Source organism: Perissodus microlepis, chromosome 20, assembly GCF_051167445.1.
Source record: "Perissodus microlepis isolate ML-2025 ecotype Zambia chromosome 20, ASM5116744v1, whole genome shotgun sequence".
Classification (NCBI taxonomy): domain Eukaryota; kingdom Metazoa; phylum Chordata; class Actinopteri; order Cichliformes; family Cichlidae; genus Perissodus; species Perissodus microlepis.
This window is the reverse complement of record NC_140480.1, coordinates 21794984-21939162: the sequence shown is the minus strand read 5'-3', so window position 1 is coordinate 21939162 and position 144179 is coordinate 21794984. Positions and strand designations below refer to the sequence as shown.

The following is a 144179-nucleotide window of genomic DNA, read 5'->3' as shown; positions in this document are numbered from 1 at the left end:
TCTTTTCTCTGGGGTTTAGTGCTGAATTGGAAGTAATAAAAGATGCACACATGCCATGAGACTGACTGGGCTTTCAGCAATAGAGACGGAGGAAGTCTATTTGGCAGAGCTCTTAAACACATACAACACAATGGTGGTATCTAAGAATCAGCCCAGTTACAAATGACTTCTACCTGATACTGAATGGCCACATATGCAGACACAGAAGTACTGTGGGTGCATGGGTAAGGAGAAATAATTGCATTTAAATTGAATAACTACAATTGATGGATTGACCTACAGAGGATATTTGTAAGTATTTTAGCAGTAACCACTGGATTGTGATGAGAAATCAGTAAGGGGGGGAAGGGGGGGGGGGTTAAATGCAATGTGGCATTGTGAAGAGGGAGAGGTGGCAACTGTCGTGGTGATCGGAGTACACTTAAAAAAGGACAGGGTTGCTGAGGAAGGTGAGGATGAGGAGGGTAATCATGATTATGCTTATTTCTGTTTTGGCTTATTTGTTGATGTTAATGTCTGAAAATAGGACAGGGGAGTGCTGCATTCAGAGAAGTTAATCAAGCAGCCCGAAGGGCCACAGCTCCATCCTTTTATGTGCCTATCTCTCCCTGCATTTCTCCTATCTCTATCTCTTTCATTCGCCTTATCTCGCCGTTCTTTAATCACAGCATATCAATGTGACTGATACATCTAAGAGATCTATTTGCGCGCTGTTCACTTTGTGAGAAAGTTCTATTTGAATTTCGTGATCTCGCTCTCGCTTGACTTTCAGACTTCTCACAGTGAAGTAGGAGCTCACAGGAATACCAAACAATGAAAACAACCAATAATATCTCCACGTATGCTTATGCAAAGCCGGTGTGCTGCCTTGCATTTGGGCGCATGCGAGTGTTAATGTGTGTGTGTGTGTGTGTGTGTGTGTGTGTGTGTGTGTGTGTGTGTGTGTGTGTGTGTGTATAGGCAGCAGTGAATCTGCTGAGTCCTAAGGGTGGGGTGTGGCCCACCACTGTTCAGAGGTTGTTTCCATGGTGATAGATGTTGGGTCATCTCCATGACGATGGATGGGAGTCGATGTTGGCCCAAGGTCGTGGACCAAGGACAAGGGAAGAGTGATTGCAGCCACCCAGACAGGAAATCGAAGAGGAACACTCCAAGGAGGTGGGTGGGGGGGTGCTGAGGAAAAAGGTGCAATTTCACAAGCCAAATTACTTCTGGGATGGAGAAGAGAAAAATATCACAGCAATAACGGAGCAAAGGATGACAGGAGGAATGGAGAAGGAGGAGGCGTAGGTGGCAGGGAAAAGGAGGGAGGTCCCAAACAAAAGCTCAATTATCAAAGTCTTCAAACGTGTATGCTTAGCTAAGCAAATAGAGCGACATCCCATCACCTGAGCGCCACAGAAACTTCCCATCAGTGAGAGAAATTTTCAGAAGTATCTGTCAGCGTTTGGCAGTGATCTTATATGCAGTTTATCAAGCTTGGTTTATTTCTGAGACTGATGCCGGCTGTGACTCGAAAATATTGATTGGATTGTGCAACGTTTTCCGCTGCAGCCCTACTGATTTCTTTTTTCTTTTCTCCCTCTCTGCTCCTCCTCTGCTCTCTGGCGATTCCACAACATTACTATGTGGAGCAACAGCATATCAGTAAATTGTTAACAAGAACCGACACGGTGAATAAATGACAACGACGACTTAAAATTTCTGCCTCGCTGCCTCGTTCTCTCCCTCCTTAGGATTTCCCACATATTCAAATTTCTCTGTGTTTCTGTTTGTGTGTGTAAGTGTGTGTGTGTGTGTGTGTGTGTGTATGTTCGTGCACGCTGGTACAGATGAGTGTCTGTATCGGCAGACTGAGTGCACTGAATCATTAAGTCCACAGTGCCACTGTGCCCATTGCCTCATTGCACCTAATTAAGCCCCCTTTGTTTCCTATCAATTAACATTGTAATTAAAACTAGTCCTGCTTCTGTTTACCCAGAGTCTGCTGATTCATGGGAAATGAAACACAAACAGTGATGTGCAGGAATTTAGCCAACACATCCATTCACTTACAGTGGGCACGTACAGTACATCTAGAAATAAATACGAATGTGCCTGCAGTACAGTGCAATTTTTTTCTCACACTATTGCAACATGGGAGCTCATCTGGGCCTCTCAGTTTATTCAAGAGTGTGATAGAACAGGGGGTGCTGATGGAGATAGGATATTACAGCAGGATGCGTGTGTGTGTGTGTGAGTCTAAGTGTGAACCACTGTTGAGTCGTTAGCAGAACCAGGGGATTCACCTCCCGATAATCTCACACTAATCACCTAATCCTCCCTCCCTCAGGTGAACAGACAGGAACGGAGTACTTGACAAAAGTGGAAGCCTGACAATATGAAACCCGCTCTCTCTCTCTCACACACACACACACACACAAACAAAAAAACACACTCACACATACTCACATATATATCTCTCTCTCTATATATTATATATTTAAGTACATATACATACACGCTGATGAATGAGTAAGTCAAGCAAGCGTTACTCCATCGTGCCACTAGCAGCCCCATCCTCCTCGACGAGCAAATGTACATTTTCCCAAAAAGTATACACCCTATCGTCTTGTTTCCATGGCAACTGACTGTAGAGCTGTGAGTATATGAGGCAGCAGGCGAAATCACTGGAGTGAGAGGCGTACCGGTCTGTCACCTCAGCCTCCCCAGAGATACAACACCTCATACTGTACTACTGTACTCGCTCCTCTTTCTCTCTGCATCTATAGCTCGCGTTTACATGAACACATCGATTTATCTTCACCCACACTGATACACCATCCTCCATGTTGCTTCATTTACAGTAGCTCAGGGCAGGCAGGGCTGCGACTCCAGACTTTTGTGTGCAAAACATGTGTGATCTTCTTATTAAAACATGGATGTGAACTGCTACCCAGACAAACCACCATTCCCCTTTTCTTCTCCTGTCAGGGGTGACTGCTGCTGGTGGTGATGGAGGCCAAACTGTCCTTGGGTGCAGTAAAGGATTACAGCAGCACACACACCATGTGACCTTAATTCCCCCCCACACCCCCCCAATGCCGGCTTCTGCTGTGCTCAGCCAATCAGTATTAGGGATGAGCTGGGCATGTATGTGTGTATGCTGTGCATATTTGTGTGCCTTTACATGGAGACCGCCATGTTTGTCAGGCGTATGTACTCGAATGGATGGATTAAGTGAGATAAAAGCGGCGGGGGAGGGGGCTCTGAGGTTCTGATTGTGTATGCATGCGCCAGCTTGTGTTTTTAAAAAGTGGGGGAGATACTATGAATCAGCAGCAGAAACAACAGTCGGCATGTGTCACACAATCAGACGACCCCATTCATCCCCAGCAACCCCCAAAATCCCTCTGCTCCTTCCCCCTCACCCACAAACAGACCTCAGCCCTTGACACAGCCGCCACCATCAGTAGGCTCAGCTGGTAACTGAGGAAGGGGTGGGGGTGGGGGGTAGCAGAGAGATGGATGGAAGGAAGGATGGATGGATGGATGGATGGATTGGGGGGATAAGATATTTAAAAGACAACTTAGTAAGAGGCAATGTTTTTTTTTAACGATGCAGAGGGAATAGATGTTACAGTATAAGAGGGCAGCTAAGTCTTAAAATGCGATGCATGTTGTTGGGATGGAGATCAGTGTGTGTGTTGTGGGGGTGTCAATTAGATATGGAGATCAGACATATTAAGCAGCAGTTTAAACATGAGCATTACATCAAGGGGAGACGTCTGGCTCTTATGGTGCTTTGCACCCGCCAGATAAGGCCCGCAAAGCTTTGTGTGTGCGTCTAAGAGTGTGCCCGTGTGTTTCTTTGTGTCTGTGACGCAGCAGACCCAACAGACGCAGCACCTTGCCTCATAAGGCACCCGCTGTTGTTGGTGACCTTTGACCTTAACTAAACCTTGACCCTGGCAGAAGGGAAGTGATTTACCCAACAAAGACAGATGACACAGCAGAGCCTGAAGCTAGTGCTAAACTCTGACCCTGAGCCCTCCACTCGTGACCCGAGCTCTATCTGAAGCCAAACACAACCAGCTCTGCGGACACACGCGCATAGATTCGGGTAACAAAAATGGAGCTATGCCACACTTGTCAATCAAAGTGTCAGAAAACCAATCCCATCAAATAACATACATATGCAAGTGACGCCATTTTTGTTATCATGGCTTATTCAGTTTGCTCATTTTGTGCTTTCACTGCAGATTTTTTTAAAGTGCTGAGTTTGTATTTATATCACATCATCAGAAATTTATTTTTTAGCAGAGGAAATTAGTTGTGACAAATGTAGAGAAAAAACTAAATCAGTGGTTAAAAGAACAATAATAATAAAAAAGAAGGGGACCGAATACTAAATACTTAAATGGACTTAGATATATAGTAAATACAGACATAATATTATAGATTATTCACAAATAAAAAAAATATAACAGAGGAAATAAAAAAACCCAAAACATTTTAAGTACCCATGTCTGTGGGAGTGTCAATCTATAATGGACTGAACACAGCCACAAAGCCACATTATATCATACAATACTTTTTGGATTAAAAAAATTCCACAAATTTGTAAAATATCTTTTGTACCATGTTCCTAAAGATTTTGGCTCAAATGACACGTGTGGTGTCACCGATTTCCTAATTTGCCTTTTCAAGGTCTGGTGCTGTGCTAAGGACTGGATTTATAACACCATGTAATCAGATGTAGTTTTGAAAACTGGAATGCAAACCTCCAAAGCATCAAAACATAAACAATAAAAGCAGAAAATATCTAAAAATCTATTTTTAAAAATGGATGGACATGTTTCAAAGGATTCAGTCCCCACAAATAATCCGCTGTTTACTTGTGATATCAAGTTAATTCTTCACTTTTCTAAACCTTACATGGAAATAGTGTATTTCTTGGTTGTTTTTTTTACAGAAAAATTCAATTATTTATCAAATCTAGGCTTATTTTTGTAACTGCACAAGGTATCTGGGTGGCTTTTTGTCTGAGTCACGTAAAGTGGATGTCTAACCCCTGAATTAAATGTTTGTCTGTAACAGATGGTTTGTGTGTGTGTGAGTGTTTCCTCCAAAGTCTGGCAGAAGCACCTTATCACAGTGTGTTGCATCATTCCAACTGTTTTCAACCAACCACACAGAATCTTTCATTTCAACCTTTTCTTCCTTTTGCATCTATGCTTTTTTAGTGTAATTTCTTTGTACCTGTCATACAATCAAAATAAAGCTAAATTTTAGACACCCCCCAACACACACACACACACACACACACACACACACACACACACACACACACACACACACACAAATAAATGAAAAATAAAAACAAAACACACTTTATTAAGTAATTCCAGGCTTTCTGTTCAGTATACCTAAGAGAGAATTTATTTTTTTTTGCCACTTGTTGTGTCAGCAGTTGGTTGTCTGGTAGCAGTGGAAGAAAAAGAGACGCTACCCTAGGATAGGCTGTAAAATGTTTGTGACATGCTAACATAAAACATCAAGGATTCTTACATGCCTTCCCACTTTGCAAAGCTTCCAAACGTTTGGACTCTTATTTATGTGGCAAGTGTTAGAATATTATAATCTTACATGAGTTTGGTAAAAGTGTTTATTTAAAAGAGCATATATGCAAAGAATTCACACATGTTGTGTATTTTTTGATGCATTTTTTCAATTTGTAAAAGTAAACCTGCTACCATATCAGATTTTCACAACAAGAAAAACATTGGTAAACAAATAAAAAAGTAAAATAAAATAAAATAAAATAAAAATAATTAACTTACAAAAGATTATTATCTACTTTCAGTACTTCCTGCAGTTTCAGAAACCTAAATTAAAACTACCTCTTTTTGGCTGGAAGTAGCCTACAGTGCTTTGCTACAGTATGTATCAATTAGGAACTGAAATAAACAATCCTTACCTTCTTTCATTTGTCTTAGCCAATTAGCCCCCAAAATGCTAGGATTATGCTAATGTATGGAGAGTTCTCCCTTTATGACACACATTTCAAAATGATACAGTACAGTGTTGTGCAAAAGTTGTGAGGATTTGATTGGGCAGTGGGTGAAGTGATTTTTTTTTTTCAAATGAAAAACAAAAATGGAAGTAAAGCATATAAAACAAAAACAGCGTTTGTACAATTCTAATCAGCTTCAGATTCAATAATTGGTATGATCACATTCATAATTTCAGTCTTTGGCAATCCTTCCTCTAATCTTCAGCCAACATCCAAAGCTCTTCTGTGGATGTTGGCTGCCTTTTGTTCTGCCTTCTGACGAGATGATCCAACGCCGTTTCAGTAACGTTGGCCTCCGGGCTTTGGGGAGACCAATCCATGACAGACAGTGTTTTGTTATGTGTTTTTCTGTCCAGGTATATTTTTTCTCTATTGGCAGTATTTTTGAGATCATCGTCATATTGAAAAATGAAGCTGTTGCCAATCAGACACTTTCTGGATGGCACTGCATGGTGGATTAACTTCTGACAGACTTTTCCTGTGTTCATATTTCCATCAATTTTTGACAAAACCCCCAACACTAGCAGAAATGCAACCCTGACCTATAACATAGCCTGCAGCGTGTTTTGCAGATGGCTGTAAACATTCACTGTTGCAGTTCTCTCTTAATGTTCTCTGTGCACATTGACAATGATTTGACCCAAAAATGTCAAATTTAGATTCATCTCTCCATCAGACCTGTTGCCACTGATTCCAGTCCAGTTCTCCTGTAATGTGGTATACCTCAGCATTTTCTCCCTCTTTCACTTCCTTGAGAACGGCTTCTTGACAGCCACCCTTCCACTGAGACCATTACTGATTAAGCCTCAGTGAAGAGTAGATAAATCAGCTGAAGGTCCAGATGCATCTCTCGGGCCCTGTGTCATATCTTAGCTGGGTTTCTTCCTAGTAAGCACATGATCCTCAGCTACTGTTCATCTGCTGCAGATAGTGTTTTTTTTAGGCCTGCCATTTTTTCTCAAGGACAAGCTGCTTAATAATTGATTAATCCAGGCATTGATATTGTCTCATCTTGATTATTTCTCAGTAGTATGGTCTGGTGGTACAGTGGATCAGATTAAGAAACTGCAAATGGTACAAAGTAGAGCAGCACAAATGAATTGTTATAGATATCGATATTGTAAATAGATGTCTTAATTGAGTCACTGTAAAACATAGATTACTTTATTGTTGTTACTATGTAAAAAAATTTATCATTACAAAGATTCCAATTATTTTGTATAAAAATTATATTTCAGTGTAGATAGGACTATTCTACCCGACAGACTACAGAAGGACATTGTTATTACCCATAGCAATAACCAATTCAACTGAAAGAATATTTTTATACAAGGCTATGAAGAAATGGAATGTGTTGCAAATACAGATAATACACACACCACACACAGTGGTGTTTTTATATGTTAGTGGGGACATCTAATTGACATAACGCTAACCATCAAATGAATGCCTAAACCTAATCATTAAACCACATTTTGAGTCTCAAAAATCCCTTCAAACTTTTGGGGACAGGCATTTTGTCCCTATAAAAGCTGTTGGTCCCCACAAAGATATGTAAACATGATGTACACACACACACACAAACACACACACACACACACACAAAAGTGCAACTGGATTTGGAAAACTGATTTGGGATCACGCCCGACCGATCATGGCAGATGGCTGCTGAGCCTGGTTCTTCTGGAGGTTTTTCCTTCCCACTGTCACCAAGTGCTTGCTCAACTGCTGAGCAAGGCAGACTGCATAGCTAGATCCTTGATTTCATACACCTGTGGCAGTGGGACTGAAAACACTTCACTTCAAAGATTATGAGGTGTGACCAACACTTTTATCCACATAGTGTAGCTAAATAGATAAATTTAAACAAAAAAATGTTTAAAAAAATGTGCCTATGTATACGTTTGGGGTGGATGAAAATCTCTGCTGTGGCTTCTCTCGTGGATGAAATCCTGTAAAATCTCTTGATGCTGTTACTTATCTAATTTTTGTAAAACCTTGTGTATATTTTTTTAAAATGTTGTCACAACCCCTTCTATTTATGCCACAGTTCCATGGGTCTCCATTTTTATGCACTATTTCACAAGTGTCCCCTATAAAAGTGGAAGTCCAGTTAGTTCTCATATTTAGGGGGCATCCAGTTCCTACAGCTTCTTTTTCTTCTTTTTTTGTTCTGTGTTGGTCACAACTAGCGATAAAGTCCATTACAGCCACCTACTATACTGAATATGTGGCTACTATTTATGACAGTATCATATGTATATTATTAATATGTTATTATTATTTCAATTTTGAATATCATGGTCATAATTACAAATACATCCCAACACCTTTATGTTAAAGCAATGAAAAGCGATCCACAGTTTAGCCCACACAGACTAAACTGGTGTTATGTGAGTTTAAAAATATTAATTTCTGGAAATAAATACTGCCTTCAGAAAACACCAAATATCTGAGAGACGCAAACCTGGCAGTGTTATGGATTCTGAAATTCAATGTCTAATGACAGGGAAAATGATATTGTCCTCTCCTTTGTTGCACTTGCTCAGCAATATTTAATAGCTGTCCTAACAAGGCTTGTAGAAATGACAGCAGAAGAGGCCTGACATTTGCAGATAAATTTTCACGTTGTGCCATCAAGTGAGTAAATGCAAACAGATTATGAAAAGAAGAAGAAAAAAGACAGACAGACAGACAGATAGATAGATAGATAGATAGATAGATAGATAGATAGATAGATAGATAGATAGATAGATAGATAGATAGATAGATAGATAGATAGATAGATATAAAAAATCCCTAAAGATGCCATTTCTCTGGTAACTTAGAACAGATTGTGCTTCAAAGTTATTTCAGTAAACTTTGTGGATTCACTAAAAATGTGATTGAACTGACAAAAAAGGAATGAGGGCGATGAGAGAGAGAGTGCAAGAAAGACCCGTCCACGCCTCTGAAAATCTGTGAAAGCAGTTTGGATTTCACGAGTGTTTCTTGGGAAAGACACACACAGAGATTTCATTTCATAACGGCAGAAAATGCAATACCCAGCTGAAGAGCCACAGTGCTACAGAATTCTTTTTGGCAACACTTTGGTAGCATCAAGAGCCGACTACAAACAGCAAAGCAGCATTGATTTGACACGTGTCATGGGTGTTTTGTAAATACTTTGGATATTTTCCTCCCCCAGCATTAGACTATTGCTGCCTCCTGTCACACTGCTGCTGCTGTGACAAATACTCCAAAACACCCTTTCTGGCAGGTCAAGTGAAAAACATTTTCAAGGTTTTATGTGGGAGGAGGAATATTACATTGATTAATAAAGGCTGAATGGATTGGCAAATTATTATTTTTGAACTTCCACCACACAGTTTAGTGTGAATGAGTTCAGCTTCCCGCCTCCCTTTCTTGTCTGTATGCAGAGTCTGTCTCAGGGTTCTCATGCCATGCTGCTGCCGCTGCTGCTGCTCAGGCAGGCTGAGGGAGGCGTGGGGCGAGAGCAGTGGGGTGGGTGACAGGGCAGCATCCATGCCCAGACAGACACAGCCTCTCTTGGGCTGACGTTACCAGCATTCCTTGCTTCTAGAGATACGCACAGATGAGCCCTGTCTGGAGTCGCGGCTGCAGCCACAAAGTGTCGTCAAAGTCATGAAGTGTGTACGTGTGTGCTCACTGACACTTAGGGAAGGTAACCAAGTCCTTTAACTCATACACTTTAATCAAAGTAGTTCTATAAAGGGTAACACTGTTACATGGACTACAACTAGGGTGTAAATTCTCTAAAATTAAATGGAACTTTTTTTTATTTGAACTTACAATGTAATTATAGTTACCTACACTAGAATAAAGGAGTACAGTTTATACAGGAAATAAGAAATAACTATTAATACAGTATTACTTACATACGGCTCAAAATTACACTTTAGTCTTTAATAATTACCCCATCATTCTAGTATATTTACTGCTAAGCAGGAAAAACAATGGAAATTGCATTTAAGTCTAGAGGAATTACAGCATTTGTTGCACTACTTAGAACTGATTTCAGCATAATTTGCGTGTCCTTACCTGTGAAATATAAGTTATGCACTACTTAAAATTACTTTCACACAACCTAAAACTGCTTATATAATACTTAAAATTACTTACTTAGAATTGCTTACACACCGCATAAAATGACGTACACTAAAATTATTTCTTATATTCTGTAAAAACCTGAATAATTGCCCTCTTATTCTAGTGCATGTACTACTAAGCAGGAAAAACACATGCAAACACTATTTATTTTGAGAGGACGTACAGCTTTAATTGGTGCTATCCTATGAAGAACTGTGTAAAATTGTTTGAAAATAGTATATTACAAATATATTTACTATCGTATATTGTTACATTTTGTGCGTCTTTTTCTGCCAGACATTTTTGCAGTTTGAAATGTATATGTTTTTACTCTAATGCAACTTTGAGAGACCTAGAGCAACATACTTGCAATTTTCCTACTGGATATAAAACTATAGATCTGCCTGGTAAGTGTGCATGTATTACTGCACAGAATCAAAGCAGGTTTAACAGAGACAGCCCATTTAAAGTCAACCTGTTATCAGATTCTGATAAAGTAACCTAAATTATTATTAGAGGTTAAATGCAGAATACAAGTTTATGTTGTTATTCACCCCTGGACACCTCTGAATCGTCACTGGTCTAGTCAATAGTCTGTAATTGTTAACTTATCTGAATGGACAAACTTTTATTTTGGTAAGTAAAATGGCAGAACGACAAACATTAAGACAAAGAAATAAAATAGTAACAGTGAAAATTAGATTTAAGCTCTGAAACTGGCACCAAAACTTTTGAAAAGGGTGTAACTGTGTTAGCACTGAGTTTGCTCTGTGACATAAATCTCTTTTCCTGTTGATTTTTTTAAAAGCATATTTAGATTATTTTTTTTACACTTTTATTTTATGGAGACTGGATGGATTCTTAATCCATGATGTTTTCTATGATTCTGTGTAGCTGCTTTTAATACAACAGAGGATCAGAGTATTTTAAATTCAACTCTAATAAAAAGAAAGAAAAAGAAAAATTATTTTATATCCTGTCTAGCTGCAGCATTAATGTGATTCTGAGGGGTTTATTTCTGCCCTTAGACCCACATGACTGTAATACCTACAGTATAGGATATAATATCGCAATAAAATTAGTAATAGTACATTAAAAGTATACATTCGTGCTTTGATACTGGAGTACACCTTGTTGCTTTAAGTGTGGTGCTTGAATTTTTCATCCCAAAAAAAAAAAAATGCTCCTGTAGCTTCCATATCAACACAGAGCTCTCAGTCAAGGCATTCATCCAAAAGAGCCTTTTTATAAAGATAATTAACCTATCCAGTACATCACCAGTGAATGAATGATGGAACTGGAGGTGAGGTGAGATGAGGTGAAAGTGGTGAGTGGCATAGAGGGGAGGACAGTGCGGTCACTGGGAAGGAAAGAAACGATGGATACAAAGCCGCGGGGTCTTGGCATTGCCTCCTTTTAACGACATTACAGTGGAAAGAACAAGCGGCAATGAGCGACACTGTCATTAACCTCTGGCTGGGCTATAAATCAACAGCAGTTCACACAAATTAGACCAATTCCCCCAGATCTGCCTCCAAAGGCCCCCACTAGGACTATGCCATTATAAATCAGTGGCGGGGAGGAAGACACGCACACACACACACACACACACACACACAAATAAGCGCTCACACAGATACATGGAGAGACAATGCAGACACTTTTATTGTCAGTTTTTAAAGTGAGTCATATACACTAAAAGGATGAAATGTATCAGGCTTACCCTTATTGATTCACACACATTGTCATCATCCCTGCTTATTATGGATACCTTAGTTCACTGTCAAGGGACTCGAGCGAACTAATGTTACTTGTAACCCGTGTTACAGAAGAGAAGAGTAGACAAGGACTGAAGAAACTTTACGAGATGACACAAGTTACGCAACTTCCTAATATTATTCAGCACAGCGCAGCCCTCGGGACTGATTTGATGTAAATATGAAAGCGTGCCGCATTAACTTTTTTTCTCAAACACAAAAGAATGATTTCTACAGAAACCAAAAATAACAGTGGCTACAAATAGAATACTCTAATTGATCACAAATATACTCAGTTTCAGCTTTTCACTGCTGTTACATTAATGAATTTTGAATGGTGATTTTTTTTTTTTTTGCCACATTTGAATTGGGCTGTTCGTAGACTACGTCCTTGCAGGGTGGTGCGGGGCGAGGGATGGACAGCTGCCGTCTCTCTGTGGTCGTCTGTAGGAAAGAGTACATGTTGCACGTCACTCGGAAAGGTAACAGATACGGCAGTATGTCCCTACCATCTGTCACTAGAGCTTCACAAATCTACACAGACAAAGGAAAACCAGGCTGCTGAGACGGCAGTGAGGCCCCAGCCTATTATTGTCCTTCAGGCTTCTGGGTGAATGCAGGGGCCCTTATCATCAGGCCTTATTGCAGTGACATAGGTTTTTTAAAGGTAGTATTGTTGATCAGACATAACCAGCAGGCCAAAGAGAATAAGGAAGTGTATATAATTGCATTGGCATGGGTGATTCTCTAATAGTAATAAACCATTTTTTGTTCACTTTTTGTCCAGTTTGATTTGTCGTGCCTGATTTTAACACGTGTCTTTTTTTCTAAATCTCTTAAATAAAACCAGAGATGTGCACACTCTTGTGAACACAGACTTCTATCCAACTCAAACTCCAGCAGATAAGGTCCCGGGCTTAGTGGACAGGGTCGATTTTCCATTATGGAATTTCATAATAAAGATAAACTGTCACAGCAATCAAAGCATCACTTAAGGCTGCCTTAAAGCAAAGCCAGGACCTCTGTTTTTATCCAGCAACCTCTTCCCCATCCCCCGAAATAATCACCCTCAATCCCTCCAAACACTGCAGATCCTGCAAGAGTTCCATCTTTTCCTTTATCTCTGCTTAGAAGAAAGAAAATGAAGGAAAGATGAGGAAGGTCAACGATCTGTCAGCAGTAGATAAAGAAGGAGAGAAGAAAGAAGAGATCGATAGGAAATCTAAAAAAAAAAAAAAAAGAGTTGCAGTTTTATATATTTTGGTCTCAAAGGAAAACAGGGCGACAAAATGCTGTCAGGCTCCAAGTATTCTCACTCTCCCTGCTGTTGTTATTGTACAGGTATTGTTTTTTTTTAAAAGATTTTTTGTGTTTTAAATAAAAATCATGTCAGCAGTGTACAGTCAAGCATGTTTGTGATTTATGAGCTTCTCTGTGTTGTCTGTGTCTGGGTGCAAAACTGTCAGGGAAAAAGCCTCCCTTGTTCCTTTTTTGGACAGCATTACAGGCCAACATGTGAGATTACAAGATTTAATCCCTGTGTAATCTCCATGTTCGTGTTCGTCTGCTGTAAAAGTTGTCTCGGCGCGAAGGTCCAACGTCTTTGCAAATCGTCTCCTAAATTTTCTGTTTGTTTGTTTTTATTGCAAATTTGTGCTCTGTGAGCAAAACATAGAAGCCGACATTAAACATATGCACCATTGGTAATAATAACCTGGTAAGAGTTTAACACTATAAAACTAGCCTAATGCAGTTTTATCAGGGCTACGTTAGACTAAAAGTGACATACAACTGTCATCAGATATTTCATCCAAATGTTGAAACGGTTCACAGAAGAAGAAAAAAACCCAGCATGGAGGGTACAGATATGAACACAAGAATTTGCGAAATAACCACAACTGTCCAAACTTTTGCTTGAGCAGCAAAACGTCACTAATATTAAGAAACTGGATGAAAAAAGAAAAAGAAAAAAGGGGGGCGGGGGGTTTGGGGCTTCTGGAGCTTTAAAACTTGCTATTGTGAATGCACAGCGAGCCAACAGTGCATGCAGGGAAGGATTTGGTAGAGCTGAAGGGAACCAGCCCGCTGTGGAGGCCAAGGTATAACCCTTCAGATCTCAGCTCTGTGTGTGCAAGGGTGGTTCATGTTTTGAAGTTGGGGTTTCCAATCAGACAGATTGCTGTTGGGGCCCCTTTTGACATGAAGAGCCAAGTGTTGCTTCAAATCCTGGTGGGCCCACTGGCAGCCTCTCAGGAAACCTGTTTCAATTACCATAAGAGCCTTGGCTTGTTTCCATTCGTCCTATTCTTTAATGGACGATGCATGTAACATCTTATGCAAATCACTTATAGCAAGGTCTTTTTTTTTTTTAGTGGTGCTGATATTCTGAAAGTTTTCTTGGTATGTGACTGGGTCTGTCTCTGTGTGTCTGTGGATGCACCGGTGTGTCTTGGTGTGCGATTAGCTATAAAAGATGTCAGCTATTACCCTGACACATTTCTGACCCTGTGGCAGCAGCGTTTTTGGGAAAGTCGATGAAAACAAAGAGTTCAAAAATACATAATTGCTGAGGCAGCCTGTGTTGACATTCTGTGAACGCGGGGCGATATCTATAAACCAGTCAACCAAAACATGCATTAGAAGCTGGAGATCAGACACAAGTCATTTCAGTGTTTTCTTCACAGGCAAGCAGGGGGGAGAGACCTGGAGAGGAGAAGCAAGAGAGACAAGAAGAACTAGAAGGAGAATGAATGCCACAAAGTCAATGAAAAGAGGAAAGACACACAGAAGTTCAGCGTTTTAGTACAGGATGCAATCAGCATCCAATTTGAGCCTCAGTCCTGTCTTTCATTGCTTTGCAATATCTTGTTTCTTGGCATAAACTTTAGAGTTGTTTAAATGTAAAACGTGTTAACAATCCATGATGACCTTTAAAAGAACAGGTCATTTTCAAATAGTTTTTTAGTAGAGAGATGGAAATAAATGAAAAAAAGAAAAAACATTCAACAGCCTTGAACAAAATGGCACAAAAGGCCAGATGATTTTATCAGAGCTGTAAAAGCACATAGTAAAAGTACAGGTGTACCTAATACCCTAATACCATTAGCGATGTATCTGTTCTGGTAAAGACTCTCAGTAGCCCTGTGCGAATCACCCACAAAACCAGTATTGTAACGTCCTGCTGAAAAGCAGATATGTTTATTACAAATTAGTGTTTTATGTTCAAAAGGGGCTGTAAACACAAAGAAAACATAATTTGACCTGCTGATGGTGCTAGATGAAAGGTTATACAGTAAGCCATTCATTTTAATAAATCAACAAATTCATGTCAGGGAAATTCTGCCCTTGAGTGGTATAAATCTTTATGTCAATAAACTGGTAAAAAATAAAATAAAATATATGGAAAAACTCTGACTGTTCCTTAACATGACTTAAAATGAGATTCAAACTGTAAAACCATATGATATCGAGTTCTCTTTAATATTACTGGGTGCTCAAAATGCTTATCTATTAAGCAGCAAATATTTTAGCAATCAAATGAAAACAACAGTAACTCTGTATTCACTTTTAGTTAGACTGTACGGACAAAGGGATTAGCCACAGCTCTTAATCTTGAAATTCAGGTGCATTCAGTCCCATTGTCGCAGGTGTATCAAATCAAGCATCTAGCCATGCAGTCTGCCTTTACACACATTTGTAAAAGAATGCAGCATTGTAAATAGCTCATTACTGTGATACTGTAATAGAATGCACTGCTGCAACAAGTCTGTTCCCTTCTAGATAAGAGCAAGTCAACCACAAAGTGTCAGACCATGTGAAGTTACAGAGTGAGGTTGTGGACTGTATAAAAGTTGCCAACACTCTGCTGAATCAGCAACTGCAGCTTTCCAAACCTCTGGCATTAACATCAGCACATAAAGTGTGCACAAGGAGCTGTGTGGCACGGTGGCTGAGCAGCTACTGTAGATGTAATGTGTAGGTGACCCAGTACTTTTGTCCTTTTATAGTGTGTGCAGATATCTTGAGTTCACCTGGCAAAACCTGAATAAAGAGGAAAGACACCGAGAGCATCATTGTAAAAAATGTTTTTAGATGATAGATAATAGGATCTGGGTTTGCACTGGCTCAGCACCTCAGGCACATGAAGTCCACTTAAAGATGCCTTTGGTCTGTGTTACATTTGTTTCTACATATGAGCCTCTATGAGTTGTCTCCCATAAAATCAGTTTGAGACCAGATTTTGCAACACATTTCTTGTGAATGTAATCTACAGTATATCTAAAGGATATACATGAGACCAGAGGGATGTTATCAGCTATCGTGTGAGATGCTCTTAGGTTCTGAAAATGCAGGTGTACAGCTTTGCTTTCCTTCCGCTTTTGCTTTTTTAGTTTGTTTTTGTTTCCCATTTTATTTGCCACAAATTCAGTCAGTCAAATTATCGACGTGAATGTGGGAACATGCCTCCTCTATGACCAATGAATATTTTGCAGCATTTCTTTCATGGTTGTCAAAGTTTGTCTTACACAAATGAAACCTACATACTGCAAAGGGCCCTGAAGTCTTAAAAGTCGGCAGTAATTTTGTACAGCACGTTATATGACTGGGGAAAAATAGAGATTAGTGAGATCCATGTTTGCTCATGTTTCAGTTGCTTGGATTAATTAGCAAGCCAGGCTAAATTCTCTACAGAGATGATGGAGGCAGCTGAACACACATTAAAATAAACTCATAATTAATTATATGTATGTCCTCACCAAAAATACACATCGGGGCTGCGCAGACGGCGCACAGCACTTGTTGCACGTCTTACACAGAAGCAGCTCACCGCTGGCTTGGTAGAGGTCTCTAGTGTTTCTTTGACACAGAAGTGACGTGAGAGCAAACCAGACAACGACTTTGGAATTGTATGAGATCCAATTATGAGAGGCGGAGGGGAGCTTTGTGCTCTTCCAGGTACTACCCCCAGGAAAGGAGTTCATCTGCTGGGGATGAGCTGTGGGATTACCTGACCATGAATTGGTTCCCGGAAAACAGGAAAAGTCTATTAGTAACAGTGTAATCTTCCACAGTTAAAATGGGTGGATAACAGCATGTCAGAACAGAGTGCCTACTCAGGCCATTTTGGTGTTGATGGGTGTGTGTGTGTCCATCTATCTAGTATCTTTCTGATTAGTATGCTCGGGCCATGAGGCCACTCTAACAGTGGGGCCTCTGAGAGCAGTAGCACCATGAATTCTTTAGCATGAGGCCGTGTGTACCCTTGCTCTCATCACGCCTGAGAGGACAAGTCCAGTCAACAGGAGACACACAGACACACACACACACACACACAGACAAAACTGCACTCACAAGTGCACACACACACACATACAAATCTTAATTTGGCTCATACATCTATGCCTACCCCTCTGAGTTAACTGAAGGTCCCTCTGGCCTACATGCTGCATCTAACCATCTCATCAGTACAAGGGCCAAACATACCCATGTATAATACACACACACACAACAAACACACACTCACAAACACGCACCTACACATTAGCACATGCACACGCACACCAAAAAAAATCTGAGGGAATTTTCAATCTCTTCTTCTCCTTTTCTCTCCCTGTCCGCCTGTGGAGAACACTGGCAGGAATCAGGGGGAAGAGCAGGGTTGCTAGGCGACAGGTTGTGGTTGCCATGGTGAATTTAAGTGGAACAGCTGGTCCAATCAGCATAAAGTGCGGGCAGGCGGGGGCAGAGCCAGGGAGGCTCATGCCAACACAGACAGACAGGAAGGAGAGGCTGCTAAGGCATGCAGGATGGAGAGGAGAGGAGAGGAGAGGAGAGGAGAGGAGAGGAGAGGAGAGGAGAGGAGAGGAGAGGAGAGGAGAGGAGAGGAGCTAAAGTAGGCTAATGGTGAGATAACACTAAAAATGGAAGTATGAGGTAAAAAAAAAAAAAAAAGTAGGAGGTCAGAATGACAGGACAGAATAAAAATCCTGGTTGGTCAGATGAGTAGACTTTAACTAAAGGAGGAGAAAATATGAAGATCAGAGGAAGACCAAAATAGGTTCTGTTCAGGGATATTTTTCCCCCGTAGATTCACGCAGATCTCTTCACTCAAAGATTACACTTCCCATGGTACCGACAACAAACAACATCAAATGTATTTCCTAATGTGTGTGCTATATGTGTCTGAGACACGCCATCACACCAAATAAAGCACCATCTTCTGAGAGAAAATATCTGAAGGCACACTCACACACACACACACTCGAGTACAAGAAAAACAACACTGGCGCCATCACAGTTAGACACAGCTAATGACAAAGTGGTGATAAGATGGTGATAATGATAATGGGGTGGGACAATGTGTGGATGGATGTGGGGATTTGTGATTAATGGAGTATTTTTCAAAATATCTTGACTGCGGTTTGGGGAGGCTGAGAAATTGAAGCCTGTTTGCCAATAAAGTTTTCAGATAAGTGCAATCAGCAGCAGCTCTGAGAGATTGGCGAGGCATGTTGGGGTGACTGGTGACAGGGAGGATGGAGAAATACAGGTGAAACTGTATTGATGTAATCAAGAGAGACTTGCAGAATGATTACATTATCGGCAATGCCGCTGTTGTCTACATCACTTATGTGGCAAGAAGCTACCGCACATTGAGGCGCTTTTATCATGCAGCATATTTGATGGTGCAGCTTTTTTTATAGCAAGAAACAGAAAACAAGGATGTGCAAAAAGCCACACAAGGTGAAACTGCGCAGAGAGTTAGACTACATATCAGTAAGATCTGACAGATGCTCCCTGGTGTCAGTTATTTCTGATTTTGCTTATCTGGTCAGTGTTCAGGAAACGGTCCATTTCCAGGTTCACCACCGGACAGTACTCCCCGCTGTCTGACACTTTATCAGTTATTGGTTTCACACTTTATCAGGCTTCTAAGACTGAACACTGTGCAGACACGCGCACATGCACACAAAAAAGATCAGAATTGTAGGAGCTGATTCTTTTCCTGCACACAGACACACTGGCGTGCAGGCATGTGTTTATTGCAGACTGTAAACTACAGCTCAAACACACACAGATAGGAACACAGAGAAACAATACGATTCAAAACTACCATCAGTGTTGCACTCGCTTCAGAGGTGAAAGCAGACTTGCGTGCTCTGGACACAGGGACACGCATGTCTTCTCCAAGGAGGACACGCTCTTAGAGCGTCTCGCATGAGCAAGCACAGAGGGGAGTGAGATGAACACAGGCTGCCACTGCTGTAACCAATCATGGCAGCCACTTATCCTGCTCGTTCCCCTCCACTGCAAAATTATGTTGCATCTATTGTCATAGAAAATATGCACTTCTTATCCCTGAAAATAAGAATAAGAATAAAAGAACAACAGCATAATTTTAAGTCTTTCCACACATGTTGGATGGAGTGGTTGTTGAAATGGCAACATGAACTGTGATTGCTAATAATATTACTTTCAGAACCTTAAAGCACGTGAAGAATAGAGTGGTGCATTTGGGTTCTGCTAACAAACAGAAAGGGCTTTGAATGTCCGTTCACACAAAGCCCTCACTCTGTCACACCTTCCTCCTGTCACTCACACAAAGCATGCTGGGAGGCATGGTTTCCAGGGCGACTGAGAGGCACCTTTCCTTGACAACAGTTCAGAATGCAGAGATGGAGGACATTGGCTTGCACCTCAGGTGTGGCAATATCAGTGCCTATAGCTCAAGAGGAACAAAGCAAGCGTGACCACAGAAAAACACAGAATTCAACACAAAGAACTTAGAAAATGCAAAGAAAAAACCCACAGTAACTGGGATTACCAAAGAGCAATCGTTTCTCGATGAACTTTGTAGTTTTTAGTTTTGCGGCTAGTTAGGATCCTGCAGAGCTTGGTGTGACAGAGGACCTACTGGGAGTTGAAACAGCTCCCTGGGTATCTCCTCTCAGTGATAAATGAACTAAGTCGCTTCACACTTATAGTGTGAATTAAAATTTCACACACACATACTCTCTCAAAAGACCCTCGCACACTGTCCTAAATATGCAATAACACACTCCAGAATCCCCCTCTAGGCTCCAAAATACATCTTCAAAGAAACCCTCAAGCTGTTTAACACATTTTACACACTGCACTCACACACTCACTGGTCATAGCCGCACACGTGCGCACAAAATAACACGTTCAGACTCGGATCAATGGAAGAGGAGAGTACACTTTGTGATATTGTGTTGCTTTCAGTGAAGGCCAAACCCATGAAATTCATGAACGGGAGACAGAGGCAGAGATGGGTGTGTCACGTGATCGAAAAACACACTAGATACAGAGAGGAGACAACACACAGTCACTCACATCTCATGAGAAACACACAGCGAAGGGGGAGAAGAAAACGGGTGTGTGCATTCGTAGGTGTATGCGCCTGTGTGAGTGAGTGAGTGAGAAGGAGACTGAGTGCGTAGGGAATTGAGTGCAGTTAGTAGTGTTTCCCCCTCGGCTGAGGCATTAACAAGCCTATAATGGACCCTCTTAAAAAGCCGACTAGGATCTCCTCCAAAACTAACTGATTTAGAGTGGCCAGGGCCCCCATGGGCAGTGGCCAAGTCCCCCTCTGTCCCTCCCCAGCACAACCACAGCCAGCCCCGGTGGCAGGCGGCACAGACACACATTGTGTTTGTCTACTGAACCACAAGCAATAGCAGTTTATAACACAATAAAACACCATGAGGAGGCATTAATTGGATATAATAGCCAGGGAATGATTTAGATGATTTAACACCTTTTTTCCAAGACGAGTACATAAAAGAGGAAAAAAGGAAGAGACAGATAAAAGGGAGTTAGAAACGGACTTGAACAACGTTTCCAACTTTGATTTCAAATAGCAGACTGAATCGCACAAATGCAGATGTACGTGCACACACACACACACACACACACTCCCAAGCAAGCGCACATGTCAAGCAGCTGTCTATTTTATGATGTCAATTATTATGATGCATGCCAAGTTAAATTTACCTAATTTAAACTGATGATCAGACACATCTGAAATGTTCGTGTACCATTATCAAATAACGCTTTTGCAGTATATTGTTGCAATACTGGGAGTACATTAACAAACCTAAAATCTGGCAAGTTAATCACATAAAATTCAGCAATTTGTTTAGTTTGCGCTGCAAAGAAATTACAGCACTTTAATATTCATATTTCCTGTTATTTCGTAACCTGATCGCAATAATCAGGCCATCAGAAATGCGGCTATGACAGCGCTGCACAGAAACATCCTCTTTATCGGTGCTCCAGTGTCAGTGTTTTATTGACAATATAAGGATCAGGAAACAACACACACTATATTGTTGCAGGAAATTATCCTCATAGTCCGCCTGCTAACACTTCGACATTTTCCTTCACTTTATCTATTCAGTCTCCTCTTCTTCACCTCGCTGCCTATTCTCTCCGCGAAGAGCTGAAAAGGAGCGGGGCCTTGCATGTATGTACATAATTGGCACTTTACTGTCATATCAAATTCATATCAGCGCGGGGTCTTGGGCTGGGAAGAACAATGAGGGCCAGACAAAAGCGTGGCTCCATGCTCTGAGAGTCGCCCTGATAACCGCAGCACAGGCCAGTCAATAAAACCAATCATCTCTAATCTTCTTATGGGGGTCTAAACAGTTCCCCCAGATACTCCACAATGCCCACTAGACACAATGTGCACCGCACTGTACCAGTAGGAAGGACTGCAACAGCGGGGATGAAAACAATGGCTGAACCATAACCTCAGTTTACGACCTCATCAACCTCATCTGCAGCTACATTACTGTCATGTGAGTTATTTTGGATATGAAATTATGTAAATTTTAAAGGCAATATAGCTGGGTTTTTTCTTTTTTGAAAAAGTAAAAAAAAAAAAAGGCCTGTGTATTTCAGCTTTTCATGTACATTTTTGAAAATCTGATATCTGCAAACCAGCAGGGCCTTTCAACTCATAAATCATTGTAAATTTTTATTTAGTATTTGGTACTAAACAAGCCTACAATAGACCACCTATTAACCTTTGGTACATTCTCAGTTAAAGAACAAGGGTGTTTGGGATAAATTGTTAACTAGGCTACATTTTTTACATTCTTATCCCTGATATAAAACAATGAATGCATGAAATGAAGAAACCTCTCTATCTCCTGGACATTGGTCTGTTTGTTTGAAAGCAGCACCTTGAACACACAAGACACAAGATTAAAGCTGAAACCGTCATCCTTTTTGCATTTAGCTTTATCTATTTTATTCTAAGGTTTTCTTTACTTTAAACACAAATACACCTGTTTTAATCATGTAAAATATGAAATTGTATGTAGGGTTTTGTTTTGTTTTTTCGCCTTAATTTTTAAAAACACGCCTCCAGCATGTCAGCAGAGTTGCTCCGGTCTTGAATACAGCTGTATGCAAAACCTCTCTGATGCTCCAACGCCCAAACCTCTTTACTGGGGCCTACCCAATATGCAAAAAAAAAAAAAAAAAAAAAGGTGGGGGCCGAGGGGAGAGGTCAGGGGGGTTATGCTATATAGCTTGTGGATGGATCTTAATCAATCTGAGTCTATAACTGAAAAGATATATATATGTGCAAACCCACCAGAAAATGTCCAGGAAAGGGACACATCAAAAAAACCCTGCAAGAGCAGGATCAATCTGGCAAAGTTGTTTATACTTTACAAACAAACAAAAAAATCTCACTTAGATGACGTGCAGCTTTACACAGGCTAAACTTCCCATACTTGCATGTCACTGTTTCTCACTCTGTGCATTTATTTGCCCCTCATCTTTCTCAGTTTCTGTCTCTCCCCTTCTCTCTCTCCCTAATGATGTTTGGCTGAGCTGAGGGTTAATTGCGGGGTTAACCGACAGCGTAGAGGAGCAGTGTGTTGCGAATATGAGACGAAAGCGAGGTGTGTGTGTCATCCGCTGGGCACGAATGAGCATCAGTAAGAGCAATGCTTTGAAGGGAGGTTAAACGTGTGCCTTTGTTTTCATGTGAACGGTTGACATGCAAGATTTGTGTAAAACTCACCTCAGCACTGGCGTCACCTCTGCTCTCTATCTCAGTGTAATACAAAAAAAGCCGTCTTTACTGCCACAGAGTTACATTCATTGAAATTTGACTTGTTTTACAACTGCCACTAATGAATATCTGCAGAGGCAGTTAATGTTCCTCGTTGTTCAGTGTGTCCTTTTCAGGAGTCTATTTCCTCTCCAGACTCCTGACTGCTCAGGCTGGAGTACATGACCCAGGAGCAGCTTTAGTAGTGTGCAGGCTAATTGCAGCATGCATGAATGTATGAGAGTCTTGTACAGACATAAGACACGTGCAGTCAAATACAATTTTGCACCACTTAAGCACCATTTACATGAAGTAACATAAGGTGTTATTTGTGATCGAAATCATCACACAAACACTAATTGTGGGCAATATCGATTACAGCCTTCTCTATCTTTCCAGTGATTACAAACACAGAGATGAATGCTCCTGCGCACACAAACACACACACACACCTTCAAGGGAGAGCTGAGATTCAGCAGACTTTTAAACATGCAATAAATGTATAGAAACAGACAGGATAATGACCCTTTTCTACTGGCTGTGTGACAAACAGATCAATGCAAACAGCTCATGACATTTATCAGATAGAGTCAAGGACCTCCACATTAGCGTTGATGCGCACCTCACTTGTCAAGTGGCCCAGGATTATTGATATGGAGTCCACAAAGCAAAGGACAAATGTAATTCATCTGTAAAACATCCAATGAGGAATTGCCACAGACTGGTGTTGGGAAAATGATAATTTGAAGAGTTGTGTTTACAACATGCACACAGCATCATGCGCGTGCGAGTGTGTGTGTTCAAGTCATTGTTCTAAGCCACACAAAGTGACAGTCCATCTCTCAGCAAATGCACAGCGCAATTTTTCTCATTGTGAAATGATGAACAGTGACATCGTAGATGCTTTTTATTTGGTGGGTAAGAGCTGATAAAGTTTCCTTTTCACTGTACCAAGATCACTTTTAGGACAACTTTAATGGGAAATGCATAAACCTTTCTTTGCTCTTATATTCTCTAATTTAATTTGCAAGTTATCTAAAACTGTGTGGGTGCACATAATTATATATATATGTACATAATATTTTTAATACTTAAATACAGCAGGTTGCAAAGAGATTCCAAAACACTGCAAAAAATTAAATATCCAATCAAACAAAAAAGTTGGCAAGAAATAACTAATTTCAATTTAATTGATCCGAAAAATGTCTGGAATAAGAGTACCTTTATAGTGCGAGGGTAGGCCTTTATTCCTATTAGCTAACATCATATTATTATATATTTTCACGTTTCACATGGTATTTTATATTATTATATGACCCTTAAGACCATTACAGTAACAGACGAAGGCAATTATGGATATCTGTTTAAACTATATTTAATTGTCTAGAGCACTAGAGAGTTATATGGTCAAGTTAAAAATAACATAACTTGTCAGGAAACAATTCAGCATTAATGGAAGCTTACCTGTAACCATGTGAACCACAGCATCATAACTGAGGTTTGAAGGGGGGAAAAAAGTGAGGTTTACTCTGAGCGCAGGTGCAGCCCATTGCATCCAAAATACAGTAAAGTGTTCTTCAAACTTCCAGCTTCCACCTTATCTTTCTGTCAACTGTGTTTGTGCTTGCATTTGTACAGAACTTGTTAATAGCACGGTTTAATATAGGATACTGTTTGGAGTATCTTGCCATATATTACCATTTCTCCTTGGAGGGGCCCCTTGCATTCAAATCAGCGGCCGGCTGCCTGATCGTAGAGGACAGCTTACTAGGACCCTTGAATTGTTCACCAGGAACAATGGATTCCTTTGTCAACGTGTTTCTCTTTCTCTCCCTGGACAATACTAGAGGGTCCTTCTGGCTCTGTGCACTTAAGAAATGTTTGCAAAATTACACCTTTTTATATGCCTCTCAAAACAAGTAGCAGTGCCAGTATAAAAGTGTGGGAGGTTTAGAGGAAAATGCACCGGACACTTGTTTTTTTTGTTTTTTCTTTTTTGCTTTGTTTTTCCCCCTCTTTGATCAACCTCATGCAGCGTTTTAAAGGAAATTTCCAGCATCTAAAGATCTATTTGAAACACTTTTTTGTGTGTTTTATCCTTTTCTTTTCATTTCTTTTTTTTTTTCTTTTTTTTGGGAAAACCCCGGCGTCTTTAGCTGAAAGTGGAATGTTTTTGCTCGTGATTAAAAACTATATAAAACAAGAAAAGAATTAAAATGCAAATGCTAAAAAAAATATGAATATTATAAACAAGTTAGGAAGAAATGAAAATGCAACTAAAAACACAACTAATACAAGACGCAAAATTATATAAGTGTCATTACGGGGTTTTTCTTGTCGCCTGGTGGAGGTAATTTTTTGAAAACACCTTTTTCCTTTGTTAAAGTTATAAACTATAAGCTGTGCATCTGCATAACGTGCTTATAGTGCAGAGCTGCCCACGGAGCAGCAGTGATGACCTCTCCCTCCTCTTGATGAATAGGCCCATAAGCAGATGCCCAGCTGTGCCTATTCGGGCCTTCAACAGCATTTCGGAAATCGGTATGATTTCCCTGGGAAAGTTGTCTTCATCGGGACTATTTCTCCACAATCTGAACTGTTTTCGCTTATTATTATTATTATTATTATTTTTATTATCATTATCATTATTGTTGTTGTGGTTGTTGCTGCTGCTGCTGCTGCCGCTGCTGCTGTGTCAGATTTTATGATGACTGTGGATGTTTGTTTGCTTGCACTGGTCATTACTGCAGAACTTCCAGATGTTTTTTTCTTTCTTTTTTTTGTTGTTGTTGTTGTTGTTTGTTTGTTTTTAAATTACATTTTTTACAGCACAAAAGCTGCTAATTTTTAAATGTTGCTATTGCTAACATGTTTCATTTTAAAATTACATTTTTCCGCAATGTTTGCAAATGCATTCATTTTTAATTGATTTGCATTCTGATTTGCAATTTCGCGCAGAGAGCGAGAGAGAAAACTAAACTTCACGCAGCATGTGCATGAATATGCAAAACTGTGTTTGAAACTGATCTATAGCTCACCTCTCTTTGCGCATTCTCACAGCATTTTTTTTACCTGTTTGCGCCAACTTTGCCATTCACATAATGTTTAATAGCATTAATAGGCAGTTAAATAAGAGAGCGTTTTGTGTTTTACCTCATAACTGCTTTGAACGTTTATAGGAAAGCTTGCTGCACCTGCTGCAGAAAAGGTCAATATGTTAAAAAGGGATAGGCATTGAGAAATTATAAACAGCACGCAGCATACAAACCGTTTATTTTTGAAACGTTTTAATGGCGTGTTCACGTTAAACTCCACCGCGGCACGTTTCTTAATGTAATTCACACGCACAGGAATATTTTCCCAGCATACCTCAAAAGTCCAGGGGCCACAGCTCGCACAACTGGGGCCGACTCTCCTCTCTCTTTTGTTGGGGCTATTGTGGGGGGCTGCATGTTGGGATTGGGGGTGTAATGAGGGGGCTGCGACCCCCCGATGGGGGTGCATTTGCTGTCCAAAGACCGTTAGACAGTGGCTGAATGAATGGGGCCTGAATGTCATTGTAATGCACAGGGACAACTCCCCCTTCATTCAGCTTAAGATGTGGAGGCCGCTTAGCTCGGCAGAGGGAGAGACGAGGAGGGAAAAAGCAACTGCAATTCAATTCACAATCTAGCTGTCTTTGCTTCTTCGTGCATGTGGAGAGACACGGAGGGCATTTCGTTCACGTTTAGGCGTAATTCCCGCTCTTGTATGTATGTTTCTTTTATTTATTTATTTATTTTGTTAGGGTGTTTTTTAAACCGTGAAGAAAACCTGCGCTGCACAAAGTGGAGAGAAGATATGATGGAGCCACACTGTGGTGCATAGCTGGAGGATGCCAGGAACGACGAGAGTAAGACACTGAACAAAGGATTTCGAGTCCAAGCCGACGTGGATTTATCAGTATAGGCTATATTTGGATAGAGGACGCATCTCCTGTAGCAGGTGGCCGCTGTGCTATATGGGTTATTGCATTTTGGCATCAGGAACCAGCAGGCTTATAGGCCTAACAAATTAGGTGACTTAGGGAATTGACTTGAATTAAAGTAAATGCTGGAAGCTTGTTTAGCGATGCAGATTGCAGCGGGGGCTGGGATGAGTCAATAGAAAGCGCCTGGTAAAATAGTTAATAATTACATGTGCTCGAAAAAGACCACATTTGCGATTCTATGGGCTCAGTTATCGAGAGCAACGCAGCGGATTCTTCCTAAACAAGGCTGACGGTTCTTCCTCTCCCTGTCTTTGTTCAGCCAACAGTGGGAGGCAGAACCACGCTACGGAAGAGGGGAGAAACATTTGAAAATCCAATGACATTTTCTTCCGGGACAAAAATCAAAATACTGAAGGATTTCATGGGAATGGCGTTTAAATGTATAATATGCATACGTGTTAGTATGCGGCACTATTTAGGGGACTTGTGTGTTTACGCAAAATTGCGATGAAAACAATCATATAGATTTAATAACACTGTTCGATGCTGGTATGGAAACGGCATCTAAAATAATAAAATAGGTCCAATGGAATACAAAAAAGCAGGGAACATTTAATTTGGCCCGAATGATATTAAGAATATTTAAAAGTATTTTACAAACAGGAACTGCGAGATGGAAAGTGAAGGAGGAAGCAACAGGCAAAAATATCTCCTCCAAAACAAGCAAACCAAAAATAAATAAATAATCAAACCTACCTTTAGGGTCACTGACAAATATACACCTAAAAGGCAGACAACCTAACAAGTCAACGCCTCTAAAACTAAAACATAAAAAATGTTTAACGAGACTGCTACAATACTATCAGTCAGGCTAAAGAATAAAAGAATAACCACTTCCTAGTGTCTTGTACACCATTTACAGAGTGTGCATGATGTCGTGGAACATTATACACTGCGGCAGCATGTGATGATGGCCCTGACCATCCAGGATCACAGACCGCAGACCTTAGAGGCAATAACCGTGACTACAATCACAGTTTTGCAAACTGGCAAGCACCGATTTTCTGGATAAAACGTTTAACACAGAAAGCTTTACATGCTGTGTGCCTGTTACATTTGCAACATGCTAACTCCAAAACCAGTGGTTAGTTTGCAAAGCAGAAACCCCTTCACCGTTTGCCACGGTTAACATCTCGTTAACATCTCCTAATCTAGTCATAATTTAAGATTAGACGCCAACGAGCTGTGTTTTGGGTCCCTGAAACAAGCGAAAACTTCATTTTGTTGCTTTAGGAAATTATGCTGAACTCATAATGACAACAAAGTGCTGGTCACGTTTGAGCATGCTCAAATTTAATTATTTATTTATTTATTTTTACCACAAGCCTGAAACATCACATGAAGCAGGAATTGGCCGCTGCGCCTGCATCTGGAAGGAAAACCTTCAAGGGGTTCAGGTGCACACAAGCGACGCTGGACATCCCACGTATATTTGGCTTCTTCGGTAACCAGGCTAACTTGGATTTGTTAGTAAATTCTGGCTATGGACTACAGCTACTCTATTATCTGTAAGCATACACAGTAAAATGCACCGATGCATGCATGCATGACGCGTTGCAGAAAGTCAGGTCGGTGGTTTCAAGGACATTTGGGGCTGATGAGGATTTGGTTTTAATGGGGGGAGGTGAGGAGAGAAGGGGGGCGGGTGGTGGTTTGGGCCCAGGGCCATGACGTCATTGTGCGCCCATGTAATCCTCTTGCGCTGAAGCCCAATCAGCAGAGACTCGCGATTGTCTAGGATGGGAAGAGAGGGGTGCTCTAATCCGGGAGACAGTGGATCACACAGCCCGAAAGAGAGAGAGAGAGAGAGAGAGAGAGAGAGAGAGAGAGAAAGGGGGGAGCGAGAGAGGGGGCATGCATCCAGGGCTGGATTGTGCCTGAAATGGGTCAGATTAAAAAGACACGAAACGAAAGGAACCGACTGACTCTTGGTAGAGGAGGACATTTCTGAAGATGAAGAAGCCATTTTCCCCTCACCTCAAGCACGAGAAAAGCAGCCTGCCGACTCAACGAGCTTTAGGGATATGCTAGAGTGCTGTAGAAGAAGCGACCTGGGGTCTCAAGATATTCAGTAGCCTATTGTAAAACTAGCCTTCTGTAGTTTGTCAGCAGCAGAGGAGACATCGCGCGTTTTGTCCGAGGGCGTTGATCGTGGACAAGTCGAGGAACTGCACTCAAGCCAAAATGAAATGGAACATACAGTACTCTTCGCACTGGGATGTATGACTTCAAATAGCCTTGTGACGCACTGCCATCGTGGTTGCTTTCTTTTACATTTACCTCTTTGTGTTTTTGGTCAGGCTAATGTAAAATGAGTGGGTTTTCTTTTTCTTTTTTTTATGAGGAAGGACAAAGCGAGAGGCTGTGTAGCTTTGAGGTGTCAATCTGCGCGAAGTATCGTGCCAAGAGATGCGTAAAGACTCGCAACCCGCCGAATTAGACAGCGCAAGTGTTTGCAAAAACGCCACGCTAAGGTTTGTTTCTCATCTTTATGGATCGTTTTCTGATATGATGGGGAGAGGGGGAGGAGGGAGGGGGGCTCCGAGTTGTGGCGCAGTGATATCAATATTTCTTTGCGTGCAATCTAAAGAGGCGCGGGGGAAAGAATGTGGCGGTGCGCATTATTGCTGGTGTAGGCTACAAATCGGCTTTTAGATCTGAGTGTCCGAAATGCTTGTGCGCGCGCGTGATTGTGTTGCAAATCGGCTTTACTTTTGTCTGTATGTTTGTGTGTGTAAGAGAAAGATAGAGAAGATGCGTACCTGTGTGTGCGTAAGTGTGTGTGTGTGCGTGTACACCCGAGCGCGCGCACGGAAACGGGAGCAGTACTTAAATCGCAGTCAAGCAGTCTTGCATCCTCCTTGGCAGAAGATGCTGGGGGTTTGAGCGTGTGGAGGTCAGGCTTTCTTAGAAGCTGCTTGCTCGTCTTCATTCTGCACCCGTCGGCGGGGTGAGAAGGCGACTTCTTAAAGGGTTGTCACTCTGCGTGTTCACAGCGGACCTTGATTTAATGTCCATACAATTAAGGCACGCGGTGAATGCCAAGAGAGGAATCTACACAGCATCATGCTTCACATTTTATTCCTTCGTTATTTCATCAGGTTGTCGGCTTAGAGTGCGCTCCTTTGACCCCGAATGCTAGGAGGGGAGGGGGGACAGGCCCTGACTGCCGACCATAGCAGCAGGATAAAGCTGACTGCTGTACTGTCACTCAACGGCGCGTGTGTGCGTGCGCACGCGGAAGCTCGGATGTGTGTGTGTGTGTGTGTTGCTTTGACTGTATGGACGCAATGCGTACTTTAATAGGCCATTTTGGTATAGAATTGGGGTAGTCCAATCTAGCGTTTATTTCAAGTCATTGGTGAGAAACACATTGCTTTGAAATCCCTAATTAGTCCGGGATATCCTTTAAATGCAAAGTGTATCTGAAATCTGGATACGCACAACGTAGTTGCCAAGTCAGAAGTCCACCTCTTGGTTTTATAAAACACTCTCGGGAATTATTTTAAAATATGGTCTTCTTCAGCCTTCTTCTTCTTTTAAATTTAGTACTCAGTGAAAGGCTTTCATTTTTAAGTGCGCCAATCCTAAAACAAAAACACGCACAAACAAACAAACACATGACATTTCTAAACCCAAGCGGGAGATTTGGGACCAATTAAATAAAAACTAAAATTAAATGTTTTTATATTTGTTGTGCTTTTAAAATTAAGCGAGACCGTTAAGCAGCAAATTGTTTTGGTGCACCAGCTCCGAAGCTCGCCAAGAAATCGCCAAACTGTATGTGTCTGACAGCGGAAACAGCTGTGAGCGCATGAATGCTAAATCCATATCGGTGGGATTCTGTGCTGTCCTTGTGTGGCAATTTTTTTAAAGGTATTTTACCAAATGTAACAGAGGCCACCAACGAGGTGTTGTGGACTTTACTAGCTTCAGCTGGGGTTGGCGTCTGATATATTATTTCTAGAGGAAAAGTAGGACAGCAGTTCCACTCCGACACACCTCACGGTGTGGCTGAATCCTCGGGCCCACAGCACAGGCTTAAGAGCCTCGAAGGGATACAAACTGACCATAGCGACAGGGTTTATTCGCACGGAGTCAGCATATAAGAAATATAGGCAATTCAATGCCACCTACAGGCGTCCCTCAGACAACGCATCGCGGAAGCTGTTTATCACTCAGGGGGCATAGCAATGAATACTAAATAAGATAAAGTCCCACAAAATAATTGACTGCTCCTTTTAGACCAGCTCGGATTTCACTCTGCTGTTAAACAGGCCATTGATTTACAACCAGCACTACAGAAGAATAGTGCCTGTGATAGTCCTTGTCTCCACTGGATGCTTTTGGTTGATACCTCGATCAAATTTAGCTCAGATGGGTATGCTTCTAATGATCATCTGAAGGTCTTCAAAACATATTAATAAATAAAAACTTCATTAGATATGAATGAAAGAATGGTCCAACATTACCACAAAGAGCCAAAGGTCGTGTTTTCTATCATTTTCCAACACTTTTAGTTCAGTATTTGCTGCTGTCATGTAACTTGAAGCCTCAGGTCTGGAGCTTGTGCCACCTAATAAAAATCTTTTTTTTCTTTAATTTACTCAGAAAGATTTCCAGCAAAAAGAACTCATCTCATTATATTAGCAGTTATATAGCACCTTTTTCTGCTTAATCTGTATAGTCTGAAAATATTGTTTGCCTGTTGTTATAGCTGAAATTATATTTTGTAATGATGCAAAACAAATAAAGAATAAGCTGCACTGAGTTTTCTATCTGTTCTTGTGATTATTTTATTACCAATTCTATGCCCTCATCCCAGTTTTGAATCCATGGACTGTTTGCATAAGCATATTTTATAAATGTAGAACTAAGAGTTACACATTAGCGGTCTTGTGATTTAGGTTTTGTTCCACAGATCTTCCCTGATGATCTGGAAATGATCCACTCATTTGTCCACACATGCTTTAAAATGATCACATTAATGTATATCTAAGGTAGAAAAAATTCTCCATCTCTGTTTCACAAAAGATTTCAGAGTGTTTTCACGCCAGATTGTGACTGGAACATCCTACCAGCAGGTCCTTCAAATCAAGAATTCAGCACCACGGAGAGCTCCTGTCAAGGGAAGAAAAGAAAATCTATTGTGGATCAATTATATCATTAACGGAGTTTCAAAACAACTTACATTTACAGCAAGTGAAAAAGACATCTCAGACTAAACAACTAGATTACCCCCACCCTTTTCCTAATTCAAACCTAAAGCCTCTATCTTGTATTATTTTAGAAGCGTAAAATGGCTAAATCAATTGCAATAAATTTCAAATCTGTTTTTATTTTTATTCCAGGGTGCAGCAACTCCATTTGTGCACTCAAATTCTTCTCTACACTACTTGAAACTGTGGACACATTTGCCTTATACTACAATAAAGTATTTACATTGTTGTCAGCATCATGGTGAAAAACACAAAGAAAAACAAATTGCAGCAAAGAAAACCTTTCAGTGACATTTAAGCTCTGCAGGCTGCACTACAGAGATTTCACTCATTATATAAGGCCACTAAATGTTTGTTTAGTTACTCACAAAGAATTCATGAGATCAAGACGAAGTAATTTCTGAATGGACAGTTTATTAAGGCTTGATTTTTTTTAAGATAGAAAACCAAGATAGATCTTTTGAACAAGGTATCTTCACTACAGCTGTGGCCTACAAGATAAGGTTTATTTAGTACTTTGTATTTCATTGATCCTTTCTTTAATAAATATAATTTCATGGCTAACCTGACATCCCTCTTGCAGCAAACATTTCCTGACAGTTTACATTAACATGCATTTAGGCCCTGTCCTACAATCACAACCAGTCGCTTCCTGAGAGAAAGACTGCTGTGGCTGCGATGGGTTGGCGCCGGCATCCTTAAGCTTTTCCCTGCCTTTACACTGCTTGGTGAGAGTGGTGTTGGTGAAGGCAAACATGTTCACCGTATTGCTTAGATCCACCTAGCTATTGATTAGTGCAGATTTTTTTTAAAAAAAATGAGGAGACAAAGAACAAAGGCTACTGTTAGATGGCAGTTCTCTCGATGATTTTTTTTTTTTTGGGGGGGGGGGGGGGGGGGTTTACACTGGTCAGGTGCAAACACACACCTGGAAAATACTGCTGTGAAGCAGACAGTTCAAATGACTTGAAGTACCTCAGCACAGTGCAGCACTTGTGCCATTTCAATGTTTTAACGGTGTTAACAGTCAAGACAGATCGCACAACACTCACATAATCTAACATAATCTGAGAATACAAACAGCTTATTTCCAGGACATGTTTACCTGACATTACTGTTAAGGTGACACGACTTCAGAGAACTGTGAAGTGGAATCTGAAAATTGAATTAGCTCACTGTAAAATCACAACAGATTAAAAATAAGAATTACACAGACGAGAGAAACAAAAATAAAAATCCCTTAAAAGGCAAAGAGGCAGTCATGAATTCCTCTCTTCATCTTTGTAATCTTTCAGTCCAAGATTAAATGACAATCTCAAACTAATCACGAGGCGCGAACCAACTGATCTCACAAATAATCTTGCTGTGGATGCTCCAAAACGGGCGTCTGAACACCCGTCATCACCCGAAAAAACAAGCTGCAGAGTAAATAATACTTCAGCCATCCCCAACAGATTTCCATTATGCAGCTTGCCATGCATGGGCACACACATCTATTAATATTTTTTATTTTTTAATATCCAATCTTTTTTTTTTTTTTTTTTTTTTTTAAACATACCTCAATGTAGTTTACAGTATCATAATCAATGGCTTCAGTCTAGAACAAACTATAATCGCAACATCCAAAAAACACACAGAAACCACATCTCATTCTTCGTATTTTTTTTCTTACTTGATATTAAATCAGTTACATTAATTTTTAGGTTATACATTTTTAGGCTTTCTCCATGAATATATAGGCTCCTACGTTAAAGCTTAGCATTATGACCAACATGATAGACTTAGCGAAACCAAATTAAAGGAAAAAACAAAGAAAGGATTAAGACAGAATGACGGTGACTAGACAAATATCGGAACCTTCCCCCTTTTTGTGGAACAAAAATATGATAGCAACAATTGATTCAATGCAGCACTTACATCATTACATAAATCTGATAAAGTAATTTAAGGTGGTGGATGCGACAATTCTCTCAGACTGGGTTGTGTACACAAGCAGAATCTCCTGATGAAACATACAAAGGACCCCTTCACGACAAACATCAAAAGAAAGCAAAGCAGAGGGGTGTGAAGGATGTCAATAGTACAATTTTTGATTTAAATGGTGAGAGTTCTGGTTGTGGAGGACACATCCATTATTTCTTTCCCAGAGGCCTTTGCAATTCCTCCTCTGAAATGTCTCGAGTCCCGTGTGACTTCACACTATCCCTGATTTCTCCAGCAGTGTCACTGTTTGAGCAGTTCTTTTGAGAAGTCACCAATAATTAGAAAAAAAAATGTTAAGGCTCCAGAAAACAGGTTTCTGAAATGAAAATTGTCAGTAGTAAGCCAAAAAATAGAGATTTTGTCGATCTGAATGAAAAATAGATAAAACCTTGAAGAAGTTTTATTATCGCACAGTTCCAAGTCCAACATTGCCTTTGTGATCCTCCAACCCTGTTGGCACAGTTAAACCTCTGAAGCATGGCAATGTTGCCCCCAAATGGACAAATAGGGGCAGGACACATCCGTTCCTGATTGTACTGAAATATAAAGTGGCAGATTTTTTTTTTCCTCCATGGTGCAGTCAAACCCTGATTCAATTGGAAAGAGGAGGGGGGAGTGGGTGGGCAAGAGAGAGAAAACCAGTCTGTTGAGAGAAGAGTACGTCATGGAATGGGAAGAAAAATGTTTATAAAAAACTGAAATAAAAAGAGTGGTGGTGGTGGTGGCTAGGTAATACATTAAATCAGCTTGTTATCCCTGCACAAAACGTGGTGGTACATGGGGCAAAAAAAAAAAAAAAAAGCACAAGTGTCAATGATGGCAGATTCACCAGGATTAAATTAATAAAAAAAAAAGAAGGGTTTGCTTGCATTTTCATAATCTTCTGTCTTTTTTAAATCAAGTCCTAGTGTAACTGTTGATCAAGCCAAGGATAGATGTCTTCTATTGTTTATTCCTGTTCTGGCGCTCCTGTTCAGAAAAAAAAGAACAAAAACAACAAACAAAAAGAAATTACTCAAACAATACTCATATGATCATTAGACAACAACAAACTAAGTGCAGCATTTCTTGGTGGACAGATGTCTACATGTATTTAAAGTGCTGATCAAACAGCAAAAAAAAAAAAGTCAGCTTTTTACCTGATCCAACCGGGAGCGGTTCTGTATCTGAGCAGGTTCAAAAGTCTGTCAAAAAAGAGCAAAGAGGAAACAGACAAAAACAAGATCAGGAACAAATCAAGAGTCAAATTATCTAAAGAAACTTTCACCAGTTTTCCACTAAAAAGGTACAAAATCCTATTTTTAAGATAACAGAGAGATGACTGTACCCACCTTGCGCACCTCTTCCTCTTCTTCCTGTCTCTTCTCATAATGGGAGAAGTCATCAAAGATGGAGGTTGTGTGTTTGTAGGTGGCAATGATTTTGAGCACCTGCTTGGCCTTTTCCAGAGGTACCTCCTGGGTATCACGGGAGTTGGTCACTGGCTTGTTGTCGTTGTTCTCCAAGCGGATGTGGCGCAGCTGGCTATTAGGCACATCCTTAACAAACAACCAGTCCACATCAAACTTGCCTTTCCACTTGTCCTGTGCCCAAACACCAGCACTGGTCCCATAGTCCACTGGTGAACGCATCTCTGCCACACCACAGAAATGACCACTGCCATTGACACTGAACAGGAGGTATACAGGACCTTTACCATTCATGGCCCGGAAGGCTGAGTCCAGCCGCTTGTTGCCATGCTCAGTGCTGCACCAGATGGAGTACTTGATGGAGCGATGAATATCATCCTCAGAGTAGCTCTTAATGATGAAAACACGGCCATTCTTCAGGTTCCAATCAAAGTCCTTGGGGTTGTAGCTATGGGAGGCCCGCAGCTTCTCCAGCACTGGGTGCGACTCTCCACAAGGTCCTTGGCTGGAAGATGCTTGGGGACCATTGTTCCCACTACCAACCACACCCATCACACCACTACCATCATGGCCAGGTCCACCCTGGCCATAACCTTGGTTACGGTTGCGTGGAGCAATCCAGCGGGTCTGGGGTTGTGGGGGCTGGGTGTGGTTTTGGTAGGGCTGGGGTGGTGGCTGGTGGTGATGGGGGGGCTGGGGCTGTAAGGCCATAGGTGGCATCTGGGGTTGCACCAAAGACTGAGGAGGAGGGGGCTGCATGGGTCCTTGCTGCATGGGGGGTTGAGGTGGCATGGCATGAGGCAGGCCAAGAGGCTGCTGCTGTTGCTGCAGTGGAGCTGTGGCTACTTTAGTCACTGGGCCCTTTTCCCAGGTCCCAATGTTCATGTTGTGTTTGATGGGTGGTGGGGGAAGAGCTCCCCCTGGGTTGGGCATCCCTGGCTTCACCTTAGCTTTTAGCTGCTGTGGTTTGGCAGGCTTGCTGGCAATGGCCGCCCAAGAGGTGGGTTTAGGTGGGGGCATTCCAATCGGCGTTGCTCCGTTTCCTGTGGCTGCCACTGCAGGTCCACCAATTACAGATCCTACAGCCTTTACTGCTGACCCCTGACCAGTGACATCCCCACCGATCTTCAAGCCAACCATACCCTGCTCCAGGCTGTTCATACCAGGGGCTTTGTTCAGGGTGTCACTGTGAAACCCTGTCTGACCATCAGGCACCAGAGTGCCCCCCAGGGAGCTGGGAGGATAGCTATAGCTGCCACCATAGGCTGAACTTTGAGTCTGCTGGCCCTGGGAGCCACTTGTCCCCCAAGCAGAGAAGGCAGGGTTTTCAGGGAAAAAGTTAAACCTGTGGGGATAGATACTGCTTCCCAGGCCCCCTGGCTGGCCAAACACTGTGTCCGGCATGAAGTGATGGTCTCCATTACTCAAGGGTCCATATGGGGTGAGGTATGGAATAGGGGGGTCCCCACCTGTGGACCAGGGAGCCTCACTTAGGGGGTATGGAAATCCAATGGAAGGAGCGTAGTAGCTTGGCAAGTAAGGGTCGGTGATGGACTGGTAACTGTTGTTCTGAATGAATAGAAGTCAGAATCACAACATTAGCAAATAACCGAGTTAAACTTAAAAATACCCCACAACAAATTAAATACAACTCTGCTAGTTGTAGATTTTTGATAGGTAAATAGCTAAATGCTTCTTAACAAATCCCATTTCACTGCTTAGGTTACAAGGTTCACTTTTTTATAAAAAGTGACTGTGCATACATTTGCCATGCTGTGGCATTCGATAATGAATAACATTCTTACAACTCATGTGAGAGAAGCTGAAGAGTAGACTTTACCTGAGTTGATTGACTAGTGAGGTATGGCTCAAAGTCATTGTCATGGACAGTGTCCTTCTGATGCAGTGAACCATTTTGCACTGCAAAAAAACAAAACAAAACAAAACAAAACAAAACATTAATGGATCATTTAAACTTATTTTGTACTGAGGATGCAGTTATGTTTTGAGGTCTATATAGCAACAGCTTTTTTAGCTTTCAAGATGTAGTGTGTTCAGGGATAACCTTATGATTGTGTGAAACTCTTAATATATTTTTACAAAATCAAAAATCAAATCACACTTATGTTGTCTTCGATTTCTCAAATATATTAGTTCTGTAAATGTTAGTTTAATCAGTTTTTAATGTCTCTGCTTTTCCAAAAGCAACCCCCCCCCCCCAAAAAAAAAAAAAAAAAAAACCCAAACATTACACCAAAACTGGCAAACCATGCCAGACAACCAGATGTGGATGAGCTTGTGGCCTGCTGCCAGCCAGACCTGAGATGAGCACAATTTAAGACCTGTCTGTCCAAAATCTGCAGCAGATCAAATATACCAATATCAGTGTTCATGAAGAACCGACAATAATAAATTGCAAGTAAATCTTTCTGTGTAATAATTGGTTGGGATAAAAAAAAAAAAAAGTTCATTTACACAAATCAGCTACAACATTACAGTACAAAGGAGTCATTGTTTTGGACAGCTGCAGTAATAAGAATTTTGAGGCACAGGTGGAGTAATAATGTAATAAAAATGTGATTTATCATCAAAAACTACATTTTGATATTTAAGGCTCTGAGTACCCAGGACTTTTGTGTTTTACACTGAAAATACCAAGTTTCTGGAGACACAAGTGTGCCCCTCACCTGTGAGATGAGAGCAATTTTGAAGCGACAGGAAGTTCTTATTGTGCCTTCAAAACAATATTAAGCAGGTTCTTTTCAAAATAGCTTTTTCATTGCAATTTTTAACAATTTGGTGGTATGATACAATTCACTCTGATTACAAGGGTTTCTGATTATGTTGGCCCATATGGAAAAGAAATAGAAAAAAATTATAAAAGACTTGCATCAGATTTGGCTTGCTTCATATAGTGAATCATATAAGGCTTATATGATTTACTCATGAAAGCGGCCACTTTCTCATTACTTTCATATATTGTTTTAGGAAGTATCCAAAACATACAAGTTTCATTTATATAATTTTTCAAGGGATCTTATATCTGTTTTCACTCTTGTATGCTTTTCATACAAGTTTCACACAAGACAGATACAAACTTTATAAGATTTATATATATATTTTCCATATGGGAGTATTCACTGGAAAAAGACTGTTAATGTGGATGGAAAGTGTGTGAAGGATGTGAAATTTTATCAACATGGGATTTAGGAAATGTAAACTGGAATATAGTGCATCTCCAGTGATTGGAACCTTTATCCCCCCACCCTTTATTATATTGCAAACATTTGCAGGCAATTTTCTAGGCTATGGGTGTTTGTGTGTGTGTGTGTGTGTGTGTGTGTGTGTGTGTGTGTGTGTGTGTCATACTGCAGAGATGGATTTGTGCCCTTACTATAAAATCATGAACTAAATAAATGCCAAACCATAAGAGACATAAATCATTGCATCTCATAAATATCAATCTCGTCTGTAAACATAAAAATAAAACACGTTCGCCCAAATGCCACATTCTTGAAAATGTTACTGAATCCACAGGAAAGGGAGGATGTCAAATTTTACATCATAGGCCACATACACAAATGCAAGGCCACAAATGTAAGAGATCCGTCTGCACAAATAAAAACATTCTGCCAGCCAACTGCCAATTAAATGTCCATTCCCCCCCCCCCCCGTGGCCCTCCACTGGGCCGGAACGGGGTCTTTGCCAGACTAATTCTGACCCACAGGCCTTGTGTTTGACACCCCCAATCTACCAATCTAGAGGTTTCTGAAAGTTTTATTTTTAATAGCAAAGGTATTCTAATCTAGTATGTCCCACTGAATGTGAAATAGTACAATATTTTGCCAATTGGCTTTAATATTATTTGTATTACATGTTAACACTTGACTTATGAAGAATAAGAGCATAAAATTTTTTAAAAATCGCTAGCGGAAAGGATATCACCTTTAAATGTAGATATTCATCTACCAGTGTCAAACACAATAAACAATGTAGTTTGACAATCCAATTAGATAATTTTAACTATAAATTTTCATTACACTGTATCAATCTCCAGCATAGTGTACTAATTACTCAGAAATATGGTATTGCACACACGCTGGTTTAAGTAAAACCAGACTATGGTTCTTCGGTCTCTTGTAACACAGATGTTGTTACATGTTGTTACAGTGTTTTAAGTAGTACCAACCCGGGAAACTATCTCCTTTAATTGCTACATGTGGAAAAGGACAATTTCGGACACTGACCCAATCTTAATCTGCCAAATTCTAAAGAGTTCATCTATGAAAGTTGGCATTTATTCTAAAAAGTGTCTGTGTCTGGGGGGTGGGGGACTGTAAAAACATTGTACTAAAAGATATTTAGTGTTATGATAATGGTGATGGTGCACTGTCCAGGACATTGGTTCAAAAATCAATCATAAGCTACTTGTGACATGGCTCTGGTAGCATATAATTTATATTTGAGGGATGAGGGTACTATCATCCAAAAAAGGCCACTGACATCTAATTAAAATTATTCGTCATAGAACAAAGGTGATCTTCAAGAACAATATTGTAATAATTCAGATACTCTTCCCTCTAAGGTGATAAGTGGACTCAAACCACAACAGCAAAACAGATCCACTGGATATCTCCAGGCCAAGCATTTAAAGTTTTCCTTTAATTTGTCCTGGTCTTTAGATGTAAAAAGTAATTATCTTGATACAGTCATCCACAACTCACCTTTAGATGCTTGTCCCTTTGATCTCTGTATCCAAGTAAATCATAGAAAAGGGGGGAAAAGAAGACCAAAAAGTTATTTTGAGTCGGCCTGAGATATCACACGTAGCTTGTGAGTACAACCCATAATGTTACCTATCCATTGCCTAGAAACTGAACATGAGACTACTTCCCGAAGAGAGCCATCTGAAACACTTGCCTTACGCTATTCTATATTAAAAGGTGTATAGTAATTACACTTTTATTTGACATATTGTACAATGTAATGGTCTATGATTAACTGTTTATTTAAATAACCAGTTTATGATAGCTCTAATCCACATACAACTTTGCTAACTACCATAGCTCCCTTAAAATGGCTCTACAAAAGCCACCAGACTTAATGCAGCTTTCAGCTTAGTGTTTCTTAGCAGATTCAAACATTTTGCACAGCCCAGACACGAGAAAATATTCCATTATAAAAGTTACTATTTAAAGAATAAGTTAGCCTGAGCCCTTATGTAAATCTGTTGACGTTAACTAGCTTTGGGTTTCACGTATTCAGGCATTGGCTGCTACTTTTTCCCCGTCCCCAATCGGCAACAAAACATATCGATTCTGTTAAAGATACATCTGACAACAGCCTGAATATTTACGCAAAAGTGTCATCTTTCTTACTCGTCCATTAAAACATTTAGCAATTTCACGGAAAGTGGCTAACTCGCTAGCTACAAGCACCGGCCAAATGCTAGTGGCTTGCTAGCACTTCCGAGCAATAGCCATAGCCCAATAAATCGTTAACGTTAGCGGGTGAGGTAGCCTAGAAGCTCTCTACAGACGAAGTAAGTCGTCCTTCCTACCTGAGGGTCAATGCTTGTGGCAGACATAATTCATTAAGCAAATCCCTGAATTCTCACAGAGCCTGAGCTTGTGACTGAATTGCAACCCCCGTGATTTGAAAAGCAAGTTCACAGCTCAGTTACAGTTAGCTTTGTGGCTAGCTGCGCCGCTTAGCGTGTGGCTAGCAGTTGTAGCGCAGGCTCAGCTGTATATTTTCCGCTGTGTGGACGTATCCCAACTTCCACAGTTCAAGTCAGTCGCTTCGGATACTGCGTCCGAAAGCAGTCAAGTCCCCGGTAAAGGTATTCAAGTTGATGGTACGTGTCGCCGAACGGGCCTTTCCGACCGTGAATATTTTCGGTCGCCTCTTACTTTGTCTTTTTTTTAATTCCACAGAGGGAGAGAGAGAGAGAGAGAGAGAGACCTCCTCAGTTACGTTAAAGCCCTGTACACTTCCCCAATGGCTGCTCCATCCGGGCTTTGAGCCGCCGCTGTAGTTCACGTCGTTCCCCACGGGGTGGCAAAAGTTTGAGGCATCCATACCATCGGCAAAGTGCATCCATGGCTGTGATTTAATGGGAACAACGAATAAATCCAAGTCGTTTAACAAAAAACAAAATAAAACAAAAACCACAAAAACATAATTCTAGTTCTATAAGTACTATTCCAGTATCACGAGTGCTATTTTCTGCATCCCCTGTGGGTGTAAATAGCGCCAGGAGGCGTCAGCAGACTGCTGGTGGTTTTCTGCAGGCCCCCTAGAACTGACAGTTCAGTCAGACACAGCGCTCATGTGAGACTGTGTGCACAGCGCCACTGGTTTCCCATTGTTATGAATTTGGTATATAATCAGCCTGAAACACAGTAAGGAAAACAGTTGAGTTGTCATGATTATTTTAGTATAGCTAATTTTACATAGATTAGAAATGCAATTGTGCAGTAAATGTTACACCCTTTAACCACTAGGAGGAAGCAACGAGACATACGCAATCCCCTAAACTCAGTCAAAGGTCAAATTTATTTACTGTGTATAGTGTAAATAGATGGTAAAATGTTTGATTATCTATAATCAAATCAAAGTCGTTATAAGAGCTGTTTTATTTTCCCCATTTTGTGTAGGTTATGTTTCGACTTGGCTTGCCTCGTGGCTCATCATCTAGATATTCAACATCCCAACTTTCCCATATATTATAGACTATTTAGATAGAAGGTCTTTTAATTAGATTTAAATGTACACTTTTTTCCTTCCAAGAAAGAAGATGACACATCTTATTATTTTGTGTATTTAAGCAATTTGTTTTCACATTTTATTGTGCAAGCTCTCATTTTTATTTACCTTTATTCTCATGATCTATACATTAAGTTGTTTTCTGCTATTTTGTTTAAAGAAAAGCATCCTTTTAACAATTATTAGTTATTAGGGAAAGGCATGCCGCTGAAATGTTTTGCAGTGTTTTCCTAAGAGGCGGAGCAACATGGCATGTTCAGGCTGTCATTCATTCAAGGATCAAAGAGCAAATATTCTGGCATTTGGGGGATTTTCTGGAAAGCAGTCTCCTGTAGGTCACTGTGCAGGCCCCCTGCAGCTGATCACATTATTTTCAACTGGATGTGCTGCGCTGACCTTCAGTGTGCGCTCCACTATGGACCGCAAAAGGGATGACTGGCACAGAACAAAAAGGGAAAGGGAAACCTATATGCTACACAATGATGGATGACAGGCAAGCTATGCTTCACATCCTTGAGGAGCCTCAGATGCGAAGAGAAGGGGAGAGACTTCGAACTTTTCACAACTGGCCAGCAGATGCACCTGTCACATCTGGAGATCTGGCCAAGGCAGGGTTTTTCTTTCTAGGCCCTGGGGATAAAGTACAGTGTTTCTGCTGTGGAGGGATTTTAAGATGCTGGGTACAAGGGGATAGCCCAGCCACTGAGCATAAAAGACATTTCCCTGCTTGCAGCTTCATTCTGGGTCGAGCTGTAGGAAATATCCCACTTCAAGCTGACTCCTCAGATTCTGTGGATGGACAGCTTTTGAGTCAGCTCCAGAGGATGACTATGGATGACCAGGGAACAGCTGGGCAAGCAGTCTACCCAGAGATGGAAGCAGAGGATTCGCGGCTCACCACTTTCCACAACTGGCCCACCGAAGCCTCAATCCAACCCGATGTTCTTGCCAGAGCAGGCTTTTTCTACACAGGTACTCAAATGTCTCACTCTAAAGCCTAATAATGCTGATCACCTCTTGTTTTTAACAAATGATGAGCAAAACTATAGTATTTATTCGTATTTGTAAGTAAAATATCCAGCACAGATCTTGTCACTGCTAGAGTGACCAACCCCACTGTGTGAGAGTTCATGGTACAATTGTCCTGCTGACTCATGATGTTGTGGATAGAACAACCTAGACAAAGCTGGAGCTGCTAAAGAGGTAGGATCTGTACAGCTTCAGGCAGTACACAGGGTGTGGACACAATATCATGAACAGCATTCCAAGCAGTTTTGTCAAGACAGTATCAGGGAAGGCTTGATTAACCTTCATTACAATTTGTTCAGGTTATAGTTTTTGCATGTATTTTATTCCTTTGGTGTGTGAAGAGATTTTCTGAGTTTGTTCTAAAGCTGCGAAGATTAAGTGGGCGTGTCATTGCTCCCTTTTCACAGCCGTCTTATATTATCGCAGGTCACGGTGACAATGTCAAATGCTTCTACTGCGACGGAGGGCTGAGGAACTGGGAGCCAGGCGACGACCCCTGGCAGGAACATGCCAAATGGTTTCCACGGTAACAACAGGACATTTCGCAGGCAGATATTGAAACATCAGCTGAATGCTTTTTTTGTGTCATGCCATGGCAATATTTCTTTTTATATCGAGAAATGTGCAAAGGTTTTAGTAACTCTGGATGTCAAAATTCGCATCACATAATATCATCAGAGATGCACGTGATCAGTCCCAAATTCGTTCTGCAGCATGACCTAATTACCACAAACCTACAGCCAGAGTTATCAAGATCGTTCATGTTTGATTTGAGAAATGAACTGAAAAAATAATTAGGTGGTATTATATTTGAAAAGATGCTCTTGGCCAAATCTCTGACACACACATATACACCATATGCATAAATGTGTGTCTGTATATTGTAGATTATAAAGCAGCTTTTGTTTTCAGATGTGAGTTCTTAATCCAAACGAGGGGGCAGGAATACATCAGCAACATACAGGACACTCATTTCCACCTGGATGACACTATGGTGAGACCTTTTGCTTCTTATCTATTTGGAACATTGGAGATATTATAGCTGCACATTAATGAGCTGTAGTTTGTCACTGCTGCATTTAAATCAGTAAAAAAAAAAGTATATTACTTCTCCAGGGAGGATCACAGACCTCCTCGGGTAGAGATATCAGCTCCAGAGGCGGTAAGTCCTATAAAAAGCAAAAATCTAACTTTTGCTGAGGAGATATGACTAACAACATAGCAGCCTTCTGCTTTCATGTCTCTAATTATATATGTGTACTCTATATACAGCAAAGATTTAAACCATCAACACTCAGTCTTGCTTGTACACACAAGAGAGAAAAAGGGCGATCAAACATTTCTGTTTGCACTGCAAGTCACACACTTGATTGATTTATTCCTAAGTCGACCACTTTTGTTGAAATACAGATCTGATGGATAAAGGCATACCTTTCACAAACTCGATTTAATACCTTAAATTAGCCACTGAGTAGCAGGTCCATTTCTTTCTATTCTCATTGCTTTGGGGGCAGCTGAAAATGAAATTAATGGGTGATCAATTACCTGAGCTAATGTTTGCTCTAAAATTGAAGTAATTAGGGAGAGCTATGGAAGTCATTTGACTATTGCTCATGGTTGCAGGGCAGGCATGAGAGGGCAATTATTCCATACAATGAAGGAAGCACAATTATAATCCATAGCAGCTGAAATGCAGAAGGGGTCTGTGCTTTGAAATGTTTATATATTGGCAGACGGAGGTAAGCTTGCACAATTTGGCAATTATTTACACATTCTCTTATAGAGGGTAGAGTGTGTGGGGTGCTTAGACTAGTATAAAATTCACATAGCATCCAGTGAAGGCTGCTGCTTCTCTAATCATCCTGGCATTTCCCTTCCTCTGATCCCCAGATCTGGTCGGAGGTCTGGGAGCTTCATCGGCCATGCTTTCTCCTGTGGTACAGACTGTGCTCCAGATGGGCTTTGAAGCCAGCCTGGTGGAGAGTCTGGTCCAAACCAAGTACCTTCTGACAGGCCAGCATTACACGTCTGTATCTGACCTGGTTACTGATGTACTGCAGGCGGAGGAGGAAGACAGACAGAGGAGGCCTCGAAGCAGAGGTAGCTGTCATTGTTAGAAAGCAACTAAGTTTATTTACATACATTTTCTGCTACTGTATATACTTCCACTTCACAATAGAAGGGGGGGTTCTACTTTTCCTTTCACTGTATTTGTTCAACAGCCATTGTATTTCAATTAGAATTCAAATGGTTTTGTTTTTATTAAGGAAAATTCACCATTTTAATAGATCCTTAAGTTCCGAATATATCTGACTGACTCTTAATGTTTGCATACATCAGACCCAGAGATGAGGCAAGGCTCCAGTGCTGGAAATGTAAGAACACAGACACCTGTCAGAGAGAAAGGTCAGCAGTCAATATCTCAAAGATTTTCAAAAAAGATCAAAATTTTGTGCTTGTAGTAGTTTTATTTATTTGAAATCAACCAATTAAACAGTAAATGTGTATAATTACTATAGGCTTGACTTACAACATTGTGCTTGAACAAATAGTTTGTGTGTTTGTCTTCATCGGTTTCTCCCAACAGTTAAGGAAAACAGTCCAGAGGAGCTGCTGAGGCAGCTGCAGGAGGAGAGGACCTGTAAAGTGTGCATGGACAAGCTTGTGTCCATTGTCTTCATCCCCTGTGGTCATCTGGTGGTTTGTGGTGATTGTGCTGCTAGCCTACGTCACTGCCCCATCTGCAGAGCTGTCATCAGAGGCAGCGTCCGTGCTTTCATGTCCTAAGGCTGTAGTGAAAAGCCACCCCTATACAGGTGTTGCATGAGTGGCCTTGAGTTTTCCACAGGCCCCAGTTTCTGTTGTACTGGAAAGAATAAAGAGTGCTGATTGCTTATTTTGTCAGGGTTACCAGATCATTTTCTACAATAAACAGTTCAAGCTGCCATCATATTTATAGCTTCTGGATTTTTTTTTTTTTTTTTTTACAAAAACAGAATTACCTACTAAATGACACATGGGACCATCAAAAGAGCACATTCTTTTATTAACAAACACATATTTACATGAGCACAAAGCACAGTTCTGGATAAATAGGAATACAAATTCAGGTCACATCGGGTTGGATGAACACAGGACGCAAAATTGAAGAGAAAAAGAACCATTTCCACTTTCTATAAAAACAAAAAGTATCTACACAGAGATAGACTCTTTTCAGTGGAAATTTAACAAATATAACATGTTTCAACTAATACCAGTCACAAGGTTAGGAAAAGGCTGTATTGCACTGAGAGGAAGACCTGTTTTACATTAGGATTTTAGAAGCATTTTCCTGTTAATACTGATTATGTTACAATATGAGGTGCTTTGTGTTTTTACTCACACGCTAGCTGGCTTCCCAGGAGTGTGTAAACTTTAAATTATAAAGAAACAATGACACAAAAATTATTGCATCTCTCAGACAGCGAGGTGATCAATCGAATGGAAACAGTATTCAGATCATTTTAAGAATCCTAACAGTTGAAAAACTGTTTGTCTGGCAGTAAAGCACATTTAAGATCACAGAGGACTCTGACACGCACTTGATAGCTGAAGTTGCTGAAAACAGAAATGAAAAAACTTCCACAGAAAACAAGCCAAGTGGCCAACTATTCCAATCAATTAACACAATGCAATTACTTTCAAATGGACCAAATCTCAGTCTATATGATGTAGCATACAACTGAAGGCAAATACAACTATGAAAACGCAAAAATAAGAAACAAATCCTGGCCAGGGAAAGTGCTAAAAAAAGGGAGTTTTATGGAAGGTTAAGCATGCAGCAGAAACTCAGTAGCCTTGAAATTTGCACATGAATACTATGAACACCAGAGGGCAGTAGTGATTCACACAACCAGTAAGGCGCGAGCGAATCTGACTTCTTGATGACACTAACAGGAACAAAAGAAGTGCTACCAATCAGTATGGGAGATATGAACTTTTTCATTTCATTTCATTTGAATAATTGTCGTTTTTCTGGGTCAGAATACAAGAAATTTAAGTTGCCAGTTTATATAAAGCAATTTAAAGACACCAGTTTTGCTTTTTACTTATTACTTAATATGCATAAAATTACAAAACAAAAAAACACCCCAACATGCTCTCAAACAATCACAGCTGCGACTATTAACACTGACAATTTAATTTAAACTGCTGAAGTGACAGGAGAAAACTCTCTGATCTATTCATGTATATGCCACGCTACTTCTACACTGAAGACCATACCCAGACATCTCAGCACTGTTGTGCTTAAATATGAACAATGAAACAACTTCTGTTGTTTTCTTCAAGTTAAAAATATGCTATGTAACCTTTGTTTGAGTGTGTGTAATGATCACCCTAGGCAGATCTGTCAGTAGTTAGAGGGGGACTGACGTGAAAACAAAGCTTTCAGCGTATCATCGAGCACAAACACCTGACACTTCAGAAACACCGACTTTGTTGTTGGTGAAAATAGTCACAATAATAAGACTCCCGAAATAAAACTAAGACTCGCATGCCATCCTTTGTGTTTGAATGCCTCTTGCAGGCTCACGCTATTTTGCATTCTTGATAGCTCACATTTTCAAACTCTAAATAAAAAGCTAATTTTAACCCTCCCACTTTCATTATTTACATTTTCTATTTTTGACAGATGCCCCTGTAGGTTTGGTGCTTTTGTTCCCTCCCCACCCTCTACCTCTACCTCTACACTCCCCTGTCTCTTCCTGCTCTGCTTCTGTATTTATGCACACACATTCTGGCCTAAAGTAAACAGACAGCACACAATAGCTCATTCCACAGGCTCCACTGTAATTCAGCCCTCCGGCTAAGATTTGAGCCAAACCAGCAATAATATGCTAAATCAGTGAGTCCTCTAAGACACAGCACCACAGACTGGCAATGACGGGCAGCCCCTGATTACATCCACAATGTATTTAATAGCTGTACATGTTCTATACAGTCACAGTCTGGGAGGGGGGTATTTGCCCATTGTGGGCAGGTTGCAGCAGTGGGACCACAGCAGAGAAATCAACACGGACAAAATGATTGATACTTGCCTAAATACACAAATACCCCTAAATACATGCTTTGTTTTACTGCAATTCCCCAGCTCCCTAAACCCGTCACGATGGACCTTTACAGAGAAATGTTGGCTTTTCTGGGCAGTACACCAGCAAATTACACGTTTAAAGGACTGAAATCAAAAGAGGGAGGAACGTCTCGCGCACCGAAGCGCACTGGGACGTTTGTGTCAAAGCAACCATTTTGTCTCTGTAGGAATTTGCTGCATCACCTCCCCGCTGGATGTTCTCCTATTTACGTAGACCTGGAAGGGACAAAAAGATAGACAGAAAGGGCAAAGCTTTAAGACTTGTTGAACAACCAAAGGAAAAAGACATTTCTATTCACACAAACACACACACACACACACTTAGAAGAATTTCTCCAGGATATACAGGTAACTCTCAGTAGGTTGAGAGGGGAGATGAAAACTTCCTCCTATTAGAGACAGAGTTGATTAAACTGTCAAGAAGTTAATAAAATATTAATTTCATGTTGGCAGAGAATTATTACATTACTTCCCAGGCTTATTTTTATTAATTCCTCTGCACAACTTAAGTGATTAATCCAATTGTAGACATATTTTTATGTGTTTTTCTACCAGTAGCTGCCTGTGGACACACACACTTACGCACACGCACACAGTGCTATGAAAGGTCTCCATATTCCCCAAAGCACACTGACAGGATGTAGCATGTTTCAGACACTAGTTTACTCCCCAGACATGAGTCATATCTCCAGATACTGAGTAAGCAACTCTGTGTAATCTCTGTCAGCAAACGCTGTGTTGCAACCTAGAGATGCTGACACTAAACTCTGGCATGGACATAAAAGTGGAGATTATTTTCTTGCACTTTCCAACGCATGTAAAAGTTTCACGATCACAACTTGCACCAACAACAATGTGAAAGGTCACATAAATATGCTTCCAACGCACAGAGACAAATACACATGTAATGGGATGAGAGCGCACTCGTACTTACGGGTACATGGGCTTTAAGAGGAGATGAGATGATTTCTCATTGACATGGTAGAGTGGGAATGGGTCAAATCCTCCAATAAAATCAACTGAAAACAAAGTATTGAAGACATAAATCCCGGAGTAAATCAAAAGACAGACAACTAAAAATACATGCACGATTAAAAAAAGAAACTGAATGAAGAATGAAATGGAAACAAAAAGACATAATGGGAACAAATGGAGTGCAGAGATGTTGTAAGGTAGGCAGCTTGTGAACAACAGTGCAAACTTTGAGTCTCTTTTAGTTTGACAAAATCTACAAAAGTAGAAGAGAGAGAAAAAACTGTTTTTCATCTGTGCATCTGCCTCAAGCCTAAGGGAAAGCTTGGGAACAGGTGAAAGCTTGCCAGCTGTCAAAATAGCTTAAGCCTTTTTATCGCTCAGAAACAGAGGTGACCTTCAGCCACCAAATTGATGCTCAAACCTTTCTGTTTATTTTCTCAGTTAAGAGTTCAGACTCTAGGCGAGGTGCAGATGAGCGAGCGAGTGTTATGTCATGCGAGAAACAGAAGGACATGCTGGTACCAAAGTGCAGTGTGTTTTTGACACATGCGGAGAGAGGGATTTTTTGAGATGGATGGAAAAGGCTTGGGGCTTTTGAGGGGACATAAACGGCAGAGAGGGAGACAGACAGAGAGGGGAGGAAAAAGGAGGAGAGGACGGGGTGCGTCACGCTTGTCGGTCTGACTGACAGGGAGCCAAGGAGATTAGGGAGTCCGTGTGAAAAAGGCCAGCGTGTCCAGGAGCTGCGAGTCTCCTCTAAACACAGCGAGTGGAAGAAAAGTAAAAGCTGCAACCTATTCAGTGGGAAAAGACACCAAATATATAGAGGACCCTAGCTGAGTGAATAACAAAATGAGCACATCTGTTTCTTTTTTGGAACCCAGCACCTGTGGTGGAAAAACACACATACAAACCAGCCATAGAGACTAGCGGAAGGCCCAATCAGTTCCATCCAGATAAGAGGAGGCAGGGGTGGTCTGCTAAATGCTGATAGGTAGACAGGATGCGCACACCAGCCAGAGGGGTTGTGTTGTGTCACCCCTTTCCTCTGACCCTGTCCCGGTTTCCAGGCATTCACTGTTTCATCTGCACACCACAAACACACACACATGCCACCCACCCACCAAAAGATACAAAGATGCACACACTCACACACACACAAAGCCCTCTCCCCCGCTCTTTTCTGTACGAGTGATTTTCTCATTATAAGCAGGTGGGGATCCATCTCCTGCCATGATAAACCGTGCTGAGGAATACAGCTGGATGATAATCATGGTTGCCATTTTTAGACACGCTACAGCTCGTGGGATAGCAAAGCAATATCGCTCGGTGGATCCCTCCACCAGTCTGTGAATCTAATACTCTGGCTCAGAGTGAAATATCAGGTTGACTACTGGATGGATTGCCACAAAATTTGACACAGATATTCGAGGACTCCAGAGCAGAAATCCCAATGACTTTGGCGATCTGTGTGCCTTTCATGTAAAACTACAAATAGGTCAACTTCTCCACTTGGAAAGTATTTGAAAGTCAGATTTCTGTAAAGAATCTTGTGACATATTCACTGACCAACCTAAACTTAAACTGGGCCCGGTGTGTATGATGTACTATTTTGTATTATATCCTTATTTTCTGTCATGTATATACACTGTTAGGATGCTAGTCTCTCCTATTTAGCAAAGCCAGAGTTAAAAATAATAAGCTCGGGCATGTGCAAGCAATCCACATAAGCTCTTTTCACAGTAGTCTTTTCGCATATAATTGCTAAGTAAACACAGGTATTACTAATTAACCAGTAAGATTAATTATGGCTCTGTTTTTTTAAGACAGGAAACAGCTGTGAAACACTAAATAGAATGGGGCCACTTCTGTTTAATCAACCTGGGCTACGATGCTTAAAATTGCTGCTTAGAAAAGGACCTATGAACTAAAAACTAAGGCTTTTACAGTACAGAAGCCCCACCCACCTGCTGTTCAAACCTTTTGTTTACAAGGGACAGCCAATCATAAGAAAGCTGGCTTAAAGGGAGGGGGAAGGGTTGTGAAAGAGATTGTTTCATATAGATGATGAACTGAGGGGCTGCGTCTGCCAGGACCCAAAAAAGGATTATTTTGTGTGAATCATTTAAATCTGCTTTATTAAGATTTCAAGAATGAAAGAAAAAAAATCCTGGCTTGGGCATAATAGGTTGCCTCTAAAGCTGCCTCTTTTCACTCTAATGAAGACATTCAGTGTGTCAAAACATTACTTTGCTCTCTATTAAATGCTTAATTTATAACCCCGACCTCTATTCCTCCTACAGACTATATTGTTTTTCAGCCAGTTAATTGCTTGTTCCATGTTGAATCATTTCCCTATTAATTACAACATGCATCAGTCTGATCCTGCTCTGAGGTCAGTCTTCTGTGCAGCTCACTGATCCTTGATGGTTGAGAAATTACTGAAAAAAAAATCCATATGACTGTGTTTTTCAACATTAAATCCAGTAACACCAGTGCAAACAGAAAACCTTTAACAGGAGAGATTATTAAAACAGATACTGGCGGTTTTTTGACACCAACACTGACAGAAGTAAGATCAGTTTCTTCCAAGCAGATTGAGCAAGCTGGTTTTTTTTCCCCTTCTGCAGACACATGCAAGATATGAAAGGTATGTAGGTCAGTAGTTAAGGCATCTAAGTAGTGCCCCCAAACAAGCAGGGAGTAATGTAATGTAAAGCAGAGATACAGACAGTCAGCAGACAGTGTGTGTGTGTGTGTGTGTGTGTGTGTGTGTGTGTGTGGTGGGTGGGGACGACGGGGATTCGCTTGAAAAATTAGACTAAAACAGACGGAGTATAGTGTAAGGAAAATCATGAAAAACAAGGGTGAGAAATGGCAGAGACAAAGACAGAGAGAGTGATAAAAGACTGGACAGCTCATTCAAGACTTCTGTAGAGAGAATCTGTAATGATGGAAGAGGTCAATTAAAAGACAGTTGTGGTCCCTTTCACACACACACTCCTAGCTGGCTCTGCATGTCTGCATCTCTCTCCTCACACACGCAGCCATCTTTGCTGTTTTATGCATTGTTATTCTGCACATAAAAATGTTGGGTGTGTTTGATTGAAAGTGCATTTAAATTTTATGATCCATGCAAAGATGAGTGAGAGTAAGATGTTCAAGGGAGAGATGGAGTCTGTAGAAACTTTGTCTGCATTAATGATGTTTCTAAACTCCAACATCCAGCACCATCTTCACTGGTTTTCACTGGAATTTCCGACTCGGTCGCAACAGCCATCATCCACCCAAATGAACTCTGCACTATTTAAACAGTTTTTGTTGATTGCTTGCGCTTATTATGAGCTATTATTATAAAGTCTTTGAAGATAATATATCATAAACAATTCCATTAACCATCTACCTTATGTTATCATAGCATGACCAAAATTATTGCAACTTTGTTTAATGAACTTGCGACTTTGTTGCCATTTTCAAAGGCAGGGACCACATCTGTGATGATAAACGGGAAATGAAAAGAACAATTCAGACTGATTTTAATGTGTTGGCAATTTGTCTGTACTTATAGATTAGACACCAGTAATGTGCAAACCTGTCTGAGAACAACTGCAATCACTGGTCAACCACTAACTTTTACTAGTCGCAAAGAGGTTGCCACCCTAATTTTACTTTAATGTGACTGCTGATCCATTAAGTATGTATTGATTTTGAAATTTGCTGACCAACATCCTAATATTTGTTTTACTATTATTTTGCTTCAATTGCTTGTTGGGCAGCTTATAGACAGAAATTCATGCATCTTTGCTGCCTGGATCCTTGATTAGCATATATTATGGGGCTGGATAATCACCCCGAAACACTTGCTTGTTGGCTTTTTGTTTGTTTTGGCAGATCACCCCCATTTCTTTGTGTTTCTGCAAAAGACCCTGGAGAGCACACTTGTCTACTGTAAAATTTGCAATATTTAATGCATTCTCTGGTTCCAGCCTCTCCATTGTTTCTTTTTGTTTTCATATGTCTGGGTATTTGACTGTTAGTTGGGTAAAACAAGACCTTTATATTAGATTTTATATTAGAAACTGATTTGTCATCTTGGTTGACTAACTTAAAGTTTATTTGCATAAACATCAGCTATTAGGTCAATGCATCAGTGGAGCGATGTTTGATCCTCCAGTTTCGGGGATCTGATGTTGAACATTCTGACCCAGTGTCACACTGATGAGATGTTCATAGGTACAACATAAACATCAGATTAATATCAGCCATTATTTAGTTTGAACTACAGCAAATGAAAACAGCTTCGGTGAAAAGGGACTGTAGTTTAATTAGCACAAAATCTCTGACAGTATTGATTTCCAACTCGGTGGAATGCCACAATATCATTAAAACCTCCAACTCTAGTGTCAGCTTTAAAAACAAAGCATTTTATAATTCAGTTCAGTTTTTATATATTTTATTGCTGTGATATTTTACTTGTAACCAGAGATGGGCAGTAATGCATTACTTGTAACGCGTTACTGTAATCTGATTACTTTTTTCAGGTAACGAGTAAAGTAAGGGATTACTATTGCAAAAACGGTAATTAGATTACCGTTACTTTCCCGTAGGAACGCTGCGTTACTGCGTTACTAAAACCGTGATTTTTTTGCGAGAATGTCTCATGACAGTGACGTGCGACGTTCGTGACAACAGCTGTGTGCAGATCAACAGTGCATCATATATCGAGTGCGGGAGAGAGTATGAGCGTGCAGCGTTTAAAGCGTGGAAGTACTGACCTTACTTTGAGTTTGATTCCATAATAAGTGACAAAAACATTTGTGTCCGTTGTGCGTGGGAAGAAAACTTCTTTTTAAAGCGAAAAAACCCCCCCTAAACTTCCAAGCAAGCACCGGGAGTGCGCTACGACGTAATGGGAAACTCACAGAGAAACTCGCGGATTCTTCAACTGACCGCTGCGGCACACCTGCACCAGAGCACACCTCCGCCTACCCTACTCCTGCTTTACAGGTGAAAATAGAGCAACAGGACCGCTAGTCTTTGATGTTATTTATTTTCTGCTGTGTTTTACTTGCATCTATTTGAAAGAGTGAGTGTAAACACACACAAAAAATATTTTATGTGCTGGAATGTGCAGAAAATAAGTTTAAATGTTAAACAAATTTCTTCCAGTCAGAGAATGTTGCATATAATTAAATTTTTGCTTGATGCATAAAGTTAAAACTAATAAAACAAGTTTTAAAAAGAGACTTTTCCATTTGATTACATTTTGTATGATGGATTATGCAGAAAAAGTAGAATTGGGCTGAAAGATCTATCGCTTTATCACCTATTCAGGTTGTAAATTGTGTTTTTAAAAAGTAACTAAGTAACTAAGTAATTAATTACTTTTGAAAATAAGTAATCAGTAAAGTAATGGGATTACTTTTTGGGGGGAGTAATCGGTAATTAGTTACTGATTACTTTTTTCAAGTAACTTGACCAACACTTCTTGTAACCCACCAAGGGACTGCAGATGCAAATTAGCTCTAAGCTAACTCTGATACAATGCTAATGTTAATATTAAACATGTTCCCTTAAAAAAACAAACAAACAAATAAAAATGAAAATTAAAAATTCTTATCCCTAAGCAAAGATCTGGGCTTGTCCCTACTGTTTATATCAGGATACTTTTGATGAACATATGTCTCTGCCTCACCTCACACTACCAAGCTATGCCTGGCTTTGTTTCTCAACCCATCATGAATCCACAAAATATGTTCGATCTCCTCTACTTAACACTTTGCTACTGTTTTAAAATTAGCATGTTTTATTCTTTTGGTCAGTTGCTTTATTTTTATGGCATAAAAAATAAGATGGACAATGAAGTACAGGTACCTCAGATTTGCAATATGAGTAAGTTAAATTTCATTTTTAAAATTGTGATTGGGATACTGTTAAATGTCAATGGAAATGATCTTAACGTTACAGTGTGTAAAATATCATTGCTAGTTGTCAGTAGATTGCAGACTGCAGTTAACCGAGTTCTGTTTTTTTTTTTTGGCCTAATTCAAGGGTATAATCCTAGTTATGGTGGCCACTGTTCATCTGTACTGACTGTAGGCTACAAGTCTGCTGTTCACCTCAGCTGGTGTCTACATGTATTTACTCTGAAGCAGGCTGTAAAACTGTGAAGAAATTCTGATACAAGTCAATGAGTCAGTGAAGTTCACTTGTGTCTATGACAACAACACTGAAATGAGTCATTGAGGATATCCTGAACTTTTCTCTCGGTACGTGAAATTTTCTTTGAAGTTGACCTATCATCGTTGGACTCTGACGCTTAGTGAATAAACTCTCATATGATGTGAGAACGTAATCAAACTGTTTATCAGAGGGAACGTGCGATTTTTAGGACACTCAAGCATAACATTAACTGCCATAACATTAACTTAAAACTAGCTGTTGTTGTTTAGTGGGCTCATTGTTGAGTTTCTCATCTGCTGACAGTAACTTTGTTATTATCAGGAATAAATCAGCACGCTTATACAAATTTTCACGTGTTAAAGTCCTGATTTCAAGAAGAGGAAGATTTTTACTTCTTTAGTGGGGGGGGGGGGGGGGGGGGGGGGGACCCTTTCTTAGATGATAAAACATAGATATGAACCTTCATATCTGAAGTCTGAAGGCCTTTACTCACCAGGCGTGTAAAATTCATGTGAATATTTTGAAGCTTAAAAATATTTTTCAGACTAACCCATTCATTCATGCCGACCACATAGTTTTGCTGGACCAATTTGTGGCATTTTTCTTAAACCCAGCTTGATTTTCCAGACTTTTAGGATACGAATAAAGATAACGGACCAATCCGATCACTGCCTTTGGGAACAAGTGGACTCGTAGCTCAAAAATGCAGTGGTACTGAATATACAAATAGTAAAATAATACTATTTTACCTCAGACACACAGCTAGACGCTGCTCGAGTCAGTCTGCGCTGGGAAATCGTTTTTCTGCGTCCTCAGGTGTGGTCCTAACTCTGCCAACAAGAGCTTAACCTGCTCCACTGACATCCTGAAATATGTACTCCCGGATTAAACCATGAAATTCTCCCTGCTGCTGCCTTCTCATTAGAATTGGATGAACCAAGAATTTCAGTTTCTTCCTTTGCTTGTTTAGAAACATCAGGACCAGCTCATCATCACTTGATGTCGACTTCATATTCTGTGTATTCTTTGTGAACAGGTTTTCCAATGCCTGCTCCTGTGTATTTTTAATGGATTCATTCAAAGTTCATGAGAACACATCAATTTGTTGCACACTAATTAATGTATTTTCTTTATATGTACAATATTATTTTTTATGTATAAAATGACCTCAAAAATGACTGACTGCACTACTAAGGTTAGGTTAAAGTATTAAAAAGAAAACGAACATTTTCACAAATGAGGTCCTGAACACGTGCATCCATGTTTTTGAAGATACTACAACTTTTGTTATTTTGACCTTCTCACACAACTTGATGATACTGCCCCCTGTGCATCCTGCCGTATAGCTCCTCTGTCTGTTTTTAGAGCATTTTCTGCAGATGTGACTCAGCACAGAGGGCGGCAGCATAATTAGCAGACAAGCTAAAGCAAGCTTATCCCAGTGCTAGGCGGCTAACTCCATGACCTACTTTACAAAGAGGATTTTCCCTACCACTCACTCTGCTGGTGTGTCTGCTCACCGCAGATAACTCTGTGTAACAAATTCATGCACACAAATATAGACAATCACCTACACTCAGTCAGTCAGTCACACACAGTCAGCTAAACGCGCACACAAACGCATCCAGGTACGAACGAGTGCCCGACCACGTATAGATGCACTTGTGAGTGACAGAGGGAGAGAGACTCACATCAAAAGGGAGCTCACTCATGCACACACATGCACACGCATACACACTCTATCAGTAATAAAGCCTGAAAGCCATGTCAAACCCTGAGCTGATGGTATATGATGCTTGTTATTCTCCCCATTGTGTCTTCTTGGCTTTTTGCGAGTGTGTATGTGCCTGTATACACGTGTGTGTGTGTTCATTTTGCTAGTCTTTACGCAAGTCTGAGCACTCAAATCCAACTCAGTCCTGTCCCTGGAGAGTGAAAGAGTGCTTTGCGTGAAAGGAATTCCTCTCTTATCTCCTTATTCATGAAAAGCTCATCATGTCTCTTGTTGTTTGCATACTGGGTCCTTTTTCTCCTCCCAACTTGCTCCCGATAAACACCTCCCTCTGCTCCCCTAATGTATGCCCACTCTTTCTCTCTTTCTCTCTCTCTCTCGCTTCCTTTTCTCTCCATCCCTCCAGAGGATTGTCTCTACCTTTCTTCTCTCAGTAAGGCGCAATCAGCCGTGGAAGTTATTGACCAGCAAGGCGCTTAATGAGGCTGATACAACGAGTGACCAGAGACCTTTAACTTTTTACAAGCACACCTCATTAAAGTTCAAAAGCCAGATATGGTAAAAGAGCGGGGGAAAGAGAGGATTTCTAAAACACAATAAACCTGGGCTATGATATATTATCATTCCCTAAACCTGTGAAGAAACTGGGAATTGAAATGAAGCAAATGAGAGAGAGGAATATGGAAGATATACTTCTGAGTAGGAGGAGAAATGCTGAGACAGCCAGGGAGCTCAGTGGAGAAACTGGCTTTAATCTACACATCAAATAGGAGGAGAAAATGAGCACAGAAAGTGGCTTAGCTGGTGTGTGTGTGTGTGTGTGTGTGCACCTGTGTCTGCTCGAACAAACATGTGCATATTGGTGGGTGCGTACAGGCAAAGGGCTGATTACAATAACAAAGAGCTAGCACTTGGAAGCGATGTAGCAGCGTTTCACTTCAACACAGCCTGGGCCAGATAATTAAAACCAATAAAAATCACACCACAATCTTTTTCACCCCAAGCTTTTTTCTTTTTTTTTTTAGCCATCCTTTCGCTGTTTGTTTGGGGGTCTTTTATCTCTTATTTTTGGGAGAGGATGACTATCCACTTCAGTTTTAATGGATGTTCTCACTGGGAATGAACAGAATTCAAAAAAGAAGGAGTTGCTGAGGGAAAAACCCCTACTTTTTTTAAAAGAAAACCCTACTTGATAGAACTGGTTTTGCCTTCAAAGCAGTACTCATGGTTGACTGCTGATTAAGTTGTACCGGCTAGAGCTAAGACTGCAAGGCACTTGGGTGGTGATGCAAACCACTCACAGCCTTTGGTATGTGACCACCTAAGAACTGCTTAGACCTTTGTAACACTGGTGTGTAGGAACACACACACACACATGCAGACACACACCACATCTCAATTCCACCAAATTACAAGAGCCTGCAGTTTTAATTCAATTAGTGCATGTAGTGCTTTGTTAATTACTCTGTTTTCAAATCACATTAAAAGCTACAAAAGAGACATGAACACAGCCAGGCTCTAGAAATTAGTATTCTAAAAAACGTGTACATAACTATGCCAGTGGTCCATTTAACTACTGAATGATATATTTGTGAAGACAGATTCTCAAGCTTGTGGACAGGCTTGTGTAGCTATGAGAGCTACTGCAGAACAAATCAGAAATTTATGACTACCATTGACCCTTAGATCAAATTTTTCCTGGCCTGTGATTGGTTAACCTCTTGCAGGACCTCCGACCTGCTGCCTATGAGGTCACAGCAGCTGCTGTCAAAAGTGTCCGTCTCTGCTTCCCCCCCATCTTCTCTTATGACTTATTTCATGGTTCCCTGCTGTCTTTTCCCACACTCTTCACCAGCTCTGTGCTTGTTTATGCTTGACAGGAAAAGAATGAGCCTCTCACCCTCAACTAACTTTAACTTAAGGAACTAACACAGATCAGCATACACCAGAAGAAAAAGAGCCCTGAGATAGCACATTGCGAGGAGCTGCTTCAGAGAAAAAATCTAGATGTTTCAGGCCTGAGGGGGGGAGGCAGAAGGTTTGTGTTTGTTAACAAGAGCCCCATCTCACCTCTACCAGGTATGAGACGGCTGGAGTGTTAAAACGTGGGGCACACAGAAAGAAGAAAGTGAGAAAACAAAAGGCCACAGTACATTAAAGGAGGGAAATAACAGGTTTCCAACAACAGCAAGGATGACAGGCTGCGAGAGACAAGGCGCCCAGCGTACACGTGAAAGCGAAAGGAAAGGAAAGAATGGGCTGAAGGAGGTGTGGAGAGTAACACATGGCTCCTTTGGTTCTGGAGGGAAAGAAAAACAAGAGGGCCCAGCTGGTGTGGGGGAGGAAGGAGGTACAGATAGGAGAGGTATAGGGTGGGACAGGAAAAGAGGGAGAAGAAAGATGCAGCTTTATTCCCCTCAACTCAGGCGTTTTCATCTCCCTTGTGCGAGTGGTTCTGGGTGTGATTCACTCATTGTTGTGAGGCTCCTTTGCAAGAATGAGTGTGTGTATGTGTGTTTGTGTGTGTGTGTTAAGTCACTCACAGCTGTCCTCCTCCTCGGTGATAGCGCTGACAACATAGCAGGCGTACACGAAGCCAAGGAGCTGCGAACACAAAAGCAAACATAGGAGGTTAGACACCACAGACCTGCCAGGCTGAAGTTAAGCTGCTGAGTGCTTTCCTCGATAGACAAAGAGACAATAAAGGAGGAAAATGTGTTTGTTCTCCGCATCCTTAAGTAACTGGTGATGCAACACTGCTCAAAGAGCAGGGTGAAAGCCAGAATAACTTGTTCATTAATTAAATCTTTCTGTGAACAAGAATATCGAGTAATCATTAAAGACTTTTATTGAGCAAAAACATTTTAAAAAGACACCTTACAAATTTGTGCTTTACTTCTTCTTCTTTTTGCAATTTTGTACAATTCTAATGAGCTTGGAAGTAAATATTTGGTATGAACACCTTTCTTCTTCTACACAGCCTGAACTCTCGTTCATTTGTCAAGATGATCCCACACTGCTTTAATAATGTTGAGGTCTGCACTCTGATAGTGTTCCATTGTGTATCCACGTATGGCTCTACTGCAGTGCCAGTATGGCGTGCTGAAAAATGAAGCCCTTGCCAATCAGACCCTTTCCAGATGGCGTTCCAGTGTGGCTCAAAATCTGAAAGAACTTTTCTGAGTTCATAATTGAGATAACTGTAGCCCCAAACCGTGACACATTGCACGTAATGCCGAGATATGAAAAGGTTTTATGGTAACAGCTCTAAGGGAATCACAAATATTTGCAAAATAATCTTTTATGCCTGGCAATTTGTGCTACATTAGTTTAATTGTAGGTTCAACTAAAGAAATTAGATCAAATTATGTGTTTTTGCAACAGGCTGCTTGTAACAAAGTGCCTAAAACTGGTTCTTTGCTAAGCTGTCTGTTTATGTGCAGACACAACACTGATTCATAACTTCAGTTAGATGCCTTTTTTAAATGTTTGAATGATTCACAGGTCAGTATTAAGTGGCTTAACAAAAATAACCCCAAAGCAACATTCCTCTGAAAATGATCAGGTACAACGACTAGACTGAAAATGACTAAAGAAGCAGCCAGTGTCCAAAGAAAAACTTTGAAAGACCTCCATAAAGCGTCTTGCTTTATATAACTATTCCTCAAGAGCACTTTAATAAAGACAAACAAGTCCTGCTCCTTGGAAGTAAAGTATAAAGACATGAGAGGTGTCTCGAGCACTGTAAATACCTGCCAAAGCACTTAGAAATTCTCTTTTGATAATGTGATAGCCCTGTGGTGAGGAATCCTCAGAGAACTGCCATCTGACTCTACAGTTTCCCTCTCCTCTACAGAGCTTCATAGCGCCTCTCAGCAGTGTGGCTGGAGCTTTACTGTTTTGGACCATTCTTACTGCTGATACTAAATGTTTTTCTTGGGAACCAGGCAGCAACAATAACAACCTCTAAAAACTCTTTGCCACCATACCTGCCCAGCATAGAAAGGCAAAGTTAGTGTCTGGCTGGAATACACAAAGGAACATTTAGTCAGTAAAAGATACTGCAGTCGAGGGTTTCTGCCAGAAACGTTGTTAAGCCCAGTGGCTGGATTTGGCCCCACAGTGGGAGATTTAATGTTGCACTCTATTAGCACAGTTCTATTCACCAGCTGCTTCTGGTGAAGAGAAAGAGTCAAACACAGGGGAGTTTATTTCCCCTTTCTACCAAGAAACGTAGGATACAGCAGGAGAAAAACACCAAGTCACGGTTTCCCTGAGTACACATTAAACAATAACTGAAGGAAAAACGGTGTTTAGTCATAACATTTCCCCATTTCTTTGTTTTCCATTTTATTTCTACTAACACTGCAACTCTTTGAGCTTTTAGATACTTATAAAATACATTAAATAACCCAACAGCTGCAACTTTTGTCACCAGAAAAATGTCCCTATGCTCAACCCTGTCCAGGATTCAACCTTGGCTGATAGAAAGAAAAGTCCCCTCCCAGAAAATAAAAATACAAAGCCATTATTATGATAGCATTTCTCTATACTGGCTGTATATGAATAAGTGTGTGTGCTCACTCTAACTGTAATTTGCTTTACTTTGGCCGTAGGTTATGGAGTGTGCATAGAGTGGTTGCCCGTGTCCACAAACACAGCAGAAAGCAGCAGAGCCAGCACACAGCTGACTATAGGAGGAACACACGTGTGGGGAAACACAGCACTGGGAATGGCCCGTGGCACTGGCAGATGGCTGTCATCAACTCAGAAATATACACAGCGAGTCTCTGCACCCAGCCACCCATCCATCACTTGGCACTCTGCCATGCCAATTAAAACAGCGTCGGGCACGCTGCCCTGCTCGCACACTGGGTTCACAAACACAAAACCCGAGGGGGTAATGACTGTGCGCGATGATATCTATTTATGTAAGATTCATTCAACATATAACTCAGCTTGGCTGATGTAATTATAGATGAAACAAAGATAATGCGCTGTTCGTCTCTGTTGTTTGCGTTTTTGCACGTACAAAATCTGTTGGACCTTTGCTGAAGTTCCAGATGTAGATTAAATGTTTTATTTATGAGTGAAAAGCAGGTGTCACATTTAGTATAAAAGGGAAGGTCTCTGTCTCTGTGTGGGCTAGATAAGATACTCTTCTTTCTGCTTCGCTGTCACTATATTTTTTCTTTCTAATATCTAATTGCTGGTCTCACCCCATCCATTACACTGGCAGTGAAATGGAGGTGAATTAGCATATGTATAAAGCCAGTGTCAAACACAAGATGGTGTTAACAGCAGGGGGCACACCCCGTTTTTCAATTTTATTGTGTCTCGGTGTGTGTGCCCATGTGTGTTTTGCCTGTAAAAATGTGTGCGCTTATGAGTTAATATATGCATGAGTGCATGTTGATTTAAACTTCATAAAAAGGGCCCTGATTTCTCCAGTCTGGGGTTGACTCAAACATAGGATAGTCAAAGCATCAGCGTAGAAGGCCAGAGCAGGAAGCAGATGCCTGTGTAGCATATACAAGTGAGTCGAATTAAAGTGTGCGTCTTCGTAAGGTTTGTTGGATAACTGAGCTGCCAGAAAAGCTTTCATGTGCTGCTTCATTGATTTTGTCGGTGTCTGGACATTCTTTCACGAATAAATATTTTGCCATTTTGATTGAATACCTTTGCTGTTATGATTATGGCAGTGAAGAACAATGTAATAGTTCATGGTCAGTTCAGCGATAGCAAAGAAAATATGGGCAGTAATTTTAAAGCAAAGCTATGTGCACTGCAGTGCAATTACCCAACACTGCTTTTGCCTAATACATGTAGAAGCAGGTTGCTGGTGGTACAGATGTCTGGCAGATTACACTGTAATGTGAACAGGGTAATTCTAGTGTGTACCTTTTGACAGATGAAAAATATTTCCTGTCTCTTAACAATCGAGAGATGCAAAATTGTGATTCATAGTATCATAAAATGCTGAGATGTTTTGGTGTCTGATATAACAATTTTACTGACTATCAACCGAAGCCAAACACTCAAAGTGTGCCCATCGAACGGTCAGGCATGGGAAATAAATGCTGACAGCAAGACAGATCAAACACTGCATGTTACAGCTGATTTTTATCTTCCATTCCTCTTTTATATGGTTTCCACTAAATTTGGACAATTTAGTAAGAATCAGGTCAGGATATTTTTCCCTGTTGTGCTTTCTCAGATTTAGCACACAGCAGGAAATAGTCTGCTTCAGATGCGTTTGCGTTTCTTGAACTACTCGGTGCGGTTAAAGCGAGACTGCTGCCTGCAGGCGGGAACACACATGATTCCAATTCACAAACAGTAAATGCACAGTTTTATTAGCTGCGCTATTCACGCACTGGTTCAATCCCAACACCACACAGACTTTGCACAAAGGAGCTGGCAGGTAGAAGACTTAATGTCATAAGCCTGAACCAACTCTGTCAGGTGATGTCTAGAAAAGTCAGGACTGCAGCTTTGATTTTGTGTGTAAAAAGCCGACTTTTGGTGTCTGATAGAGCTTTGAAACTCCCACTGACAGCAGACCATTTTCACAAAAGCAGTTTGCAAGTACTGACGCGTAGCTCACAAATGGGAAAACTTCATGTGTCAAGAGGCCAAAAAATTCCAGCAGTTCTCCTGTTACCAATTAACAGCTAACAAATTACATCTCTCTTACTCATTCGCTCATAACAACTGACTGCAGGAAAGTCGGACACTGCATGTTAGAGCTAATCTTAAACCGATCTGTCTTCAAGTCCTTTTTTATATTGCTTCCATGCATTTAGTGCGACAGGAAATGCGATTAAAAAAAAATCAGAGACGCGAACACTGGGCGGCTTTTTGCTAGAGGCAGCAGCCAATATAGGTCGGTGTCCTCAATAACAAGTGACAGCTCCACTTATGTATCATTGCATATTAAGCGTCCTTAAATGAAGCTAATAAAATGCCTGTCTCTCTGTGTCTCACACTCAAACTTACACACACACACCAACACACTCAGTTTTCGGCACCTATGTGTAGAAATGAATGTCATATTAATTAAGCACATAAAGCCCTCGCATGTCCTCTGTGACTTGACCTCAGTCTTTCTGTGAAGACGTGCCACACTAAAGCCAACTAATTTGGCTGCCAATCATTTTTCCTTCTCCTTTGCGCTTTGTACTTTATGTGTCTTTATAGTAGTCACTTTTCTAAACACAGGTCTATATGTTCCTGTCACTCTGCAATCTGCAAACCTCCTCTACTCTCTTTCTCTCCAGCCCTCGGTGATTCCCGATTTTCGGCTCTTCTAACACTAAATACCACTCTCTTCTTTGTTTTCTCTCCTTTGTCTCCGGGGCTGCTGAGCAGTGAACAGTGATCTCCAGAATTAATAACACAGAGAAAGAAGCAAGCAGGCGGACAATTGGATACTATAACTTCAGTTCAGGAAAACAAGTAAAGATGTCCTCCACTGGGTCTTCATGCTGCCGAGTGAACTAAGCAGGTATTAGTAGTATTTCAGTGCCATTTGCATTTCTTCTCTCAGATAATGAGGCCGAAGAGAAGTTAAAGGCTCTGACATTAATGTGTGTGTGAGTGAGAAGATCAGGCACAGAGCTAGAGAAAGGTTACTTGTATTTGCATAGGCTAATGAAGGTCAAGTTTACATTGAATGTGTCTGTCCAGAAAGACACAAAGCCACCTTTGAAAATAGACTTTCACTCATAAACATCAATCCACTGGGCATGCAGCTACTTTGGTCAACCGCTGTAAAATGAATGCAAAGTGCAGCTCACGATGCTCTGGTGTCAGTTTTTCAGGAAACGAATGTCAGGAAATCACTAATGTTATTTAATTTTGATCGAAATCATAAAACATCGAGTTCATCACTTGGAGATTATGAATGTGGATGTTAACTATAAAATCTGACCTATCTGTGGTTTTCCAGTAAAAAAAAAAAGTACATTTGTCGTTGAGATATTTTAGTCATGCCTGACAGGAGCTGGTAGGATAAAAACCACTTCATGTCTAATCTGAGTCAGACAGTTGCGCTCTCGCATGCAGCTCAGCCAGGTAAAGTTAAAGGCTGCAGTTCATGTGTGATAATGACTTAGGAAGGCATTCGCTGGTTACAGCTTTTCTAACTGGAAGAAATGCTGCTTTTCTATTTCAAATAAGTAATTTGATATTCATATAAATGACAAATATCAACAAAGGATTTTGTGAAAGATAATTAGACTCCACAAAAAAAAAAAAAATTTGACAGTTTATGAAAATACTGCTCATTAGCTTTATTCAGTCACATTAGAGTAGAAATAGAAGGTAACCTCTTTGCGACTAATGCTGAAATTGTGGTTCACTAGTGGTAGCATGTTGGGAGTCCATGGACTGCCCTTATGAGAGGAGAAAACATCTGTGGATGGATAGAGTGCATAAAATATGTGGTAAAACTGGTCTGTGTGCTACTACTCATCTCGTTGTTTTTTTTCCCAGGCGGCTGGGTAGAGAGTAAAGTTATAACACACAAAGAACTAAAGTGAAACCGAGTGTTAAAACAATGCAAAGTGTCCACAGCAGCCCCTGTTGATACTTTTTGGTCTTTGATTCTTTTTAAACTTCTCCCTTTCCTGGTGATTTCTGCTGTTGGTTTCTTCCCTGTTCTGGCCCATTTGTCAACCAATCAGCATTCACAGCATATACAGCATCATCTGCGTCCAGCAACGTGCAATTGGGATTTTGAAGGACTTTATGGAAGCACACTTGTAATGTTTCAAAACCTCTCTGTATGACGTCCGTCGCAAAATACATACGCAAATTTGCACTATTGCGATACTACAAAAAAAAAAGTTGTGGTTGTTGGGAAGCAACTTGTCACCAAACAATTGCAGTCTGCCTTGGAGTGACTGCAGTCACTGCCTGACACAGTGCAGTTTGTCAAAACTATGTATGTAGACATGCTGCCAGCATGTTGCAAGCAACTGGAGTCAATCTGTGCTGAGGACATCAGCCCTGCAATTCATTTTTCCAACTCAATTAGTTGCCAGCAGGTCGTATTTGAGGGTTGCCGAGTATTTTGCAGTTAAATAGCTGTTTTGCAGCAATTGCATCACTTTTTGTGGAGGAATTTCAGTTTCAAATCTGAGGCTCTGGCTGGACTCTGCATTTCCGATGAACGTAGACTACAAACGAGTCGTAATTTTTCCCAATTTATCAAAGTTAATCACCATATTATCACAAACAGATTGCATTTAATTGCCAACTTGTTCCCATTCATCCACAAACTGATAGAAGACTGACTGTCTTATTGCTGTTTTATCACCATCCATCACTTTGAAGACAGCAACTGACTGCAAATGGTCACAGGCCTGACCCCCTCCCCTTCAAAGCAACCATTTCAAAGGCAACAAGATCTCAAGTTGTCTCCAGCCACTGTTTTGCCTTGCACAACTTCAGCCTTAGTTAACAGTTTTAGCCCCATATACTTCTCTTTTCACCATGCCACACTTAAATTCAGTTTACCTCAAGACGTTGTCAGTTCTTTGCTGCCTGGTTAATGCATGTGCTCGTAACGACGGATATCTGGGTCGATCTGCCAGCTAATTAACACAGTATTGACTGTGGCTCAGTGTCAGGAGAAAACTCACTGAGTGCACTACAATTAAAGGAATTTGCAGGTAAAACATACCACATGGGAGAAAGGGGGAGGGGATGCAGAGAGGCGCAAAACAGATAGAGAGGTGGTACAGATGTCCTGTAGGTTAATTACACAGGACTCTCTGCCTGACAATAAGGTGCCAACTCATCTGCAGAAAATTAATTGTGTGTGTTTGTGTGTAGACAGCTGCATGTTTAATGACAAACCATTATAAGGGAGTGCACAGTCCACATTTATCAATGTTTTCTCCCACATACGCAAGAACACGGGTCTGTACAGCTGACATACAACCACAAGGCATTGGGAAGTGTCTGCGGTGCTTATTTGCATCTTCCACATCAAGTAAGTGCACTTAACAGCGTGCTAATGTCACACAAACACAACAGGCTTACCCAAGCAGAAATAAAAGCTGCATAAAGAAAGCAAACACAGGCTGTTCTTCACACGCTGCCCCACACAATAGATTTTAGATGAAGTCTGAGTGAAGGAAGGAAAAATGGGGCTCTGTGGGATAAGAAACGAATGGACTGAAGCCGAAACAAGAAGGTAAATAACAAAACAAGTAGGCGCTCAATGAGCAAACAGGTAAGCAAGCATCGCACTGGAGATGAAGTTAACTCATTTAAACTTGCTTGTGTTTCACTTCCACGTTCTCCTCTGTTGACTCTTCTTTTTGCGCTCTCTCTTAAGTTTAAAAAGACCAAATACTATAATAAGATAATCTTTATCCTTCACCCTGCAAACCAGATTAACAATTAAAGTTCTTGGCCGAGACAGCCTTTGAAGTATAACAGCGACCAGTTGCTTTTTTTCCCCCCCTTCTTCTCCTCTGGTCTTGAGGTCGTTCTCTTCTCCTCTTCGCTTTTGGCTGCAACCAACAGCCCTAATAACTGCTCACTACTGCATTATAAATCTTTTAATCCCAGAATCTTTATAATCCTTTGAGGCAGAAGCTGTAAAACTTACAGTGCAGCTAAAACGCAGTGTCAATGCTGACATATCAGAGAGGTGCTTTGTGCCATTGTTATACTGGACGATGCACAGCTATTTAATGTTTTTGGAGAAATCCTCCACATGGCTCCCAGTGCATCTTACACAAAAACAGAAAAAAAAATGCATTCTCAGTAGTGCTGCTCAGCACGAGAGCTGGAATAAAGAGCATGGACTAAAGGACTTGCCAGAGAGAGCACTCTGACCTCTCCCATGTATCAGGGGGCAGCCTGGGTGCCCGTGATGTTTTAACGCTGGTGAGCTGAGAGATTCTCAACAGCCAAAAAACACACACAGACCCTGTAGACAAACAGACCCCAGAGTAGTGATCACAGCGGTCTACTCATGCCAACCCTGCTGAAAATACCCATCTAATCAACTGCGGCTGCTTCATCCACCATATTACCCTGCCCCCTGGTGCTAAAGCAAGCTGCGCCTTTAAAACAGAGAGCAGACCGACATCACAGAGCTGTCAATGCGCAAGAGAAAAAGGAGCACAAGTGACACTGAGTGAGCAAGAAATGCATTGTCATCGTTTGTTGTTTAGGTTCTTGTGAATTTGAATGACGTGAAGGTCAAACAGTGCGAGATCTGTTCAGGAAAAAGACAGGAAGACGGGCTGAGCTGTGAGAATGTGATGTGGGAAAAACATGAAAACAGAGGAAATGAGCAATGGAACGAGAGAATGACGCACACTACCGATTCTCCCGTTATCATCTTCCACCCATTGCGGGTTTCTAGGGAATAGAGATGCAACAGAAGAAAGCATTGCCTGTGGCAGCAATAACCTACGCTAAATGATATGATATCTGCGTGTGTATGTGTGTACACGAAAGCACTTTCTCCGGCTGTTTTATGAGTAGCACAGCATCTCAGACAGCTTTCACTGTTCCCTTTAAGCTTGTAAGAGTTATGTCTACAGATGTAAACTCAATTTCACATCCTGCACCATTTTTCTTTTCCTTTTTTGGCTGTCTTCCTACCCACACTCTACCTACCTCACTAGAAATGTTTTCTCAGACACAACTGTTTTATTTACCAGTAAAGCAAGTTCACAGGAGTGAAAGAAGAAAGACGGAAGACGGGACGATACAGAGAGACGACAAAAACAACTGTGGGTTTTCTGCTGACTGCATTGATCTTTTAATGACTCATTCTTATAACGGTACTATGATAACCAAACCCAGTAAACAGCGATGTGTACTATAATATCGATTTAGTGAAGGCAACAAAGAATAGAAGGACAGAGATGAAGGAAAATATCCCTCGCAGTGATAAATGAATAATACATTAACCCAGTTCGAAAAGGTTGCCTCCACTTCAAGCTAATCCTTCAAATCTTGAAGTTCCTTTTTTGGCTGAATGTTGCCTGCAGCAGCAGTAAGCAACAAAACAAGGCAGACTTCCCCTAACCCAAAGCTTTACTTCTGAAGCACTTCCATCCAGCTTATGACAAATCTGAGCTGATAGATGACAGCGATGCCTCCATTATTGGCCGATGGATCCACATTTTTCAACTTAATGAAACATGCTCCTTGGAGCCCAAACTAAATATTTAATGGCCTCTCACTGCAACCTTGAAACCCTTCTAACAAAGACAAAGGGACACCCCACTTTCTTCCTTTTCTTTTCAACCATCCCTTCAGCTCTTTCTTTTTCCCCGTCTGGCCCCGTTTTCCAGCGAGAGAGGAAAAGGGGACTAACCAAAAAAACAGTGGACATCTCAAAAGGATTCAATTTTCCTAAGCAGAGCCCTGCATTTACCCGGAGAGGAAGTGGGGATACAGGGAAAACGATGTCACTCGTGACGCTAAGATTTCAGTACCAATTTCCCTGCTCCTCTAGGGAGCGACTCCCGTGGAGTTGCAGTTGAATGCTTGGTTGAACAATTTCATGTAAATTGCAGGCAAAAGGGTGTTGCCATCTCATGTGGAGTAGAAATCCAAGGAAGGCGAAGGATAAACCAATTCACTGTGCATAATGCAAGTAGTAATGAGGTTCAGCGAGAGTGCCGGGGCTGTAAAGTGAGGCCAGCCATTTTATTATCCTTCTCCGTGGGGGCCATGGGATGAATGGTAAAATCCAGTGCTTCTCATGGCTGGGTCCCTTTGCTTGTTTCCAATCTATCAAACTGCATTCACGACACTTCCCCAGTTGTAAATAATTCCAGCATTAGATAAAATCAACAGGACTCTGAAACACACTGGTACATCGTAGTTCAAGGCTGACAACATCACTGCGTGTTCACTCTCTCTTTCTGTCTGTCACCTACTGCCAACATTAACTACTCCACATGTATTAAAGTGACAATAACTGTGAAAAATAGGTGTGGGTGTGTCACGGTGGAGTCAGAGGGTAAGTGACTGTTAGTGTGAGTAAATCTGTGCCATTGTGCGTGTCTTGAACCCAAAACTTCCTGCAGAGCTGGTCACCAAGAGTGCCCTGGCACCCATCCAGGATTGGGGCAGTCGGTCATATATGTGTGTGTGTGTGTGAATGTCCATGCTGGCAGGATGGGAGTTTTTGGCGAATTGATACAGAGCTTATAAAGAGAACAATAACAGTCCTTCCAGTGTTTGAGTAACCCGTTAGCATCTGGCAAGTCTGAGCCTCAGCAGACAAAACAACTGAGCAATTTTTCATTTGGAGACCAGGGCAGAGGAAGCTGTCCCGGACAAAATAACAGGCTGCTGTGGAACTGTACCAAAAAAGAAAGCTTAAAGTAAGACAAAAACATCACCTTCCTTTCTATTCTGTTCACATTTAACTCACAGATATCCAACTTACTGTGATACAATGAAGTCCTAGCCATCTAGACTCAGCGTATGAACGGTATTTTAATGTGCATAATGTCAGCGGGTATTGTTAACTTGTACTCACAGCAACAAGAATCTGTGCCCCACTGTGCATGACCTCAATGTACTGATAGTCCACGAAGCAGCCCATGACAGTGATGTAGGAGTGGCTCTCCGTGGTATGGACCCCAGGAGCCTGTGGCATCTCTCTCCGCACACAGCCGGGGCCATGTTCACTCCACCAGGAATGATGAGCTGAGATGTTAAATGTTAGCAGGTCACTGTCCTGGAAGGAGAAGGAAAAACATTAACTTCTTTGCTAGGACTGTATTCTTTAGTTATTAAGCACATCCATGTATTTTTTATAAGGAAACCAAGGCTAGCTTTCAAAGCAACCAAAGCACCGATGCTCAAAAGGCAGGGAGCTTAACTTTGGAAACTTACAGAAGCTGTTGGAAGACTTTTTATGATTGTAATCCTTTGCTGAAAGGGTTGGTTCATAAAATTACAAACAAGCATCTTTAGACTGCTAATGACTCTCCAAAGCCTTACTTATGTTAGCGCTGCATTGAGCTGGTTCTCAAAACACAATATAACAACATGTTCACCGTCTTTCCTTAGTGTGCTAGCATGTCAACGTTATGCCAGTGCAGCTTTGACTAATAGAAAATCACAACCAGGAAAATGTGGTTTAAAAAACCCTTCAGGCAAACATAGTGGTGACAATTATTACACTTCATCCAGCTGCAGAGCATCTGGTTCATTTGAAGGCAATCCATCAAATAACTCAACACTAACGTTTTAGTGCAAAAATTCTTAAATTTTGACCTCGCTGTAGCATTACAGGGAACATGAAGGGATTGCGAAGGTACACTCATCAACCACTTTATTAGGTACACCCTGCTAGTACCAGTTTAGACCAACTGATGCTTTCAGATCTGCTTTAAGTCTTTGTAGCATAGATTCAACAAGGTGCTGGAAACATTCCTCAAAGATTTTGGTTTATATTGATGCATTACACAGTTGCTGCAGATCTGATGTAAATCTCCCATTCCACCACACCCCAAAGCTATTGGATTGAGATCTTGTAACTGTGGAGGCCATTTGAGTACATTGGACCAGTGTGTGTGTTTTGAGTTTGTGACATGGTGTGTTATCCTGCTGGAAGTAGCCATAAGAAGATGGGTATATTGTTGTCTTAAATGGAATGGACATGGCCAGCAACAAGACTCAGATAGGCTGTTGCATTTACATGATGTTCAGTTAGTACTAAGGGGTCTAAGTGTGCCAAAAAATATCGCCCACACCATTACATCACCACTAGTCTTAAACTTTGATACAATCCAGAATGGATTTCATTTTATTTATGTCAAATTGTGAAAACAAGCAGTCTAGTCATTCTCCTCTAATCTCTGTCCTTAACTAAGAACAACCTCCCAAAGAACTACCATTCACTAGATAATTTCTCTTCCCAGTACATCAGCAGTTTCTGAAATACTCACACCAGCTCGTCTGGCACCAACAACCATGTCACTGTGTGTCACATGTCACTTAAATCACCTTTCTTTCATACTTGGTCACGACAACCTCTTGAAGTTCAAACCCATGTCTGCACACAGATGAACACATTCATCTAATACAATAAGTGACCGTACATCACATGTATGTCAGGTATTTAGTATGAGCACATTTTCATGGCATTATATACTGAGTGGACTGAACTTGTCATACCAAAAAACACATTCTACCACTTAGAAATTGTGCGATCTCTCCATGTAAACAGTTATTGTTTGCATTATTTTTTCAAATGTCTGCTTCCATCACTATATTTGACGTAAATAAAATAGCATTTATAGTTTAAAAACATTAAAAATGTCATAATTTCAAATCATCTATGTGCCTTTCCAGAAGCTGCTTGTTTCTCAGGATAACTTAGAAACATCTCAGTCACTTTTTTTGGAACTACTTTCTGAAAAAGAAAAAAAACAGCATAAATGATAATATTAATGCCATCTTTCTGTTCACATCTTAAAAATGCACTCCTCTCTCTGGACCTCAGTTGTCTTGGGTTGAACAGAGAAATCTTAAGAGGCTTATATCCTACATTTAATCGAGTAAAATCAAAAACAACTGCCGGGCTAGACAAATAATATTTCAGAATTTGGCTGAACTAAATATTATTAATATGTGCATAAGTCTCAGCCAGGAGATCTGCTGTTTATGTGAGGTTTATAAATTCTTAAGCCATACTACAGCAATACTGCAGCTTTTGGAGAAAACTTTTTTATGCATAGAAGTCTGCACGGCGTTGCTCAATTTTTACACAACCATATGAGCTCATGGACACACACACACACACACACACACACACACACACACACACACACACACACACACACACACACACACACACACACACACACACACACACAAATCAATACCCCGATACAGCAATCTAACCTTGCATCTGCCCCTCAGTGACAAGACATGCATTATTAACGTTGCCAAGTGCTGTCAGGAAACATCTGATTCCTATCAACCCCCACTGGCACATACATGGACACATCAACAACACATACATCATAATATAACCAGATTTTAAGAGCAGGGGCAGAACTGGCTCAGGAACACCGATCTTCTGGGGTTCCAGTCCCCAGAATCTGTAGTCCACATGCCAAGATATCAAATCTAAATGTGCACCTAAGACAGGCATTTGTGTGTGCGTGCATAGAAGAAAGCACAAAAAAAAAAGTGTGTGAATGTGGCTCGCAGTGTTAGAGCACGTTGAGTGGTCAATAACACCAGAAAAGTGCCACATAAACACCAATCCATCTGTGCAGTCAGTAGCAAAGTCTTCAAGGAGTCAGAAAAATATTAATCATGATGCTGATATTATCCCTCTTTCTTCTTGTAGATTACCTATCATCCCCTTCAGTTTCTTATTTTATTTTGCCATCATTCTGTCATTTTCTCAACAGTCACAAAAACAAGGACAGCTGAAGGGCAATAGGTAGGATTGTGAGGACTAATGACTTGACAGATGCCACTGATGGATCCTGCAAGCGAAGGGAACCATCCCTATCCCAGCTGTAGCCAAGCTCACAACTGCATTACGTCAGCAGTCGATACTGAAGAGGCTTTGGGCAACTTACTGTCAGGAGTGTTATTGTTATGCTTCCAGCACCCCAAAGCAGAAATCAATCCCCCCATATCATAGATTTAAGATTAGTCTACTGATGTTACTCAAACTATTTTCTCTAACAAAAGTCAATAGAGATTTAGAGACAGCTCTGTTAGAGGAATACTAGGAACACGAGGCAGTCTATAAAGCTAAACGTCGAAATGATTAGGCTCTTATTTAATTTGTCGTTTGTGAAATAAAAAGATTAGAAACTATGCTTGAGTGATCGCATTGGGGAAATAAACCTGCTTAGATGCTTTAGATTCTTCTAGTTCTGATTAGTCTCGAATTTACTTAAATTTCACAACCGTGAGCACACACAGTGAGCCGCATATTGATTCATGAGCTGGAAAGAAAGTGCTCGCGGTGGTCTTCTATCATCTCTAAAACACAGTCAGCAGACACAGTGTGTGCTGGGGATGAGTGACAGAGAGAGGCAGAGGGTAAAGTTTCACACTCCGTTCACACTAAGGTGGATCGGTATGAAAATTTGTCCACGTTATTGTTTTAAGATAAGAAAATAGAGGAGAAAAAAACACTAAAAATTTATTTTAAAAAAACAAAACTAATGGGAAGTCGAGGGAGCTCACACACAGTCACATAAAGGAGAACTTAATCCCATTTGACTAACATCTGACCAATGCTGTAGGAGGAGCAGGGATTTTTGTGAATTGCGGAAGGACGGACAACAGACTGAACATCACAAAAGCTCAAAAACTGTAATTTGTGAACAGCTGCTTTCGTCAAAATAAATTAAGCGATCACAGAGGTAGGCATATTTATGATAAACACAAAAGTAGAGTTTTCAGATTTCTCTACTGTGCAGCACTTTTATAGTCTTATAGGAAGAATAAATAATTGTCCTTTCACTTTCAGACCAGATAAAACTAAGATTAGGAAAGTATTTACTGTAAGTATTAGGCAATATTAGTCACATTTCAATTTGGGACAGTGTCTGCAGGTTTGGACACTATCTGAGCTGCGTTAAATCTATAGGTTTGATTTAGGCGAGAAGCTGCCAGGAATGAGTCAGGACAAAATGTTTCCTTTATGAGTTAAATTGAACATTACACAGATTTTGTACTAGACATCTGGCTGGCTGAAGTCTTTTTAATGTGTGGTTCAACTAATTTGGACACTGCCATTTTTATGTACAACCCCTCTGAAAAAAATTCAGAAAAAAAGGGTAAAATGTCAACTTTCTGTGAACCTGTGTCTCATGTGCAAAGCATGAGAGAGAATTAAGACTGTGAATGACCAGGGACTCTTTAAAACAGAGGTGCGTGCAGAGTAGCAGGGGTCTGTCTGTCAGTCTGTGCTGTACCATGGGGGAGGGGATAAGGGATCAATAGGAGGTGACAGAGCATGTGGCATATGACTCTGACAACCTGCCCCCTCACTTTGAGGGTCTGGCTAGCACACACCACTCACACAAACACATGCACACCCTCCAGTAAAGTTCTGTCAACATCACTCAGAGCAAGCCAGATAAAATTAGCTGACGCTGTTTTATGATAAAATGTGTTAGGGTCCTGTGTGTCAAGTTTGGCCATGCATGTGTGCATGGGATATGGTTGTGTGCGTGTGTGTGCTCCATTAGCCAGCCTTCCTCCTGGCCACCATATGCAGAGCTTGGAGCCCAGGCCGGCTCCATCTGTCGGGTTAATGCCCAGCCTCAGCCCCGAGCAGCTGTCCCCTACAAGCCTCATTATTCTAGCAGGAACCATGCAAAACCTCACAACCGCCACACGCACACCCAGCGGACGCACAAAGACATTCGCAGTGAGAGACAGACACAATTGATGGAGCCAAGGACTATCATACAATGACAAAGTCGCCAGAGCCTGCCTGGGAAGGTGTTTCTGAAACTCATTTTGGCTGTCTGAGCAGGTGTCAGATGAACACTGCCGACAAGAATTCATTATTCTCAACGGTCAAGCCTGCAACTGGACAAGCTACCCATTAGTGAAGTGGAGTGGAGAGGAGCTGCATTTTCTAGGCTTTATAAGTTTAGAATAAATAAAAAAAATATTACATATATAGATATATATCTCTATATATATATATATATATATATATATATATATATATATATATATATATATATATATATATATATATATATATATATATATATATATATATATAGATATATATATATAGATATAGATATATATATATATAGATATATATAGATATAGATATATATAGATATAGATATATATAGATATAGATATATATATATATAGATATATATATATATATAGATATATATATATATATATATAGATATATATATATAGATATATATAGATATATCAAAGGCACAATGAACAAAGTGAAAACACTTGGAGAAAGAGGTGGGGGATAGAGTGAAGGTGACAACCCAAACACTTGCCTTTGTCTGGTTGAATACCAATTTGATCTGTGCTGAGGAACCACAGGGGATCCAGCCACAGAGAACTCAAAAGTATGCATGTGTGTGGGTTTCACACTGCTTTGGGAGGGGATTGTTCCTGATTATTTACCTATTACATTTAAGCTTCCACTTGAAACACAGCAGGGTAACCCACACGTCGACAGAAACGCACCAGCCAAATATAAGAAAACACACACATACATGCACACACACATGCTGGGGGTGTTGCTGTTGTGGGTGAATATTGTACAGAATCCTCAAGGGAGTGATTTGTTCAGAGAGTGGATTCATAGATGGCTGTGTCACACATTCATTATACACTGCAAGTAATTGTGTTTACTCTGCCTTCACTGTTATTCTCACCAAGGCCTTCGGGCTTGTTCAGGCAGAAAAGACCTGGCGGCAATGCATCATATCTAATTAAAGCTGAAATATGTGTTCAGTGCCGATAAAGCTCAAGAAGCCTTAATTATGCTTTTATATTACATGGCAACAATTCTTATAGGTGCAGCCTGCATGGTGCAATAAAGCAACAGCACTGGCACAAGGTCAAAAGGAAGCTGAATCATTTTCAGGAAAACTATTACTTGAGGCTTTTTTTGTGGCTTCTTTTCCAGAGAACCATCTTTGCCTTCATCTGTCCTGGCTCTCAGGACAACTGCACCCTTTCTCTTTTGGAATTTGTAATCAAACCTCAAATTTGAAAACACTAAAAATTTAATTAGCTAGCCTTTCACAGAGATTTCACCCTCTGTCCTCGAGTGGAATAACAAAAATAAGATTTTATACCTTATCTAAGTGTGGTTTTAGAAAACAAATGCCTTCCAACATGGTTAGAGAACACACCTACCAGAACCTGACAGTTACCCTTACAGGATTTAACCCATTCTCTGCTCATCATATCAACACAGATTGTACCAGACTGAACAACTCAAACTGAACACCTGCAGAACAAAAGCGTCAACAAAAAAGAAATGCAAAAAATTTTAATGGCCTTAAACAAAAGCAAAGGAAAGAAAGCAAGGATTCAAGACGTCCAGGTCTGCATCTGGTAACATAACTAAAGTGAGGCATATGTACACATTATAGCTCATTGTGCAGAAACTCTTGTATTTTCACTTAAACAAGCAGCTGTTTTTTATGTGCATTAAAGCTATATAAAAATTTAACAGTGCAAAAGCAAATTCCTTGCTGACAGTTTAACCAAAAGGCATTTCCAGTGGAAATTGGCCGACATATCCTCTGCATAACCATGTATAATATACACAAAACTTAACAGAGGTTATACACACACAATACAGTAATATTATGTTGAAGCACAGTACGTATTAATCCACCAGGCTCCTGACTACGGTAGCCGTAATGCTCCGACAATCCATCAAGAGTTGCAGCTTCGTAGCTTGCCAAAGTTGTATTAAAACTAGTTCTGTCAGCGTTAATCTCATTAAAATGACGTTAACGCCATAAGCGAGTTAACGCAGCAAATCTCCGTTAGCCAGTTAACGTGGATCGCCCCGTGCGTGGGGCTGGATGGTAGGGCTGTGCGATATACCCAAAATCTCATATCCCGATATAAGAATTCTATCGTCCCGATAACGATATAAATCACAAAAATGTAACATTTTCTGTAAATTCTGTGAATCTCGGGCAGCTCGACTTGCGGGAAGTGTTTCCAGCTGCGCGTCATGTAGCTGGAGTCAAGTGTTTTAACAGATGCATGAAACTATACATTTCTAGACTTAAGTTGTAGCGGCCGCCGTTTTCCTTGTGAGTATTTATTACACAGCGTGCTGTGGGGAAAAGCCTGTTCTAACGTTTGAGTCTAAGGTTTATTTTTTAGCACCTGGCGGCTCTTTTTTACTTCTCATCCGTAAATAATCTGCTCTTTCACGTGATTCAGTTTATTTTGAAAAGTCTCAACAGGATCTTGAGCTTTATTGTGAAAGGTTTATGTGGAACATAAACAAGCGGACACGCGATGGTGTTACCGTCGTTGTTGCTAACCACAACGCATAAAAACAGGCGCTTGTCCGTCAGTAGTGTGGTTATATAAAATATAAGAGAAAGAGAGAACTTTAAGAAATTAATATAGCCACTACAGTGACCATCAAAACGATGAAAAAAATATTGCCGTAAACAGTTTATTTTGCGACACCACGAAACAAACGATAGCGTAAAATGAAACGATAGACGTTTTTATATCGTCATCCGATATATATCGTTATATTGAACGGCCCTACTGGACGGCGCTAATGCGTTGACGCTGTGCAGCCCCAGGTTTTTCGGCCCGCTTGCATGTTCTACCAAAAATTGTGCTTTGGTGGGTAACTGACGGATGAAAACCAAACCAGTTCCACACTACTGAAGTTGGCACCATTTTTACAAACCAATTGTGGTTCATCTGTTTCATTCAACGATCCGCTTTTGCCCTTCACATTCTCTGTCGCCGCCATGCTTTTTTTTCCGCCATGTGCATATAAAAACAAAGGCACTGCGCATGGGCGTTTTACCCATATTCTATGGGTCAGTTATATAAATATATCTGGCAAGTTAACTTATGATTTTTATTTTTGTTTTATCATCAGTGCTACAATGGATTTCAAACAACACCATCACTCATATTTTGAATGTATATTCCCGGCCCTTTCTCTCTCATAATTTCGTTGCTAGCTGGCTCACTGACCAGGTTTGGCTACTATGTTACTCTTTTATTTAGTACTCAGAAAGTATTAGGGGTACATCTTACAAGTCACATTTTTTAATAATTAATAAAAAAAAGTGGGAATGTTTCCATCCACCTGCATGTGCACATACATAACAAAGATTTATCTCAGGCACAAACAGTAATGCTTCAATGGGACGAAGACACATGAAGGAAGATCCTGAGAAAACAGCTAGGCTGGAATTTTGACATTCTCACCTTGGACAGGCCTCCTACTTCCAGGTAAAAACAGATGATGAAGACGTTCCAGGCTACCCAGATCGCGGCCCATACCGTGTACTGGAGGGGAATAAAAAACTGTTTAGCTGCAGAGAAAATTGAAGACAATATGACAGTTTCAAAATAAATGGCAGGCTGGATGAATAAGGTAGTAAACAAAGAAAAGGTTGTGGCCACTGGGCTTTCAAACCTACATAGCTCTATACACATGCAGACACTATACACACACAAATTTATATGGAAGACCTCTTTTTTTTCTTCATGATGCCAGTAAGTTCAGCAAGTCTATCTGAGCCCTAAGGGGGCTGCAGGTTTTTAAGAGCTGAGTGAAGCTCAAAACTAAACCACTTCTAAAATTGTACGCTTAGACAGCCAACTGTTGACAGCTATAGAGTGCTACTGAGCGGTATTCACTGACAGACTCATCACAGTGAAGATTGTCAAATCCTCTGACTCATGATGAACTGTGTGTTTAAAATGTCAGCGAAAGAGTAAAGGGCAAATCAGTGCCCCTGTAAAAATGTTCGTGTTAGATCTTGGAACCCCTTAGCTTGCACTCTTCCATTTTCCATCTGACAATAGACAATGGCTGAAACTTTTCCTCCTTCCTCCCCTCCCTTCAATTCCTGCTTCCTCTGTGTCTTCATTTTATCCTGCGTGGCTTCAATCTATCCTCCCCTGCCTCTCTTTATTTATTCTGTTCTCTGTATCTGTTGCACACTCCTCCAGTCTTTTCCTGTCATTAACATCGCCATCTGTGCTTCCACTAATGCTGCTCAGAACAGGCTTTTAATGCCTTAGATGAACGTTACGTTGTCAAATAAAAACCGACGTGCGTAAAAGTGCATTTATAAAGCCTTGTAGTGGTGCTTTCTGGCAAAGTAATGAACAAGCTGCATATGCATTCCACTGCGCTTTAAAGAACGACCTTCTCTGTCCCCAAACTTGAAGCCGTGTATAAATCTGATGAGCTCCTTAGTGGCCCACCACCCCCTCAAGATCCCACCCCCTTTAATTAGGCCTAATTACCAAGGGATTAGAGTGATTTAAGGGTGTCGCACAATGCACAAAAGAGTGCAGCACAATTGAAAAGCAACAACATGTCCGAGGTATGGTACATGCACAGACAGAGAGCAAACGCAAAGTGATGCAAAACCCCCACAAAAAATAGGATTATGTGAGAGACTGTACAGAGTTTCAACTGAACTGCAAGACAAATGTGATTTATTTATGTGCACTCACCACTACAATGTAGCGTGGCCGGTACTGGATAGTGCCAAAGAGGCCGAGGATAACGATGATGATGTGGAAGAAGTTGGCGAGGATGGGGGCCCACTGGTAACCAAGGAAGTCAAAGACCTGTCTTTCTAAAGCCAACACCTAAAGGGTGAGAAGAAGAAGAAGAAAGTCAGGTTAACATGCAATGGAAGAAAACCGTCTTTCTCGAGGCTGCAGGGAACTGCAAGAAATGAAACCTGATTACATAAATCTGGAAAACACCAACGGGCAATAATTAATAATAATAAAGAATCAAGATAAACACTACAAGCCTGTGCTGCTCTTGGTTTATTGAAGACAACATGTGTCTCCCTCAAAGGAACCGGCCAACAATCCACACTGAGCCACTTGACATGAACAGCTTGAGAGCTTAGCCTCAAACGATGGAAGCACCCAGGGTGGGGTGGTGGTGGTGGGGGGGCAGAAGTTTTATAAAATAAACAATGACAGATTTATTGATTCAGCCCCTGCTGAGCCATGGACTAGATCACTATTTCCAACCTTTCTGCCAATGCCTGCCAGGAATGAGAATGCTCTGGGAACTTTATGGGAGGTGAGGGCCTTCCTTAATAATACCACTGCAGTGAGCTTACGGTATGTGCTTACAAACAACAACGAATATTCACATGCACAAGAAAAGTAAAACCATCTACAATTTTAAAAAAAAGAAGAGAAATTCCACAGTTTTCCCAGTACAGACTAATCATTCTTAGTCCTGCATCAATAATGTTTTAAGGCTAGTTACGTTTAAATAAAGATTTGTTCTAGTACGATGTCTTTCTTTGGTTTTTGCTTTATTTCTTCTTTTTTGTTTGAAGAGGACATCAGTCTCTTTCACCTTTCTTTGTAGCTCCAATCTTTCTGTGCAGTATTTTGTGACATGAAAAAAAAAAAAAACACAAAACAAAGCAAGCTGAACTTTCAAGAGTAGCAGGCCCTATTTGCATCAACGCAATTAGCATGCCATTTGCTGGAAAATACAGGGAGAGGGTGCAAACCGCTTAATTAAAATTCCATTGCCAATCCAATTCCACTCCATTCCCAGTGTGTGTGTGTGTCTGTGTGCATGTGCGTGTGTGTCTCAACCAATGATGTGTTTCGTTGGGTGCTGACATGTCATTTACAGCCAAGCGCTTGAAGATGGATGAGAGAGGGAGAAATCTTGTTGCTGCCTCAAAGATAGGAAGAACCCATCAAACACACACACACACACACACACACACACACACACACACACACACACACACACACACACACACACACACACACACACACACACACCACACTCCATACACCACGGTGGCTGCGCTCCTTGATGTAATGGAAATGTTACTAGAAACTCAATGAGACATTGTGACAGGCAGGGGAGGGAGAAGATCAAACACTGAGTGATAATTAAAAATGAACGAGGGGAATAAGTCCACAGGCAGGGTGTGAAGTGACAAAAGGGAGAGGTGAGTGAACTGCATCAAGCCTTACCATGCCAAAGTCAACGAACATCCCCACGAACTGCACTTTTCATGCACATGAAAATAAGACAACAGACAAGAAAAGATGGCTGGAAAACTGAGACAGATCGGGCAAATGCTGGGGAAATACATGGTATAAACTCAGAGAGATGGGAAAGGATAAAGGGGGAAAAAAAAAATCACAAACAACATATGCTAATGCAAGACGACTGAGCCCCCCCAACTCTCCTGATAACTTCTGTCTATCCCCAGAATTGAGAAAGCCTGGAGGGAATGAATAAAATCAGGAGTCATAGATCTTCTGGCCAGCTCTGGGTCACGGTTAGAGAGCTAAATAAAACTGATGCATGAGGACTTCAGCAAAAATTAGATGCAGCTATAGGCTGCAGTTAATTTGTTTGAAGTGTTTGCCGGCTTGACCCAGACCCCATTATTGGAGTTATAATTCAGCTATGACTTTTAGATGCACGTCTGGATAAATATCTGAATTAATCCCTCCCTATTTTGTGAAGACATAAGAGAAGGTTAATAAGAATCAAGTGCTACTCCTGCATCACACTGGCTACAATCAAACATGAAAGAGACCCAGTTTTAAGTCTGATCAATGATTTTAATGCGATACCTCAGGCCGATCAATAATAAATTTGAAATTTTAATAATAAACTTAATGGAAGACAAGCAAACATGTACTGTTTGTGGTTTTAAAGGAGCTTTTTAAAACAGACTCTTGAAGTTGATACAGATGACTTTCTAAAAAGCAGCTTTTTTAAATCCATAATTGATTGTGTAATGGTTAAATGAATTAATGCGCTGTACTTCTCATGTGGCAGGATGGATATCAGCTCTAGTTATCCAGGCTTGTGCTCCAGGCCGATGAACACAAAGTCCTGCAGCCAATCACATGCAGGAGTATTGAAGGAGCTGCACTTTGAGGTATCTTGCACTCTTTTCCTGCCTAATGATACCCTGTATATTAGCCCATTGTATGGTGGTGTGAGGTATATCCCATCTCCCTGTCAGTCTTCCTCAGCTCCACAGGGAAAGCCTGACATTTTGTTATACGTTTTTTTTCTTTTTCTCCCATTTCTCTTGTCCTTTCAGTTGAGAGGAAGTTAAGATTGCAAAACTTTTTGCTTTGGTCTGTTTATCCAGTATTCACTTTATATTTGTTCTGCTCTCGGTTACTTGCGCTATATTTTTTTTTGCCAGGATTCTCCCTGAGGTTAAAACTGAGCTTTATTACTGTTGCAAGAAAATCTGAAATAAGAACAAATTGACTTCTCATATTTTTCATCTAGTTATATGTTACTCCGAACTCCCCGAGCACCCTTGACCTCAAAATAATTATCTAAGTGGGGGAGTGAAATGTGGGTGGGGTGTAGAAGAAAAGAAATAACGGGAAGAACAGATGATACAGCTCCCCCAAAATGTTGTGCGCTAATCCTGGTGGAAGAAAAAAAAAAGAGATCAAATTCTATTAACCAGCTTTTATTCTCTTTGGCTAGATAAGTGAAAATAGCCCCGGGGTCTTATCTGTGTGTGCTTGGCACAATTTCTGAAAAGGCTAAAAGAATGAGGAAAAGTCACAAGGTAATTTTAGATATTTTCTTCATTAAAACTTAGCGTGTCTGTCGGTTTAGAGAACACAAACTGCAGTCAAGTCTACCATCTTTCAGTTCTAAGGTTTTATGCATAACAACGTAAAATAAAAGCACAACAAAACCAGGTTTAAATTAGACATCAGATGAACAACAACACATGATAAATGGCTGTGTGTCATTTTTTAAGCTACGCAAAATGCAGAAGCAGTGAGGAAAAAGTACACCCTATGATTCAGAAGCTTGTAGAACCACCTTTAGTAGCAATAAGCTGCTGTTCCTGTATGACTTTATCAGTCTCTCACGTCGCTGTGGATGAATATTGGCCCACAATTCTTTAAAACATGGCTTCAGTTCAGGTTTGCAGGCATTTATTTCTGCACAGCTCTCTTAAGCTCCTACAGCACTTCAGTCAAGTTGAGGTCTGAACTTTGAATGTGGCCATTGCAACACCTTAAATCTTTTCTTTTACAGCCAGTCTGTTGTAGATTTGCAAACCCTTTGGTTTGCATAATTATCCTGCTGCTTTAGCTGTCAAACAAATGGTAAACAGAAGAGTTCGTGATCAACTCAATGACTGTGGCTGCAAAGCAAGCCTGAATCCTGATGTGCTGTTTGCTTTTCCAGATGTGGTGATGCGTATTATGGCAAACATCTCCACTTTGGTTTTGACTATCCAAAGGACATTGTTTCAAATGTTTTGTTGTTTGTTCACATTAAACTTTGTAAACCTAAGCCATATTCTTTTTAGAGACAAGAGGCTTTCTCCTTCTAAACAAAGCATATTTGGTCAGTCTTTTTCTAATTATACTGTCATAACCTTCAACATTTCACATGCTAACTGAGGTCTGTAGAGTCAGAATTGTTGCTGCTGGGTTGCACAGCGTGCAGTGTTGCACACTCTGATCTTTGGGTGAATTTGCTGAGATACACACTCCTTTCTCTCTGTAAAATGATGGACGAAATTGTCTGGAAATGGCCTGTTAACGCTTCCTAGATTGACGGGCAGCAGCAATTGCATCTCTAAGATCATTACTGATGTCTTTTCTCCTTGGTATCATGTTAACAGACAGTCGAACGCTCCAAACAAGCAAAATCTCAAAACTTCTGCTTCTATAGAGACGCTCAGGCTTGCTGATGATCACTGAATCAAGTGCATTTAATTAGCAGCATCTGGCTGCTACTTACCCTCTTAATTCCTCAGGAATCAGCGAGAAGTTTTTCACCCACTGCTTCTGCGTTGTGGTTTAGGTTTTGTTAAATTGTTTGTCAGGTTTTGTCATGTTTTATTGTTCATCTGACGCTGTATTTACCTGATTTTAAGACCGGTTGATTTTTTTTTATTGTGTCCTAATACTAAAACCTTAGAACTGAACTGGTGTACTTATCTTTTACGTATAAAAGATGGATGTTACATTTGGGTTTCAGAAGCAGCACCAAACAGAAATTGCCTTAACGCTGCATTTTTTTCTAATGAGTAACAGAGGTCAACTCCTTTGGATTCAGAAGGAAGTCCGATTATATAGAAGTCCATGGAAAAAAATACCTCACTGCTGATGTAATTTATAACCTCAGTAAACACACATTAAAGCTTTCAGTCTCTTGCCTTATTTAGCGCAATGTGATGTTCATGATGTAAAATACAGTTTCATTTAGAGTGAAATAGACAAGAAAGCAGAGTGTGCTTTACCGCATGGCCATCTGTTGTCCGTGACATCCATTTTGCAATGTGGCGCCAGCCAAAATGCTAAACTGTTTCCTAATAATTCTTATCCTGACACTGATTTTTTTTTTTTTTAATATTGCTTACTAATGTAAAAATACACACACACACACACACACACACACACACACTGTCCTCAGCACATATGTTATCTGACATGGACTGCTGTCCCGGCTTGGGACAGAAGTCTAGTTAATAAGCATAAAAACCATCCATCCAACAAACATAATTCAGATCCCATGATGTATTTATTACACACAGCCATAGACCTTTTCCCTGAATTATTTCCACCAGTCATTGAATTAAAGATCATATAGGCATGAGGCATGTGTGAGTGTGTGCGCGTTGGTGTGTGTCCTCTCCTCTGAGAAGCTGCAGTTGCCCTATCACGCAAGCTGCTAACTCAATAATACACCAAGATGACAACAATCAATCAAGGATAGAAAGGCCTTTGCCCACCCCCAAACACACACACACACACACACACACACTTACACAAAAGCTATATAGCACAATTAGCCCACAATTCAAAGGGAGTGGGTTACTGGAGAGTGGGGTGGAATTTGATCAAAAGATACCAATGCTCTTCCAGGAATATTGAGCCGGCTACATAACGGCCCGTAAAAGCCTCCCACTGACCTCTCGCAAGCACAAATGACTCCCTCTTGGGTGACGGAAACTCTTAGTGTGCATTTTGGTTTTGGGTGTGTATATGTGGAGAAGCATGTTGGCCACACATACCACTCTTCCCACTATAAATAACTGCCAATTATGGGATGGGTACGGCAGCAGGATGCAACAAGCACTCCTCACACTTCCACTACTGTCCATTCTGAGTTCTCTCTCTTCTCTGCTTTTTAATATCTATTTAAAGCTGTCAATTACATGGCCATGCAATACCAAATTAGGAACACAGACCTCAGTACTGCTGCTTCTCTCACTTAGCTGGTAAATATACTCAGTCTCTAGAGGTATGCATACATGAGCAAACACAAACAGAGCAATAAAGAACACAGCCCGACATTATAGACCCCATTTTCTCCAATATGAAACTAGAGAATATCAAATCCAAAAAACATTTCAATCACCGCCATCTTTTAAATGTGCTACAAAAGAAGGAAAGAAGGAAGCAAGCCACACATAAGAGTGATGTGGGGGATCAGAGTGAACCTGTCTGAGAGAGAAAAAAAATGTTTGATCTGCATCGTTTGAGAGCTAATTAAGACGCGTATGTGTGCTCAAGATAAGTGGCTGAAATGAATGAAAGGCAGCGTGCTTTGACTGCGCGTCCAACCGGGGTTTCAGACAGAGACCGAAACATGTGTCGCGCCGTCTTGACAGTTGTTTATGATTAGTAACTCAAACCGTGTTGCCGTGAGTTCGAGATATCCAGAAAGTAGGGCAGATTTCTGGTGAGGTGTTAGGTGTGATTTCCACCCCGAGCTAGAAGATAGAGGTGACTGCTGACCCTCTCATTTCCACAGCTTCCCACCTTAGCCTGCAGATACCAGAGATCACATCAGTGTTTCTCTTTCTGTGTTTGTCCTCAGTGAAATGTCCTCTAATAACATGTTACTAGATGTGTCATCAGGATATGTGTGTGTGCGCGTGTGTGTACGTGTGTCCATTCTTTATGACTTTAGGCTGCATGAGTCAGACTCCTCTGTGTTCAAGCGTATAACTCTGACTCACACTGTCAGGCTGAAGGACAACACTGAGGCGAGCCAGGAGATATGAGGGGTAAATTAAAGACAACTCCTACTTATTCGGCCATCTCCCGTTTTCTTATCTCATTGGCTTTAATGGTTGATTTTACTTACATAAAAACACACGACTCAGTGAGAGCAAGCCAGATAAAATGAGACTCACAGGGGCAATTTGTATGTAATATTCAAACAGGCACTAATGTTTCATGTGTGTCTTGCCCTCTAACTGGCACTTTCCTGCCTGCTGGAAGTCACTGGGAATAGAGACAAAGTCAGTGCAAAGCATGGCAGACTATTAAAAAAATCCAGTCCAGATTCATGCTTGTCTCTTCTAATTTTTTGACTTTTCCACACCTAATATAAAAATAACTGAAATATGAGTTCCTGCATGGCCCCGTTAAAGGGGTTGCCAATTTGGGTATTGAAATACCCCCGAGGGGATACTAGTCTAAGGGGTCTGGACGAGACTGCAAATTAGAAAACTTTTCTGCTGAACATTTGATCCGAAATGTCATTTTCATGTATTATTATTTTTTTCTTGTGAATTTCTGGAAGAACTGAGAGACAGGTGGATCAGAGAAACAGGAAATCACCCTTTCCATTTGGATTAGGACAATCCTTCAACACGTTTTTCACAGGTTCACTCAGTCCTGAATAACAAACGAAACAGACTAGGTTTAGAGTCGAACGAACATCATCTTGGGTCTGTGTGTCAATATGCAAATGAACCTCGGTGGATCCAAGAAGACACCGTGCTTAAATGAAGTGCGACCAAACTGCTGTTACTAGAGGTAACTACTAAAATGCTTTACTCTGAGACTAAATAAGGAGCAGGACAGTAACAGGGACAAACCATGAATCAGAGGCTGGCTGTCATTTCTTTTCTTTTTTTGCTCTGACTTGTCTTTTATTCTGTGACTCCCAGCAGGCACTAAAGTACTTCTCAAAAACTTTCTACAATCCAATTTTTCACCTCTTGCCTGGGTAAAGTTATTATACTCTGGTGGCTGCCTGGTCCTTGTGTAGCAGTGTAACTAATGGTGCCAATCTCAGTATGTGTGTGGTGGTGGTGGTGGTGGTGGTGGTGGTGGTGGGTGTGTGTGTGTGTGTGTGTGTGTGTGTGTGTGTGTGTGTGTGTGTGTGTGTGTGTGTGTGTGTGTGTGTGTGTGTGTGTGTGGCTTTGATTGGGCACATGGAGAGTTGGACAGATAGATAGCCCTTGGTCGTGCCTAGTCTAGCAGAGCTGAGACAGGGATTAAGAGGTAGGGTGCCTTCATAAGCCACTTTCTTCTTCACTGTTTGAAATATGGCCTGCACAATGAAACACACAGAAGCTAGTGCCTTTAAATATCAATTGCTTAAGTGGCAGTGCTAAACAGAGGGGAAGAGAGGTGCTGGGGGCATCTCTTTTTTGAAGAAGAAGAAGCTATTTCAAGTATATAAAAAATAATCAACCTTATTTAAGATGAAATATGTAAAACCGTAAGTGTTCCTACTACTAATAACATGCTAATCTGTCAGTGCTACTGGGAGCACGTAAATCTGCCCCTCCTGAAAGAAACGTGACAAAAGCCAGCGCTTTGAACTAACTCTCTCTCTGAACTGTGACAAACCACTTTAAACTTTTTGGATTCTGCCCTGTGTTGTTGTGCTCACTCTCTCTCGCTCTCTCATGTGTTTGCTTTAGGATCAGGTTTTAAACATCTTCTGGACTGGAGGCAACAACCAGCTCAGGTAATTGAGCTTAATCAGTTCAAGTGAATCAAGCTTACTTCAGAGCATACGTTCACGCTGAGACCCACTCAGAGTTCTTAGCCTGTCTGTCCACTGACCTCGTTACGGGTAAAAGTTGTCCCACTTCCATTTCTCCATCTGCTACGAAGTTTCTTCACCCTGTACTTCTTTTATTTTGAGTTTGCTGTACTTTGCTTAAAAATTATTACATCCACTCTCAGAAATCTTGTAGATGGACGTTAAACATGATTTTGATGAGACAGCAGTCAATCTATAATGTATTTAAATCAGTGTTTGTGCAGCAGACATACAAGAACACCTACTGTCTCAATGAAAAAGCAACAACTGTGAGAGACTATCATCAATAGGCATGGAAGATCAGTTTTCTGCATACCTTTATTTCTCTTGGCTTCTCTGGTTTTGAAGTGGGCAGGAATGTGAAGCTGCAATGTTAAAACCACCTACCTAATCTTTGAAAATTTCATGGTGATTACTACTGAAGCCCCAGAGCCTAAAAAAAAACAGTATTCAGGACATTCCTAAAAATAATTTCCTCAGAACTTAACTAAGACCTTGGTCCCCGTGGTGGAAATGTACTGAGCCCATCCAAAGGTTCTTGGCAAATCTTTAGTTACAAGTAAGGTAATATTTTTATAGTTAACCTTTAATGCATGCAGTCTTAGAGAATGGAATAATACACCTGGAAAAAATTGGCCAGCACTGAGAGGAATTAGCACATGTTCGTCATGAAGCTGACTCGGTGATTAACATGTTCCTCTGAGAAATGACCCAAATGTGTACACTGTGACACCAGAAAGCCTTCTCGTTTCTGGTAAATGGCTGTCTTGCTCAATATCTCTTCCTCTTTCTCCTCCTTCAGATAACATTTTTAAGCTAATCAGGGACAGTAATGCTCACATTATTGGAGGTTAAACGAGACTTTACGGCATCATCTTTCAGGTAAATGTAGCAGCTCTTATGAGTTTAGCCTCAGACCAGAGGTTTAATGTAAGTTTAGTGGGTATGTGTGCTTTTCTTGAAAAAATGACAGCAGACTGAATCTTACTGCATCTCCAAAAGAAATAAATTATATCAGGTCATGTTAAAAAAAGGTTCATGTGCAAAAAATATAAAGTAACAACATCTTCTAGGGAGATGACAGAAGAAAAGCACTACAAGAATCAACTGGTGACTAAAACCCAAACACATCAACCATAGATGGGATGAAAGAAAAAGTTAAGAATGGGAGCAGCTTAAACCAGCCAATCGTCTCCGCTCTTCTGCTTCATCATGTCCCAGATTTAACAAAGAGCTGTTTAGGTTTCGCCCCAGTTAACAAGTAGGCAATTTAGCAGCGACAGAGGAAATTCTCATCAAAAATATGCAGTCAAGAACAGCAAACAGCTGTCAGCAGTTTGCACCCTCCAGCTCTGCTTTCCATAATTGAGTCAGTAATGTTGCTCTTTTCATCATAATACCATCACTCGTAATCTTTCATCCACTGTAGAGGAAGTTACGCTGCGTGCATCTGTGCTGTCCGACCATTTGATCACAAAACACAATTAGAGCAAAAACATCCGTGAAGTCATCAGCTGCTTGTAAAACAAGGACAGGCTGCCAAAAACTGTGGGGGGGAATTTGAGTGGGATGAATATGCATTGCAGCCATTCAATTGAGTATGATCTGTCAAGATAGTCATCCCAGCTGTGGTGCTCCCCAAGCAATTTATTCGATGCCACACTATAACAAATGACACCACTGGAACCACTGGAATGGAAAGAGAGAAATGGACTTGCAAATAGTTCTAGTTCTATCTCCATTATAGCTTAATATTGCAATATCATTGATGTGGAACACACACACACACAGGCACACTGGCACAAGCCTCTGCATGGATGGGCATATGTGCACGGCCACATTTTCCCAGTCCACGGCTTTCTCTCTAAGAACATAATTAATGGTCTAGTAAATTGAAGACATTAAAATTGCAAATAGTTGTATTGAGGGCAACAAGGGACAAAGGAGATGGGTTTTTTGACAAACACTCATATTATTATAAACTCACATCCATGAGCAATATCGTGACGGTGAAGGTCATCACCTAGCTGCTTTAATCTGTTAAACATCTCATCACAGACAGAGGTATATTATAAACACATTCCAGTCAGGACCGTTCATTTTTTTTTTAGCTTGTCCGAATCAGGGTTGCGGGTGGAGGACTAAGACAGCTGTCACAGGGTGAGAGGTACACCCTGGAGGGTTAGGGTCACAGAAACTCACACCTACAGTCAATTCAGAATCATGCATGGGTGTTTTGGAACTATGAGGAAGCCGGAGTACCCAGAGAGAACCACTGCAGACACAGAAAAGCCTCAGTCTGGATTCAAACCCAGGACCTTCTTATGAGGCAACAGTGCTAACCAATGCACAACCATGCCCCGTTCCAGTCAGGGCTACTATATTCAAAAGAAGGCTGTTATTGCCATCTGCACTGGTAGCATGGTTATGTACTGGGACCTCCTCATCTTCACATGTGGGGACACGCAACACTGACCCATAAAAAAAACTGAGAAAGCATCAGTAACTGGTGACACAACAGCATGAAGAGGAGATGGAGGTGGACTGCAAAGCGGCTTGCAGAAGCAGCGGTAGGCAATTTAAAGTAATATTCCCTGTAATATGTTAGGCTTTGTCCGTTGAAGGCTATCAGACAAGCCATCGGCTGACGGTTGGCTTGAGATCAGCTGATTCTTGCTCTCAGATCAAGTTTGTGAACTTGATCAGGTGGGTCATACTGATTCGAATGTTGGATTTCAGACATTTTTGCGGCACGGTTAGAGGATACATACTGCATGTAAGTAAGGTTATCTTTAGAGTGACAGCTGCCCTGACAAAAGGATGTGAGCCATCATCATTGCAGTCTAACGCCCAGAGGTTGTCTACTAACACTCATCTCCCTTCTCAGCATGCTAACTCAGATTTGCATCATACATTACCAAGCTTCCTTTTGACAAGCTGACTTTCATTACCTGCAGGCTCCTCAGCATCTTATTGTATAAGTAAAGGTTTCCCTGGTAACAGCGCACCAGAAAGAGGGCCGGAGAATGAAAGAAAATGAAAGAGAGGGGAAGGGGAAAGTGAAATGTAGAGATCTCAGGTCTCGAGGGTCATGCTCATAATTGGTCTAGGGTGAGAGGTTGAACTACCACAACCGCCCCTCTTTTGGCTCCCTGCTTCTCTCCCTCTTTCTATCTGTATGTCTTCCAAATCTCCAGTGACTGTTGCCCCACTGATAAATTAGATGGTAATCAATAATGCAAACATATTCCAACCTGCCCGCGATCCCAGCAGGGGGAGAAAAGAAAACAGGATGGGTAGAGGGGTGGAGGATACAAAAAGAGGGAAAGAAGATCGCGCAGAGCCTTATTGTCTTTCCACAAAGGATACATGCTAAAGACATTCATTACAGATTCAAGCAGTGCTTCCCATCCCCGAGTACCCAGGTTACATTAAGCTCTAAGGTGAGATGATGACACATTGGAGCTCCAGAAGTCAGCGATGTGACTGTGAATTTATTACAGAGTCACCTTGTCTTGGTGTCTCATTGTAAGCTGTTGTTTAATCAACTTTGCAGCTCAGGTCGGGCATGACCTGTCAGAAACTGCTCTTCTGTGGATGAGGGTTGTTCAGGAATAGCAATCAACAGAGCACCTGGGTCAAGACCACAATCAGCATTGAACACTGGGGGTCTATTTGACAGCACTTACACACATACACCTACGGTACCTAATTACGGTGAACCGCATGACCTTCAAAACGAAAAGAATATGGGCCCATAGACAATATAAGATGAGGTTAAGACCTTCATTTCTGAGATTATCTGAACTAATGGAGCTCTGTGAGCTTTAGTCATTTACTGTCAGACCTTTGAGCTCCCCGTTTCACACACAGCAATTTTTGAAAGGAAATAGGCTTCTGCATGTGAACTTTCTTTTAAAAAAATGCTTATTTTATTTAGCTAATGCAGTTTGAAGAGCAATTTGTAATGCAGAATGAATTAATCAATTATAATAGGTTGGGCAGGCTGTTACATTATTATTTTTAAATGTATTTAAAAATAATAATGTAATAAATGTATTATTAAGGCCTCATAGTGTGTTCAACTGACTCCAGATTAGTTTGATTTATTAGTTTATAAAACAGGAAGAACACTTAACTACAGTATATAACAATTCTACATCGGTTGTCCCTGGTCCGTTAGCTGATAGGTGCTGCTCTAGGATTTAACAGGAAATTGCAACCCTCCCCCCAGTCCACTTCTTGCAAATCTGTTAATCAGCTTGTATAAACTGTATGATACAAGTAGCAATTCTTCTAAGACCAAAGCACATATCGGGACAGATCCAAAGCTACAGTACTGGACAAATGTCTTTAGCAATTCCTCATTTCTTTATGTTTTGCTGGGAAATAATTGCAACAATTTGTGGACACATGCAAACATATATGGAAATACACTATGACAAGATATAGAACTTATGTAAGTAGACTTCAGGAACAATTCTCAAATCTTGTACAAGGACATTCATAGCTGTTCTTTGGATGTTGGATGTTCTCTTCCTAACAAGATGATTGCACGCTGCTTCAATAATGCTGAGCTTCTGGCTCTGGTGAGGCTAATCCATGACAGATAGAGTTCAATTGTGTGTTTTTCTGCATTAGCAGTGTGTTTGGTATCATTGCCATACTGAAAAATGGAAGTAGTTGCCAAACAGATGCCTTCCAGATGGTATTGCATGGTGGAACAAAAACAAAGTAGTATTTGGCATACCTTAGCATCTTCTACCCAATTCCCTTCCATAAGAATAATCACTTGATCTACTGAAAATCCAGTTGCACCTTTCAGATTCTGTGTCAGCTCTTTGCTGGATTACCTACAGCATAACCTGATGTGCACCTCCCCAGAAATGCAACTACATGTAGGGCTGACAAAGCCTGCAACTATTGAAACTGGCCTATACAGCACTGTCAATTACTCTTATGCATTTCTAGAAACTTTTTTTGTTGAATTTTGTAAATTTATCAGTGAGAGAGTAACAATTATCATCTCAATGTAAGAAAAAAAATTAATGCTGCATCAACCAAAAGGACTCACAAATGACAGCAAATTCATGGAGGGACATTGCTGAAACCATTGGAGTGGATGTGAGAGAATTTACAAAGAAGTGGAAAAACTCAGGGGCAAAAAGATTTACCCCCTAAAGATGTCTACAGTTTATATAAGCTCATTACCAGATTTGCAAGAAGTGGACTGGGGGCAGGGTTGCATTTCCCTGTTAAGCTTAAGGCAGAGCATGATCACTTATATTGTTTTCAACATCTAACTGCCAGGGGACAGCAGATGTAAATTTGCTATATACTGTAGTAAAGTACTTGAAAAAATGACAATGACTTCAGTTCTGAAGAAGCTTATCGGATCAGAGGTGCAACGTCTTTGAGAAACTTAAATAAGTCCAGTCACTTTTCTGTCCAAGCTCCTTAGATTACTATGAGATTACTATGACTGACTGAGAGTGTACACAGACCGACCCAAGAAGTCATTTTGCTATTGGTATTCAGTGAATACACAGAGTTTGCGAGGAGTCTAACATACACTGACAACACATTTTGTTTTTGCATGGATAATTCAAGTACGGGTGCTGTCTTAGTCCTCCACCATCTGTGCAAGCCAAAACAAATAGTAAAAAATGTGCTCGTGCCCACAGTGATATAAATCACAGTCCAGAGAAGCTTTATAAAACATAATAGGAGCACCAGAGAGGTGAAGACAATGAGAACGGAGTGGAGCGATAAAGAGCTACGACCATTCATTTTATTCCTGCCGGCCCATCTCCTCCATCAACCTGGCAATGTCAAAGAAATGCAGTTTATTATCACTGATCAAACAGCTACAACTCCAGGTTCACTCAGGCACTCTGTAAAGAAGTTACACACAAATGCACTTAGCAAAACCTACTGAGCAGATGTCCGAGGCATCTGTAACTGGGAAAATTAAAATATTCTAGCACTTGTGCTCATATTTCTGTAGTAAATAGCTTTTAAAACATCACTCCACCAGTAAATTTGCAAGGCACGGGAGGATTACACAGCAGCAGTAACCCTCACACCCTGGTTTGCTGGTCTGACAGCATATAGTGTTTTATTGCCACACAATTTGCTCCAGCTGCAGTAATTATTCTTAATTATAGCTGTGCGACACATCAATATCAAAGCTACAGGCCAAGACCTTCCATGTGTTGTGTGCCCGCTAGCACACACAGATTAGTGAGGAGAGAGAGACAGTATGTTAAAGGCATCCAGCATGTCTGAGATCATGAATATTCAGCAGGAAATTTGAATGTTCGTGCCTCCATAAAGCAAATGAGTTAGCAGAGGAAACTGGGGAAAAACACAACCTAAATCCTTTGTAATATGTAGAAGATGACGTGAAGCTTGCCAAGGGATGATGTTGCGCCTTTAGAGATAACACTCTTCAGGACGAGGCGCTCAGCTTTTCTGCTAAAAAACTTTCTTGGAAGTACTTTGGTTGAACTTTCTTCTCTGGAGCTTTCTCTACCGAGTATATTCTCTAGCTTTGTCATCAAAAGACTAGAGGAAAAGTGGGCAGTGTGATGCAAGATGTAACACACAAACACTCACACGGTGCTTGTGGGTAGTCTCCTTTAAAGGGTGAACATGAGGTAAAACTTGCAGTTCTCCTGTGCCACTGTACCGTGGGTGACTTTTTCCTTCCTAGACACAAATTATGCAGCTACTGTGACAACAAGGACATTGTTTATTCTCCTTGCATGTGATAAAATTTAAAAAATAAATAAATAAATTTTTTAAAAAAGCTTCAATTTTCTTCCTTTGCTTGCCTCGTCTCGTCAGAGGTCAAACACAGCTGCACTCGTACGAAGGCTCTAATCTTTACCCACCACTAGACCTAATAACCTATAACTCAAAGTTAAGAATGTGCAGCTGTGACTGTGTGGGTGTGTCTGCGAGACGCATCTGTCAGTGTAGCCAGAATAGTTATGGCCAGGGACTGTCAGGGTCAATGTTCACTTCTAAGTTCATTACCTTTGTCCACTGTGATTGTGTGTGTGTGCGTTTGTGTGCTGGCCTGTCTGCCCTCTCCTGAAAAACCGCCATGACCACTCAAAAGGCCTCCTTCATCTATCATCAAGCTCCGCTGAGCCACAATAACCATCAGCTCTATTAAGGACAACCTCCTCGTCATTGCAAGTCGCTGACATTCATATGTCTAGACTGGGTCCTGTATCTGACCAATGGAAGTGCTTTACTTCCAGGTCAAGTTAAGGTCAACACCTCAAAAACCCAACCGGTTGATAACAAAATGAGCTCCCTGGTGTCTCTGAGTACAAACAAATCGTTACACAGACGGGGCTTCCTGCCAACGCTCGCTATTCTCTGGAGCTGATCGGGGTTCTGACAACCATCCAGCACTACTGTCTGGAACAGTTAGGCTGCAAAGAGAAGAGGGAACAGAGGCGTTTTCGATCAATACGGGCTCATTATCTGTTGCCTTCTGTCCCAGAGAGATGAGTCCCAGCACTCGGCCTGTTGATGAGGAAAGCGCACCACAATTCAATTAGGGGATGGCCGAGATGCCAAAAGAGGTTTGATCAAAGCACTCTGCCAGGCTAATTAGCACACAGCGGTTCACAGGGGCTTTTTTTTTTTTTTTTTTTTTTTTTTACATCTGAGGAGCAGAGTATGTTGTTTTGTTAATGGTAGTTTTACCCCGTAATGGACTGGGAATAACCTGGCTCATTTTAAATGCATAGGTTTCAGCCAGGGGAGATTGAGGGTCCCTCTTGCTGCTCTACATACACATGTATATTCATGTGAACACATACGTAGGCACACACACACTGCCTGACGACCTTTTCAAAGGTCAGGCAGGGTTTAATACAACCCCTCGCTGCAGTTTAAACTTGTCAATGTGCAGGTGTGTGTATGTGTGTGTTCCTCCAGACAGGAAGTGTCAGGTCATCCAGAAATACTGCCAGGGGAAAATAAAGCTGTTTCCAGAAGTCTTTGGGGACTTTTTAGGCAGCTAGTTGACAGCTTTATAAACCTCATAACAAATGGTCAGCCTCCTTCTCTCTAATGAGGCAAGAAGGTCCGAGGACTGTGAAGGAAAAACAGGTGTGTGGTTCAAAGTGGGCTGATAGCCTACTGTATTCGTGCGAGTGTGAGACGATTGTTTGTGTCACCAGTGAAGCGAGTCACATTTTAATCAAGAGGTAATACAAAGACCCCTGTGGCCTAATGAGCAAACTATCAAGAAAAAGTCTGAGTTCCCCGTTCTTCACACCGTGATGAACAGGTCCGAGACACAAAAGAACAGCAAGACACTGAGCAGCAGGAAGATAGCAGGAGCTTAAACAAATATTTAGGAGCTGAAAGAGCAATTGAGCTCTTAGCAGCCTTGCAGTATTTAAAAGGTATGACCGCGAGACAACCCAGCAGCCAGAAACCTAAAAACTGGTGTAAAATGTTGGTTTTAGGGCCAAAAGACTTTACAAATTAGAAGCTGTGGGCTTTGTTATTAAATCCAGATTTTTAAAGTTTGACACCAGCTGATACTTGCTTCCTTTTTGTTTTTAATGCTCCATTTTGAATTCCCTCCCGTGTGATGCAATATATCACAACTTTCCCATTACACTCTTTGTCTTGAGACGATTTTATAGCTGTGTTTGTTTCTGAAAGTGGCATTTACGTGGGAGCTTATGGTGTGAGCAAGCTGAGTTTTAATGCCATCATAAATAACACTGTCACAGCCTGTCAGGTAAACTTCACTCGGGATAATGGCAAAGGGAAGCTAGCCTCTGAGTCAATAGGAAGCATCCTTCGAGACATATCATCAGTAAAATGTCACAGCCCACACACCACTGACCAGAAACTAAAATGTCTCAACAACCTTTTCCCTCCTCTTGTTATTAAAAATTTGCAAATTACAGCTGGTTTGAATTTCTAAGAAACACATTTTGTAGAAATTAATTTCAAAATTCACAAACTGACATATTAGCCAATGTTTTACATGAGAACTATACTACACAAATGTGAAATACATTAAGTGGCTATATGAACACTTAAGTAACACCAATACAAAGATGATGGTTAGTTAGAATGATGGTTAGTGCAGGTGGAAGATGGGACTCAATTATAATATTGTGATTAGTATAAATTTGCTCTGTCATATCTCTGTACAGCTGCTTAAGGCTTCTGGTGCTCAGAGAAGTTGAGTTCTTTGGACCAACAACACCACATGTTGTCTGTCACAACTCATGTCAACACAACACTTCTTCACTAAAACACACAAGTTAGAAATCCACGATTATTCCCAGAACTACTATGTTTAAACAAACTGGATTCAGTAGACATGACGAATGAAGATTTGTTTTAAGTAGGATCCTACTTAAAGTTAAAAATAAATCAATAAATTATTTAACATGTCCTCATCAGTTTTCAGCATCATCCAACAGAAGCCGAGCTCCTGCCCATGTAAAAACACTGTATTGGAAAGTAATTCCTTTGTCAAACACTCAGTGGCTTCCTCGTAGAATACAACTTCTAACAGCTAAAAAGTGCAGAAGTGTGGAACAACTCACCAGCTGTAAAGTGCAAATAAAGATAAGAGTGCATCGTCCGCTGCAGCAGCCCATTGTGTCAGCGGTGAAAACACGGTGACTCTGGGAGGGGGAAAAAGAAAAAGTCAGAGGAGCTCTCGGTGTGCCGGCAGGACTCAGTGTTGATCCAAGCACCGGCGTCCCATTCTTCTCTTCCACCCCGGTCTCTTTTACTTGAGCCCAAAACACGATAGACGAGAGTCGCTCCGGATGCTCTGGATCTGTTTGTTTGCCTCCGCTCCAGCCGCTCGGCCGCACTTGAGGTGACTGACTGGGAGGGTGGTTGCGAGCCGGTGTGTAAAAAAAAAAAAAAAAAAAAGAAAAGAAAAGAAAAAAAAGGAGGAGGGGGTGGGAGGTGGTCGCGGTGGTGGGGTAGTAAAACCGAGGCTGAAACAGGGCTGACTGAGGGCGTCAACTGGTTTCTGACTGTGGCAGTCGATAAATTTCGCGCTTTATAAGTCGAAATATTTTAACACAGGTTAGTTTATTATCGTGGCGAATAAAACTCTATTCCTGTTGGACTAATTAAAAAGAAATGAGCCAATTAGATTTGCAGAAATGGAGATCAATCTCATTTGGGCAGTGGAAATTGTCAAGAAGTGCACTTGTGTTTTTAGAATTTCGTATTATTTGTGAATTAATGACGCTAGAGAAACTCGTAGAGCGTCAGGACGGATACCAGGTTACACTGCTGCTTTCTGTGAGGTTGCAGTTGATGGAGAACTGGCTCCATCTCGTGGCTGTATGTCGACACACACCCTGGCAAGTTTCAACAAAGACCTACATCACACAAAACATAATTTTCTACTATTTGCGTCAAGGCGTCTCTTTTCATATTTAATAAACCATCGTACTGGTTTATTAAACCATCGTTCAGTTTAAAGATGTTTTTAATTCCGTGATGTAATTAGCTTAGTTTATTTACGCACAACTTCGAGTCTGTTTTCACTTTACGTGCATCTTTTGCCCCCCGTTCTCCAAAGCCCTCTTGCCCTGCTTCCCCAGACCTTTTGTGTGAATCTCCACTTGCCTTTTAGGCAACCAGTGGTCGGTATAATTTAAAAGAGAGAGGATCTTAGCAGCAGTCTCTCAGTCTACCTCTCCCTCTGCAGGAGCGCACGAAGGCAGGTCCCACCTCTCCCTTCACTAGCTTCTTAAATCTTTTACGTGTCTGCAGGCTCTGAGTGAGGGAACACTTCACATCTCATTTCATCACACACTCCCGCGCTCTTTCCCTTTAAAGTACTGTTCCTCTCCTCTCTCCTCCTCCGTGCGCCGCCCTGCCCTCTTGCGTCCAGCCGGCCCAGGAGGAGCTCCTCCCTCCCATCGCCAAAAATAACCTCAGGGTATTTGAGGAAGCCGACGAGGAGGCACGAATCAGGCATGGAAAAAAGAAAAAGAAAAGAAAAACTGAAAAGCTGAAACCCGAGTAAACGTTCTGGCAATCCACCTGCCCCTGTTTCCCAATTGAGTGATGACTTACAGTTTACGTATGCTCCGGTACTTTTATTTCAGAGAGATAAGCAATGGCGCATCGTGTTACATAATCTCAGCAGGTGAGCATTCACTACATGTTATACAGCTGGACTATGAATTACTTTTTATTGAAAATTTGTGACGATGGCAATAAATAATTAAAATCAAGTCACTAAAATATGAAAATATTTTTTGCCAATGTATTCTTCCAGGCGTAAGACTGTCAGCCTTATATTTTTTCCCCAAATCACACCACCTTCATCAGCTGTCATGGTGTGCTCGCTTATGTACTCAAGATCCACCTGGTTCCTGTAAACTAACAGCTAGAAGTTATTTAAAGACAATCAAATAAATTATAATAGAAGAATGACAGTAATTGCAGTTAATGCTCAAAAGGTTATGGGGACCTGAGTTAGTTATAGCCAGGAAATACTGTTCAAGCTTAACATTCAAGTGATGCTGTTTTGTTTTGGGGTTTTTTGTTTTTATGGGGGGAGGGGTGGTTACTTTCACATTTTTATGCCAAATTCTAAATAGTATATTCTAAATAGTATTTATCTTGTCATATTTCATTGAATAAAGGTGTTTTCTTGGTTCCGTGTGAGTGATTGCTCTGTTTGCCTGTAGCAGATGGCATGTTTCACTGTTACACATCAAGCCTGTAAGTGCAAGACATACGCGAAGCTTATTTATTCCTAGGCCGCATTTCTCATGAGAACACGGCTTCTGAACGTGTGCCATAAATCTGTGCTTGCGTGTATTTGGGTTGCTGGTTGGGTGGGAGAGAGTAAGACAGAGAGGCAAGCACGAGGCTGAAATAAGGTCACTGTTAAAGTTCTGTTGGAAGCCTTGATGGAGGTTCTCCTTGTGTTCTCATTTTGCCTGACACCTCCTATCTTCACAGTCTGCATAATGTGTGTGTGTGTGTGAGTGGGTGGGTGGGTGTGTATCCAGAGTACTTCTTTCATGACAAGTGTGGCCCTCCGGGGCTGCTGTTCTCCATGAAGACACTAATGTGAAGTGACAGGAGAGCCAGTGGTGCACTGCTCTGAGGGGACCTGCATTGTGGAGGAGACCCAAGAGTCTGGCCCACAGTGGACAACAATAGGAAACGATCTCAAAAGGACAAGGCCTGTCTGTCTTTGAAAAAGCGTCTTAGCCTGTCGCTTTTACTTCTCTTTCTCTCCCTCTTTTTTTCCTCACTGATTCTCTTCTCACACGTTTTTGGCGCTCAAACACACCAGTGAGGATTTTGTCCTGCAGCACTCAACAGAAGTCTCTTTCACTTTTATCAAAGGGCCAATTCATCATTTCTGAGACATGAGAGCAAAAGAAATTGAATCCATATACTTACAGCAGCCTGAAAGACTTGATTTCCCCCAAATTATTGTTCTTGCAACAGTAGTTTGCTCACACCAAAGGTTCGCAAATGATGTCATTATTCAGGCAGAAATGAGTATGTCAGCTAGGGGGGGTTAACAAAAACAACACCGGATATTTTTGCAGTGGTGCAACTGAAATACATTACAACCTAACTTTAAATCAAACGCGAAATGAGCTGCTCCCTTCAGCTCTGTGGGAGATTTGTCAACACGAACAGGCTTACACAGCTTCAAATTACAGCCACCGCCGGCTTTCCAACACGCATATGAATGTTTTCTTTATTTAGGCTATGCTCATAAAAGTTTAACGTTATACAGTGCATGTGACGATGGGGGCGCAGTCCCATCTGATTTTCTTTCCTTTTCTTTGTTTGCTATTAAAAAAAGTTCAGAACTCGATAAACAAGGAATACAGAGGCTACTATAAGGAACATGTCAATAACTGACAATACTTCGGAAAGGAAATATTTCTCCTCAGGATAATTTTTTGAGAAGTAGGTGTTACTCTAACTGCGGTCGCTTGGAGGCACTCTCTGTGAGGTCAGTCTTAATTGAATGGGTGCCTTCACAGGTGCGTCAATAGAGATTGAAGCCGGAAAAGAGGTGAAGAGGAACCCCTTCAAAATAAAAGTAATATATTTCGTGCTGGTTAGACTTCAGGGGAAATCACAGTTTTCCTAACCAGAGAAGAAATCAGCTTGAGTTTATACTAAATCAACAGCAGATACTGCTAGAGAGAGATATCAGCCCCACAATCGATTCAGACCAATTTAAGACAAGAAAAGATGAAGAAGGAACTAAAAAGACATAAAGAGAAAAACATACAAAATCCCCAGATGACCATGTCAAATCTTGTCCTTAATTTTAAACCTATACAGGCCTCTCTGTTGTGTGGTATTAAAAATAACTGTTCCTTAGTACAGGCTTTAATTCTATGTTAATATTTATTAATGACCTGATATGAGAAAGACAGTGTTTGTGGCATTTTAAAAGGACAACAGCACTAGAGGCATACTTTCCATCACTATTTTCTTTCTTTCTATTTTTTTTTTTTTTTTTGCTTTTTACTATTTTTTTTTTTGCCAGTTCAAACGTGGGATTCATGTTTTTGGTATTCGCTGTTGCAAACTTAACACGTAGCTGGGAATGGATATAAATAATATTTTATATGCAAATAAAAGCATTGTTTACTTTGCTTTTTATTTGAATTAATATGTCGGATATTAGCTTTGATCAATGTTCATAAATGTCAACTATACTTTATTCTTTTAAATATTCGAAATAAACCTGTCTAATTTTATTTATTTATTTATTTTGCAAGATGAAATCAAATTTAATCTACTATCTTTTTGGTGATTTCTACTTTACTATTAATGGGATTCTTCTTCAGTTTCCTTTCCCCAAAACTTTAGATATAGTGTTTTATTTTGAAGTGCGGTAACAGGAAGTAAGCGTGCCATCGCGTGTGTTTGACGCTATTTTCAGTCACATGGTGCTGCCCAACCGAGGGCTGCTGATGGAGCCAGATGAAAAAGACAGGAGGCGAACCCCTCCGGTTGCGCGTCAGCATCCCCTCAAATAGGAATCCGCTTCTGTCACTTCTGCCCTGCACACCGAGAGACGGACGAGAGCAACCCCGAAACAACACCTGAAGGAGAATTTTATTTGGCATGCAACGGCTTTGATTTTCTTCGTTGTATTTTTTTTTCTTTTGTAATGCCAAAGAAGAAGAGTAAAGGGAGGCTGTGAGGAGGCTGGAGCCTTGCAAAGAATGATAGTGAGGATCAAGGCGCCCTGTCCCAGGAGAACTCATCTGAAAAGCTGGCCGTGAGAGACCGGGATGCTCCTCTAAGGCACTGGGGACGAGTGAGTACGACGCATCTGGTCTCTTCATTTTTGCTTCCACTTCGGCGACATCTGGGCAATTTGGATAGTGTCCCTCCTTACCTCTGATTTATGCCGTAGCCACTACTCGATCCCACCTGTCTGATCAATGATTCACGGGCGTCTTTGTAAAGCGCGCATAACCGCGTCTTCACCGACGTGTGAAAGTTGCCCCTCATTTGGAAATGGTGCACTTTCAGCGGCAACTTAATGCACGCAGGCGTCAGGGGTTTGATGTCGTGCGGGTGATTGGGAGGTCGATCGTGCCCCTTTAAAGTTTTGATTAGCGGGGACGTGTTGCACACTGCGGCCACAGCGTCGGTGTTAGGCTAATTAATAAAGCCTTTGTGAGGGGCTCTCCTATCAAAGGCACTTATCATTAATCCACTGATGGCCCAGAGGGCGTGGGTTGCTGTACGTGATGTTAAGAGAAAGGCACCAGTCCTGCTCACACGCTCGGGCTGATTAATTATGGACTCAGAACTGATGAACTCGCTGACTATTAAGTGCCGAGGAGATGCAGGCTTGTCAAAAAGAACCAGTGGCTTTTCAGATCAGCTTAAAGTTGGATTGTCACAATTCAGTCGTGGCATTTGGGCTCTTTTTTTCTTCTTCTTTTTACTCAAAATACAGGTTCGGGCCGTTAAGACACGTGGTGTGTTAAATATAAGCTCGCCAGTTAGAAATGACATCATTTCATAACATCTGATTCACTCAGTAACCTGAAATAAGAGTGAAATCCTTGCTGTGCTGCTAAATGTGTGGGTGTGAGCAGAACTTCTGCAGCAGGCTCAGTGCATGTAGATGAATGAATCGCACTTAACTATGCAATAAGGGTTCCCATCTCCTCTCTGTGTGTGTGTGTGTGTGTGTGTGTGTGTGTGTGTATTTCACCTCATTACACCCATTGTGTTGACTTAAGCAGGAGGGTCACCCCTGAGGCTCGTTCTCCTGCCTTATTGAAGAGTGATGCCCTGAATTTCACCATGCTCGCCCTGATTACAGACTAGGGAGAGGCTTTTCAGCTTACGTGTTAAATTCACGGCCTGTTATTTCGACTGAAGCATCATGCATGAGTGTGACATATATTTCCTGCCGCAGATATGCCAGTGCATTACACAATCACCACAATGAAGAAGTACCCCCCTCAAAACAAGTGCTTTGTTTTTGAGAGGTGCTTAACTCTTGCACGTAATAGATTTCCAATTTGCTACGGAGCTCCGGCTTTGGTCCGAGTCTTCAGCAATTATATTTTGCAGCCTGCCCACGCATGCTTTGTACAGGAGCCCCACTATTCTTGGTTGTTCTACAAACTGACCAAAAAAAAACCCTCTCTCCCTTACAGCCCGTGTGCTGCATTTCTCCTGAGGCATTTTCAATATTCTCCCTGTGTATGTATTAAACATCAAGCTTGTCGAACTGCGAGCGCGGGGCCGAGCACTTTAAGGCAGAGTCAGCCTTCTGTTGAGGGTGACAGAACAGTCAGATGGCCCCCACAGGGCAGAGAACAATTCCTGCTGCTGATGCACCCAAGGCGACAGGACTGGAGCGCTCTTTCCTCCTCCCTTTTCTTTCATCCAACCTACATCCCATCATCCCTTCCCACCTTCATCTCAGAGAAATGGAAAAAAAAAATGAAAAGGGGGGGAAAAAAAGAGTCTCACTGGTTCTCTTGCACACCTGCACCACGGCGTCTCTTCTCTTTCCGTTTTCCTTGCGCTTCGACATATGAAACATTTACACCCTCCTTTATAAACACACATGCAGACATGTGCCTCAGGACTAATATTTATGAGTGGCTGCTTAGGTCGTAAATCAGACCTGTTCTCACACACAGCACAGCTATACTTCACATGTAATACCTACAATCATGTTTTTTTAGCATTTTGTCATAATTACATACCCTGCTATTCTCTACAACACACACATTTATTGATTTATTTGCAGTCAAATGCATTTGTTCTCTTATAAAGTCTCATTTTTATGAGTGTTAAACTGTGTTTGAGTAGAATTTATGTCATAAAGATGATTATGTAAAGGACTGTATTATATTCAGAGGTGTTTAAAAAAGTACAAACACTTCTCACTATCAAGCACCGCATCTTTATCAGCGATCTGTCAACAGCCTCTCAGTACTACAAACTTAAAATGTTATAGAAGAATTGAACTGCAGCACTTTGTCATATACATGCAGTCAGTGTGTCATAAAGGTAGTATTAGTCACTTACACGTATACATTTGCTCATAAAGTCAGGCTGTTTTGTCACACTGTGAGATCAGTCTGATTTGTTGCACAAGCATGACCTTAAACTCACTAAACGCTCACGTAACTGCTAGCCAGCTGGGTAAATTAGCATGCTTAGAAAAGAGATACTGCAAGGCTGTACTGGAAGAGAAAAATCATCTTTGTATAAAATGTTGCTATTCTTGGTGAACAACTTGAACTTAGTGAATTTTTAAGTTCTTCTGCGGTTGGTTTGAAATCTTCTCTGAAACGTAAAGATAGCCGGAAGACACGATTTCTTTCCAAAAAGGCTGCGAGCCAATCAGAAACTGAGAATCTCAACAGCTTCTCTGTTCAGAGAAACTACCCCCTGTTTCAAATAAATGCTCTGCACACTGACACAGATGTAAAGTGCCTATTCACTGTCATTTTTTTTCTTCTGGTACAATCGTACTGACTCATAATATTCATGCAAACAATTATACAACAGTTATAGTCTTTCATTTATAATCTTCCCCACACACTGATGTGTGCCTACATGCTAGCTTTTAGCAGATATCCTTCTGATCCCACTCACAGTATCATGCTCTCTTTTAAAAAGATTTTTTTTAAATCATGCAAACTACCATTTAGTTATGCATACATGATAAAAAGAGGGATATGTTGCCACGACTTTAAGTAAGAATGATAATGTTTAGAAGAAAAGCCACACAAATCTTCCTTTTTTAAAATATGTTTGAACCAAGTGCAATTTTCGTGTCCAATTTCAACTTCTCTCTTTTGTGGTTTGTTTGTTTTTTCTCTAAGTGTGATTTTCCAATGCTAACTTTTGTCAGTTTTGATTTTCTTTAAAAGAACTACAACTGACAGCATACAGAATCAAAAATCAACTTTTCATTTTTGTGCACTTTTTGTCATAAGAAACAAAGGTGAAGGTGATTTAAGTGTCTCATTAGGTTAGTTGTTAGGTGGTGTTCCTCTGCAATTTAAGTGAAGTTTGTGCCCTCCTCACTCACAGTGAAGAACTTGCTAACAGCCACACCATGGCGACATGTTGGTGTATGGCTGTGAGTGTGCCGGTGACCGTTGCGTGCATGTTGCACATCCATGAAATGGGTTGACTCATAATCTGACAAATGTGAGACTGACGCTAAGAACGCTGATTACACTGATCCCAAATCCAACAACTGCTAACTTGATTAGCTAACTAATGTTAGCTCTATGTCAACTCTGTTCTTCAAACTGCAGCAATACTGACTCATCCAGATTCAAAATACATTGCACGCTCTGAAGTGATTCGTGAAACCAACACTTTGCAGTTGCAAACTGTGCTTGTAGCAATGGAACAACACAACTGACTTTACAAAGCAGATTACTTTTTGGGTTACATGTTGCCGCTACAGAGTTTTCCCATCAGGATTCTTTATTATTATTTATTTTCCTTTTTTGTCTTTCCGTTATAATCTCTCTGGCAGAGACCCTCGGCAGCACGTAGTTGTTGAGAGCTTTGAAAATGTAAGCCATTGTCAGTGGCTTTTGGTTTGCTTGTTAAACGTGATGGTAACTTTACAGATCACAGCGTTAATGGTCCATGAATCCTCAAAGTCTGCATGTGCATACACATGCAAGCATGTCAGCTGTGTGCCTAATAGCTCAGGGATCGAGGGGCTGTAGATTGGCCAGTCAGCCAGACAGATGTGCCCTAGCCTTGACTTGTAGTGCAGGGCTTCAAACTGGCCTGCCACCCAGCATTAGTGCCACGGATCTGTTACCAAAGGGCACCAAAAGTTACTCTCAGCATAAAATGCTCTAAATTATTAATTCTGTTGTATAAGGCAATAAATGGCATTGCAGTGGCCATTCAAGGATAACATATTCAATAGATACATATAATGTGCATTCCAACAAATTTATATCAGATAAAATTACCATACCACAGATCAATACAGTGACTGCACAGCACTTCTCTTACTATTCGCTTAGCCTAATTAAAAAAACAAAACAAAAACAGGTTCGTTAGGCCTTCATCATTTTCACCATATTTTCCATGAAAAAAGCCTCGGAAGTGGTTACCACGGCTCATCCCCTGAGTCATCACTTGACGCAATTAACTAACAATTATGCAGGATCCTCCTGACTAATTGTCGAGTGCATGGAATGTTTAGTGTCCATTGTCTCGCTGTGCACTAAATATATTTCAGGCTTAGCGTGGCAAAAGCTTGCCATTAGAGTCTGAGCACGGTAATTCATACAGTAAGTATTGATTCATGTCTCAGCGGCACTACAGCATAATGTCCCTGAAAACAAACGCGAACAATAAATAAAGTAAAGAAAAGGCAGTGATTTACATAGTTATGCTTTTAACTCCCCATTATGTCTATTTGTAATGCACTTATAATCCAAACGACATAAAATAATTTACTTAGAACATTTTAGCTTTACTATTACATGTAAGTAATGTACTACAGCCTCTTCTGCTGAACGTGACCTGAGAGAAGTTATTCTCCTCTTTTGAACCTTGAATCAGAATCAGAAGACTTTATTTATCCCCAAGGGGCAATTAACAAACAACAGAGCAGCATAACGTTGAAGATAAGCACAATAAGAACAGGCAATAAGAGTGAAATAATGAATATACAGTATATACAGTTTTAAAATTAAAGTGACTGAAAGGTGAATAAATAACTGTAAGTGACTAAAAGTGAATAAAGTGTCGGGAGTATAAGAAGAGTATAGTTTATGTTTATGGGTGTGGGAAATGGTCTTATCGGCTGGAGTTAAAAAGCAGAGTGGCTTTGGGGACAAAGGTGGCTCTCCTCCTCTCAGTCTTGCAGGAAATGCAGCGGAGGCGTCGCCCAGAGGGGAGCCATTGAAATGCAGGGTGAAGAATGAGAGAGGGGTCGTAGATGATTTTGGCTGCCTGTCTAAGGGCCTGTTGGCTGAAAACCTGTGCCAGAGTTCTGACAGGCAGGCCAAGGATTTTAGAGCACACTGATGGAGTGTGCTGCAGTCTGTTCCTGTTCTGAAGGCTGAGGGAGTGGAACCAGCAGGTGACGGAGAAGGTCATGATGCTTTCTAGGAAGGCAAAGTAAAAAGTCATCATGATGGGTGTGCTGACTCCAAAGGAGTTGAGTTTCCTAAGGAGGTATAGCCGTTGGTGGCACCTCCTGAGAATCTCGTCTGTGTTGGCAGAGAATTTCAGGAGGTTGTCAAATATGGTTCCCAAGTATTTGTACTCCTCAACTACCTCCACTGGTTTCCCGTGGATGGTGGTGGTGACTGAAGCGGCCAGATCCCTCTGCCTACTGGAGAAGGTCACCACCATCTCTTTGTTTTGCTCACGTTCAGTTCAAGTTTGGAGCTGTCACACCACTCTACAAACTCCTGAAGAGCAGGCCCGTGGTGTTGTGAGGGGCCTGACAGCAGTGACAGGAGAACTGTGTCGTCAGCATATTTAACCAGGTGACAGTTGGGCTGTGTGGATCTGCAGTCATCAGTGTAGAGGATGAAGAGCAGGGGGGAGAGCACACAGCCCTGGGGGGAGCCAGCTTTTGGGCTTTATTTTATTCAGCATTACTTCTTGAAGTAAGCAACCTCATCCAGTAATTTGATGAAAAGCTGAAGAAAATGAACCTACTGTAATAAAATGCTGCAGTTTTGCACGTCAGTTTATTTAGGCAGAGGAAACTGTAGTAGACACATGAATCTTCTCGCATTAAACTTCCTATTAGCCGGTTTTAGAAAGTCTGAAACCCTTTAAGTCTCAACTGCAGGCATAGTTGTCAAATGATGCTTTGAGGAAATATTCCTTCCACCTTTAACTCATACTCAGCATTGCCACTGCATGTGATCCATTATTTCTTTGGTAGGGTTGCATGAAGGCAAACAAAATGCACGTGTGTGTTGGTTTTTTCCCCGTTGTGGGAACCACAAGTTAACTCATAACCTAGCTCATGTTTCAATACAAACACAATAAATCACCCACAATAACGATAATATGATAATGCAACCGTACAATTCTTTGATACGTGTCACGTAGCAGGACAGTTATTTATAGTAGATCGAATCTATCTGTGGAAATGAGGGAGAATAAAATAACCATAAAAGTAAAAATTGGTAATTTTGTTTGATTTATTGTATTGTGGTGTGAATTTTAATATTGTTTAATTAATTAGCTCTCTGAGTCACTTTGTCCAGCTGTCTGTGAAATGTCCCCTGTGAGTTTCTTCGTCATCTTTCATTCGGTAAGCTCCACCACAAGAACTCATGAAGTAGTAATTCCAGAAAATTAAATTTGGGAATCCACTCAGGACCTCTTAATGGTTTAAAAAAATAGTTATTAAAATATTTGGCACTGGTGTAGACCAGACCACTGTATCACATGGAAAGAAGTGCTATATTGGGTTACATAGTTTGTCCCAATCCTAATCATCACCAAAGTCCTTTCTCTTCAGAGTGCCAGACGTGTGTAGGTGCCATTTTTGCCCTACTTTGTACTTGAGTCATGAGTGACTGAGCCTTTTTTTTCTTTAGAAAAAGGGGGGAAAAAATGAATGCACCGTAAACCAGTTGCTCAGTTTGCACAATGTGAATCCACAGAATTCATAACTCTGTGATGCATTACAGGTGCAACTTGAGAAGGTGGATTTTTTTCTAGATGATTAGTCAGATCGCTAAATGAGTCTTTGAAACTTCTAAAATTACCTAAGTAGAGGTGATTTCTGATAAACTCTGTCTGTATTTTCAGACTTTTTTTTTCTTTTCTTTCTTATAATTTAGAAAATGTGGTGTGTCTAAGCATGTCCAGGGGTTGCAGAAAAATCTCTTCAGTTGTTGTGGCCAAAATTTTGAGTAACCATAGAATGTCAGTAAACAAATAAAAATAAAATAAATAGCTGCATGTGATGTCTTGCACAAATGTCCCCTTTTTGTGCGTGAACCGATTTACCATTTGCGACATTTGTGTAGTCACAAAGTGCGAAGTGTGCAAAGTTCCTATTTTTAAATAAAAAGTGAATCTTTTTAGTTTCATTTGCCTAAGGAAATTTGACTCGGCTTGACCTTTTCCAGCACTCCCGACAGCGTTCTGCTGTCTGCAGTGTTGCTCCTCTGAATGTTCAGGGCCACACTGAAAAAGCCTTACAGCTACAGTACAACAAGTACCCTGTTTCCATGCTGATAAAAGAGGGAGGAGAGTTTTTCATTCTTAAAGTTAGAGTTTCTGACTTCTTGTGGGTGGAGAAGTGTTTATACTGTAAGTTTAATCTGCACAAACAGAGCATATCTTCTTGATCTCATTAGCGAGGATGGGATACTCTTCTTTAGCATGCCTCTTGTTTTGTACTGCTGTAAATAACAAAAGAAATACTCCCTACTCTTGGTTCAAGAAAAGAGTGTTACATATGCATTTTCCATGATCAGATTTAGGCTGAGCTAAAGCCATCGTCTATATAGTTACAGATGTGTTGCATCAGGTGTTTTACTTAAGCTTAATACTGGCATCTGTGCGAGAGACCTCTAGATTGGCTTTGGCTGCAAATAAATCACATTTGCTACCACCATCTAGCAAACATACATGGAGTTAGTTATTGGAGACATTTTTAAGTGTTTATTGATTGCAATGAATATCTGTTTGTGAGTGGACGTCAGCAAAAAAATGTACAAGAGGAAACGAGCTAAAAGTTCTTTATTGTCTTTTGAGTGTAGCTATATCTTCCCATTGAATGCATTCGATTTGATGCTATTATACCAGCCATCTGTCTCTGTACTTCCACTTATGTCGTATGCATGTATGTTATATGTTTGTTCTCACTGGCGACTCACACTCATGCGTTAATTTGAATGTGAGGTGTTCTTCCGCCGTAAGTCTCTTTCTGTTAGAGACGCAGACAGTGGGAACACAGTGTGCACTGGTGGGCAAGTTCACCTTTGCAACAGTAGCTGTTTATTGATTCCTCTGACAGTCACACAGGTGTTAGCGATGGAAGATCAGCCTCTGCACTCAGAGAACACGGTGACAGTGGGGCATTCATGCTGACTTCCCTGTTTATTTATTCATTAACAGGCGGTTTGCTCCTCAGCTCCGCCTCAGAGGACTATTTTCACCCGTTTCACCTCCTGAGGTTTTAGATAGCGGCACATCGGGTACCACATCTGTCACACATTCACACGCATGCACAGTAGCGTCAGCTTCACCCTGTACTTACCATGAATGAGTGAGCCTGTGGGGGACAGTGAAAGCCGGAGGAAGAATGAAGGGTGGAGTCGAGGGCTCCGGGGACCATGGCAAGACAGATCCTTTATTGATTGGTTTAGTAAGAGAATCCTCAGGCTTTTAGTGGGGCTGCTTAATAAGAGTGGCTTGTGGAAAGAGAGATCACATCATCTGAACTCCACTCCAGAGGCTGCCTCTGGCTTTAAAGAATAGTTCACAGCAAAATCAAAACATAAACAAGAGGGGGGCTAATCCGTTTAAATAATGGTTTTCGGCACTCCACAACTTTCAGGATTCAGAGGTATCTCGTTACACAAGAGCTCACGTCAGAGTCGTTTACTTGCACTTTCTCCCTGAGGTCAGTTCAGGTTTTCAAACATGCAATATAATGGCCCAAAAAAACTTTTGACACATGGCCAGATGAGTACCCTGTCACAAGCGCGTCCATACATCCGATTCAAAACCTAAAAGGTAGAATTTATGTATCTACCTATCACATAGTACATAGCAGGATCACACAAAACGAAACTTGAGATCTTGCGTTGGGTTTGTGCGCCTGTCACAGCGGGGATGGTGTGGTTTTTTGTGCACTGACGTCTCTTTTTCTTTTTTCCTTTTTTGCTGCACGCTCCCCTATCTGCCTATCTTGGTGTTAAGTCAAGTGCCTGGCTTCAGAGAAACTCTGAGCTATTTAAGGAGGCAGCACATTGTGCTAAGCGAGGAAGTAAAGTGACACAACTGGGGTTGAGATTTCTTGGTGTCTGAAAACCTTGAAAATATCTTTATTTAGTACTCTGCTCCCCCGACACCTTGCAGATTGCACCTAGCTACCATCAGATAATGAGTAGCTATGGAAGCAAGCAGCACATCAAAGCCTGAAGATAAACAACGCATTACTGACAATAGTTCTTTTACATTTTATTGCAAAATGACATTTCTAATCAGAAAGCCTCTTATTGCTATCTTTAGATCATTTTAATTTTTGAGCAAGTGCTAACAAAAAAAATAGTAATCATCATTTTGACAATTCAATTTATAGATAATTTAATGTCAGGACTGATACAGACTAATGTGACTCCAGTGAATGTAGAACATGTAATACAGTGCGTATATTATTGAAAGAAGGGCTGGGACTATTTTGGGCTGTTTTTGATGATTTAATTTTATTATTTATGTATTCACCTCCACATGAAAGAGCGCTTAGGTCCCATGCGGTTTGTCTTTTTCTCGCTCACGCACACTTTTTCATGCAAACACATGCACAAATCCATATTTATTTAGTTATTTGCTACCATTTTTGCAACTACCATCACCATTTTTTATAGATATATATCTATATATATATATATATATATATAAATATATGTGTGTGTGTGTGTATATATATACACATATCCACATACGTCTGCCCTTTTGCAACTAAGCTGGTGCAGTTCGTTTCAGTGTAAAGAGACACATTTGTGTGCGGATACAGTCTGGTGGGGTTTTTTTTCATGTGCTTGGACTTGTTTAATTAAAGCACCTGCTGTTTGTCCCCTTCATTCACCCATTTGATCGATAGCAGGCTGGCTCTGTCAGTGTGGTAGCTGTAATGGAATCTTTGCTAACCCAATTAGCAGTGCCCCTGCACTATATTAACCCTATTTACATTGGTACACACACATCTCCCTGACATGAAGCATGCAAGGCCATGCAGCTGGTCAGACATTCAGCGAAATGAAGTCAAGTGCATAGAACATTTCATATAACAGGTTTAGACCTAATGTCCTTATCACTACTCATACCCTTTGGTTCTTCCATAGCAAGCATTAATGGTTGTAAAATATTAATGGCCTGTAATGTCTGTTCCTTTGTTGTTGTTGTTGTTTTTTTTATTCAAATAAATTAAGCATTGGATAATTCAGGAAATAGGACTTGAATAGGATGTTTGGTACTTTTCCAAAGTCATTTCTGTTCATGAATGTTATCAATACCTATACTGTTTTTTCTATATACTTATTGATACAGAAGCATTGTGATGTCTCCAGTTATGTGTTTTTTTGTTGTTGTTTTGTTTTGTTTTTCTGCTGGCGACCATTAGTAAGTCGATGATTCCACAGCAAAAACGGCTGGCTCATTATGATGATGTTTGTTTATCCTGTGCTTATGTTCAAAATGCGTATTTTTATTGAACTTTTCTCAGCTAATGCTTTTCATCATGCTCAAAAATTCACTGCAAGTGGAGCTATACATATGATGTCAGCCATCATTGTCTCCTACTATTAGACGCTTATATATGCATATTCTGTTTATTTCACTTTTCGTTATTTATTTATCTGCTATTATTTGTGCCAATGAAACAAAGAGTTATTACAACATATATGAAAAAACAACTGTTATGATGTTTTTTAGCTCTCATCGTGCTGTGTTTGAACATTATAAAACATTGCCATTAGGAGGTTTAATACATTATACTGTATATTTATGCTACAGAAGTTCATCTGTTTGGCTCTCATTTCACTTGTTTTTGTACTATGTTTAGTTTAATTAATAATTAAAATGATGAAAATACTCTTGCTGGCCACTTCATTAGGTACACCTGTTCATCCACTTGTTAACCCTAATATCTAATCAGCGGCAGCAACTCAATGCACTTAGGTATGTAGACATGGTCAAGATGACTTGCTGAAGTTTCAGAGCGGAGAAGAAAGATTTAGGTGAATTTATGTGATGGCTGTTGGTACCAGTCTGGCTGGTCTGAGTATTTCAGAAACTGCTGATCTACTGGGATTTTCACGCACAATCATCTCTAGGATTTACAGAGTATGCTCTGAATAAGAGAAAATATCCAGTGAGTGTCAGTTCTCTGGGAGAAAATGCCTTGTTGATGCCAGAGGTCAGAGGACAACAGGCAGACTGTTTCGAGCTGATAGGAAGGCAACAGAAACTATTGGCTTCTCTTCACTGGCTCCCAGACTCTAACTCAAAATCCTTCTGATCACATACAAGGTCTTGAATAGTCAGGCCCCATCTTATCTTAAAGACCTCGTAGTACCACCACATCACCCCAATAGAGCTCTTCGCTCTCAGACTACTGGCTTACTTGTGGTTTCTAGGCTATTTAAAACTAGAGTGGGAGGCAGATGTTTCAGGCCCCTCTTCTGTGGCGCAAGCTTCCGGAGACAGACACCCTCTCTACTTTTAAGTTTAGGCTTAAAACTTTTCTTTTTGATGATGGTTGATACACCACTCTGCATTTATTCATTAGTTATTATTAATCTCTGGCCTGTCATCCTCCCCTCACCCTAACTTGTTGCAGCAGTCCCTGAGCCTGGTTCTACCAGAGGTTTCTTCCTGTTAAAGGGGGTTTTTCCTTCCCACATGTCACTAAAGCACTTGCTCATAGGGGGCATCTAACTGTTGGGGTTTTCTCTGTTTTCTGTGTATTATTGTAGGCAACAGCACCTTGTGGAAACAGTTTTTGTGATTTGGCGCTATATAAATTAAATGGAACTGAACTGAATAACCATTCATTACAGCCAAGGGATGTAAAATGTTAGTGTATCTCTAAATACACATTGTGTTAAACATTGTTAATAACCATTTCACTTCTTTTATGACTATAGTGTGCCCATCTTCTGATTGTTGGTTGGAAACATGGCAAGAAGTTCACTGTACTCAAATGGCCTCCAGAGTTTGGGGGCAAAAGGGGGTCCAACCTAGTACTAGTGTTTGATGACTATATTTACTAAGTGCATTCAACTAAGTGCTGTAGTTGAATGGGAGCCTCTAAAGTGTGTACCCTATCATTTGCCCTGTGACACCTGGGATAATGAATGTATGGAAAATTAACCAAACTGAAATGACAGTCTTCTCCTTGGTTGGCAGCTCTGTTTGTAAGCCAAAGTGAACAGATATTAGACTCAATAGAAAGGAACTCCAAGCACAGTCAAAATGCTGTTCTTAACATTATTCACACAGGCGACAGTCAGAAGATAATGATATTCTAGCTAACTGGTATGGGTCTCTGCTTCAAACCCCACATATCATTTTAGATGTAGCAGCACGATTTGTGCTGATAAAATTAGTCATCTGTGACTTTTCTTCAGTGTCAGAGGCTGTGAGTAGTGAGCAGGCGTAGTAACTTGGCAGCAGCTGTGCTACAGTGGAGGTGTAAGGTAGGTGGCCTTGGACAAGGAGTGTAAAGAAAGGCAGGATGACTCACCTAGTGAGGAGCATGCAATACTCCATTGACGAGCAACCCACAGAGCTCCCTCTCCTGTCTCTTCTCCATCTGTGGTGTTTCGTAGGACAGTCAGGGAAAGCAGGAGAGTGATGGGAAACATGCATGTAGGTTAACGTTTCAGAATTCACCTGGGGTAATGGTTTTTCCATAAGCTGCCATTGTTGAGGCTGACCTGGCTTTTAAGACTGAATCAAATCAATGGCTTCTCCATCTGAGGCTGGGAGGAGCGAGGGAGCCTGTCTCTGTCTGCACAGCAACGATAACACTGCTCAATAGGCACTAACCACCTTTCAAATGGAAATGTAGTATCCAGTGAAATTAGACACAGTTATCTGGATGGTACTGAGTAGCTACGGGGCTGTGAATGGGAGATGGTAGCGCGACTGTTGAGGGTGTGTCACGCTTTGACTTTGTTGTCCCAGAGCTTAGCTTGTGCAGAACATTCGAGGTTCACGTTTCACATCTTTGAGGTTCGATAAACACACCCAAAAACACGCAAAAAGAAATTGTGTTTCATATCAAAGGCATGTACGATTGGATGCAAGCTTGCAAGTGCAGAGGGTGACTCACCACCCAAAACCATGGGTACAGACAGTATGCTAAGTTACAGTACACACTCATCACAGTGCCAGTTCGTTCTTCCTGTGTCTCCCCCTCTCTTTCTCTCCCTCACTCGCCATGTCTTTGCTTCCCACCTCACTCTATCACTCATTAGCTTGCTTGCAAACACACATGCGCACCCAGACAAATTCAGACTAAGGGGGTGGATTCACAAATTGCTGACATAGAAAGTGAGTGCTGTGATCAGGTTCAGTGCTGGCTCAATCCTGTAAAACCCCCAGGGAAAGGTTTAAAATAAATCACTCATAGATTCTGCCTGCCCTGAAGATTAAAGTGGGGGAAGAGTGTGTTTGTGTCTCTGTGTGATCATTCGAAATAAGACAGTTTGTCTGCATTTGTGTCTCTTTTGTTTCTGTGAATTTACGCCATGTGCATGTAGTCTGCGTCTTCGTGAGAGTTACTGACTGTAAAGGTGATGAAAAGAGCCACTGGGTGGGTGTGCTAAATGGCTGCATGAGAGTGTTGGCATGTGTAACTGCTCCAATTGGCTTGCCGGAGTTGTCCTCGGGGAAATAAGGGCACCGGCACAAGCGAGATAGCCTGCCACTGATACAGAGTTATGTGTCTTTCCCATATTTGCAGGTTTTTCTTGTGCATTAAGACTGATGCCTGGAGATGCAACAAATGTGCAGAATGTGCAGATACAGGATGCAGTTCCTCATTTACATTTTGTATGCGTGCATGTTCATGCATCTCATATCTAGCTAGACCCATAGAAGTTTTATCTATGAGCCTGGAAATGTCTTTGTTTACATGAACAATATGTCTGAGCATATGTAGACGTACTGTCTGTGTCCAAAGGCTACGTGTGTGCAGTGGGTTTAGTCAGGTCTTCCAAGAGGTCCATATGGCGTTAGGGGCAATAAATGGACTCTAGGGGGAACAATCGGCAGCTGTTTGCAGAGTCACACTGAACCATGACCTTAACCCTCCAGTGTGTAAGGGCGTGTGGTTAAGTGGCTCTCTGCTCATTATAAAGTATAGAGTGCTCTGGATTTGAACCCACCCAGACCACCTCATTTGCATATTACACCCTTTCTAACGACACAGCTGAAGATGCTGCACTGTCGTCCACTGTTTTTGTCATCCGGGGTTTTTGTACCAATGTTGCATGACCTATAATTAATCCTATACAGTGTGCATCATCAGACCAAATCCCATTTATAGTTTTACTGTTAGTCAGTGCTGTTATTTAATAGATTATCGATACTGGTCAGTGTGTTAAGTGTTGATCAGCCTAAAGGAAACTAACTGGAAACTTTGTGATGAAATCAGAATCAGAATACTTTATTAATCCCGAAGGAAATGATATGACTTCAAAATGTAAGGCGTCAACTCTGTCAAATATACTGTCAATACAAGGTCAGATACTTTCAGGTAGGAAATGTTTTCTCACTTAATGTGGTTCATTGGTGGAAAAAGAACTAAAGTGCCATGGATCAGTCATCAAATAACTCAATGACATAAAAACATTCAGTCGTGACAAAATCGTTCTTTCCTATTTAAGGATCGGTTGACTTGTACAGCGTGTGTGCACATAACTTGTAGGTTGTGACCTTTCAGAAAGGTCGCTTAAAACGTGACGTGAACACATTGTATGAGATCAATAATTGTATAGGGTCTGCCTGGGTTTCCAGGCTAACTCTATCAGCATAGACGATACCTGGTGCACTGCCAAACATTTCTGGGATTTGCAGTCAGGAATTTCTACTCTGCTGTTGCAGGATTGTGGACATAATTATAGTATTCTGACAGTAACTGTTTAGATAAGATGACGTACCAAACAGAAGTCTCAGACGTTGGTAATGAACAGTTCAGACCGGATACACGTAATGTTACACCCATGCTTGTAATGATTAATTGCATGTTAATATGGAAACATGAGCAGCAGTGCCAACATAACAGAATACAGTGCATATCACAATTATACCAATACCAAACAGTGCAACAACGCAATTAATCGCCCCTTGGCATAGTCATAAGTCATCAGAGAAGCCGTCCTTCGGTTTTCTGCATGATACTGAGGTTTCACTGCGTTGGGCGGAACAGACACCCCCTTTTTAGCTCCAGTTTAGCTTTGGTTCAGCTGAACCTGTGCTTGTTTTGACAGAGCAATCAGGTCTAGTTTGGCATGCAGCTGCGCTTTAAACCCCTCTGGGTTCGAGATTAGCTGGAGCCACTCTAGACCACGGCTAAGCACGTCGGATGCTAAGCGACAGAGTAATTGTCCCATTAAGTTTAAACTGGAAAAGATTAGGTGCACTGTTAATAAAAGGCTGAAATGTTATGCTTTATTTCATGAGTACAGCTGCTGAGCAAGAGTACGTGAGGTGGATAAAAAAAAAAAAGCCCTCTTGTGCTGAAAAGGTTGAGCGCCACGGTAGCTGAGTTTTGCTGGTAATTCAAAAAATCTTTTTTTCTTTGTAACTGTTGATTGAGCTGTAGAGGATTGGAAGGTGCGCGGTTGGCTTAGAGAGAAGATAAGGGAACTAATTCCTTGCCTCTTCTCTTTCTGCTCTTTGATCCTCACCTCCCGCTTCATATCTCTTTGATTGCCATGTTTATGACAGCTCCTTTTCCTTTTCTCCTTTTGCCTCTTTCCTCTCCTGCTGTGTGGTGTGGCATGTCAGCAGTTCATCTTCTGTTGGAGGTCTTCGCACACACGCGCGCACGCTCTGAATCGAGCATAGACAAGCGCGAGTGGAACACACACTCAAAGGAAGACACACCCGCCTCCATCCTAACTGAGGTAAAGTGAGTGCACCAGCATCCGTGATGAATAATTGAGTTATCTGGCTCTGCGCAGAAATAGCAAACTCCCCACATAAGTGTGAAAACATCACTTGCCACCGGAGACCTGGGAACTGGTGCTGCCATGTGGGTCTACACGTGTATGCGTGTGTGTTTCTGACTGTATTAGGTTATGTGGGACCTTTGTCATTTTTTTGTGTTTTAATCTGTGAATATTTTAGAGAGGGAGTCACGGTCTCAACATGCCTTTCATTACATGCGGAGGTGGTGACGTTTGCGTATCTGAGCTACAAAATGAAAACGTATCAAATATTGTGACGTTGAAATGAGAGGATGCCTCCTTCAGCGTGATGCTCCGATCACTCAGGCCTGTGTGATTTGAAGAAGAACTTAAATGTGGAATCTTTTTGAGTCCATCTCCAGTCGTAAGAGCAGCATTTTGATCACACACCCTGCCCATGTAGCTCAAACCTTAAAAATATAATATTTTGCTAGAAAAATATAAAGAGATGCACAAACATAAATGGAAATGGAATATATAACCAAAAAACAGGCTTTGTACACTTCTAACAAGCTTTAAAGTCAAGTAACCACTTTTATTCTTCAATACAGCCTAACTCTCTTTCAAGCTTTCTTGCAATTTCTTCAAGTAGATTTCAGGAATAGTTGTCCAGGTTTCTTGAAGGACATCCGAAACTCTTCTTTGTATTGTCAAAATGATCCCACACTGCTTCAGTAATGTTGATGTCTGGGAGACCGGCACATGAATGATCCACTGGCATGGCTGTTGCTCAGGTGGTGGTGGTTCAGGTGGTTTGATCCTTTGCTGCTCCAGTCTCCATACCGAATATCCTTGGGCAGCATACTAACCCCAAGATGCTCTCTGATGCATCGGAGTGTGAATTTGTGTGAACATTAGATAGAAATACCTTAAACATAGAAAAAAGCACTTGTGTGAATAATGGGTGAGAATGGGCAAATGAGGCCTGTTGTATAATGTATTTTGAGTGATCAGGTAAAGTAGAAAAGCGCTATAAAGGAACCAGTTTATTTACCTTTAAAAAAAAAAATCCAGTTATGGTATGGGATCATAATCACGCTGAAAAATTAAGCCAATAAGATGCTCAGATCAAAATCCATACTACTAATGATCCTTTGTATTTAGTTATATATATATATATATATATATATATATATATATATATATATATATATATATATACAGTTTTCTAATAGTACTGCAACATGACATATTTTTCCATAAACTGTCATTGCTAAATATAGGACAAGACCTATTTCTGTAGTTTGATTGTGGTAACAGCAGCTCTGGAGATTATTGTAGTTGTTTAAATAATCATAACTAGTGTTTTGTGCGGAGCTTAAGCATTCCATCTGTCTCAGAGAGGACTGACCTGATGTAAATCAGCTACAATGCCTGGCATATATTCTCCCAGCGAGCACCTCCCAGGAGCCCTCTGAAGCAGTCGAAACGGTGACATGACAAAGCTGAGGGAGCAGAATCACAGCAAAGTGACAAATAAGGCCAAATCTGACAGGCGAATCCTCTGAGCAGCTTCACATTTTGACAGATCCTTCAGCGGAGAAGCACAAGCCAACGCCCTCCACGGGAGCGCAATTGGTTAATGCTGTTTCATAACACTACGGTGGAAATGATCACGTATGTGGCAGATCACCTATCAGATATGGTACATATACTGTACTGTGTGCTGTACAGTATAAAAGTGAGGTTATATAATAAGGAGGAAACCTTTGAAGAGTAAGTGTTAGTGCTGCAGTAACACAGGCTTGGGGGTGGACTCAACCAGCTGTTGGGTCTAAACACCCGGTGTTCCGTTATGGGGAGACAGCAGCAGATTAAACAGCAATCCCGCTGATCCAGCCCCACACAGTTAGCCCGCCACTCCCCCTCCCCCTCATACACGCCCACATTCATCATGGCGAGGAGGTGCTACTGTGAGTGACCATTTTATCTTCTGCTGGACTGTAATCTGGTCTGTTCATGTGGCAGTGTTTTGCCATAATAGGTAACAAACCTGAAAAGAGGGCGAGGGTGAGATAGGGTTAAATCTGGGGCAGGCTGTCCCAGGATGGATAGCTTCCACAGCTGTCAGCGTGATGGGGTTTACTGGGAGGGAGTGCAGGGATGACATTATCAAGACACTCAAGGTAGTAAGAGATGATGATGGAACATGCTGTGAAAAAAAATGGTGAGTTTCTGGTGTCATCATGCAGTTAAGCAAGTGTTTGCATATGTTTGACAGCACGCTTGCACTGACATTTACACTGCTGCGTGTGTGAAACTGGGATTTAGCGATAGTGTGCAGTTTGGTTTCAGGCAAAAAGAAGTGAGCCTCATGCCCCTGCTCTTTGCTTCCTATGTGTTTTCTAAGGGGTTAAGAGTCTTTAGTGTGGAAATCGTCATTAATCTGCTCTGTGCAGACGAGTCAAACAGAGCTGGGAATATTAAAACATGTAGGGAGAAGTCTCCCTGGATCATTCGAAATCCTGTTTGGATGTTTCACTACATTGCAGCTGAGAGATTGAGCCATTCCCAATCCCGCTTTACTGCATCTGTCTCACCCATTCTTTGTTCTGGTGTTTTCCTCTCCCTCTTCTCTCTCTTTCTCCGTCTTTCTTTTTTTCTGACATTCTTGCGGCGACTTCTTTTTCTCTAGTATGCCCGTCTCTCTTTCTCTCTCTTTCTCTCTCTCGCGCTTCTCGTCTTTTTGCTGCCAGCTGGGGAATTGGGAGGGTTCCTCCAAATTGGCACACAGATGAATAATGCATCTAAAGCAAAAGCAGAGAGCTGGGGTTGGATATATCTGTCTGTCAGACTCTTTCTCTGTATTACAGTTATGTACGGAGTTCTGCTGATACTTCAGAAGAGAAAAAGAGACGTTTGACGCACTCTACCCTTCTTCCCATTTACTTTCCCGTCTGTTATTAACTCTTTTATTCTCTGGAAACGTGAGCATGTATGGTCGCAGAACACTGCGGATAACATGCAAGTCGGATGGTGATACATAGTGTGAAAGATTCTTGAATTTTTGAGTTTTTCCTTTTTAGTTACAATGCACATACATAATGCATACATAGTAGTTTGATTTCATTTGATTCTCTGTCACTGTATGCATGAGTTTCTCTGCGTGTGTGTGTGTGTTTCTTGCTGCAAACTGCAGTGTTAAAATGCAAACTGCACTCGTGAGCATAAGCTCACAGTAGAACCATCATTAAAGTAATGAGCAGGAAGTTAGCACTGAAGTCAACCATAAACAGAGAGTTAGAGAGGGAGAGGGGAAAACAGGGAGTGAGGGAGAGAGAGCGAGAGAGATCCCCAATCCCATAAGGACAAATCTTAAATCCTGAGTGTTGCTTCTGACTCATTCTGGTTAATTAAGTCGAGTCAAGTGAGAGGAAAATGGGGTCTTGCCTTCCCTGAGTCTGTAGGATCAGCACTATACTGTATTTGCAGCTTATGTAGTCTCTCACTGGAACTGTCCTCTGTGCACTCACAAAGCAGGAACAGAACAAATTGTATTGAGTCTATTCCTCCTATTTTTATTAGCTTGACCTGCACAGCCTCTTTATACTCAGAAGATTTCACACACACTTCCTGTCAGCTCTGAAATTTACATATACATCAAGAGAAAATGCTCCCATTCAGCATTAGCTTTCAGGCAGTAGATACGCTAATAGTTTCATTTCTCACACTTTATTATTCAACTCCCACCAATTCATGGTAAATGTTATTTGCTCTGCACATCCTGCATTCAGCAGTTAAAATAAACACGTATCCCACCCCCTCCGAAACCCAGAGAAACAAAGAAATCTGTTGAGCAACCTCTGGGATTTTCTTTGTTGTATTATGGTGGAAAGATTTCGCCATGCGACAAAGGATGAGGCAAACAAGTGAAATGTCAAAACCCTGTGTAACTCTAAAAATAAAACAACACAAGGGTTGCCGTTCGAGGACATCATAGGCGCTCGATCGGGTGTGGAACAGATAAAACAAACAGTTCTTTATACCCAACAGCAACTGGGGTAGAGCTGCCAACTGTCCTCTGCTGAGAATAGCAGAGAGTGGATTTTAGAAATGTTTACCTGTTTAACATTTTAAACCAAGTGCCCTTAAGATTTATAATGGCAGACAAACAACAAGGGCCTTTAATCAGCACGGCGTATCCAAAGTGCACCATAATGTGCAAAATATCATTTATTTACATTTGAATTACATAATACGCTGTGTGACGATGTAATACAAACGCTGTGTGATGCAATAAAATCATAGTTAGTCCCATCACAGCCTTAAGACTAAAGGATAAGCCTGACATTATTCTGTAGTTTCTGTACTCAAAGCAAATCCTATAAGAAGACTAAATCTAACAAAACATTAGTCCGTCCCTCTTCTGACGAATCTTTTAAAAGGCAGTTCTAGATTAGCTATTTCCTATCATTTTCTGAGTAATGTTAGGTCTGCAGGTTTTATCAAACGGTACACAAACAGCATTAATTGGCACGTTTGTCAAGCTGAGAAAATAAACTACACTGTTGATTTTGGACAAGTATGCAGGGCTGTGGCATGGACAAATATGCGAGTTTAGTCTTTGGATGGTGTAAGTAAGTCTGTTAGTAATGTGATGGGTTTTGATCCATGTAATTGGTTAAAAAACATAAATGCAGAGTATCAGTAGATGTAGTAGACAAAATGTAAATATAATGTAATGTGAAAAATATGAAAATCTTTTATTTTTATTCATTTATTTATGTTATTTAACCTTCATTTAATAAGGGTAATAGTAATTATACAGATCAAAAATCTCAAATTAGCATGTCTTGGCCAAGATGGAAAGCAGCTCAATTCATTTCACTTCAATGTTATTTGATTTATATAGTGGCAAATCGCAGCAGCAGCAGTCTCAAGTCAAGGACTTGACAAGAGAAGAACCCCCACAATCAAATGACCCCCTTTGAGCAAGCACTTGGCGAGAGCAGGAAGGAAAAACTCCCTTTTAACTGTAAGAAACCTCCAGCAGAACCAGGCTCAGGGATGGGCAGCAGTCTGTTTAGTTACCATGCATTACACAATAATGCGCACACAGCAAAACATAAAAAAAGACTGTATGTATGCAAAAGATGGACAGTGACATATAAAAACATACAATATTATAAACGTTAAAGCTACAGAAACATAACTGAATTGTCACACCGTCGTCACAGGTCCACAGGTGAAGTGTTAACATAATACTAAATTGGTTGATTTTTGCACCTGATTCCAAGCAAATTTGAATATGCTCTTTCCTAATTCAGTAAATGCTTTGTAGATACATAAAAGGAACAACGCCTGGGAGCGAAGGCAGTGACTACCAATAGTTTTATGACGGATGTAGGTCTGTAAATAAAAATGGATAGCTGAGAGAGAGCCTTGAAAATAAGACGATACCCGTGGTTGAATTTAGGGAAAGACAAAGCAGACCATTCATCTCATAGACAGATCACCGCATCAGCAAAGTGCGTGCCTGGCTGTAAATTTTTAAATGTGTACAGCAAAGGGGTTTTGAATATGTGGCATGATTTTGGAATTATTTGAATGTTTAATAAGTGAACATATTAAATCACAAGTAACGTAGGGCTTAGGTGAAATGGCAATTGATGATCTTGTGGTCAACAGAGATAAGTCATACATTCTGTGCAAGAAAGACACATTCAGCAGCTCAGCAAAGGATAACTGTCAGCAGCAGTGCCAGAGCTGCAGAGCCGGATACTAATGTTCACGAAGTTAGAACCTAACTGAGGAAAAAAATATTTTTTTTAAAGTTTTCTTTGATAAAACTTTCATTTTTTTTAACTTAATTTTTAAAATGTCAAAAAAATGTAGAATTTCCCCCCCAAAATTTATATATATATATATATATATATATATATATATATATATATCATAAATAAATAGGCTATTCTGAAACAAAACAAAAAAAACTGACCCTACACTTGTCACTTAATGCTTTTGCTCATTAAGGAAAGTATGCTTAGTAAGCTTTTAGCAGAGTCCAAATCATATTTGTTCTTGGTTATGAGATTAGAACGTTAGTCCAGGACAAAAGCTCAGCAGGTTAAATTCACTTGATCTTTTATGCGACCGTTTGTAACAGGTCACTTCGGGATAGGCATTAAATTGCAAACTGAATTTTCAAGTTCCTGTACAAGGTCTTAGTCCTGTGCCAGTGTGTGTGTGTGTGTCCGTGTGTGTTAGTGAGGCTTAGCTGATGGCAAAAATGTCAGAGGGTTAAGCTGTGCACCCCCATCCCTCCACCCCACCTGCCTTCCTGTGCGTCTCTTTCCCTTTTTACTGCTGTCTCCCCATCAGTCCATGTTGTTATGCGCAGCGTAGCGGTGTCCCGCGGGGCCTGAGATTGCCACGGACATGATGTGATTCCGCGTCTCCTTTTAGCTGTAATATGCTGCACTACAGGCCTCTGATGAACTTGCCTCATAAGGCATGTTGTCCTCTACACTCTCCTCTTTCTTTCTATGATTGCCATCTATTTCTGTCAAACACAGATAATGCGTGCTTCAATGACTGATCTTCAAATGGCATTATTGATTGATTTGGAGGTGGGAAGTAAAGAGGACAGACTGTTTAGTTACAAGTGCTGTGGAGGTGATTTAAGTGAAAATATGTCATATCACTCGATGAGCATTGGTGGCCTGTAACTGATGTGTTGATTTATTGGGAAAGAGCAGCGCTGCACACTCCCTCATTCACAAAGACCCACACACTTACGCAGCAACCCTCATATCTCAGAACTCCATTGTTGCCGCTGATTAATAATCACTTAGTTGAATTTGTCCTAATGTGATGACAGAGGTTGAAAGCTGTGCTCAGGATCATGGCAGGGGCATATCAGCCTTGTCTGGCTGCATTTACAAAAATTGCATGAATGCTGGCTTTATTAATCAAGTGTGAAGAGGGAACAGTGGGGTTTGGGGGAGTCTTTATGTGATAAATCCAGTAAGCTTGGGGACACAAGAGACAGTGGCCAACGTGGGAATTGGAGGGAAAAGAAAATTTAACTCACCTGTCTAGCAATGTAGACAGTTTCGGTTTTACATACTGAGGTTTTGAGATATCCATCTCTGAAAAGGTTATTGGTGCTGCTCAAAGTTACGAAAATACAAAAGCGTTCAACAGCAAGCTGTCAATCAGCGAGTTGTCGTCAGTTTTCATCGTGACTATTTTCAACTGAAGTTGACAGTCATGCCAACCAAAAAAAGTCTCTTTGCGTAGTTTTTGGAAACAAAATGGCCAAATCTGAAACTTATTTTAGGAGAAAAACGATGAGATAAAAAACTTTGCAGAGGTAACACAATTTTTTTTAAAGCACCAGTCAAACTATAAATAGTGAAAAAAGATGGAAATGATTGTCATCTATGAATAAAACACTGCATACTGTTACGTGTTGTTACGTTTGGCTTTTACTGTTACGTGTGTGTGTGTAAAAATAGTTTGTGGGATGTTGACAGATTTTCCAGATGTTACAGCTTTACTGATAAGTTTTTAATGTCGAATTACCCGCTAAAACTCTGATACTATTCCTGATTGTAACTATATAGTTACATAAGCAAATTTAACCAAGCAGTCTTGTTAGCGATATCTTAGTTTTTTGTTGTTTTATTATTGTTTTATTTCTTATTTGAGCTATTAATAAATTATTACTATCATTCTATCACAAAGTGTTGCCCACAGTGGCTATGGCATCAAAATAACATTCATTGTACAGTCTGTATCTTAAAATATAAAGCGCCTTGAGGCGACTGTTGCCGTGATTTAACGCTATCAATAAAATTGAATTGAATTTTATCCTGTCTTCCTTCTCTCACCCCAACCGGTCGCAGCAGATGGCCGCCCCTCCCTGAGCCTGGTTCTGCCGGAGGTTTCTTCCTGTTAAAAGGGAGTTTTTCCTTCCCACTGTCGCCAAAGTGCTTGCTCATAGGGGGTCATATGATTGTTGGGTTTTTCTCTGTATCTATGAAGCGCCTTGAGGCGACTTTTGTTGTGATTTGGCGCTATATAAATAAAATTGAATTGAATTGAATTGAATTGAATTGAATTGAAAATACAGCAATAGTTTAAAATGAATCTTAATATCTATGTAACCGAAGATGAAAATACACCCGAAGAAGCTGAAATTGTGTCTTGATTCACTACACTGTGGTGTTAGTTTGTTCTTTAATGTCAGGATTGTGTTATTTAATTTCAATATTGTTTACCCAAAGTGAGTTTCTTCCTCTTCACTGCAGCTTTTGCTCACTTTCACTAAGTAAGCTGCATGAGAACTCATAAAATAATAACTCTGGTGAAACTGTTGGGTGTGCAGTTCAGTGACTACATGTTTTTCTGAAGTACTGATATTTGTTACTACTCTGTCAATAATTGTACCTGAAGAGGAATCATTATAATGTATTGCCATATTAATAGTTCATTCTAACCCACGAATGGTAAGAGTGTGTCCTTTTTAACTTATAGTCTATTTTTGGATAATTTACTGAAATAAAGAATATGTTTATGATATTACAGTATTTTAATTTATGAGTTTATTTATGATAACATTGATGTCTTTTCTCATTTACACACTCATTCTTAGTACTGATGTGATATTGGCTATTATTATGCTTAAGTTTTAGAATAATAGTTTATGCAGTGGGGATGTAGGCAGAGAGTGATTTTCCTCTTTGTTTTGTAGTGTTCTGTTTTTCCCCACATTTAGCAAATAGATTCATCAACCTTAGTTAGTGGCGGGCATCAAATCAAAGATAGTGATGTGATTGATGAAAACAAAAAGGTTCATTTCTCTCCTTGGTGAAGTACTGTGGTTGTGATGTGTAATCTGTCCAGTTTGATAGTGCATAAACATGACAATGTGTGTTACGCTGAGCGTTAATTAACATCTTCATTATACAGTATGTTTTTTATGCTTAATGGAGACCAATGGCACGGTGGTTAGCACTGTTGCCGCACAGCAAGAAGGTCCTGAGTTCAATTCCACCATCAGGCCGGGGTCTTTCTGTGTGGAGTTTGCATGTTCTCCCCGTGTTTGCGTGGGTTCCCTCCGGTACTCTGGCTTCCTCCCACAGTCCAAAGACATGCAGCTTGTGGGGATAGGTTAATTGGATAATCCAAATTGTCACTAGGTGTGAATGTGCGAATGAATGTGAGTGCGAATGGTTGTCTGTCCCTGTGTGTTGGCCCTGCGACAGACTGGCGACCTGTCCAGGGTGTACCCCGCCTCTCGCCCTATGACAGCTGGGATAGGCTCCAGCGCCCCCCGCGACCCTGAAAAGGATAAGCGGAAGCGAATGGATGGATGGATGGATGGAGACCAATGGCAGAGAAGTTGGTGCTGCATTGTCAAAATATTTTAATCAGTAAAATACAAAATAGATTTATTTTTACATAATATTTTTACTTCCATGTTCTGCATTGTGTTTATGCACGTGATGCTCCAAAAATGTCTCTTTCACAAAGCTTGCCAAATCAGAAACTAAGTAATGTAAGCAACCTTATGTAAGTCGTTATAAGAGAGCCATTCTAGGATACAAGAAGAAGAAGAGCAGCTGCACAGATTTCTTTAATTTTGGATGACTGCAGGGAATCACTGTTGAAATGCTGAGGCAAACCTTAATATACTTAATATATACTCAGACTCCCCAAAGCCGTCCAGCTTGTGCTTTGTGCAACATTTGGCGCTGTTGGTATTGAAGTCATTTCTATTCAGCTCTTCTGCTCTTTCAGTGAACCCTTCACAGGGCACTCATTGAAATACTTGGAAATGTAAAATTTCGACCCTCGTGTGTTATTGGAGGATATGATGTGATTTAAAATTGTTTTTATTTATTTATTTTTTCTTACTTTTGTAAGCTGGGCGATACAGCCTTAAAATTGAATCACAATATTTAAATGAAATTTGCTTTAATATTTCTGACGATATAGAAAAATAATTACTGAACAACATTTTATTAATGCTTGCAGCTTACAGACTACAGCAAGTGTAAGCAAGTGAGCTACCACCAATGATGACACACTATGTAATTCAAAGAGTGAACATACGAGATGTCTGCAGCAGTATTACAGTAACACAGCATTGTATTCAGTGATAAAGCACAAATCAACTTAAACAGAAAAGTAGCCTAGGTCATGTTTTCTTTGTAAATTTTAAGTCAAAGTATAAAATAACTGATTGACACATTAGTTTAACACTAACTTAACCTTGTAACACTTCAGAAGCTGCAGAATATTGTCAGATAATACAGTTGAGATATATTTTCTACCTTGGATGTTCCATCTTACTTACGCTGAGCTGTTTAACCAGCTGGCTACAGTTATGCTTTTCCACCATGTAATCATATCATATGGACTGCAACTAGTGAGCACAGCTAGTGGCATGTAATATCGCGATGTGACACTTTTATATCACATAAAAATGTACATGATGTTATCGCAGACAATATGATATGGCACAGCCCCCTTTTTTTAATATCTTTATGCTGCAAATCAAGGTCAATTATATGATTTCTCACACATTTAAGGCAAAATAATTATTATTTAGGAATATTTATCTTTACTGATACTCGCACATGTCAGAAATATAGCACACAGTGCAGTCCTGTCCAGTCATAGGGAACTGTTTCATAGCACTTGGTGAAACTGCTGTAATGTGGCAGCTCTTTAAGCTCTTTCATAAACACCGAATTAAGCATGTGTATAAATCCAAATACAGCTTGAACTATTCTCTGGCATGGTAGTTGATAGTCTGGCACAGCAACATCCTCTTTTTTCCATAAAAGGGAAGATCACAGTTGCAAAAGATTTGATACTGTATCACTGTATATTGTTATACCAACCTTTGGCAACATCCAGTGTACTATTAAGCACTACTGTCCAGAGTTATGTGTTATGACTTACTGAATGCATCTGGTGTATGTCTAAAAATGAACTGGGTGTAAGAATAATAAAAGGCAAAAAAATAAATAAAAACACATTTTGAGTTTAAAATACTCCAGGCTCATGTTTGTTCAGATCTTTGCTTTTTAACTGGGAGAAAGCCATGTGGTTCTACAACCTCAGAGAAGCATGGGGAGGCTAATTTTGATGTTAGCATACATAGTTCCCTGCCTAATGAGGGGTTAAAGCTAGCCTTCACAGGAAGCTGAACCAACAAATCTTGACTACTGAAAGTTATTAAAATTGTATAACAACCCATGATGCAATCCACAATTTAAAGAGAAATATAAATGTCATCTTAGATATGCAAGTGAGGCAGGTTATGTTTATTTTTATACTTTACAAAAAAGCCCACTTTTGATGTAGTGCTGCAATCTAAGAAATCCCAGTGAGGTCGGTTCATAGTAAAAAAAACATTGCTCATAAAGTAGCTTGTTGATAATGATTTTTTAATATCTAATTAAAGGGATAATGACTAAAAATGCTTGTAGTTATTCATTTGCAGAAACGAGTCTGATAAATTTCCTCTGCTGGTCTCTAAAACAGATTTCCACGCACCTGAAAAACTTGCTGATGTTTTTTTTTCATCAGTCTATTTTAAGCAACTAAAAGTGGAATCTATAATTAGCTTTAGTTAAGCAGAGATTGCAAAATCACAAGGCTGCACAAGCTTGCCAGACCCTATTTGCACGTTAGAGGGTTAAATAGTGTGTCGATTTGACTTTTTATTTGCAAAGTGATTGTGCAATCCAAAGACTGGCATTTGATTTGTAACAGAAATTGTTTTATGTTCTCTGTGTGTGCGTGTGTGTGTGTATGTGAGTCTCAGAGACACACAGAGGAAACCTTCCACCCTGTGGTTGTGCTGCACCGCTGCATCCTGCTTGCTGCTCTCTCAGTTCTGCTGCTTGCATCCGCACCTCAGTGTGTCTTTGTAACAATCCCTTTGACCTCTTTACTCATTATCATCAGTACCATTACCATCAGTATTAGCTACTGCACCTTTCATCATCATTGCTGACATCTATATTATAATCACCAGCAGCGGGCCTCAATAGGGCTATCACCACCATTGTCATCTTTCTCAATATGCTGTTATTATCACTGTCATCATTTTACACGTAATCTTCTGAAATGAAGACAGATGCTGGAATAAACATTCTTGCACCCTAACTGTGTGTCACTGTTGAGCATGCTGCAGGGGCGTTGCGCGTCGTGCAGGAACTGCCTCTCCTCCTCCTTCTGAGGCTTGTTCACCACTTGTGAGCTTCGCGTACTGTTAAGTATGCTGCTAGACATGTGCTCCCGTCTTGCATTGTGTTCGCTGGCAGTTCAGAAACACACCCGTCGTATGTGTTTCTCCTCTGAATATTTCAGAAGGGGGCTGACAAAATGCAGGCAGAAACAGACCGCTGATGACCTCCTTCTCATCGACTCCTTTTTCTCCCTCTCTGAGCCCCCCTCCATACTCCCGCGTAGATCGCACATTCTCTAAGGCTTCCACGGCATTTCTCTGCTGTCCTCATCCTCCTAGTCTCATCACTCTCTTTTCTCTCTTCCCTCCCCCACTGTTTATTGCACCCTTCCCTCCTCGTTCCTCCTTCGCGTTTGAAGTGCGCTCCCCTCTTTCCCAGTCTTCCCCCCATTTTCTTGCATATCTTCCACCATTCTCCCCTTTCATCTCCACTCATTTGCTCCTGTGTCTGACCACCTCTCTCTTACCATTTGCCTTCATTCATTTTCTGCCTCACCCCCCCCCTTCTCTCCACTGTGATGTACTCTGCCTGCCTGTCTGTCTATTCCATAAAGGGCTGTCTGAGGCCTCTGCTCTGCTAATTCATTCGCTGTGCATCGCCTCACGTATCTGCAGGGTTATGCAGACAGACAGATAGAGAAAGAGAGAGAGGAAAGGAGATCTAGAGAGAGAGAGAGACAGATGAAAAAAAAGAGGACATGGAAAAGATGTAGTTTTATCTCCAAGAAACAGAAAGCCAGAGCCAGATCCTGTGGTGGTATGTTCCAGAATCACTCTCTCACACACATTATGTACAGCTGTATACAGCCTGCCATGACCTCTTTCTGTGCACTGTACGCTTTGTCACTTGGATGCAATCCTTAACCGCATGGATGCCATTGTCTGTGTTTCTAGAAGAATGCAAAGCATATAGTGTGTTCGTGTGCGCTTCTGTGCCTTATTCCTAATAACTTGTGCTGATAAGTTAGTAATTCCGAGTATATTTGGACTATATTCAGTTCAAGTTTTAGAGATAGATGAAGCAGCTTTTTGCAAAATTAAGCTTAGATGTTCACTTAACTTACTTAAGATATGAGTAGACATTAGTTCGTGTTAAATATTGACACTGATAACTTAACACTGCAGACTAACTAGATAACCATAGCTGACTTCTAGGGTTAGCTTGCAACAATGTGGCCCGTTAAAGCTGAAAGAAGTAAATTAGCACAAGGTATAAATACTCTGTTCAAGTGAAGACACAATATACTTAAAAATGAAGCCCAATTGATATATACGAGTTTTGAAACTGATACCAGTGCAGATATTTGGATTTGGATCTCATATATTGGCTGATGTATGTATGTATGTATGTATGTATGTGTGTATGTAGTATAGAAATAATCTTACTTTGGTCCATCTAGCTCTGCTCGGATCAGTTGGCTGTTGCCTTTGTGGACACACTATGCAACCACAACACTCATAACATGGTTGAAATGTGTTTGTCCCATTTCGTCTTCTTTGCAGTACCAGTATATTGGCAAAGAGCTACTAATAGTCAGCCTCTAGTAAAAAAAAAAAAAAATAATAATAATAATAATAATAATATCAACTTAAAAACATTATACTGGCATGTGTATGTTAACTGTACTGATCATATAGTACTGGTAAAGTTAGTGTTAGCACTAAATATCATTAAAAAGCATCTAGCATTTTTCATTAAGTAAGACATTCGTCAAAAGTGTGAGTCTCTTTTTGAAAGCTAGGCTGTCCTGTAGTAACTGAAATGTAAGGTTCATTTATATTAAAAATAACTTAACTGGGCAAAACACTAAAATATTCTGCTTGGAATAAAACCAATACTGCAGCTTAGTGCACTAAAAGCTAAAGATCATTAGCGTAATTAAATAGTTAGCATATCAGTATCCTTAATAGAGCATACAGAAAGTAGGTTATATCAGCTTGCTGTAATTTCACTGATCATTTTCCTCGATTGTCACTTTGGCTGAACCTAAATATACCGCACTAGGAAACAGACAGGGTAAAAGCACTGAAATATCTGACTCATCTCACCGTGATGTTTGTGTCTCCCCGACACCTCTCTCTGTACTGTTCAGTAAAGTTTATGAATGCAGTCCATCTATAAAAATCTATTCACAGAAATGCAATTGGAGGAAGAATTAACTTTTCCTTTACTACATACTGTACTCCATACCACTTTCAAATAGAAGTACCATACTCCCACAAATGCACAGGTATAAAATAAATTCAGCCTAGTTTGTAAAATACTCAATTTATTATAAAAATTGGTCATTACTGCAACCTTGTTGATGTACTATACTTAATAATATGCTGATATTAACACATTTTAACCTAATAGTAGGCAGCACATTTTGGAAAACTAATCTCATTTAAGGCTTATGTAAATCAAATTGAGTATGTTTGTGAAGTAAATTATATAAAAAGACCTGAAGTGAAAATCCTACCTTGTATGTCGTACACTTCATTATTAAAACTGAAACATTTTGCTCGTCGGTGTTTGAGCCACTTGTGATATGAGAAAAAAAATTCTGCAGGCAAATGGAGTGTAGCAGCAGCGAGCCTGGTCCTTCCGTCAGTGAGGCCACACTCTTGGGAGCTCAGTTGGTTTTTCCTGTTAAACTAACTGCAAGAATCTCTCTGGTTAGTCAAATGAATGTTACGGTATCATTTGATCTTTTTTTAACAGCAAAAAGAAAGAATGTGATGAAACAATTTTTGGCGTGCTCGTAGCCGCTGCTTTGTAAGGTGTTCTATTTTCTGTGCATTATTCGACTGAGTCAAAAATAGAAACTGATATGTCAGAATGAGACAGTGACAAAGAGCCAGAGGCAAACCAGGAGCACACACACAAACACACACGCACATTTTTTCACCTTGTTCTAGGCAGCATTCTGCTTTCTTATCTCTCATGTCACTCATATGTTGTATAGCGTGCTTTATCCTTCTCCTCTATCTTTGCAGGTTTTCCTTAGCAGACGGTGTGAGCGGAAGAGTTTAAGCTTGAGTAAGGAAGTGAGAAAAACGGAGTGGGTGTCATGGAAAGACAAGGGGGCTCTCAAGACAACCTTACCTACCAAAACCTGCTTCTACTGGGAGCCATTGCAGCAGCGTCTGCTTTCGTGGTCACCATCCTGATCGTCCTTGTCTGCGTCGGCTGCCAAAGGTATGATTTGTGGTCACGTGACATTGAAATGTGGTATAAGTAGGCCGGGGAATAAAATGATGAACGGCCAGTTTTATGATCTTTGCAGCTTCTTGCTTTAGTGCCCTCCCAAATTACTCTCACTATCCCCTCTTTCTTTTATGTGTCTCCGCTTCTTCTGAACTCTTCTCCTCCTTCCTTTCTTTTCACTTCTACATCCTTCCTCTCCATCTCATTTATCCCCTGCTTTGAGCAGAGTGGCGCTAATGAATGTTAATGGCTGCGAGTGTCGGATCAGATGAAATGATGTTTACAGGACACTGACGAGACAGGCCAGAGTCAGAGCAGGATCACGTCATCCCTCTCCAGCAAACTACTCAGCAGGCAAAAGCAATGGGACACCCCACGGTTTACAAAGGATTAGACTCTGAGCCAGGCAGGAGCAATGGAACAGCCTATGACTTTTTTGCCGAGCCCTCAGAGACCAATCAGAGGCACTGCAGTTTTGTTGCTATGGTATACAAAGACAAGCATGTGGAGAGAACCTCGTTTGTTTTATGAAAACATAACTGCAGTAGTGTTAAATTGTAAAGAAGATGTAAGCTTCTGATTTTTAAGATGTAAGGTTCTTTTAAATTCCAAAGATTGCAGTGGATATGACTTTATGCCTTCACGTCATTTTTACCTTAAACCCTTCTGCTGTGCCATGTTATTATGAAAAGCTCCAAGGGGAGCTCTCTTCTCGTGGTTTCCTTGGGCAATGATGGCCATATGTTTGAACAAAAGATTTCCAGCTTACTAGAGGAGATAATATCTAGCTCCAGTGACATGGATCTGCCACAACTTCCCGTGGCACCTTTTATATTCAGATTTATTTTAAGCGACTTGCATAATAAGAAGGTGCAGTGTATGGTTTCTGCACCTGTTTGCAGCGCTCTGTTTTGCAGCACAGCAGTAAGAGCTCAGATCTCAGAGATGGGGGTAGAACTGTTGTCACATTTGCACCTGCACCTAGGAGCTCTTGTCTTCTCGTCACACTCTCAGCCATATCAACTGTTTCCTATAGATACAGCCTCCGGGGATCCACAGTGCACTCCATACATTTGCTTCACGAGGTTAATGCTAGAGGAAAGTAACGTGAAATTGCAAAGAGAATCGGCACAAAGCAAACAACATATTAATAATTGTGAGCTTGCCTGCTCTTATCTTAAAAAACAAATTGCAGTGAAGGTCATTCTCCACTTTGGCAAAAAAGCCTGAGTCACGCTCGTTCAATGTTTTACTGGGCTCTTGTTATCAACCGAGGACTTTTATGCCCTAACCAGAGTTGGATGCTGATAGTATCTATCTGCTCTGAGTGTGTGTATATTCTCTTTCTGTCCACTGGCTTCTGTTGACCTTCTTCACTTTGATTTTGTGTCAGGAAAAGCAAAAGCAAGCACCCTCCGGCCGGGGAGAAAGGGACATCTGTAAATATGGTGAGACATCTTTTCATTATTCTATCTTTTCCTCCCTTCTTCGTTTCCTCTCTCCACTTCTCTATCTGCCACTGCTCTTTTTCTTCTAAGCTAAGTACAGATGCACATGCATACGTTTGCATGTTTTACGTCTGTATTAACAAGTCCATGTGTGCACGACAGCAGGGTACCCTTCGCCACCCAAAACTCAACTCCATGAGTAAATCTGACACCAGGCTCCATGAGATCAATCGCTTTCCCTGCAATGGAAACTGTAAGTGGTGGCTAACAGCTCTTAAGTGACAATAAATGATATACTACAATAAGCCATTACACTGTTTCAGCCATGACACAACCATCTCCTTCCGCTTCTCCCTCATCTTTCTCTTTTGCGCAGCTGTTAGTAAGAGCCGTCCAGCTAGTATGGACCTCCTGCTTCTCCACAGTCGCCGCTCCCAGACGGATCTGAGGCCCTCCCACGGCCGACAGCTCCCCCAGATCCCCACCAGTCCACAGAGATCTGGCCAGGGGGGAGAAGGGGAAACGGGAGGGGAAGGGGGAGGCGGAGGAGGAGGAGGAGGCGAAGCAAGAGATCACACCTACACTGAGGTGGGCCTACGCAATAACCCCACCCCTACCCACTACCTGGATGATGGCCTATATGAAAGCGTAGGTGTCCGGGAAGGCCCAAAAGTACCCTCTGCCCCACCAACCACATCAGCCAACGCTCCAGCTATAGCCAGGGCCCCTCAAAGCCCCTCTACTCATGCCATCGGAGCTCGGAGTGGAAACGGGCACGGAAACGTACGTACATGCATTTTAAATAGCTGTAAATATAAAGCAACTTGCTCACGAGCAATCATGCATTCATGTACATTTCTCCGAAAAACATCTGGGGAGGTACATGCACTAAACAGTTTAACAGCAGCTATTAGTCACGTGAAATAAAATGTGCCGCACAAGAATCAGTATTACAACTAAAATCACTGTTTGTTTGCATATAGATGGCTTGCATCATTGCCTTGTTCATGCAACATTAGCTTAGGGTGCTTTGCATGTAATTTTTGTGTGTCTGTGTGTGTTTTTGGATGGTTGACGCTAATAATTTTAGGCAATGCTTACATGTTTTCTCTGTTCCCATTTTATATTTTTTACTCCCAGGGTGGCAGAGGGAATGACAATATTAATGGACCAATGACGGGACGAGGTAATGGAGCAAGTGGGGTCAGTAGGTCACCTCTCCCTTCTGTGAATTCCCTGGCTGTTCAAGATCCATCTTTAGCCGAGTATGCATCTATACGAAAGTTTAGAAAGGTAATTACATTGATTTGTTTTTATCAGTGTTTTAAGCTGGTATCTTTTAAAATTAAAGAGGTGGCGTTTCCCTCATTAAAGCTATGAGTAGGGAACTATTCTAAGTCAGTTTAGGATAAGGAGTAAATCTTTAATCATTTACCTGCATTCACTTTAAAACTTCCAGCAAGCCCAACCTGAGGTAATAAAAGGACACAGATTCAGCTGTACATTCATGTATCTTGTTACCTACTGTGACTAATGGAAACTTTTTTTTTATGTCTTTACGGTGGGTACTAGGTGATAGGTGATGTTTTTGTCATGTCACATGATGTTGTCTCTACAGAAGTATGTGTTTGCGTGACACTAATCAGTCAGGAAAAAGGGTAGCAGATTGTTAGTGATATGATCAGTGGTGGTTAAAGTATTGCACTGTAGTAATGTTAAGTAGTGGAGGTTGTGCAAGTAAGAAAACACACGAACTAAAAATTGGTGTAATTCATTGAGTAAAGAAGTTCGCTTTCAATCTTTTACACTGCTTTTTAAAATCGTCTATTATATTAAAAACTTTTATTAAAACTGCATATAATGTTTTCAATGATGATTCAAAACCTCAAGGTTGACAAGATAAACAGGAAGGAAAACAACGGCGCCGACAGCCAGTCAGACAGCCAATCGAGCGTGAGCGATTCACCCTCTGCTGGTCCTCCTCCACTACATCGCAGTCAAGAGTTTCCACGGAAACAACTGGAGCCATTTCACCTTCACTCCTTCCCAAAGGTAGAGAAATTATTGAATCAGAATGCTCTATGCGACCCATCATAACGCCCAACTATCCACACACTTCTCCAAACTGTAAGGCTGTCTGATTACCACCAGGGGGCACTGTCCACAAACAAACAGCTTTCTAAAATCAGATTGAAGATTAGTATTCTTGGATTGCTAAAAAAAAAATTGAAACAACAGTAGAAGTGATCACATTCACCACATCACTGACCTCAATAAGTTCTGTTTTTATTGTTTTGTATCCTATCTTAATTGTATTTGTTTTATTAAAATTGTTGCATGTGCCAGTTGGGATGTATTCATAAACACCTATGAGCATGGGGATGGCTATTACTGTGTTTTTAAGGAGATTTATCTTAAGGGTGTTTAAAAAATGCATGTGCATGTGTGACTCCCTCCTTTGCACTTTGCTGTGCAGCGCAGTAATATTGAGTAAAGGGTGGAAAGATTATGTAAGAGTTTGGCAGGCTGCCCAGCTTTGTGTGTATGTGTGTGTATATATATATATATATGTCCTGTTGAATCTATCAGCAGGTCTGTCTAGAAACGGCTAACAGGTAGCCAGCAGCCAGAGTGGGAATAAATATTGTTCACATATTGAAGCCATTTACTCTGCCCAGGCCTCTATTACTCACTCTGACTGAGGAACAGGAGGAACATATAAAAGTTTAATCATCCTTGATCACATGTGTACACACCACTACATGATTTCTAATTGGTTTTTCATCACCAGTAGTTACTGCGTCCATTTTAGTGTTAGTCTCCCACGCGTCTTTTGTTTCTTAGCATAGAAACAAATAGAATGGCATTGTTCACATAATTTGATCGCATCTAATCAACTGTGAATTCAGTTGTAGGAATTGAAGTTTAAGAAGGTCCTGTAATTTTGTAAAACACAGATTTTTCTTTGCTGTTTTGCCTAAACTCTTGCTAAAATTGCCTCTACCGGCAGAGTTAAATGGAGGTTGTGTTTTCGGAGGCATTGTCTGTGTGTCAGTGGGTCTGCCTGTCTGTCAGCAGGATGTCTTTGACTGAAGGGATTTGCATAAAAGCTTGTGGAAGAGTTGGCCATACAACAAGGAGAAACTGATTAACTCACTCCAGATAGAATCCATTGCTTGGCACTAGTTTACATCTCTAAAGAATTTTTCAAAAATAACTATACAGCTTATTTTGAAATAGAATTGTTTTTCAAAAGCCTGTTATTTGTTACATGTTGTGAGATGTACTTTTTGCAGCGCTTAAAGATTGTAAATGCAATATTTGCCTGAGCTCTTACTTTGATTTTCCTAACAGGAAGCAGTGTTCATGGGCAATGGGGAACAGTACATCTGGAAGCCTCCAGAGGACAACGACATCATCACCTTGCACCCACCTCCACATCACCCACCTGGGGAGAATGAACAGGGACACCCATCGCCTCCAACTGCAAAGGAGGTAGTATGTGTGTCTGTGTATGTGGTGGGAGCTGAGGGAGGGACTACTAAAAAGTAAGGGCTACAAGAAGATGGATAGATAGACAGGTTTCTGATTACTGCTGTGTTTACCGAAGGGGGCGCCCATTTGATATGGCATGTCGTCATAGTACTGCTGCCCTGTGACCTGCCTGTCATACAAGGTTTCTGCTTACAGGCAAAGGTTACGTGACATGGATCCAACACCCTGCTTGCGTGAACCCTGACCCTAATCTCCAGCCCCTCCCCCCACTCATCTATCTGCCTTGAAAGTATGAGCAGACAGATCAGACATGAGTATTGCTTGCCCTGAAAAAATTAATAATCTCTTCACATTCAAGGAGATGCTTGTTATATGCTAGATTTTGGTTGTTGTTTTTTTTCGCTTCATCAATCCAAGACCATGACCTCGACTGGGATGTATATATATATATGTCAGCATATGTCTGGTGGGGGAAGGAGGAAACCTGCGCTTTGCCAGTCATGTCAGATACTCCACCGCATGCGTTTCTGTGCAGAGCAACGCCACCCCCACTTTTCCACTCTCGGTCCCCTGTCTCATCTTTTCTCTCTGCTGGATACAGAATGAAGTGCTGAGAGAATTGCAAGTTGTGTAGGAAATTCTGTTATGCCCGAGGGGCTGGGGGAGTCAGTCCAGCTAGATGGACAGGCATCCCCGAAATAGACCCCTGTCTATAATTAGTCTGTTTAACACAACTTCTCTTTTTCCATTCCATTCACCAATCTTTTCTATCATCTTCAACAGGCCAGGGATAGTTTCTGTGCAGTAATAGTTTCTTAATTTTGACAACAAAATAAAACTTTCTTGCATTAAGGATGAGGAAAAAAGGATGAACCAAAAAAAAAGTATGGTTGTATCCATATTGTCTATCTGTAGGCATGTTCAGAACAGTACAGCAGCAGTCCTGACAAGTTTAAAGCTACTGCTAAGTTTCTTGTCTACGCCTGTGTTGAGCCACACAATGCTGTTGAATGCTGTATGTGGAGACGAAGAGGTTACGTCTCCACCGTTTGGCTTCACTTTAACTCCTCTTTTTGCAAATCAGACTGATACACAGAGCAGCTGGCCTTGAATGCATCCTGCTATCTCTTTTTCTTTTTTTTTTTTGTCTTTTACAGACTTTTCTCTCTGTTTAGCGGCTGTTTTTCTGTTTTCAGTTGCCCTAACATGTCCATATACTTTGTATCCTCTAGAGTTTGTCAGTTACAGTCGTCGAAAGGTGTTGGATTTCCACTCCCGACTAAATCTCCTCCTCTTTTCTGGCGCTCTCTTCTTCTGCTTCACTCCATTTGTGGCTATTAGGAGGCGCTGCCTTCCCCAACCAATCGCATTGCATGAAACATGTCTTACCAGATGAATATCAACTGCTAGAAGACTGTTTGGAAACTTGCGCCATATCTGCTATTCATAAAGTTAATCACACACAGATGCATCATGCATATGGCTGTTTCCACTGCAAATCAGCAAATGCAGAAAATTAATTTGTGACTTAGCGAAGCCTCGGTCTAAGCAGAGTGTTCAAGCAATGCCAGAAACATAACAAAAAGGAGTACTGGGTGAGGAATGAGAAAAGAAAACATACAATGTGCAGGCTTCCTCAACAGCTGCAGATACGAAGCCCAGTTTTGAAATCCCCATCATCTTGTGACTTCCTTCCTCTGCAGCAGAGCTGCAAATTCTGTGTGCACACGTGTGCATACGCTTGCACATACACACACACAGGCACACACACACACACCACATTGGCTGCACACACTTACACCATACGCTAGGGTCTTTGTTTATCCAAAAAGGTCACAAAAGAGAGATTTGTGGGGGGAGGGAGTGTGCATCACTTGAAATCTCTCAGAGATAGAACCAACAAACAGAGGAGAGAGAGAAAGATTTACAGACAGTGAAAGTGATTTACACTTAAAGTGTATTTCAAAGGGACGGTAAATATGTAAGACATATAAAGGCAAGGTGAGCACACGCACAAAGAGCACTGTCTCTGTGTTCTCAGGTTTCAGTTGTTTGGGAGTGCACAAAAACAAGACTAATCTTGCTCCGCGTGTGAGCGTGTACATGTCTTTGTGTGTGTGTTTGTGTGTGGGGGTGGACACAAGAGTTTGCATAGCCAGTGTTTCTCAGGGCCAGTAGATCAGAGCTGCTGGCCTGGGTGTGAACACGGAAGGTAAACAAGACCATGTCCCACAATCCTCTGCTCTTATGCTTCTATTGTGGGGAATTCTGATAAACCAGTGTCATGACCTCTGGTATTTCTGTGTCAAAATTGCATAAGACCTCACACATGGCCTTAAGTGGCAAATTCTAGATGTCTGATTTTCTCATTCGGACATCTGCATATGCAGTGTGAGTGAGCTCATACGGCATATGCAGTCATGCTGCAGGCACATGCAGAGCACAAAAAAAAAAAAAATGCACATAAGCAAATAAGACGAGAACAAAGTCCATTAATGAGCACAAAGCTTTTTTATTTTTTTACATTTTTTTTTTTTTTGCAAGTTGGCTGTGATCCAGCTCTTTCACACTATACTTCTGTTGCCAAAGCAGTCGTGGTGAAACTTTAACAGGTTCATCCACTGCACAGTTAATGCTGCCTCTCGGCCTAGAACTTAACGGACTGATAACATAGTTTACTCTTTCTTATCCTGCCCTGTAAAAAAATAAAATAAAATAGGTCAGGTCACAGCGCAGAGCTCTGTCAACACATACACAAACTGTTGCATACGTACACAGTCCAGGCTCAGACAATTATTATTTGTCTGAGCCTGTAGTATATATAAAACGACTTATTCACAAATTATACCTTTATATCTGGAATGCATACAGAAGTGGACAAAAACGGGTAATTACAAAAATATTGGAGCTACATATAGATAACTCAGAAACTGGGAAAGAGGTGACTATTTAAATGCCAGTGCAAGTGTGGTTACGGACTTTCACCAACACATAGCTTCTATTTAAGGAGCTGTCATCAGTGGACTACAGGATAGAGTTGTAGCTCAGCGTTATTAACTAACAACATCTTCCTTCTCCTACTGTGTGTGTTCTCAGATTGCAGACACCTACTCTATCGTATGTAAAACCCAGAAAAAGAAACCTCCTATGGAACACAATGGAGCCAAGACCCTCCCACGATCCTTTGGTGGAGATAGAGGAAACATGAGTTCTCGGGGCCGAGGTAGGGGAGTCCAGAGCCAAGCACGTTCGCAGGAGGAACCCTGCTACGAGCCTGTAGGAGACAGGTCCTGGTCTTCCCCAGTGGCTGAGTCAGACCCTGCATACGCGACTATCGACCCACACCGGAAACGTGAGCAAGGGGGAACCAATAACAGCACAGCTGGGGGTAGTGCCACTCTGAAGAGAAAGAAGCAGCAGCAGCAGCAGCAGCAGGCAACACCAGCAGCACCTCAGGCCTCAGGACCAAGCACCCTTCCTACTAGAGGCCTGCCTGGTGGGGAAAACTTCTATGAGACCATCAGTGATGTGAAACAAGGGGGCAACAGCACTACCACCATCTTTACTTTCAATGATGGCATGGAGATGTATGTCACAGGCCTGTAGCTGACTGACAGGCAAAAGGGCCCAGAACCCACTGGTATAGAGTCTGGAGATTTTCCTGTTTACAGAACAACAGGTTGCTGTACATAGACACAAGGCCCTCTATAGTAAAACAACACGAGGATCCATTTTGTGTTGAAATCAGGTACAAACAGGGTCTTTATCCAGGTTCAGACTTCCTTTGATTGGTCTGTACTTAAGAACCAGCCTAAGCCTAGTCCAGCCCAAATATGGACTAAAATCATTTGAAAAAACAAACAAACAAACAAATAAAACTGGGATAGAGATCTTCAATCTGCTGTGTCACTCACCATACTCACCTGTTTGTGCAACATTTTCCATAATATCTTTATTTTTATATGAAAACTCTTTAAAGCGTATGTGGTGTAACTCACAACCTCAGAAGAACACACTTATGTATATATATATATATATATATATATATATATATATATATATATATATATATATATATATATATATATATATATATTATACTCTGTACTGAGTATAATAAAATATAATATAAAGAAATGTGCATGCATTGTGCAACTAAAAACAGATAAAAATAGTAGTAGCAGTGAAACTGGCTATATTGTACAAGGAATGTGAGGCACACCTTAACGTATTGTCCACAGTATACACACACAAACACACATGTACACGCCTCCTCTTAAGCACATGGATGTCACAGAGATTTGCGGTGCTATCTCTCCCTAAAATAAACACTCGA

General features: G+C 40.9%; 4 protein-coding genes across 7 annotated transcripts; 2 read left to right on the top strand and 2 right to left on the bottom strand.

The window, feature by feature from the left end:
• Positions 1 to 32657: 32657 nt before the first annotated feature.
• On the bottom strand, positions 32658 to 41695 carry LOC146364483 (YTH domain-containing family protein 1-like). The gene is made up of 6 exons (XM_084918374.1): positions 41217 to 41695; positions 40381 to 40405; positions 37496 to 37575; positions 35578 to 37224; positions 35386 to 35430; positions 32658 to 35215 (listed from the first exon to the last, which is right to left on the bottom strand). The coding sequence occupies exons 1-6, from the start codon at positions 41241 to 41243 to the stop codon at positions 35189 to 35191; spliced, it is 1851 nt and encodes a 616-aa protein (XP_084774500.1). The 5' UTR covers positions 41244 to 41695; the 3' UTR covers positions 32658 to 35188.
• An 802-nt stretch (positions 41696 to 42497) lies between these two features.
• Positions 42498 to 46436, top strand: birc7 (baculoviral IAP repeat containing 7). Its single transcript, XM_084918375.1, has 7 exons — positions 42498 to 43396; positions 43880 to 43979; positions 44366 to 44447; positions 44570 to 44615; positions 45344 to 45553; positions 45794 to 45859; positions 46041 to 46436. The coding sequence occupies exons 1-7, from the start codon at positions 42856 to 42858 to the stop codon at positions 46238 to 46240; spliced, it is 1245 nt and encodes a 414-aa protein (XP_084774501.1). The 5' UTR covers positions 42498 to 42855; the 3' UTR covers positions 46241 to 46436.
• A 44-nt stretch (positions 46437 to 46480) lies between these two features.
• On the bottom strand, positions 46481 to 99253 carry nkain4 (sodium/potassium transporting ATPase interacting 4). Of its 2 annotated transcripts, XM_084918376.1 has the most exons (7): positions 98644 to 99253; positions 80701 to 80838; positions 79438 to 79518; positions 71003 to 71203; positions 60018 to 60078; positions 49519 to 49603; positions 46481 to 48800 (listed from the first exon to the last, which is right to left on the bottom strand). In XM_084918376.1, exons 1-7 carry the CDS (start codon positions 98695 to 98697, stop codon positions 48791 to 48793), a joined length of 630 nt encoding a protein of 209 aa, XP_084774502.1. In that variant the 5' UTR covers positions 98698 to 99253; the 3' UTR covers positions 46481 to 48790. The 2 variants fall into 2 exon arrangements, with proteins under 2 accessions (XP_084774502.1, XP_084774503.1); XM_084918377.1 differs by lacking the exon at positions 49519 to 49603 and having other exon boundaries at positions 98644 to 99217.
• A 3743-nt stretch (positions 99254 to 102996) lies between these two features.
• Positions 102997 to 143879, top strand: LOC146364480 (uncharacterized). 3 transcript variants are annotated; one of them, XM_084916779.1, is made up of 10 exons: positions 102998 to 103385; positions 119321 to 119436; positions 134690 to 134891; positions 136294 to 136348; positions 136511 to 136601; positions 136725 to 137131; positions 137489 to 137641; positions 138239 to 138400; positions 139703 to 139843; positions 142940 to 143879. In XM_084916779.1, exons 3-10 carry the CDS (start codon positions 134764 to 134766, stop codon positions 143447 to 143449), a joined length of 1647 nt encoding a protein of 548 aa, XP_084772905.1. In that variant the 5' UTR covers positions 102998 to 103385; positions 119321 to 119436; positions 134690 to 134763; the 3' UTR covers positions 143450 to 143879. The 3 variants fall into 3 exon arrangements, with proteins under 3 accessions (XP_084772906.1, XP_084772905.1, XP_084772904.1); XM_084916780.1 differs by lacking the exon at positions 119321 to 119436 and having other exon boundaries at positions 102997 to 103385; positions 136514 to 136601; XM_084916778.1 differs by lacking the exon at positions 119321 to 119436.
• The last annotated feature ends 300 nt before the right edge of the window (positions 143880 to 144179 follow it).

Bases quoted from the DNA above. Each gene is read 5' to 3' on its own strand.
- LOC146364483 (XM_084918374.1), bottom strand. From the start codon at position 41,243: ATGTCTGCCACAAGCATTGACCCTCAG. The intron at 37,576-40,380 runs GTGAGTTGTGGA...GTTTTTTTGCAG, and splicing joins AAAGGGACAAGCATCTAAAG to TGCAAAATGGTTCACTGCAT. The intron at 35,216-35,385 runs GTAAAAAGCTGA...TTTTCTGAACAG, and splicing joins ACCGCTCCCGGTTGGATCAG to GAGCGCCAGAACAGGAATAA.
- birc7 (XM_084918375.1), top strand. From the start codon at position 42,856: ATGACTGGCACAGAACAAAAAGGGAAAGGGAAACCTATATGCTACACA. The intron at 43,980-44,365 runs GTAACAACAGGA...TTTTGTTTTCAG, and splicing joins CATGCCAAATGGTTTCCACG to ATGTGAGTTCTTAATCCAAA. The intron at 44,448-44,569 runs GTGAGACCTTTT...TTACTTCTCCAG, and splicing joins TCCACCTGGATGACACTATG to GGAGGATCACAGACCTCCTC.
- nkain4 (XM_084918376.1), bottom strand. From the start codon at position 98,697: ATGGGCTGCTGCAGCGGACGATGCACTCTTATCTTTATTTGCACTTTA. The intron at 60,079-71,002 runs GTGAGTACAAGT...TTGTGTTCGCAG, and splicing joins GGGCACAGATTCTTGTTGCT to CTCCTTGGCTTCGTGTACGC. The intron at 49,604-60,017 runs GTGAGTGACTTA...CTTTGTTTTCAG, and splicing joins CACCGAGGAGGAGGACAGCT to TTGATTTTATTGGAGGATTT.
- LOC146364480 (XM_084916778.1), top strand. From the start codon at position 134,764: ATGGAAAGACAAGGGGGCTCTCAAGACAACCTTACCTACCAAAACCTG. The intron at 134,892-136,293 runs GTATGATTTGTG...ATTTTGTGTCAG, and splicing joins GTCTGCGTCGGCTGCCAAAG to GAAAAGCAAAAGCAAGCACC. The intron at 137,642-138,238 runs GTAATTACATTG...CAAAACCTCAAG, and splicing joins CTATACGAAAGTTTAGAAAG to GTTGACAAGATAAACAGGAA.